Source organism: Desmodus rotundus, chromosome 12 (genome assembly GCF_022682495.2).
Source record: "Desmodus rotundus isolate HL8 chromosome 12, HLdesRot8A.1, whole genome shotgun sequence".
NCBI classification, from domain to species: Eukaryota; Metazoa; Chordata; class Mammalia; order Chiroptera; family Phyllostomidae; genus Desmodus; species Desmodus rotundus.
Genome location: NC_071398.1, coordinates 41,957,818 through 42,083,117, shown reverse-complemented (window position 1 = coordinate 42,083,117; position 125,300 = coordinate 41,957,818). Strand labels below are relative to the sequence as shown.

The following is a 125,300-nucleotide window of genomic DNA, read 5'->3' as shown; positions in this document are numbered from 1 at the left end:
AACAGTTTGCGAGTGGAAAACGGACAGAGAGACCTTCCCTGACGCGAAAGTGCCCAACTACTCTGAGCTCCTGGTCTTCACTTCCCGGAACCCCTGAGAAGGTCTCGGGCAAATGTCTTGCCATTCTAGCCTGTCGGATTTAGAAGAGTGTAGATTCTGTTCGTTGAGATGTTGAGTAGCACTTTGGACGGGTTCGAGGGACTAAGCAACACAAACCATGACCTTTCGCAGCGGCTTCCTGGCAAACCCAAAGAGCTTCACCTTATGAATAAGGGCAAAAGGGAACTGGACATTCTCTGGCAGGGACCGAAATTCAACGTCAAGTCGCCTCAATCCCTGAAATTGCATAAAGGTGAACGTGTTTTGTTAGAATATTACAGCCCTTGCATAAGCAAATGAAAAGCCTTTGTAGAGAAACGTACCATCATCCTACACCTCAAATTATTTCTGTAATTATAAAATTTGTGATATTAATATTTGACCAAGTGAACTTTAAGAGCAAAAGCTAGAACAAGCAGGGACAAGCAGGGCTCATCAAGGGAGCAAAGGCTCCCAGATAGTGATCCTGCCTGTTTGTTTCCATTTCTTACAGCATCACACACAATGCTCCCTAAGAAATAGCCTCTCCAGAAGTATCTGGTGAATGAATGAATAAAACCCATCTGCCTGACACTTGCAGGGTCATGGGTAATATCTGTCCATACTAAAGGATGTTGAACTTCGTTATAGTGTTTCTCACCCTTGAAAAGATAACCCAACCTTCTCCCCTGAATTACTGCAGGAAATCCAAACCAAACAGTACACCCCCAACACACACACACACACACGCACACACTGCCAGTAAACAAAAAGCCTCTTTCCACGACGGCATGGCACAGTCTTTGGCAAGAGCCTGTAAGGGGGTGAGTAGAGAGGCAGTGAGGGGCAGAGGGAGAGCCTGCCTGGGCTCTCAAGTCAAGTATTCATGGGTTCAGGTTCTCACTCTGCCAAGGATGGATGTGTGACCTTGCATGAGCTTCTTAACTCTCAGTCTCAGTTTCTTCATTTGTAAGGCAAGGTTATTATGACTAACTCCACACGTTGTTAGAAGGATTAGGGACAGTGTCAAGTATTGAGCACAGTGCTTTGCACGTGGGAGACATTGACAAATGGCAGCTATCATTTTTATAAGCAAACCATTAGTCTTTGCCTGAAGCAAAAGCTTACATGTAAAAAAAAATCAAACTCATAATTGGAACTGTAGATTTTAACTTATGTGTAGAGGAAAATGTTGGGCTTTAAATGCATAAATGTTAAATAGAAGGACTGTAGATTTTAACTTATGCGTAGAGGAAAATGTTGGGCTTTAAATGCATAAATATTAAATAGAAGGAAAGCTGAAAATTGATTCAGAAAATATTCATCTCAAGAAGTTACCAAATAAATGGCAAAGCCAAAGAGAGATGGAAGTTCATAGAACTCCATTTTCTGCACGCACATTTTACCTATTTACTCTTCCCATTGCTTTTGCCAATGACAGTGAAATGAACATCACACATGTCTGCTTGTAGACCTATGTGAGAATTTGGAATTCTCACATAGGGGGTGTGGTCTCTCTCACATCAACCTGCCGCCATCGGTGCACTCCCATGGAATGTGAGTAGTAAACAGCATGTTCACATCGGCTAGTCTAGCGGGTGGTATTTTTTTGGAATATCATGGACACTTAGGCAGCTCCCCAGTTTGGGACTCCTGTGCTACATATAGGCATGCAGATGTCATAAGGACCTGGCTCATGCAATTCTGAAGGCTAAGAAGTTCCATGATCTTTGTCTGCTCACTGAAGACCCAGAATAGCTGGTAGTTATTTAGACCAAGTCCCAAGGCCTGGGAACCAGGAGAGCCAATGGTTTAAAATCCAATCCGAGGGGCAGAGAAAATATGGTCCCCTTGAAGCAGGGAGACAGGAAATGAAAAGGGGCAAATTCTCCTGTCTCTTCAATGCCGTGTGCAGATGATGTTTTATTGAGTTGTACCCTTCAACCTTGTATGGTTTTGGAAACCAACGTCACCCTAATAAATTAAGTAAAAGGAATTCTTCTCCCTTTTTTTGTTCTACTCAAGTCCTCAACAGATTGGTTAATGCTCACCCACACTGGGTTGGGTAATCTACTGAGTCAGCTGAATCAAATGCTAGTCTCATTCAGAAACACTCTCACATACACACGCATGTGCAAACACACAAAAAATTTTGATTATGCTACGAAGGTGACCACCTATGGTCTCTCAAAGCCCATATTATGTATTTCTCCTGTCCTTACAGATTATCTGCCACAATTTTTTCACAATTTAAATGGCTTCAGATTCATATAGGAATATATCAAAATTCAAGTTCCTGTAGATGTACGCTTATTTCCATTTTAAATGGTTCAGTGACATCATCGATGTGGTGCTCATCTTGGCATTTTCGTCTTATAATCAGAACTTTCATTATGGGATTTCCAGATCTAAGAGATGTACACCCTATATTCTGATATATACTCCTTTCTCCAAACCATGTTTTACTGCTACCAATAGGGAAGGGCATGTCAGTCTTGTCTCAATATTTACCTTTGATAAAACTATCAAATTCCTACTAGATTTTTTGGTATTTGTATCATGGGTGTGGGGGGAGAATATGGCATAGACCCTACCTGAGAAGTTTTGATAAAAGAAATGCTACAGGAATTAGAAAATTAGAAATTAGTCATTGAAAGGCAAACATTTCAGTCGGGCTGGAAATGCACAGAATTAGAAATCCACAATAAATTCAAGGTTAAGAAAATTGACATTGGTGACACTTTCAAAGTGTTAAGGGTGAACCTGTCTTAACATTGATAGATATAAATCAGTGTTGTAACATGCTTTTTAACTTCTTGCAAAGTTAAAAAAAACCCCACTTTTTCAGGCTGTACTGTCAGAAAAACCACGAAGATAGTCCAATTACAATGTACATAATACTTCAAAAACAAGACAGGGCCCCAAATAATCACCCAACTTGAGAACACATGTTGTGGGGCCGAGGGAAGTCAGTTGCAATAGTGGAGTACCATATTAATATTGTGGATGTGAACACTGAGTGGTTTTCTGTATTTTGACAAATGTTCACTTCATTTTGTTTGGCAGGTCTGAATTTTATCTGGTAGGTCTCCTCCTCTAGACAAGATTTCCTATATTGTACATTTTCTGTTTTTGGTTTCACATAGAAGTACTGAGTACATGTACAAGAGTCAGTGAATGTTAAGGTTGTGCAGACTTGGCAGCAAAGTCCCTGCCCTCATGGAGCTTACATTCTAGTGGGCAGCAATTCCAGCATGCTCATCGCTGCACTTATGTTAAATGCCACACTGAACTCTTTTTCTTTCTGAGTACCATCTCCTATGTAACAGCTACTAAATGTCAAAGGTCTGAAAGAAGTGCTTACTGTACCACATACAAGGGTTTTCCGCTACATGGCCTGCTGAAAACTTATAGATGTGTTCACCTTTTGCTTACTAAAACAAATATTTTTTCTCCTATGAAACCTGAAGATAATAATTCAGATCACGTGCGAGTTTTTAAAAAGAGATCATTTTGTAGAATCTCTTTCCTCTGACAATTCACTGATGGTCTTACCACTCTCTCCATCTTTGTAAAATGCATCAGCAGCATGGACTCTGCAATGACTTACAAGATTTGATCTCCAACTGAAGCTTTTACCACATATCTCACACTTGTAAGGTTTCTCTCCAGTGTGAACTCGCCCGTGATACTGAAGTTGTGAGGAACGACTGAAGACTTTGCCACATGCATCACATTTGTATGGCTTCTCTCCAGTGTGGACACTCTGGTGAAGTTGAAGACTTGAAGCCTGACTGAAGTGCTTACCACACTCCCCACACTTGTACGGCTTCTCTCCTGTGTGGACCCTCTGATGCATGTCAAGATTCAAGCTCCACTTGAAGCCCTTCCCACACTCCTCACATTTGTATGGCTTCTCCCCAGTGTGCACTTTCTGATGGGCTTGAAGGTGTGAACTCCGACCAAAGCTCTTCCCACACTTGTCACATTTGAATGGCTTTTCTCCACTGTGGACTCTCTGATGGGTAAGAAGATGCGAGGCCTGACTGAAGACCTTCCCACACTCCTCGCAATTATATGGTTTCTCTCCTGTGTGGATTCTACAATGAATTTTAAGATCTGCTCTACGACTGAACCCCTTCCCACACTCTTCACATTTGTATGGTTTCTCCCCAGTGTGGATCAGCTGGTGAATCTGAAGTCGTGCGCTCTGATTGAAGCCCTGCCCGCACTCTTCACACGTGTACGGTTTCTGCACACAGTGGGCCTTCTGATGGATTTTAAGGTATGAACTTTGACGGAAGCCCTTCCCACATAGCTCACATTTATAGGGTTTTTCTCCTGTGTGAACCACCAGATGAACTTGATAATGGATTTTCATCCTGAAGCCCTTCCCACACTCCTCACATTTGTATGGTTTTGCTCCTGTGTGAACTCCATGATGTGCTTGAAAACTTGAACTGTAAATGAAGCCCTTCCCACACTCTTTACAAACATATGGTTTCTCTCCAGTGTGGATTCTCTGATGGGCCTGAAATTGTGAAGGCTGAATGAAGCACTTCCCACATTCTTCACATTTGTATGGTTTCTCTCCTGTGTGGACCCTCTGATGGATATGAAGATTTGAACTACAAGTGAAACATTTCCCACAGTCCTCGCATTTGTACGGTTTCTCTCCTGTGTGGACCATGCAGTGGCTATTAAGTGCTGATCTACGACGGAAGTTCTTCCCACATAGGTCACATTTGAATGGTTTCTCCCCAGTGTGGATTCTCTGGTGTTCCTGAAGGTGTGAAGCGTGAACGAAGGCCCTTCCACATTTGTCACAGTTATAAGGTTTCTCTCCTGAGTGTAATTTACAATGAACAGTGAGTGTTGCTCTACGACTGAAGCCTTTCCCACACTGCTCACATGTGAATGGTTTCTCTACAGTGTGGACTTTCTGATGAGCTTGCAGATGTGAACTCTGACTAAATTCCTTACCGCACTTATCACACTTATAGCGTTTCTCTCCCAAATGAACTCTCTGATGAATATGGAGTGCTGAGCTGTAACAGAAGCTTTTTCCACACTCACCACATGTATGAGACTTCTCTCCTGAGTGTATTTGGTGATGAAGATTAAAGTTGGAGACATCATTGAAATACGTTTTACATTCATTACACTGGCAAGGTTTCTGACCTGTGTGATTTATAGACAGTCCTGCCCCAACCTGGCTGGTTGGATCACCTTGTTTGGAGAACTGAGAACTTTTCATCATGGAGTCTTGATGCCTGGTTAAGTCACTGGCAATCTGTTGCCAGACATGCCAGCAGGAAAGCTCTTCATGTGGTTCTGCCTCTGGAACAGTCTCTATTTCACTTTGGATCTTTCCTCCTGTACAGACAGAGAATGCAGAGAAATGAACAACTGAAGGTTTTGTTCAGTATTTTCCCAGCTACACAATGAGGAGAGAATCTGAGATTTCAATGAATCCAGGGAATACTCAGTTTGTCTTTTCCACTGGGTATCATGTTCTCCGGTTTGTATGTCTACAGAAATCAAGAGGTGGACCAGTTGGCCCCTATCCACTAAGCATAATGAAACCCATTAGTACACATCAAGTCTCCTATGTGAGGTGCAAGGTAGATGTCAAAGGCTTAGTTTTAAAAGTTGACAGTAGGACTCAAACTGTTAACCTATGGCCTATTCTATTGAATATCAAGTTAGTGTAGAATCTTGGATAGTAAATTATGTAGTTAATAAGTTGTAGATAGAAAAGTTACATAGATAATAAAGCAGGAACTACTACAACTTTAATGAAAAGCAATAACAGTCAAACACTTCAGTTTTAGGTTCATGTAACATAATCTAATATCCAATAACTTGAAGTATTTATATTTACAAAGTATTCCTGGAAATTCTGTACAACACGTACATCTCATCTCTTTTTTTCATGTTGAAAGACATTAAATGAGTTGGCAACTCATAAACTCTTGACCATTTCCAATAACTTCAGTTTAGAAATGTGTTTTCTAAAAGATTTACCCTTATTGGTATCCCAAAGTTTCAATATTTATACAAAGTTATCTAAACATCTGGAGAATAGTTTTTCAATGAACTTTTCAATTAGTTTAAAAAGTACTTCTCTTGCCTGGACTGGTGAGGCTCAGTGGGTTGGGCCTCCCACAAACTGAAAGTTCACCAGTTCAGTTCCCAGGCAGGGCATATGCCTGGGTTGTGGGCCAGGCCCTCTGTTGGGGTCATGCAAGAGGAAACCAACAGATGTTTCTCTCACACATCGATGTTTCTCTCCCTCTCTTTCTCCCTCCCTTCCTCTCTAAAACTAAATAAAATCTTTTTAATAAAAAAATAAAAATAAAAAGTACTTCTCTTAAAAGTCAACAGTAAGCCCTGACTGGTGTGGCTCAGTGGGTTAGGTGTCATCCTGCAAACTGAAAACTTGCCAGTTTGATCCCCGGTCCCTGCACATGCCTCTGTTGCGGGCCAGGTCCCCAGTTGGGGGCATGCAGAAGACAACTGATGTTTCTCTTGCACATCGATGTTTCTCTCCCTCTCTTTCTCCCTTCCTTCCCTCTCTCTGACAATAAATAAAATCATTTTTAAAGAAAGTCAACAGGAAGAGAACAAAGAACACTATTACAAATGGACCAAAGACTTCAACAGACACTTCACCTAAGAAGACATACAGATGACAATTAAATATAAAAAACATGCTCCACATCTTATATCATCAGGGAAATGTAAATTCAAATAATGAGATACCACCAGCCACCTATTAGAATGGCCGAAATCGAGTATAGTGACCACACCAAGTGCTGACGAGGGTGTGAAGCAGCAGGCACTCTTATTTGTTGCTGACGGGAGTGCCAAATGGTACAGTCACTCTGGAAGACAGTTTGGTGGTTTCTTACAAAACTTTTAAACATACTTTTACCATACCATCCAGCATTGTACTCCTTGGTATTTAACAAAAGAAGGTGAAAACCTAAGTCCACACAAAAACTTGTACAGAGATGTTTATAGCAGCTTTGTTCAATAACGACAAAACTTGTAAGCAATCAAGATGTTCTTCAGCGGGTGAATAGATAAACTGTGGTGTATATATACACTATGGAGTATTATTCAGTGCTGAGAAGAAATACTCTACCAAACCATGAAGAGATATGGAGGGAAGGCAAAAGCATATTACTAAATAAGAGAAGCTAATGTGAGGATTACTTATTGTATGATTCCAACTATAAGACATTCTGGAAAAGACAAAACTATGGAGATAATAAAAATTTCAGTGGTTGACAGGGGTTACGGGGAGGCAGGAATGAACAGGTGGAGCACAGATTTTTAGGGCAGTGCAAATACCCTATGTGATACCATAATAGTGGATAGGTGTCATTATACATTTGTCCAAATCCATAAAATGTGTAACACCAAGATTGAGTCCTAATGTAAAATACAGACTCTGGGGGATAATGATGTGCCAATGTATTTAGATTCATCAATTGTATTTCGTGGGGGATGTTGATAATATGAGTCTGTGGGCGCCCTGGCTGGTGTAGCTCAGTGGACTGAGTGCTAGTCTGCGAACTGAAGGGTTGCTGGTTGGAATCCCAGTTAGGGCACAGGCCTGGGTAGCAGGCCAGGTCCCCAGTAAGGGGCACATGAGAGGCAACCACACATTAATGTTTCTCTCCCTTTCTCCTTCCCTTTCCCTCTCTTATTAATAAATAAATAAAACCTTAAAAAAAAGAGTCTATGTGTATGTGGGCAGGGGATATATAGGGAATCTTGTATTTTTCTCTCAGTTTGGCTGTGAACATAAAACTGTTCTAAAAAATAAAGGTTTTCTTTTTTAAAGTACTTCTGAAAATATTTTATAAAGGAGAAATTCACTCTCCTCCCTGTAGAAATAGCTAAGTAAGAGCATCCTGTTTTACCTTGGCCAGTGTGGCTCAGTTGGTTGTAGCATTGTCTCAAAAACCAAAAGGTCGCAGGTTCGATTCCCAGGTAGGGCACATCCAGGTTGTGGGTTCAATCCAGTACAGGTATGTGTGAGAGGAAACCAATCAATGTTTTCTCTCCCTCTCTCTCTCCTTCCCTTCCCCTCTCTCTAAGGTCGATGGGCATGTCCTCAGGTGAGGATAAAAATAAAAAAGCATCCTCACTATATAACTCTGTCTTGGGCCATTTTATTGGAAGCTTACTTCAATCTCGAGGTGACTGGGATGGTTATAATGATTTGCAGGTTTGCAGGTTTGGGAGTAAATATCTAATCACATACTGACTAAAACAGTGTAAAGCAGACAGTGAAACGTTAGCTCCTACTGGCAAGTTTCCTTCCTGAGGACAAAAGGGAAATAAAGTTGAACAGATAACATATGTTGTTTTAAAATCTGACAGTAATTCAGATCTCTGGAAAACAGAGTGGAAAATGGAAGGTAATCTTTTCAATGGAGATAGAACCTGGGAGAGGGAAAAGATGAGGTCACAGCGTAAACTCAGAAAGCCACCCATTGGACAAGTGTTGGTTCCAGCCAGGACCTCTTCCCAGGGAGACACATGGATGGCTCCTCGTGTCTTTTAGGTCTCTAGTCAATGTCGTCACAGGGCCCCGCATCACCCACACAGCCACTTCACCACCCAGTGTAAGATAATAAATCTTGTCCTCACTCAAGTCACCTCTGGCAACGTCCATGCTCTTTGTTGATGTCCTACACAGCACTTTTTACCATCAGACACCCAAAGTCAACTGTTGTTTAATGATGTCTTTCCCCTGCGACACAGCATCAAAGAGGGGTGGATTTACACTTCGCACACCGAACATCCACCTTCCTGCTGTCCAACCACCGCTCAGAAGCGTGCCCGGAACATGGTAAGCATGCAGCAAATGTACGCTGAATGAATAATGAGTCCCACCAAGAAAGTTTTACTTTTGGTCAAACCAAAAGACACAGGGTTATACATACCAAGCACAATGTTAAAGAGAAAATTAAAGGTGGCAAAATTCCTTGGAGCAAAAAGAAAGCAAGAGGGTCTGTCACTGGTTTCTTCTGAAGCTTTTGGACTATTTCTTTGAAAGCAGAGTTTGGAAAAACTTTGGCTGTAGATTTTTTTAGAAAGCCTATTACAGCAGTTTTTCAAATTGAAAACTCCATCCCTCTAGTGAGCTGTGAAATAAATTTAAAAGCTTGAGATGGGCATTCAGAGCAAAGAACCAGGACAGAAAGTGTCAGAGAATCATCACCAACAGGAGAGGGATTACCATATGAAAAGCCTATGAACGTTACACGTATGATTGTAAAACATGTGAAACATTGGTTTTCGTTATAATGAAAGATATGTCACTTATAATGGTTCATAGAAAAAAAAAAAAACCCTGAAAACTTTGGTTCTAGAAGTTACCAAGGCCTTAATTAAAGAAATTATTCAAGTGGAAAGATAAGCTCCAAGAGTGGAAGCTTGGAAAAATATTACGTGGTGAGTATGTACTTCTTGGTAAGTAACATAATTTATGGTTATATTTAACCAACTGACCCTTAAAAATAGTTGTGTGAGGGGGACAGGGAGGCTCTCTGAGGATGTGACAATTTTAAGCAGCAATTTTCCTGATTCTTTCCAGGTTACAATATTCACTAGTTGAACAACACCAAGTTTTTATAACAATTAAGGGAAAATTATATGGAATCTGTATTTTTTAAAACATTTGTTAAATAGCTACATTTGTAGAAGACAAAGGCACAACAGATTTTGGAACCGGATTTGTAGGCAACATTGAGGTGTGTTTCATGTCACTCTCATCTTCCATCTTCCCCCTCACCTTTGGAACCTGGAGCAGGGACACGGACGCGCACTTTGAGAGACGTGAATGGGCTGCAGATGGCAGATCTTCTGGGGAAATGCAGCTGGCAGCCCGGCTCCTGTCTGACAGTGCAGGAAACAGACTTTCTTCCTCGTGTGGGGCAGCTATCTGAGAATGAGCCTTCAGATTCCCCATTCCCAAACCATTCTTCCCAGAAATGAGTATACTCGCCTAAGGAAGGCTCCAGGAAAGCTACAGCGGAAGTGGGTCACTCAGTGTGGCCACAGCCACAACACTTACAAGTCTCCCTGGAATGTGAGGCAAGTGCACGCACACAAACACACGTCCAGGTCAGGGGCACTCAAGAGAGTAAATGAATATAAAGGGACCAGACAGGCATTCATTAAAGGACAACAAATGTTCTGACATACCTTCCATCTACGCTGGCTTGCACATCGTCTACAGCTGTCTCCTACAGTGACTATGGAGACACCGAGGTCCCCAACCCATGAACACATTGACTAAGTCAACAAACACTCACAGACACTTGTCACAAAGCAGACTCCCTGAGGCACTGAGGATGGAGCAATAAACAAAACAGATCAAAACTCCTCACTCAGGGGCACTGTGTGGAGGGAGAGGTAACATGCAGGTAAACAGAAACATATGAGCCCCAATAAAAGGCAGAACAAGGAGAGCAGAGAAAGGACGTATTTTACACAGGGTGGGCAGAGAAGGCCTTTCTCAGGAAATTAAAACTGAGCAGAGACCCGAATGAGGTAAGGAGGGCCCAGGGCGGATACAGGTGAGAGAGCATGCCGGCACAGAGAAGGCAAGCAGGGCCCTGAGGCAGAAGGACCTGTACTCGGCAGGATGAGTGTTCCCCAAAGCATTTGCATCCTAATTTTTGGAGCCTGGAGTATGTTAGGTTACATGGCAAAGGGTAATTAAGGCTGAAAATCAGCTGACCTTGAAATTGAAGACAGTCCTCTACTGTCTAGATGGGCACGACACAGTTCAAAGGGTCCTTCTAAGTGGAAGAGGGAAATGCGACTACAGTCTACATGCGACTACATTATCAAACAGGCAGAGAGGAGCACTGTTGCTTGCTGAGAAGATGGAGAAAGGGGAGCCACAGCTAAGAAAGGTGGGGGATCTGGAGAAGCCTGAAAGGCAAAGGCAGACTGTCCTCGAGAGACTCCATAAAGAAGTCTAACTGTGCTGACACCCGGATGTACACCCGGAAGAACCACGCCACACTTCTGGCCTACGGAGCTGTGAGATAATCGACATGTGCTGTTTTAGGCCACGCTGTCTGTGGGAATCTGTCAGCAACAGGCAATAGCGTCGCTGGCAGATCTGAGAATCAGCACAAAGGACGATATGGGTGGAAGAGACAGAGCACAAGGGCGAGGACGCAGAGCAGGCCACAGAGGGCTCCAGAAGCCACTTAGAGAGGTTTTAAGAAAAATGAGAAGCCAGAAAGGATGTCGAGTAAAGGAACGGCTATTTGGCTTTGTCTCCTACGGCTCAGAGACCATCGGAGGGAGGGTGGGAGCAGCGCAACCAGCACAAGGGTGGTTGAAATAATTCAAGAAAGAGGTGTGGCAGTTTGGGCCAGAGGAGAGCCAAAGGGGTGGAGAGGAAGTAAAACACACAGGAGAACATCTCTGAGGACTTCTGTCTGCTTGCTGCTTACCTGGTTTCCCTTGTCTTTGGGTTGCGGTCATCATCCAAAGCCTTTTTTCTTTTTCTAAGTGGACTATGTCATGTTTGAAGGGGTGACATCCTGGGAACATGACAAGGCACATATTTAAAATGAACACACTAGGGGTAACATTGACCAGATATTTAGATTTCTATTGCATACTGATCAATTAATCAAAATGACTAAAAACATGACCTATTTGAAGAAATACCAATATCTCAAGACCTAGAGAGATATGCATAAAATGTATTTACTACCAAACCTGATTTCTAACCAATGCCTATTTTCATTAAGCTCCTCCCAGTGGTTCTTACATCACTCATGTACTTAGCCAGTGTTTTTGCTGCAATGTATCCTGTTCTTCCTAACCGATTGCTATTTCTCCCTTATTTTACTGCATTAAAAAGTGCTGGTACAAAATTCAGGTCCATGAATGCAAATGACCATTTTAAGACCCACAAAGCCTGAACACCTGAGGATACAAGCCACTCCTGGGGGGTGACATTCAGTTAGAGAGGGCGCCTGTCCTCACCCACTGAGACCAGGTTCCGGAAGTTCTCCAGCATCACGTCTCGGTACAGCTTCCTCTGGATGGAGTCCAGCAGCCCCAGCTCCTCCTCCGTGAAGACCACAGCCACGTCCTTGAACGTCAATTCCTCCTACAACACCAAACACCGGAAACCTCAATCTTATAATCAATGGCCAATTGAAAAGGGACAGCACCGAGAAGGTAGGGCGCTTGAGCAGGAAATGCTTTCGGATTTTGAGCGACTTAAGTTGGTGTGTAGATCTCCCAGCCCCTCTGCTCTTCCAATGCCACACACTGACTCTCCTCAGCCTCAGCAGAGGTGCTGCAGTGACAACAGTCCATATTTTTGGCTTGTGCCCTCACTGACTCTACTTACAAATAACCTCCAAGAACCCTAAACATGCATACCAGGCTACATGTGATTTACTTTTCTTTCTTTTTTAAAAAAGATTTTATTTATTTACTTTTTTAGAGAGGGCAAGGGAGGGGGAAAGAGAGGGAGACAAACATCAATGTTGGGTGCCTCTCGAATGCCACCTGGGTTGGGGACTTGGTCCACAACCCAGGCATGTGCCCTGCCTGGGAATTGAACCAGCGACCATTTGGTTCACAGGCAGGCATTCAATTCACTGAGCCATACCAGCCAGGGCTACTGTTGGATGAATATTGCCAGTTGCCCCCAGAAGTATTTAGTAATTTAGTCCAAACACATTTGGTAGCACCTGCCTTCCTCCTCATTCACAAGTGAATCCTGGACGCTATCACTTTTCGTATGTGGCTGTCCCCTGAAACCTCAAGGAAGGCACACACTACATCTCTTGATTGCACCATTTGGTGTCATGATCTGAAGCCAACATGCCCCAGTGTACATCCCAACAGTCTGTCCTCCATAGGCTGTGTGACCTTGAACAAACTTGTCTATATGCCTGAGTTGCCTCTCTGTATAATGGTCCTTACCCATGACTGAGCTCTTTCAAACATTAAACAAGGGAATATCTACAGCATTTGGGACAGTGTGTGACACACTAAGTGCCTGATAAGCATTTGCTATCATTCTTATTTCTTCTCATCATTATCAAATGTATTTTATCTCATTTCATGGCTGCATATTATTCCAGGGAACTGAAGACCTACAATTACCTGTTCTAAATATTTAATTTTACATATTTTTCTCATTAAAACCTATCCTGCAAATCTACACTTTATGTAGATTTTACTTTCCTATTTAATTGCAAATGAAAATTAAAATATCAAAAATAAGCATGTTTAAAATTACAATTATATAATGACAGATTTTCCCCCCAATTTTTCCCCCTATTTCCTGAATCTTTCAAGAGAATACAACACCCTGATTCTCCATACAATGGCCAAGAGCAGGCTGTAAAATTTCCCTTGGCTTTGGTCATCTGATTTGGGAGAACAATTTGTTTTAGTATTTGCACTTACTCGATTATAAATGAATAACCTCACTAATCATCTCTGTTTCTCCTCTTGAACAGACCTATTCATGTCCTTTGCTCATATTCCATTGGATTTTTTTGTTAACCCTATGTATAAGATTCCTATTATGAAACAAACAAAAACCCCCAAAGAATCCTATTATGAATTTTGGCATTCATGTAGTAAATATTTTTTGGCATTTTTGGGATAAATATTTTTGCCCTAGGTTATTTTTTCTGGTAATTTCATTTTTCTATTATACCCTGTAGCAGGGGTGTCCAACCTATGGCCCGCAGGTGGCATGTGGCCCACGATGGCTGTGAATGAGGCCCAACACAGAATCGTGAATTTACTTAAAACCTTATTTTTTGCTCATCAGTTTTCGTTAGCGTTTGTGTACTTAATGTGTGGCCCAAGACAACTCTTCTTCTCCCAGTGCAGACCACAGATGCCATAAGGTTGAACACTACTGGAAGGTGTCTTTTACCACAGATGAATTTAGAGATTTAAAAAAAAAAATGATTTTCTTTATTTCTAGAGAGAGAAGAGAGGGATAGAAACATCAATGTATGGTTGCCTCTCATGAGCCCCAAACTGGGGACCTGGGCCGCAACCCAGGCATGTGCCCTAACTGGGAATGGAACCAGTGCAGGCAGGCCCTCAGTCCACTGAGCCACACCAGCCAGGGCTAGAGATTTTTATACAACTCTGCTAACTGCAGTCTTTGTGTGTTGGGAGTGCTGAGCATCTCTGTGGACCTGAGGAGGAACTACGACAGGAAGAGAAGAGACGCACCCCAAGAAAGGGTGAAGGGGTTGGGGAACAGCAGCGCCCCCTGTGGAAACTGTCACTCAGAAGGGCTATCCAGGGCACAGATCCTGAAAGGAACTCTTCCTGTCTTTCTTCTTGTCAATCTCTTTCCCTTGAATAGAATGCCTACCATTCCTGACCCTTGGTTTCCTGTGGGAATCTGAGCAGGTCGTTCATATTTCATGTGTTTAATTTGACGATGAGGCCCAAATACCCTCATTCAGCAGCTCTGAGGAGTGCATGCAGTCACAGAATGCCTGTTTACTGACAAATCTTCTAGTATCTCTGGACATTTTAAACTAAGGTTCAAACTAAGGTTACGTTAGTCAAACCAATTACTATACAAGAGAAAAAAATAACATCACTAATTAAAAAACACAGAAGGCCAGACTCAGGCAAGGGGAAGACGGACTCCAGCCCCGTTCTGTGTGAAGTGGCAGTGACCGTCTGTGGAGCCATGCTGATATTTGGATGTTCTACCTAGAAAACAGCCGCCTTGACACATACCAAATTTAACACAATAAAAAAAATTGTCAGATTGTTTCCAGAATTGATTTTGGAGGAAATGATTTTATGTAACACGGCTGTCACTGCAGTGTTGCTTAAATCAATTCCACACAGAGATGTGAAGTGAAGGACAGAAAATATACTCAATAATATTGTAACGACTCTGTATGGTGCCAGGTGGGTGCCGGGCTAAAAGAGGGGACCACTTCGTGAGTTAAATTATATGTCTGACCACTGTGCTGTACACCTGAAACTGACAGGATGTTGAAGGTCAACTGTGATTGAAAAATAAAAATAAATAAAAAAAAAAAACAGTAAAATTCCCAAACCATCTAAATGTCTACGAGTGGCAAGGAGTTAAAAATTGAAAGGTACATCAATTCAATGGAAATGTGATATAACCCTAAAAAATAAAAATTACATAACATCACAGGAGAAACGTTACAATTTAAAATTAGATATGTAGCCTGAATACAAATACAGCTATGGCTGAACATGAGAAAAAGAGTATTAGAAAATCAAAACAGCCCTGGCTGGTGTGGCTCAGTGGATTGAGCACCAGCCTGCAGACCAACAGGTTGCCAGTTCAATTCCTGGTCAGGTCACAGGCCTGCATTGCAGGCCAAGTCCCCAGTTGCGGGAATGCAAGAGGCAACCAATCCATGTTTCTCTATCACAGATGTTTCTCTCTTTCTCCCTCCTTTTCCCTCTCTATAAAAATAAATAAATAAAAAATTTTAAATATTAGAAAAGCCCTGGCTGGTGTGGCTCAGTGGATTGAGCGCCGGACTGCAAACCCAAAGGTCGCTGGTTCGGTTACCAGTCAGGGTACATGCCTGGTAGCCAGTCAATGTTTCTCTCCCTCTCTTTCTCCCTCCCTTCCCTTCTGTCTAAACATAAATAAATAAAGTCTAAAAAATGAATAAAATCTTTTTAAGAATTAAAAAAGAAGATAAAAACAGCAAATTTGTCAGCAGGGAAACAGTGAAGTGGGAGAATAGTTTATTTCTAGTAATTTTTCTGTTCTATAAAATAAATAATAATATAAAACAAAAACTAAAAACAAATGCAAAGTAAACTCAAAACCCTGGAGCCTACCAGGTCCTCAAATACCCATTGTTCAAGTATTGAGTTGTCCCAAGAAAAACATGTGACAATCTGGTAATGAGGTAGAACTTTATTTTATTTTATTATTTTTTAAGATTTTATTCATTTTCTCTTAGAGAGGAAGGGAGGGAGAAAGAGAGGAAGAGAAACATCAATGTGTGAGAGATACATCCATCAATTGCCTCTCACATACCACCCCAACTGGAGACCTGGCCTACAACCCAGGCATGTGCCCTGACTGGGAATTGAACCAGCAACCCCTTGGGTCAGGCCAGCACTCAATCCACTGAGCCACACCAGCCAGGGCTGAGGTAGAATTTTAAAAGTGAGCAAGGCAAGCCCTACTCACCTTGCACTTGGTCATTTTTCCTCCTAGTTCTGGGTTGCACAGAGTTCTGAGTGATACAGATCCCAGGAAGGCAGAAGTATGGTTGGCAGTGCCTGGCAGTGCCTGCAAAAGTAAAGGAACAGGCTGTAGGAGTGGCCTGGATGCTGCTCACCTACACAGCAATTATTGTGAATGAGCTTGTGAATGTTTATAGCAGCATTAATCATAGTAACCTACAACTGGGAAGAACCAAAATGTCGACCTACATGTGAATAAACAGACAAACTGTGGCACATCTGTACAATGGAATATTATTCCCCAATTAAAAGGAATAAAGTCGGAGAACCAAGATGGCGGTGTAGGTAGACACACTGTGCCTCCTCGCACAACCAGAACTGACAGAAAATTGAACGGCAAGGAAGTCCGACACAAAGTAGATAAAAAAGAAACACATCCAGACCGGTAGGAGGGGCAGAGACGGGCACCGGGGCGGAGAGGACTCGCGTGGCAGTGGCGGGACTGAGACTGGCGGAGTGTAGGACGAATGGGGTAGGCACTCTGACCACTAGCAGACCCTGCGGCCCCACATTCGCGCACAGATAAACCAGGATGAACAGCGGGGAGCAAAGTAGACCGTGTAACCCAGGGCTCCAGCACGGGGAAATAAAGCCTCAAACCTCTGATTGAAAACACCCGTGGGGGTTAGGGCAGCAGCAGGAGAGACTCAGCCTCACAGGAGAGGTCATTGGAGAGACCCACAGGGGCCTAGAGTGTGCACGAGCCCACCCACTCAGGAGCCAGCACCAGAGGGGCTCAATTTGATTGTGGGTAGTGGAGGGAGTGACTGAAAACTGGTGGAGAGTGGAGAGGGCGCCATTGCTCCCTCTCAGCCCCTCCCACACGTACAGCGTCACCGCCAATCGACCAGAGTTACCCCGCCCTGTGAATACCTAAGGCTCCGCCCCTTAAAGTAACAGACGCACCAAGACGCGGGTGGGGGGGTGGGGGGGGAGGCCCAAATGACAGAACACTTCAAAGCTCCAGAAAAAATACAACTAAGCGAGGTAGCCAACCTATCGGATGCACAGTTCAAAACACTGGTTATTAAGACGCTCACAGAATTGGTTGAATTTGTTTGAAAACTAGATGGAAAAATGAAGGCTATGCCAAGAGAAACAAAGGGAAATGTACAGGGAACCAATAGTGATGCGAAGGAAACTGGGACTCAAATCAACGGTGTGGCCCAGAAGGAAGAAAGAAACATCCAACCAGAAAAGAATGAAGAAACAAGAATTCGGAAAAATGAGGAGAGGCTTAGGAACCTCCAGGACATCTTGAAACGTTCCAACATCCGAATTATGGGGGTGCCAGAAGAAGAAGAGGAAGAACAAAAAATTGAAAACTTATTTGAACAAATAATGAAGGAGAACTTCCCCAGTCTGGCAAAGGAAATAGACTTCCAGGAAGTCCAGGAAGCTCAGAGAGTCCCAAAGAAGCTGGACCCAAGGAGGAACACATCAAGGCACATCATAATTACATTACTCAAGATTACACAGAAGGAGAGAATCTTAGAAGCAGCAAGAGAAAAGGAGACAGTTACCTACAACGGAGTTCCCATAAGACTGTCAGCTGATTTCTCCAAAGAGACCTTACAGGCAAGAAGGGGCTGGAAAGAAGTATTCAAAGTCATGAAAGGTAAGGCCTACATCCAAGATTGTTCTATCCAGCAAAGCTATCATTTAGAATGGAAGGGAAGATAAAGTGCTTCTCAGATAAGGTCCAGTTAAAGGAGTTCATCATCACCAAGCCCTTATTATATGAAATGTTAAAGGGAGTAACCTAAGAAAAAGAAGATAAAAAATACGAACAGTAAAAATGACAGCAAACTCACAGTTATTAACAACCACACCTAAAACCAAAACAAAAGAAAACTAAGCAAACAACTAGAACAGAAACAGAACCACAGAAATGGAGATCACATGGAGGGTTATCAACAGGGGAGTGGAAGGGGGAGAGGGGGGGGAAATGTACAGAGAATAAATAGCATAAATGATAGGTGGAAAATAGACAGGGGGAGGGTAAGAATAGTGTAGGAAATGTAGAAGCCAAAGAACTTATAAGTATGACCCATGGACATGAACTATAGAGGGGAATGTGGGAGGGAGGGAGTGGGCAGGATGGAGTTGAGGGAAGGGGGGGAAATGGGACAACTGTAATAGCATAATCAATAAATATATAAAAAAAGAATTAGGATTTGAATTAAACTTTTAAGCAAAGTGACTACAATCAGTTTTTGAAGAGGTGCAGGAAAATCATAGTGTTACATTCATTCTTACAAGTCAATCAGATTAAGTTTAAATAATTATAATTAATAAGGAGCAGATGTACAAATATTATTATCAATCATATTTGCCTCTTTCAACATTACAATAAAACTTTATGGTTAAATATTTATTGAAAAAAAAAGGAATAAAGTACTGGTTATGGTAGAACATGGGTAAACTTTGTAACAAAGGCCTGCATATTGCGTGATTCCTTTTTACACAATGTCCATAAGCAGATCTATGGAGATAGAAAGTAACGTGGTTGGCTAGGTGTTTGGGAAGAGAATGGGCACTAGTTAACTGAAACTGGGCAAGAGGAATCCAATTTAGGAAACAAAATCATGCCCCGCCCCACTCGGCAAAATCACATTTGTTAAAAATAAATGTTAATCTACATGTTATTTAAATGAGTAAAACTAATTTATGGATTCTGAGTTCATACTGATACAATATTTATATTTGAATGAATGAATGAATAAAGTGGGAGGGAAGGAGAAGCTTGTCTTTATGGTAGAATGCCCAATAATAAATGCACCTCCCCAGAAAAAAAGCTATATCAATTTCAAAAAATAAAACCCTGATAGACATCACCTCAGCTTAGTGAACAAAGCTGATTTCACCAAAAAGGGACACACTGACATCCTTCAGCTCCTATGGTGTTGTGATGGCAAGGACGCTTCACCATTCTGTGGGGTCCCTGACAGCAACGCAGGATCGGAACCTACCCGTGGAATGCATCAGATAAATGCCAGAGGACTGGCTCGTAAATAACTTGACTCTGTACTTGTACAAAGCATTAAGAACAAAACAAAGGCTGTGGAATGGTTCCACATTAAAAAAGAACATTAAGAGAAGTGTGATAAAAATTTTTGTAAAGTTCTTATAAACAAAGGTATAACTTAAGGCAAATGCATAAAAGTGGACTTTGAAGCTGGGGGGGAAGCTGACTACACTGCGAGTCTGCATTGCCTTTCCATGAGTCCTCCAGTGAAAATACTACATTATGAAGACTTTAAATGAAAAACAGAAGAAAATAAATACAGGACTGTAGGTTATATAACATTACGTTATCTAGTATGTTTTCTAGCCTTATCTAATAGGTAACACTATTAACCATTAGTAATAACTTATGAAATTATATGGAAGCTCATTAGTTTATTCTTTCTTGGCAGTGTTTGCAAATTTCTACAGTTAAAACAGATGAGGGGAAAAGCACTAAGAAAGGTATGATAATTTTCTTGTAAAATGTTTATAATATACAAATATACATACGAAAAAACAACTGAGCAAAAATGTATTAGACACTTAACACTTGCTATATTTACATCCTGGATGAATAGGTAGTTACAAAATTTTCTCTCATGTTTCTGTAACATGAAATACTCCATAATGAATACTCCATAATGATATGGTTCTGTAAGAATAGGAAGTATTTTTTGAAATAAGTGAAACAAAATAGTTGACAATGTTTTTTAAAATCACAGAAAAGCCCACGTCCATTAGCCTTGCTCTTACGGTTCCCCACAATCAAATCCTGATCCCAGCTAATTCCTATGGCTTAAGGAGAATATATCCCAGATTATGAACGCAAACTCTGGACATGGACTTCCTAAAATCCAACCCCAGCTGAGCCTCTTATTAGGTGTATGACTATGGGCAAAGATTTACACTCCCGGGGAATCAATCTCATAGAATAGGAAAAAAAGCAGTTTGTATTTATTTGTATAAAACCTTTATCATCAGTTAGCAGTTAAGGATTAATTATCATCAATACTCATGACACATCCTACACTTTCTCCGATATACGTGAATATCATTGTAAAAGGAAAATGCCAAGTCCCATTCACGTGGAGCTTTGCTGTCAGTTGCCAAGGCGTCACTCCCTCTACCCCCGTGCAGTCCTTTTGGAGAAGTCTGGAGGGGAAAGAACAATGCTATGAAACGCCAGGATCGTGCTGTCGTCCTCGAGCAAAGTTAAAGCTTCCCCTCCCTGCGTGCAATGAGAAAGCAACCCTGACCTCCACCACCCTGCCCCAAAAGGTCCGGGATTAACCAACCTCACTCTGGGATCGGAGAGAAGAGGCAGGGTCACTGCGGCTGGAGCTCTAACCCTAACCCGGGAATTTGACAGCTCCTTCGGAGATTAACACTAAGGAGAGATCACCATTTACCACGTGCCAAGAACAATTTTAAGACTCCAATTTCCAAAAACAATTCTATCGGAAAAGTCCTAATATCCCCATTTCAAAGAACAGCAACGGAAGCACAGGGAAATTAACTCTCCAACGCTAGGAGATAGAAGCGCACAAAGAAGGTTTAAGGAGGCGGAATGGGCGAGCTGAGAGCCCCTGAAAACTCTCAAACCAGGCGATAAACGACCCGAACCCGTCCCACTTGGGGATACCAGAAGCGCCCCAAACACATAAAAGCACTGCCGACCTCCCCTTCGTAATTGGCGTCCGCTGCGGAGGCTTTTCCCCCTAGGTCGCCCGCCTGGTCATTGCGAGTCCTGAGCATAGGGGCAGAAAGTTCGGACCCGCCAGCAGACACGGAACCGACGTACAACCTCACTCTTCGAGAACGGAAGTGCCTGCGAAATCACGAAGTTTCTGAACTACATTTCCCAGAATGCACCAGAACCGCCTTCTAGAGATGTGCGCGTGATTACACAAGATGTCTGGATTACACTTCCCTGAATTCCGAAGGAAAAAGTTTACGTGTAGGCTCACCCAGTAGGAGAGAGTATTGTGTCTACGGTCAGCTCTTTGACCACACTTCGCAATATGCAAGAGCGGAGATATACCCACAGTCCAAACTTCTGGGTAGTAACGGGAATTGCTTCACTGAGAATCACTGTTAACTTTCCCCAAATCCTCCAGCGAAAATATTACACAGACAGGACTTCCTGAAGTCGTAACGCGTCCAATGACGACAGGAGTATCTGAAAAGGGAACAAGAGGAGAAGATACAATCTTCGAGAAATTAACGGAGTTTGGTAGCGCAGCGGTCGGTTGAAGGGAGTGAGTCGCTGGGCGCAAGACCCAGCTGTGGACCCCTGAGAGGGCACGTGACCGAGCGACTCTGCCGGCATGGCAGCAATGAGCTAGGCAGTCCTGAACGGCACCGATGGCGAGGGCGAGCTGGGAGCAGAGAACTATCAGAGACGGTTGGGTTTACTATGCCAATCACACTGAGAAGACTCAATGGGAACATCTGAAAACTGAATAACGGAAACAAATAGGAGACTTGCCATATGGAATGGAACAAGAAACTAATGAGAATGGACAAGTGTATTTCGTCGACCATATAAATAAAAGAACTACCTATTTGTACCCAAGATTGGCATTTACTGTGGGCGATAATTCTACAATGCCAACCACTAGACATAGATGTGGTGGTGGTACTACAGCAATGGAAATACTCCAGGGCTAGGATTTCACGGGCAAAGTGGAAGATGATTACTACTGGAGATGATTCAGGAATAGGTTTTAAAAGCTCCAAGTCTTTTGCCCTTCATGGTGCTCTCCTGATCCTGGTCTGTAGGAATATGACAAGAGCCAATGAAGCCTTCAAGCAATGACCCTGGACCTCCTGTGCTCCATAGCGTGCAGCATTTTGCTCAAGAGTTCAAGGCCAAGAATGTGCCTCTGCATGTCCTCGTGTGTAACACAGCGGCTGTTGCTCTACCCTGGAGCCTCACAAAAGATGACCTGGAGACCACCTACCAGGTGAATCTCCTGGGGCACTTCTGCATTGTCCAGCTCCTTCAGGATGTCTCATGCTGCTCAGCCCCAGCCAGAGTCATGGTGGTCTCCTCAGAGTCCTGTAGTTTTACAAATATTTTTTTTTCCTCGGGAAAACTAGACTTCAGCCACCTCTCTCCATCTAAAAGTGACTGCTGGGCCATGCTGGCTTACAACCCGTGCAAACTCTACAATATTCTCTTCTCCAATGAACTCCGTCGCATCTCTCTGCATGGGGTCACATGGAAGGCAGTACATCCAGAATACATGATGTACTCCTCCCTGCATCACAACTGTTGGGTTGGACACACTGCTGGGCTGTTTATCTTGGTCAGGCCTTTCACCAAGTCCATGGAACAAGGAGCTACCAACACTGTCTACTGTGCTGCTGCTCCCGAACTCGAGGGTCTGGGAGGGATGTATTTCAACAACCGTTGCTGCTGCCTGCCCTCCCCAGAAGCTCAGAATGAAGAGACAGCTGGGGACCTGTGGGCACTCAGTGAGGGGCTGACCTAAGAAAGACTTGGCACCCAGTTCAGCTAAGAGGGAGCTCCAGTAAGGATTGGCACACACACCCAACCTATGTGTGCACATGTGCCACTGCCAATGCTGAACACCTTCCAGTTTATCACCCAGGGGCCTTCTGTGTCCTGCCAACACAGTTCCATCAGAGTAAATAAAAAGTCACAGCAGGTGGCAAAATGTTAAGTACCAGTGGGAACCAGGGGGATTCCAGGGACCAAGGGACAGTCTGTGGCTGGCTTAGGCTTGGATCCCGTTGCTTACCTGGTGGTGGCTTGTTTGAAAGTGAATGCTCAGTTGGTGTGTGGGTTCCTCCTCTCATTGTAGAAGCACAAGCAATTCTCTTTGATTCGAATAGTCTGGTGCCCCCCATCCCACCCAGCCACCACCATAGCCACAGCCCGCCATGGCCACACTGCAGCCAGGAGCTTTCTCCTGTTTAGGTAAGAAAAAACAGTGTTTATTCTTCATTGCTGCATCATCCAGGAGATAATCATTTCATGTCCACAGCAAATCTCACTGCGCTTGGTAACTACTGCAAAGAGAACTCCGAACCTTGTTCCAGCCAGCCAAGATGGAGGTGACACTGAGAAATGGGTGGGACAGAGCTAGTGGGTTACAAAAGTACTGGCCCCAATACTCCCTTGACAAACTGTATAAAAAATTCTTTGAAAAATTTTAAAATTGATTTTAGAGAGGGAGAGGGAGAGAAAAACATCAGTTTATTGTTCTACTTACTTATGCATTTATAGATTGACTCTTGTATGTCCCATGACCAGGGATTGAACCCCAAACCTTGGCATATTGGGACAATGCTCTAACCAACTGAGCTGTCAGGCCAGAGCTACACAAAACGTTCTTCAGAAATTATAACAAACAAATTTTGCAAAGCGTTCCTCCACTTCTGACAGGCAGAAAAAGAAGCATTGTGCCTATAAGAATTTACAGGGTAATTTGTGGGTGGGAAATTCCTTTTATTCTTTATGCACAGTTTCAAGAAGCAACCCAATCATGGAAGTTTACAGCTTCTCAGAGCTCCTGCTTTAGCATTCTACTTAAAATTCCTATTATTCCCTCACCCTATGCTTAATAAAAGAACATGCCTGAGTATTAAAAGAGAGATTAATGGAGACTGTCTAGAAGACACCAGATGATTGAAAGGGTAATGTTTAGTATAATGTGACAACATGAGGCTAAAACAATTTAAGGAATGAGCAAGGTAGAATGATTTGATGAAGAGCAACGAAGCTACCAGCACCTACTGTGCACCCTGCGGCACCACTAGTTTAGCAGGAAAGACAAAAACTTGAGAGGGCCAAAGCGGAAGCTTGTCCTCATGGAAAAGCGCTGCCCTCATTTCAACTTTTCATTTGTTGTAATCATCCCTATTTTGGAGGTAAAAAACATCAAATTTCAGAAAAGAAATTTGCCCACTACCTCAAACCAAGCATAACAGCTGAAGAGCTCAGCATTGGAGTCATTTGGTCTCAAAGCCTACGATTTAATGCCAGAGCACTGACGACAATGCTATATAGGCGAGAGAACATGTTCTAGCATTAAGAGTTTTTTAACTTTATATTTCTAGTTAAAAAATCTTTATGTTGGTTAGTACTTTTAAAACACGTTACTGGAAACTAATTAAAATTGCATAAAGGAAATTTTAAGGAAAGAGTGCACTTAGAATCCTTCTTTATTTTTTTTCTTCCCATAAACATACATATAACTATCAACAAAATGAAGTCTCATGTTCTGTATCCATTTTTTTAAGGTTTTATTTATTTTTACAGAGAGGGGAAGGGTAGGTGAGAGGAAGAGAAACAGCAATGTGTGGTTGCCCCTCACATGCCCCCTACTGGGGGCCTGGTCCGAAATCCAGGCATGTGCCCTGATTAGGAATCGAACTAGCAACCCTTTGGTTCACAAGCTGGCACTCAATCCACTGAGCCACACCAGCCAGGGATGCATTTTTCTAAACTCACTACAAGTTAGACAGTTTCTAGTATCCGTCGGTGAAAATCTGACTCCTTCCAAATGATTGCTGTATAACATTGCACTGAATGGACTGAGAACTAAAAACAAAACCACCCCTAATATCCGGAAGTTGGTGTGGTACAGCTAGGCCATGTTATCTTCCTTTAGGACATAAAGGAATCACAGAACACCATCTTCAAATGAGGTTTCTCTGCGACTATGGTAAAGTGAGGTAAAACAAGGCCTTTTTCGTAATTTTGTTTAGACACAGACAAAAAGAAGGTCACCATGCTACCCACACAATGCCAGACACCCTCCCCCCAACTTGGCTGAGTGACTATTTCCTTACCATTTAGAGCTTTATCCTTGCTCTAATTTGCCCTCTCAAAAGTTAAATTTATTGCAGTACTCAATATTAGAATTGCTCCCTTTTTCAGACACCATCCAATCTAGAGTGCTTCCTCAGGCCTTACCCCAAGCCAGAAAGCAAGGGTCCAATCACTGCGAAAAAGTTTACTTCCCCTTTCAGTACCCAGCCACATTGGCACATAGCCATATGCCCTTTGGGGGAGAAGATTAACAGTACATGTATTTGCAGTATGGCAGGTTCCACCCTCAAGAGGACCTTGTCTCCCTTTCACCCAAGGGATTCTGGGTTTGTAAACTGGCTACATTTTATAATTGATTTAGAGTCTGGGACTGTTTTTGGTGATTCAAATTAGACATTTGTCTTAGAACTTTGTCACCTACAAAGTAAAAAAAATGATTTAGTAGACTTGCCATCTATTTACTTAACGGGGATGCCAAGATCAACAGGAAAGGTGAAGAAGCCCATGCAGAATGACTTGAAGCTTTCAGGTTGAGCTGGAATTTGAGGCCATGAGCACATCTTTCTCATTCTCGCTTTCTCCTGCAGGTAGAAGCAACCAGCAAATCCCATATACTCCTTAGTTTGACCAGTATGTTCTAAAGTAGTATCTCATGGTCACCCAGTACCTTGCCTTCAGTGCTTACTTCACTAGGAGTAGCAAGTGTGGTACTTTGTGTATTTTTGTCACACCAATGACCACTAATGCTCTATTTTCCATGGGGAACAAAGTCATTAGTGCCTTTAAATATAATGACTAGAGAACCAATTCCAGAACACACATTCAGAATTCTTACCCGTAACATTCTGTTCCTCTAGAACCACTTCAGGTACAAAAATCTTTTTTGGTAAGGGTTCAAAGAAACGGAATCATCAGGAGAGAACATGAAATTTATTGCAGGAAACCGCCTCACAAGATTGTGGGGCTGCCTTGGCAAGTGAAAATCCCTAGGACAGGCCATTAGAAGGGCCCAAATGGAAACATGGAATGGTATTACCTCTCAGGGAAGTTTCAGTTCTGCTCTTAAGGACTTCCAACTGATCAAATCAGGCCAACTGAGATTATATATTACCTCTTTCTCAGCCAAAGGATTATGGACTTTAATCACCTCTACAAAACCTTCACAACACCTAGGTTTGCGTATAATCGAATACTGGGAACTGGAGACTAGGCAAGTTGCCACATTAAGTTGACTATCTCACTGATCTTCATCAGTTAGAAACTGGTTAAGGAAATACTGTGCAGGCATTAGACGTGGGGTTTTAGGTCAATTTATGGAATGACCTTCAACAACTGTTTCAATGAGTGAAACACTATAACTAGAAAATAGTATGAATCAGGTTCCTAGTTTGTAAAGTTCTATATTACTATTACTTATACGCATATACTGAAGCATGCTCACCAAAATAATAGCAAGAGTTCCTACTACTTTCCACACTCTCCTTTGGACTTTTCTGTATTGATGAGATTTATTTTCAATGAAAATAATTTTTAAACCCTCTCCAAGAATTAAATATTTGTATTGATGAGAATGTAACAAAATGTCATCTGTACATGAAGACAGATGTTTTGAGAATTACTTTAATGACAAAGAAACAGGATATATTAGACTCAAATCTTTAAATGAATATCCTATCAATATGGCTAGACTTTAATAACTTGGGAAGTCTCTCTACTTTTTCAGATAGCATGTTCTCTAACAACTCCCATTAAATGTAGCCATGTTCAAAGTTAAAGATAGGGAAATCCCCAGGTGCACCCCCCTCAAAATAAAAAAAAAGGAAATGAAGCCCAAGGTGGAAAGTGGGAACTTGAACTCAATGGTCCCCCAAAGGCTCAGGGAACTAGATAGAGCTAGGGATTAACTATCGAATGTGGTTGAGTCTAGCCCTCATGTGCTCTGGGAGACATGAACACACCAGCTAGTCCCAAGTGTTATCTTGTGATCACCTTGAGGAATCCTACCTAGTCTGTTCAGTTTTAGAATACAAGTACCTTTTGTGTAATCTGGTGAGGTTTGTTAGAAATAATTACCTTAGAGATAACTTACTCTGGTATTTAATGACAGTTAAAAATAAAAAAATAAAGACTACAAGCCCTAGATTTTGATATCACGTGTGTAGGATAGCTAGTAAAGCAGTCCCGACTGTGATCCTTAGAAAGTCCTGCTTGCAAGTTGGACTTTGGCCGGTGCCAGGAGACGTGGACTGAGTTCCCACCACTCCACAACTGGTGAGCTGTGCACTGCGCCTAAACTGTGCACTGCCCTTTATTCCCCACACCCACTTTCCTTACTGAAGTCTGGGATTTTGGGTACATGCTTACCAGATGGTGCTTACATGACCAGCCCCCAATAAGTACTGGTCTCCAATGAGGCCCTACTGTAGACGTTTCACACGTGGCCAAAATTCAATGCTGGAGGAACTGAGTCCCATGTAATACCATGGAGGACTCTTGGAAGCTTACACCTGATTTCCTCCAGACATCTTCCATGTGCCTTTTCTCTTTATTGATTTTGCTTCATATCCTTTCACACTAACATGGTCCTAAGTCCAACTACAAGGAGTCATGAGAGGAAACCAGAGAACATGAAGGTAACCGCAGGGACTCCCAAACCACTATGCAAATTGAGATAGCATGGATCTTAGTAAATACATAAAACTCTGTGAAGGTGTAGTCCAGAAAATTAATTACAAAAATGAATTTACCTCTATTAGATCAACTTTGCTAAGTAAAGCCTTTTAGCCTAATACACTTAAAATAACACGATGGTGTAAGAAGTAGGAAATGGCATGCAAAGCTGCTCTTTCTCCTTGGGGGCTCCACTATCATGCTGTTTCCTATCCATGCACACCTTTTCCTCCCAGAATCCTTTAACTGCCACAATATGTTTCCCACTTTATATCTATCTCCAGTATTTGCCCACTCCTTGGCTTACGCTTAAAGATGCATCACACTTATTAACTGCAAGGATAGTTGATCACGCTCATTAACTTATGTATATTCAAATAACCATAAAAATTATTGAGTACTGACTGAATTCTATTCCTTAATTTTGATCTTATGTCATATGATAATATACAATTATTAGGAATCCTTACCTATAAAGGATTCATATTAGTCACTTTTCAAATTCCATTGTACACAATTTACCAGTTTGTTCAAATCGATGCTCACTGAGAAGTTAAAGCACAAAATGAAATTATAAAATGGAAATACCACCAAATAATCTGACAGAGATCATTACTAAGAGCATCCCTTTCCACACACACACACACACAGATTTATGGATTTAATTTTACAAAGGCCACAGTCTGATTTCATAAAGCCCATATTATGTTCTCCTGTTATTACATGTCCTTGCCATCACTTTAATGCCCCATGTTATTATGAAAATATATAATTTAAATTCCTATTGATGAACACTTGTTATTTCTTTTCTAAAAATTGTATGGCATTATTGGTGTGGTGTCCACTTTTCTATAATCTTAAATTCTTATACTATGATTTCCAAATCAGAGAGTCACGCCTTAGACAATTTGTTATATCTCATTTTCGAAAGATGTGTTTTTACCAAAAAAGAAAAGCATGTAAATGTTATTCCTCCACCACTATTAAATAAATACATTTGAAATTACCAAGTCCCAGCAAGTTCTTCTGGTATCCACTTCATGGGAATAAGGGAAGAATATAGGAAGTTGAGAAACTAAATGTCCTTCAAATTTGCCAAAGCCTCTAGCAAAGAAGTTTGACAAAAGATATACTACAATTAAAAAGTAATCATATCAAAGCATGTATGGAAATACAGAAATTTAAAATTCAATCAATTCAAGATTAGGAAAACTTCTGTCACTAGTACTAAATCTGATGCTTTGAATGAGTTACTTTACACACTTGCCTTACCATGGCTGAAAAATTTCTATTGTGATGTGTGGTAGCCAGTTATTACAAAGTTAAAACTGTCTGCACTGTGAGAAAAATCAAAAGTGAGATACATGAATTTATACTATATATACCAATGGGACACCAGAAAGAAATCCAAATAAGAACACCCTCCCCCTCAAAAAATGAGAGAGAACCCAACCTCAGAACAGAGTCAGAGGGTAAGGGAGGAGCCAACTGCAAGGACATCACCAAAATAACGCAGTGGGATATAGTACCCAGTGTATTCCTGCATTTCAACTCATGTTTGTTTCTCTGATTTTTGCAGGTTTCCTCTTACAGGTAAGTTTTATATAATATATATTTTCTCCTTTTGACTTCACAAACATGTACTGAGTACATGTGCTAATCAATGTTAAGGTTGTGTAGGTTCTGCAGTAAACAAGCTCCCTGTCCTCATGCCCTTACTGCACCACCTGTGTGGTTTCAGAATCTCTGGAATGTTGACCTGTGGCTGAAACATTCACTTTAATTAAACAAATTATTTTTCTCCCTCTGAGAATGAAATTTATCATTAATATGGCTTCTGTAATGAATTTTAAAATATGAACTTGACCTGAAGTGCTTACCACATATCTCACACTTGTAAGGTTTCTCCCTTGTGTGAACTCTCTGGTGAGATTGTACATGTGCAAACTGACTGAAAAGCTTACCACACACATCACACTTATACGGTTTCTCTCCAGTATGGACTCTCTGATGAAGTTTAAGATGTGAGGCCCTACTTAAGTGCTTTCCACACACCCAACACATATACGGTTTCTCTCCTGTGTGGATGCTCTGGTGCACAACAAGATCCAAGCTTGTCTTGTAGCCTTTTCCGCATGTCTCACACTTGTACGGCTTTTCTCTGGTGTGGACCTTTTGATGAGCTTGCAGGTATGATTTACGACCAAATCTCTTCCCACACTCTTCACATTTGAATGGTTTTTCTCCACTGTGGACTCGCTGATGGGCTAAAAGATGGGAAGCCCACCTGTAACTCTTCCCACATTCCTTACAATCATAGGGTTTCTCTCCTGTGTGGATCCTCTGATGGTAATAAAGATCTGCCTTAGAATAGAAGCTCTTTCCACACTCCTCGCATTTGTATAGTTTCTGTCCCATGTGGATGCTCTTATGGATATGAAGATGTGAATTCCAACCGAAGCATTTCCCGCATTCCTCACATTTGTACGGTTTCTCTCCGGTGTGGACCACACAATGACTATTAAGTGCTGATCTACGACGGAAGTTCTTCCCACATATATCACATTTGAATGGTTTCTCTCCAGTGTGGACTCTCTGATGATTATGGAGATGGTGAGCATGAATGAAGGCCCTCCCACATTCCTCACACTTATAAGGTTTCTCTCCCGAGTGTAATTTGCAGTGGTCAATAAGTGTTGCTCTACGACTGAAGCCTTTCCCACACTGCTCACATTTGAATGGTTTCTCTATGGTGTGGACTTTCTGATGAGTTTGCAGACGTGAGCTATGACTGAATTCCTTACCACACTTACCACACTTGTAGCACTTCTCTCCCAAGTGAACTCTCTGATGAATATGGAGTGCCGAGTTATGAAAGAAGCTTTTTCCACACTCACCACATGTATGAGACTTTGCTCCTGACTGTCGACGAAGATTAAAGTTGGAGATATCACTGAAGAATATTTTGCACTCATTTTCCTGGTAGGTTTTCTGGCCTGTGTAAGTTATAGACAGTCCTGCCCCAAGGTGGCTGGTTGAATCAAGCTGTCTGGGGAACTGAGAACTCTTTATCATGCAGTCTTGCTTCCTGATTATGTCATTTGCAATTTTTTGCCAGATATACCAGCAGGAAAGCTCTTCATGTGGTTCTGCTTCTGGAACAGCCTCCATCTCGTATTGGATCTTGCCTCCTACAGGGAGAGAAAATGCAAAGATGTGTACAAGTAAAGACTCTGTTCAGGGTCTTCCAGACTGCACATGTAGGAGACAGTGTGAGACTTCAATAAATCCAGGGCGTATTCACTGTGTCCTTTGGGTATGAATCATGCTCTCTGGTTTACAAGCCTACAGAAACCAAGAGGTAGTCTAATAGGCTCTTATCCATTAAGCATCAATAAATCCAAGTTAGAACACACTAAGACTCCCATGTGAGGCGCAAGTTATTCTCTTCTGTTCTTTATTTCTTTTGTTGACATAAAGTACAAGTTAAAAATCAAAGACTTCATAACAAAGTATACTAATATGATACATGTTAATCCATTGATATTTCTACTGAATTTTATAGTCAGTGTAAACTCTTGGATAGTAAATTATGCAGCAAATAAATTACATATCCAATGGTGCTGGCCAGGTGGCTCAGTTGGTTGAAGTGCTGTCCCATATACCAAAAGGCTGTGGGTTTGATTCCCAGTTAGGGGACATATGGGAGGCAACCAATCAATGTTTTTCTCTCACATGAATGTTTCTCTTTCTCCCTTCCTCTCTCTCTAAAATCAATAAGTATATCCTTGGGTGAGGATTAAAAAATTATACACACACCCTGGCTGGTGTGGCCCAGTGGTTGAGTGCTGGCCTGAGAATCACAGTGTCACTGGTTCAGTTCCCAGTGAGGGCACATGCCTGGGCTGGAGGCCAGGTCCCCAGTAGGGGGCACACAAGAAGCAACCACAAAATGTTTCTCTCCCTCTCTTTCTCCCTTCCCTGCTCTAAAAAATAAATAAAATATCAATAAATAAAATAAAAATCAATACTTTGTATATTTGGATTTATGTCACATATCCTTATGTAGTAAAAAAATCGATCTTACCAAAAAAAGGATCTGGTCTTTGCCCTTGACACCTGAGAGATAAGCTCGAAGCATGTGAAATGTCATGCCTGAAGAGTGCCTGAGTCTTGGGTAACAATGGCTGGTCTAACAGTAAGATTTAGGAATGACGCTGACCATACCAGAAAGACCAAAATGTAACTGTGGACAGACTTTCAGTTACCCAGTGGTGTGAACCAGGAGACTGAAAATAACCACACAAACTATTCAATATACACTGGCCATGTGATGGAACTGCAATAATTACTCTGCACCCGGAGGCTCAAGTGGGCTTCCCTGACTGGCGATACCCTGTAATTTCACACCTTTATGTTGGAAAGTAACACAAAAACACAAAGAAACCTTGGCTCCATGCAGAGAGGACAATGGAAACTCTAAATCTGGCTCTTCTCTAGGCTCCCTGTCATGTGCTTTTCCTCGTACTTAGTTGTAAGGCATATCCTTCTGTGCAATGAGCCCTAACCACGAGTATAACAGCATTCAGTGAGTTCTATCAGGCCTTCTTGGAGATACATTCAATCTGAAGGTAGTTTTGGGAACCCCTCCAAACTTGCAGTTGTTGTGAAGTGCAGGCGTGTAAGCTGTCCCTCTAAACTTTGTAGTTGGCTAGATACATTACAATCTTATATATCAAAAACCTAGAGTTGTTTGTATTTATACATGCAAAGTGTTCCTGCAAATTCTACACAATATACGTAGTTCATCTTATTCTTCCGTGTTGATACATATAGTAACTTAGTTAAGATATCTGCTAAAGGAACTGCAGGTTTTACTAGGAAGCCAAATCTGTATCCTACAGGAATAGAAAAAAGGTGATGCTACAGATGAGAAAGTTAAAGGGTGAGAAGAACACACAAGGGCCATGTAATGGCTTCTTCTGAGGCTTCTGGACTGTTTCTTTCAAAACAGAATGTGGAAAAACTTTGAATGGAGAGAAATTGGGCTTCCACATCAGTTTTTCAGATTGAAAACTGTAGTCTTTTACTTAGCTGTAAAATAAATTTAAAATCATGCAAAAATCATTTGGAAAAAAAATCAGAACAGAAACTTATCAGAGAATCATCACCAGCGGAATGAAACCACTGCACGAATTGTCTACACACGTTTAGTATTTCCTTGGTTACACTGAAAGATGTATTTCTCAGAATGGCTTGCTGTATAAAAAGTTTGAAAACTTGGTTCAGGAACTTAGCAAATCCTTAATTAAACAAATTATTCAAGTGGAAAGAAGTTCCAAGAATGGAACCTCGGAAAAATACTACTAGGTGAGTGTGTACCTCTTAACAGGAACTACAGTTTAAGGTTCAATTTAATAAACTGTCACTTTAAAATAGTTCTGGGGGAGGACATAGAAGTCTTTCTGAGGATGTGATAATTTTGAGTGGGCAGTTTCTTGATACCTTTCAGGTTATATTGTTCACCAGTTGAAAATGAAACAGTATGTCTCTATAAAAAATGAAGGAAAATCATCGGAAGTCATTATTCCATAGATTTGTTTAAAAGCTATGTTTGTAGAGAATAAGCCGTGGAAATAAGGTGTGGAAATGATCAGGAATAGACAACATCCAGACATGTGACCACTGTGACTTTCATCCTCATGCTTCCCCTTCTAGCACAGGGAAGAGAAAACTGGTGACAGTGAAGTGGATGTCGACTTTGTAAGAAGCAAATGGCAGCAGATGGGCAAGTGATGCAGAGGAAACGCGGCCTGCAAGCTGATTACTGTCTCAGAGCTCAGGATATAGAGTTTTTTCCATTTGTGGGAAACTGTCTAGAAGAAGATACCAGAATCCTCATTAAGAAAGTATTATTCCCCAGAAATGAGCATGCCCCCTGTGGAAGGCTCCAGCAAAGCCACAGGGAAAGCACGACCCTCAGTGTGGTCACAGCCACAATGCTTAGAAGCTTCCCTAGGATATGGGTCAAGTGCACACACACGAACACACAATCACACTAAACTTAGGTAAGTAGAAACTGTATGGGCAGTCATTTGGAGACAAGCAATGTTCTCAGTATCTTTAATTTTCTCTGTTGTATTTTTCACTTATTAGCTGTCTCCATGAGACATAGAGTGACCTGGGGCAAAAAGAAAAGGAAACCTGAGGGCTTATGCAATAGTTTCTTATGTGGGTTCTGGACTGTCTGTTTAAAAACAGTGTGGGAAATCTTTGGGTGTAAATCAATTGGTCTTACATATCAGTTTTTCAAATTGGAAACCACAGGTCTTCATGAAGTGAGCAATGAAATAAACTTAAAAGCTTGTAATAAGCATTTAGGAAAACGAACAGAATAGGAACTATCAAAACGTTACCACCAGCCCTGGCTGGTATGGCTCAGTTCATTGGAGTGCCATCCCATAAACCCAAAGTTCGCAGGTTTGACTCCTGCTCAGTACATGCTTAAGGCTCTGGGTTCGGTCCCCTGTCAGAGCATGTATGAGAGGCAACCCATTGATGTTTCTTTCTCTCGCTCCTCACCCCCTAAAGTCAAAAAACATGTCCTTTGGTGAAGATATTTAAAAAAAAATCAATACCAGCAGGAAAGACAGTAAGGACAGTAAGGCCCACCTATCCAATAAGATAGGCCCACCTATCCACCTAATTCATTAAGTCAGTAAATATGTAGGTCACGCTGCCATTTCTCTTTTTAAAATCTTTGGCACCTATAGACAGCTTGATTTTAGCTTCAGTGAGATGTCATATTTCACACCTAAAGAACTAAAATATAATCAAATTTTGTTGTTAGCTCTGTTATGCTTATAGTAATTTGTTGTAGTAGCAATAGGCAATATACAGTGTCCTAGGCAGGTCTCAGGAATATCATGGAGGACAATGTGATTGGGACAAATGGAGCAAGAGGGAGGGGACAGCAGATGTATTCAGAGAGGGAATGGGGACACAGAGCAGGCCACAGGGGACTCCAGACTCCAAAAGCCACTTTAAGAGGCTCAAAAAAAAAAAAAAAAAAAAAAAAAAAGCCATAAAGATTTTGAACAGAAAAATGGCAATGTGACTTATATTTCCAAAGGATCACTTTGGCATTATGTGAAGAACACATCTAGGATGGCTACCAGCACCAAGGTGATGATAAGAATTGAGGAGACATCTGGGGATTCTGAACGAAGCAATGGAAATCAGCGTGGAGAGAGAGAAGTGCAACAGATGGGAGAGTTGCCTGCAGGACTCAGAGCTGTTTGGTTTGGTTTTTACCTGAATTCCATGTTCTCTGGGTTGTCATTGTTTTGTTTTGTTTTTTCCCAAAGATTTTATTTATTTACTTTTAGAGAGAGGGGAAGGGGGGGAGAAAGAGAAGGAGAGAAACAGCAATGTACGAAGGACACATGGATGGGCTGCCTCTCACGGGCCCTATACTGCGGACCTGGCCAGCAACTTAGGCACGTGCCCTGACCGGGAATCTAACCAGCAACCTTTTAGTTTGCAGGCCAGTGCTCAGTCCACTGAGCCACCCCAGCCAGGGCTGGGATGCCATCTTCATCATCCACAACTCTTCTCCCCTTACTAAGTGGACCACGTCTTGTTTGAATGGTTGATGCCCCATGAACATGCAAAGTCACATCCTTAAAACCAAAACATTCTAGGTAAACTCTCCTGGAAAATTAGGTCCCTACTGCATACGCTTCTAGTAATCAGAAGCAGAGTTTTTCAAACTTTTTTTTTTTTACAACCAATTTGAAGAAATGCTATTTGTCAAAAACCCATTCGCATATGAAGAAAGAGTTAGGAAGTTCCTCCTCCTCAAACTTTTTGGAAGAGTATTAGAAGGATCGAGGCTATCTAATTTATTTCCTTAAAAATTGAGGGTAGGACTCAATAGGTTTTATAACGCATGATAGGGTCAGGAACTGGTAAGGTAGAGTAGTATACTGTAAGGAACACTTACAATTCCTTAATGAAACACAAACTTGCCTATTAATAAAAACCAAAATAATTCCCTGTGTCCCCCACATACAGGGTGGGGAAAAAGTAGGTTTACAGCCGTGAGTACACAAAACACAGTTTATTCTTGTATTATTATTTATTATTATTGTATTATTTTCCATATAAACAACTGTAAACCTACTTTTGCCATACCCTGTATTAGAAAAGTCAGACCCCCCCAAATTCAGGGAATGATTTCAAAGGCCCCAAAGCCTTGAACACCCAAGGATACAAGCCACTCCTGGAAGCTGACATTCAGTTAGAGAGGGCGCCTGTCCTCACCCACTGAGATCAGGTTCCGGAAGTTCTCCAGCATCACATCTCGGTACAGCGTCCTCTGGGACGGGTCCAGCAGCTCCAGTTCCTCCACAGTGAAGATCACAGCCACGTCCTTGAATGTCACAGCCTCCTACAACACCAAACACAGGCAACCTCAATCTCGCAACCAACCTCCACTGCAGCAGGAACGGTGCCGAGCAGATGTTCTCTTCTTATCTGTCCTTTCAAACACAACGGGAATATTCCTTGACCCTTGCTTCATTTCCTGTGTGAACCTAAGCAGATTTCTCATATTTTGCCTATTTAAATGGAAGATGAAATCAAGAACCTCCTTATCTAGCAGCTCTAAGGAATAAATACAGAGACTGAACCAATTGCCTGGCCTATCCAGCAAGACTGGACTTTTTTTTTTTTTTATTTTGGAGAGAGGGGAAGGGAGGAAGAGAGGGAGAAAAATATTGACTGGTTGCCTTCTGCAAAGCGGCTGGACCTGGGATGGAGCACAGAGCCTACAACCCACACATGTGCCCTGACTAGGAATTGAACCAGTGACCTTTCGGTTTGTGGGAGCCACAATGGCCAGGGCTGAGACTGGATATATTTTTAAAAGACTTTATTTATTTATTTTTAGAGAGAGGGGAAGGGAGGGAGAGAAGAGAAACACTGATCAGTCGTCTCTCACACACGCCCAACTGGGGACCAAACCCACAACCAGGCAAGCGCCCTAAATGAACTGGCAACCTTTCGCTTGGTGGAACAATGACCAACCAACTGAGCCACACCGGTCAGGGCAAGACTGGACATTTTAAATGAAGGTTATACCTTACTTTATAACTGGAGGCAACCAAGAAGTCCTTCAGGTGGCTAACGGATAAAATGTGGTACATCCAGGCCACAGTATAATTTAGTACTAAAAGACATAAGCTATCACCTTGGCTGGTGTGGCTCAGTAGATTGAGCACCCGCCTGCAAACCAAAGCATTGACAGTTCAATTCCCAGTCAGGGCACATGCCTGGGTTGCAGGCCAGGTCCACAGTAGGGGGCGCACAAGAGGCATCCACACATTGATGTTTCTCTCCCTCTGTCCCTCCCTTCCCCTCTCTAAAAATAAATAAATAAAATCTTTAAAAAAGAAATGAGTTATCAAGCTACAAAAAGACATGGAGGTAACGTTAATGTATATTACGAAGTAAAAGAAGCCAGTCTGAAGGCTGCAAATGTATGACTCCACCTATATGACATTCCAGGAAACAGTAAAATTATGGAAACTGTAAAAAGATCAGTGTTGGCCAGGGCTTGTGGGAAAAGAAGAATAAAGAGGTGGAGCATAAGGGGATTTTTTGAACAGTGAACCTACATGTGTATAACAGTGTAATGGCAGGGACATGTCATTATAGATTTGGTTAAACCTGTAGAATGTACACAAAGAGTGAACCCTGATGTAAAGTATGGACTCTGGGTGACTGTGTCAATGCAGGTTCACCGACTCTTACAAAAGTACCAATCTGGTATGTGTCGGGGGTTGGGGGTTGGGTATGTGTTAAGAATGGGGGAGGCCCTGACTGGTGTGGCTCAGTAGGTTGAGCGTTGTCCCACAAAGCAGAAAGTTGCTGGTCCAAGTCCCAGTCAGGGCACATGCCTGCCTGCGGGTTTGGTCCCTGGATCTGGGTGTGTATGAGAGGCAACTTAATGGGTGTTTCTCTCTCATATCCATGTTTCTTTCCTTCTTTCTACCTCTTTTTCCCTCTCTCTAAAAATAAATCTTTTAAAAAATATTTTAAAAATAATGTGGGAGGCTGTGCACATGTGAGGGCGGGGGTATATGGGAAATCTATGTACCTTCTGTTGGATTTTACTTTGAATACAAAACTGCCCAAAATAAAGTCCGTTATTAAAACACACACACACACACACAAACATAAAGTTATACATTACTTCTGAAAAATAATTAATACATGAACGCATAAAAGTAGATCACTAAGTAGAAGACACTAAAAAAAGTTATCATTTTGACAGAAATGTTATAACATTAAATGAAAATCCACTATTTAATATGAGATGTAATCACAAATATTAATAAAGGTATGGATGATCATGAGGAAAAGACTATGGGAAAATAATAGTTAATGTGCCAGCGGTGATGTAATAAAGTTGTATAACTGGATATACAACTTTATTACATCTTTACAACTTTATAATTTACAACTTTATAATAAAGTTGCAAATGTACCTGGCTGGTGTGGCTCAGTAGACTGAGTGCCAGCCTGTGAACCAAAGGGTTGCCGGTTCAATTCCCAGTCAGGGCACATGCCTGGGTTGTGGGCCAGGTCCCCAGTAGGGGGCGCATGACAAGTAACCACACATTGATGTTTCTCTACTGCTTTTTATGCGGCCCTTCCCCCCTCTCTAAAAATAAATAAATAAAATCTTTAAAAAAAAGTGTTGGAGAACTGGTCGTTTCTATTAATTTGCCCATACTTATTTTTGAAATAAAATGAATAATGACAAAACAAACACTAAAAACAAGTACAACATAAACAGGTCTTTAAGTGCCTGGTGTTCTCCTTGAGTCATTTCAAGAAAAAAATACATGTGACCTTCTGAGTAGTGAGATAGAATTTTAACAGTAAGAAAGGTGAGTTGTATGTACCTTAAATGTGGTCATTTTTTTCTTATTACTTCTGCAAATGTACAGATTCCTGAGATATGGAGATTCCTGGTAGGCAGAACTGTGCCTGGTAGGGTCTGGAATGATAGAAAAAGAACATGAAAACATGATCAAGAATGTTGCTCACCTCCATGAATGCTTACTGTGAATTAGCCAAGCAGCCCCTTTCCTGAGGTGGCTGCTGCTGTACACAGCTTGATGAGATCACAGAAGGGCACACAAATCCTGCACAATACATAGCATCTCCAAAGTCTTGTGGCTCCCAAGGTACAAAAGTGGATTCAGATATGATACACATTGAATCATCTCTGGGACAATACGTGGATTCAAATCCTAGTTCAGCCTCTCACATACCTGGGTCATTTTGGGCAAATTAGTAATACTTCTTTTCCTCAACTGTGTCATCTGTACACCCGAGAGAACATTACTTCCAACTTAACTGAACTGTTCTGAGCTGGAGAGCACTTTGAGTATATGCAGGTTTTCTTATTTTTGTAGCTATAGTTTAAAAAAAAAAGGGACACTTTGTTGATGCGGACACCAGCCTGCAGTGTCCGCAGCATTGTGGCTGAGACGAGACAAATTCACATGGACTACCAAGTCCTGTAGAGGAAAAGGGATGGCAAGGCCACTCTCTCAAGGGGAGAGCGTCCCAAACCTTGCCTTGACAGGCTTTTATTGGTTTTCTGGGCACATTACATGGAGGCCCTTATTTACTATGCACAGGTTTGCTTTAGGTGGTTACCTTTTCCAGAAAACAAAGGAGAGGATGTTGCTAATTACATCAAAAAAGGAGGATATTTGCAAATGTAAAGGGAAAAGTGGCTGAACTGGTTACACTCATCCTTGGAAGGTTTAGCATAGATTTTAGGAAGTTACTTTAAAGATATGCAGTAAACACTTGCCGGCTCAATTCAGGGTGAGGGAGTTTTAGCAAAAAGCACGTCTCAAAGCTGCCTAGATACAATGCAGGCCTGATTCCCCACGGGAGAACCTGTCCATGGGTGTGGGTCCTGTGTGCCGGACCTCACTTTTCACTGGCCTTTCCAAGTGGGAGCTGGGCCCACACCATGCAGCACAGTCTCCTATACTTTGTATATGAAATTGGTCTTACAATGTGATCGTTACCAAAAGACGTTGTACGATACCCGGACTTCTGACACGATTGTTGGGTTGTATGAATGTCACTCATAACTTCTGAAATATCTGTTAACTCTGCTTCACTGTCTTCCCTAATAATGTGTTACCTAAGCAATAACTTTTAAATTTCCACAGGCAAATGTTTCTGGGAAAAAAAAAACATGGTTTCTAATGTCTAGAAACATTAGAAACACAAGATTCTGGAAAAGATTTTGGAAAACAGGTTTGGCAGTTTCTTAAAAAGTTAACCCAAAAGCTAGCGGTTAACCAAGCAATTCCACTACTAGGTATCTATCCAAGAGAAATGAAAACATATCTCCACACAAAAATTTACACATAACTGTTTATGAAACTTATTCATAAGAGTCCCAGACAGGAAACATCTAAAATGTCCACCTATGAGTGAATGGATAGGGAAAGTATGGTATGTCCACAATGAAATATTCATGGGCAAAAAGGAATGAAACTATGATATATATTACAACATGGATATTGAAATACTGTAAGTGAAAGAACCCAGTCACAAAAGACCACATATTATATGATCACATTTAAATAAAAGGTTCATAATACAGAGACAGGAAGTAAGCTAGTTGTTGTCTGGAATGTGAAGACAGGGATTACCTATAAATGGGATTAAGCGATTTTACTGTAGGAATGAAAATGTTTTAAAACTGAATTACGGTAATAGTTGCACCACTCCAAAATTATTATATGTAAAATATGTCAATTAAATTGTTTTCAAGAACCATTTGAAAAGCTGCCTCTCATTTAAGTTAACAAGCCTGGATTCTGAGTCCATAGGCATATAGAATTTATATTTGAATGAATAAACAAGTGGAAAAAACAAGGAAGCTCATCTTTACTAATACAAATGTGTCTCCATAGGAAAGTGCTTACAAAAATAAAACTACGAACTTCAATGGAGTAATGGGACAGACATCAAAGGGAACAAAGCCAACATCAACACTATAAAGTCAAAAAACTTCCTTTGGTTCCTGTTATCATGGCTAAAACCTATACCTCAGCAACTGTGGAATCTCTACCAATGATAAATCAAATTGTGAGATATATGAGGTAAACTTCAAATGATGTACTTTCTCCAAATTAACTTGTCTAACCCTTCAAAAACACCATGAAGAAAATGATGGAAGTTGAGAAATCATTCTGGATTGAAGGAAACAACAGAAACTAGACAGCAAAAAGCAATCTGTAATATTGGTCTTACTTGGGGGGGGGGGCGGACGGACAGTTTTAAGGATCTGAAATGAAAAACAGAACAAATTTAAATATGAACTGTGGATAACAGTATATTAATAATATAATTAATTTTCTGATTTTGATCATGATACTGTACTTATGGAAAAGAATGTCCTTGTTCGTAGAATATATACACAAATATTGAAGAGCAAAAAGGACCTATGCTACAGAACAATTCAAATTTTTTAGGGGAAGAAAAGAGAGGTATAAAAGTGTGAAAAAATGTGTGATAAAAGTGTGAAAAAATGGCAAGGGCAGATGCTGATAGCTGACAACAGCTAAAGCTTCATGTTTTCAACTTACAGATAATTTCTAGAATACCAACCGTTTTCAGGCTGTTAGTAACAATGGTACAAAAAGAAATGCAGTCCTTTTTGAGAATTAAAGGCTGGGGGAGAAAAGGAATCTCTGAAATACTAGATTATGTCAGTTACAAAACAAAATTCAAATAAGTAAATTCTAAAGACCTTACTGATTTTGTTCATCGATTCACAAATTGGGCAGCATCCAATCTAGCAAACAGAAAGAGCTCCCAGGAGCTGTGCAAAATGAAAGACTTTAAATATGCAGAATGGAGCAAGAGAGTTATATTAGAAAATAAAGCGGCTTGGTTATTGCAATGTCACATTCCTTTAGGGGATGGCATGGGTCCATCAGGCAGATGACCTAATTAGTGCCAAACGGGAGATTCTTGATCGACTAGTTTAAGATTCCACGTCTAGGAGAGCAGAAGCTATCATTAAGTCTCAGTTTGGTGTCACAGGACTTAGTGTTAAGTAACTCCATTTGGGGCCTTGTCTTGTTTTAACATCTCTGTCCCTGAGAAATCACAGTCATATTGTGCCTTCCCCACTTCCTCCTTCTTTTCAGCCACAATGGTTTGGAAATCCAGCTTCCTCGCCCAGATCAAAGAGAAGTGCCCGGGGCGCTGCAGCTGAAGCTCTAAACCCACAGAGCACTTCCCCAACTAAACAGTATTAATACCGAGAAGCCACCGCCTTAAGACGTTTCTTTATACCGTCTTGTTTAATTCTCAAACTACTGTACTAGCAAGGTAGTAACGTCATCCTTGTTTTACTCAAAAACATCGGAGACAGATATTTAGGTAATTCGTCCGATGTTTCGCAGGGGGAAACTGCAGACCGAACCGAAGCTGCGCGGCCTGAAGAGGCGGAAAGCATCGGAGATGCACGGCCCGTCCGTCCCCAAGGCAGAGAGGCTCTGTCGAGAGGAACGCCGGCCCCCCAAGCCCCGAAAGCACCACTTTCCGATACAACCTCTTGCTCATGAAACAAAGGCCGGGTGGTACCGGGACCCAGGGAAGTTCGGAAAGTTAGCCAACGGAACCGACTTACCACAGCGAGAGAACTGCACGAGGTAACCTGGACACCCGGAGCGAAAGTGCTGCGCCAGGGAATACAGTTCCCAGAATTCCCCTGCCCCAGCTGCCAACGCGGAAGTACCCGAGTCTCCAGGGCATCTGTGGACTACATTTCCCAGAGAGCCAATGGGAAACACCGTCTTCCTTCTCACCCTCAGGCGAAAGTTCTTAATACTCCTGGGAGATGCTCCACAATTTCCCACAAAACCCGTGGGAACAAGGTTGACACTGTCGACCTCAGGGCGGTAATACGGGTAACTACTCGGAGAGCTGGGGTTATCCTCCCCTGAATCGACGAGCGGAAAATTCTCCCATAGGCATTACCCCCTGAAGTCTAAATTGTCTTCAGTTATTGCAGTATTATTGGCAGATTGAACAATGAGTCACGAGATTAAAAATTAATCTCAACTGGGAAATGTTCAATTTAGGGGCATTGAAAGAAGGAGGTAACTTTTAGTATAATCTTTAAGATTTTATTTTTAACTTTAGATAGAGGGGAAGGGAAGGGCAGGAGAGAGGGAGAGAAATATCAATGTGTGGTTGCCTCTCCTGCGCCCTCTATTGGAGACCTGGCCCGCAACCCAGGCATGTGCCTCGACTGGAAATCTAACCCGTGACCCTTTGGTTCCCAGGCCAAGGCTCAATCCACTGAGCCACACCAGCCAGGGCAATTTTTAGTATAATCTTAACTATATGCGAATTAGAGCTGGGGAATTGAAGAATAGGCGAGGTAGAATGGTTTTGGAGAGGCAATGATGTACAAAGGTATTAATCTCTTCTCTTGCCATACTAGTACCAGTGGTTTGGTAGGATATAATACTACAATCAAGAATCATACGTAAAGTTACTAAACACTATTAGTCAAAATGAAAATTTAAATTAATATGAGATATTACTACATCCTCACAAGAAAAACTAAAAGACAAAAACTTAGTAAAGTTCCAACACTATCATACCACTCTTTGTATGGTAAATTGGGACAGCCAGTTTGGAACATTTTAGGCACCTACCAAAACTAAAGATATTCATATGCCATAACCTTTTGGTTCAACCCATACACACATATCTCAAATTACTCTAGCCCTACATTCAGCCATAGCCATTTTCCAGTATGCTCATACCAGCACTACGTTTAAGAGTCAAGCAGGGGCCTGCCCAACGATCATCTGTAATAGAATGGATTATTGGTAAATTTACATATTGTAAAAATATCCACCAATGGGAGTGAATAAAATTCATGTTTATAAATTCAAATTCACCTAAATTTGAATTTCATAAACATTTTGTTGAGGAAATAATGTTTGACTCAAGATAGCAAATATTGTATGATCTCATTGTGTAAAATACAAAAAAGCAGACTTGGCAAATCTATCATGTTACAAGATTCCTCTATTACAGAAATATTATTCCATGATACATAGGTTCCTCTGTTGGCAAACACACTCCCTTTCAAAATACACACCTCCAACAAAGCACAGGACATTTATCTGCAGCTCCAAATCCACTTTACAGCCTCTTTGTAATAAAAAGCCCACAACAGGTAAACTTAAGACTTGTCTAGCAATCAATGTTTCAGTATTTCACATTATTTCAAAATACCTATACATTCAATAACTTATCAGAATTTACTAATTTAGAAAGGAATAGCTGAAATAAATTGATTTGCTCATCTATAGCTAAGATTTTCCCCCTTTCTCCCTTTGATATTATTTCCCCAAAATTTATATTTTAAAAGGTGGCTAGACAAGAGTTCTTGAAGAAGACCATGTATTTGTATTTCAATAATGGAGGGAAAGAGCCTGGCCGGTGTGGCTCAGTGGATTGAGCGCAAGCCTGCAAACAAAGGGTCGCTGATTCGATTCCCAGTCAGGGCACATGCCTGGGTTGCAGGCCAGGTCCCCAGTAGGGGGCACATGAGGAGCAGCCACACATGGGTTTTTCTCCCTCTCTTTTTCCTTCCCTTCCCCTCTCTAGAAATGAATAAAGAAAATCTTTAAAAAATACATAGGGAAAGACAAGCAAGCTTCTGCTAGAAGGACTTTGGTTTCATAGAGCCAATTATCTATAACCTTTTAAGGATGAACAGAGGAGGTTTGGGATAGCTAAAAGGAGTTGGTGGGCCTTGATGTTCTGGATCCACTCCTCTGGTCCCATACAGACTTTATCAGTAAAACAAAGACAGCTATTTTTAATACCGTAACAGCTGGGTAGCCACTTAAATGTTTGTGAAGGACTGACAAGTCCATTTATCCACATTTGAAGTGTTTTTCCCTCTGGGTATGTTTTTCCAGTTTACCAATAGCATATAGTTTAGGGTCATCTCTGAGAGCCATACAGGCCTAAATGTATGGAACCTCTGTCCATTTCCCGTGGGAATAGGAAACAAGGTCCAGTTGCACTACAGCATTGAAATTAATGGTGTCATTGATGGCCAAACCTCACAATTACCCACTTTGTATTGGGACCAGACCATGTTACATAAGGAGAGTAGCCTCTTTCTTGAGGGACTCAGGGTCAAATTCCTTCCAATTGGAGAGTATGTACCCCAAAAGGAGACTCTTTAGGCACTGTGGACTGGTTCCCCACCTACAGAGAGACAGATATGTAGCAAGCTGAGAGTTAGAGGCCTCCCTGTCAGTCTCTGGGCTGATTTGGTCCATCCTGAGTAGAGAGGGTACCCTGTGAAGTTGCCCCTGAGGCTCTCACAGAAGTTGATAAAGAAGCAAACATTCAGGCAGGCTCAAGATTAGTTTCCTCTTGGGAGGTTCCTTTAAAATTATTACTTTCCCATTTGGTCAAGTATCTGGTTCATTTAGCTTTAAATACATTCTGCAAAAAGATAATTGGGCATCATTGGTTTTAAGAAAGTCTCACCCTACTAGGTAAATTAGGGCAGACTGGTGAAAATATGTTGCCCCATAACATTTCCTAGTTGGAAGAAAACAGTTTCTGATTTAAAAGTAGATGTTGGATAATTATCTCTATCACTTGTATAGACCTTACTCTGAGGGAGGGTGATGGTTGCCAGAGGTAAAGGGGGGTTAAGTGAGTAAGGTGAAGGGGTGAAGAAGTACAAATCGGCAGTCACAAAACTGTCGCATAGATGGCATATGAGAGGGTGAGATATTCAAATTCCTTGGTAAATGTAGCCGAATTTGCCTAAAAACTGCCGAGTTCGACCTCTATTTGGGAGAGGTCAGACATTGAAAAGGGAGCCTGGACCTGAATAGTGCTCTCCGATTCAGCAACCTCACGGAGAGGGAGCTGGGTCACAGGTTTAGGGGTTACTGAGGGGATGGCCAGGTCAGGACTGGCTGGAAGAAACCCATTCTGAAGGGGGAGCAGGGCCAGAGGTCAGAGGAGAAGTAGAGAGAAGAGATGGGGGGGATGTTAAAAAGTCAGGTGAAGGTGTTACAGGTGGGCACAGGTAACCAGGTTCTTAGTGATCAGGACAAAGAATCGAACCCAGCACACAGTTTCTAGCAGAGAACATGGGAGCAGGCCAACTCCAAGCAGGGATTGACCTCATGAGCTGGAGGGATTCTGTTCTTATAGGGCGGATCCTTCCTGGCTAGTTTTGGCGGGCTTTTGTTGTGCATGTACAATTAATTGTATTACTTTAAAGCTACTGTGCACGTGGTCTCCCATGATTTTCCTTGATTGGCCACCAGAGAAGGGATTGCACAATGTTACCGAATGTACCCCACTTCTCCTGGGGTCCCCCTGTACTAGGTTTTCCTTGCCCACCGCCAGGAAATTATAGCTTTCCATGTCAGAGACTGGTGAAAAGGAAAGGAACTATTTATTCAAAAGTTATACAGACTTGAGAGTAATGACTTAATGTCTTCATTAAAATCCCAAAGTCCCTTAAAAAACCCACAAGCACACACAGTCCTTCCTTCCCCCCTTTGCCTGGTCCGGGGTACCGTATCTCAGGAAAAGAAAAAGAGGTCCGTGGCTCAGATGGCCCCTGGTTCTTCCCAGTAATCCATGCTCAGCCGGTAGACCTCCCTTAGTTCCCAGCACCGTCAGCTGTGTCACTGGGATCTCCAGTTCTTAATCCAAAACCTCATGCCCACCAGCGAGAGTCCTTTCACCCCTTTCCATCCCACAGTATCTCTCCTGTATTCTTCCTAACTGCTAGGAGAGAGCTCTGCCTCGCTGCTATTTCTTGCTTTCCAGTTTCCTAAACTGCATGGCAAAAGGAGACCCAAAGCCACGTGGTTCTTGTCCTGGCTGCCACACCAGGGTTTAAATCCCAGTGCCAATCTTCCTCTGCAGCCCCATTTCCAACTCCTCCCACAATTGGCTACATTTGCTAGCATTCACATATTTTTCCCAGCTTTTCTGGGCTGCCATAGTAATTCCGGGCAGGCGTGGCCCTGTGGTGTGGAGCCAATCATCTCCAAGCTTTTACGCAGGCACTGTAGCCAGGGGGAGGTGCCTCCTGGCGACATCCTTGGTGGAAGTCACTCCCATCTCCCTGCCTCAAAGTGTGGCAGCTACTTAACATATCCATGAAACCAGTTAAAGGTTATAGATGTGTTAAATGACCACGGCTGAGGTTAACTGAAAAACTGTTGCTATGCAGAATGACTCTCAATGGCCCTGCTCCATGTGTCCCATCCCCCAGTTCAGACTTATGGGGGTTGAGGACATCCCATATTTTTAATATTTCCTGGACACCCTGAGTTCTGGACCACATTACAAATACTTCTTTGGGGATCCCCCGGCTGCATCCTCTTACAAAGGGGCAGAAAAGTGGTTTGAGTTTAAAATGCCACTTTTACCCTGGCTGGTGTGGCTCACTGGATTGAGTGCCAACCTGCAAACCAAACAGGTGCCAAAGGAATCTCCAAGCCCAGCCTCAGTAGCAGCGATCTCAGATTGCTTTATAGCTCAGGCAGGGTGGCCCTTGGCAAAACACAGGTGGGAACTAACCTGATCACCTGCATCACCAAGGAAATCCCATGAACAACTGCAAGTTGTGCACCCCATGGAAAACTACAGTCCACGTAGAATAGCTAAAATAATTTTGAAAAGGATTTAGTTGGCACACATACTCTTGTTTCAAGACTTAATGTATTAAGCTACATATACAAAATGCTAAGACATACAGACCAATGGAACCAGAGGCCAGAAAGACCCATAGAAGTAGGTCAATGAATTTTTTACAAAAGTGCAATGAACAGCAATTCAATGTCAAAAGGATACTTAATTGGATGTTCATATGCAAAAAAAAAAAGGACCTTGACCTCGCACTTTATAAAAATGAACTCATATGGATCATAGCCCTAAGTATAAAACCTGCAAACATAAAATTTTTAGCTCAAAAGGAGATAAACTTCTATGTTATTAACCAATGCCACCCCAAAGAATTTAATTTTTAAAAAAGGAAAAAATGTTGTGACCTTCGATTAGGAAGAGTTCTGATACGTGAAACCAAAAGTACAATCCATGGAAGATAAAAATTAAACTTTATCAAAAATATGTAAAAACTTCATCTGTGAAAAATAATTAATGGAATGAAAACACAGTTCACACACAGAGGGATAAAATATTTACAAAGACATAATTGACAAAGTACATGTATCCAGAACATATAAAGAATTCTAAAAAAGTCAAGAACAGGAGTTCACAAAAGAAAATCGGATATACGGATAGTAAACATTCATATATAGAGATGGGTATCATAGTAATTTGAAAAATCTAACTTAAAACCAAAATGATGTGCCACTATAATCCCATGAAATGCTAATAACAAAAGCAAAATTCTGATAGGCCAATGGTGGTGGGAAGGCAAAATCGTGATGCCCATTTTAGGAAAGCGTGTCAGCTTTTCATAAAGTTGAACATACTCATGATAGAACTCAGCAATCCCACTCTTGTGTTTACTAAGACAAATAAAACTTATGTTGACACACAAACTTGTATGTAAATATTTATATCTGCTTTTTTTTATCGTCACTAAAAACTGGAAACCCAAATATCCTTGAAGTCGTAAGTGGATAAGCAAAATATGGTACATCCATATAACAGAATGCCACTCAGCAATAAAAGGAATAATTAATGAAAACATACATCAAGACTGATGAAACACAGCTTTGTTAAGTGAAAGAAACCAGACTCAATGGTTAATAGAGTATGACTCCATTTATGTGACATTCTAAAAAAGGGCAACTATACAGAGAACAGGCCAGTGGTTGCTAAGGATGGTGGGGGTGCAATGGGAAGAGGAACTGACTACAAGAGTACAAAGGAATTTCTTGATCGTGGTGGTAATAATGACAATAAGCTTTTGCCAAAACATGAAATGATACATCACAGATTCTATTTTACTGAATGTTAGCTTGTAAGATTTTCATAGATGACTTTTATCTTACTGAGTACTTTCTACCATATTTTTGTCAAATGCTTTCTCTGAATCTACTGATGATCATATATTTGATCAAAAGAATCCAAAGTCTAGACACAAAAGGGCCCATAATGAACCCAAAAGAGTACATATTGAACTCATATGGAGCTCAAGGACAGACCTAACTAATCTATGAGATAGAAATCATACCACTTCTTGCCACTGAAGATCAGATTGACTGGAAATATGTACAAGGAAATATTCTGGTTTAACAGAAATATTGTATATATTGGTCTTGGTTACACAAGTGTACACCTTTGTCAAAAGTCATGAATCTGTAAACTTGAGATTTATGCATGTACCGCATGCAAATTATACTTCAATTGTTAGCAGACAAAAGTGCTGGTCACGATGGCCTGAATGGATTTCTGGACCCTCTAACTGCGCTGCAACCTTCGGTGTGATACACACCTTTCACAGGACCTGCAGGTTGGTAAACTGCACCCATGTGTCTTTAATTTAAATGTCCTACAAGCCTTGCGGAATTCTCTCCTAAGTACAATTTTATAGAAATATCTGGAGATGAACTGAATAAACATTTCAAATATGGCTGTCCTCTCTTTTACTCATTTAACGATTAACGAACACTTACAACGTGTTAGGCACTGAAAGAAAGGCCAAGTATATTTGGCAGTCAACAAAGTCACTACCCTTTCATACATTCTAGGGGAATAGATTTCTGATTTTCCCCTCTTAGTACTGTTGGTTAACTTTGAATCAGACTCATCCTTCCTAAGCCTCTCCTGTGTAATACCCACTAAACGCCAAGTTTCTGCATGAAGTTCTACCTCCACTCCCATGAGGCTTCTGTGCTGTGTGGTCACCCAACCACTGTGACATGCTGGGCTCTGGCTTAAACACTGACTCTGTCACAAAACAAATGTTTTGTCTTCTATATCAGGTCTGGAAATTGTACTATTTCAGCCCCATTTTGAGGTATTAAAACATGTAAGTTATCAAGCTTCTTTCCTGTATGAATTCTCTGATAAAGGAAAGTTCTTATCACCCTCATCATCAGCATGGACACGCTGATGAATTATAAGACTTGAGCTCCAACTGAAGCCCTTCCCACACTCCTCACATTTGTATGGTTTTTCTCCAGTGTGAACCCTCTGATGGGCTTGAAGGTATGAGCTCCAACTGAAGACCTTACCGCATTCCTCACACTTATATGGTTTCTCTCCCGTATGGACCCTCTGGTGTGCTCGAAGGTATGATCTCTGTCTGAAGCGCTTACCACACACATCACATCGGTATGGTTTCTCTCCAGTGTGGACTCCACGATGAGCCAGAAAATTTGAGGCCCGGCAGAAGCCCTTCCCACATTCCTCACATTGGTATGGTTTCTCTCCAGTGTGGCACCTCTGATGGGCCTGAAGCTGTGAACCCACACTAAAGCCCTTCCCACACTCTGCACATTGATATGGTTTCTCTCCCGTGTGGACTCTTTGATGCACCTGAAGACTTGAGAACTGACTGAAGGCCTTCCCACACTTCTCACATTTATAGGGTTTCTCTCCTGTGTGGATTCTACAATGAACATTCAGATCTGAACTGCGACTGAAGCCCTTCCCACAGGTACCACATTTGTATGGTTTTTCTCCAGTGTGGCCTCTTTGATGGGCCAGAAGATTTGAAGCCTGACTGAAGCCCTTCCCACACTCCTCACATTTATAGGGTTTCTCTCCTGTATGGACTCTAAAATGAATGTTAAAATCTGAGCTACGACTGAAACCTTTCCCACATGCATCACACTGATAGGGTTTCTCCCCAGTATGGCCCCTCTGATGGTCCAGAAGATTTGAGGCCCGACAGAAGCCCTTCCCACACTCCTCACACTTGTATGGCTTCTCTCCAGTGTGGCTTATCTGATGGGCTTGAAGGTGTGAACCCACACTGAAGCCTTTCCCACACTCCTCACATTTATAAGGTTTCTCTCCTGTGTGGATTCTACAATGAATGTTAAGGTGTGAGCTGTAAGTGAAGCCCTTGCCACATGCGTCGCATGTGTATGGTTTCTCGCCAGTGTGGATTCGCTGATGAGCCTGTAGTCGTGAACGCCAACTGAAGCCCTTCCCACACTCTTCACATCTGTAAGGTTTCTTTCCCATGTGAACTCGCCGATGGGCTTGAAGATAAGAGCTCTGATGGAAGCCCACCCCACACTCTTCACATTTATAGGGCTTTTCTAATGTGTGGGCTATCAGAGGAGTTTGACAATGTGAGTTTTTCCCGACATTTCTCCCATACTCCTCAAATCTGTGTGGCTTTTCTCCTGTAGGAACTCGGTGACGATGATGAAGACATAACTTCTGACTAAAACTCTTACATGACGCACCATACTTGTAGGATTTCTCTCTACTGTGGACTCTCTGATGGGCTTGAAGACTTGAAAACCGACGGAAGGCATGTTCACATTTTTCACATTTATAGGGCTTCTCTCCTGCACGGGCCATCTTACTCACTTGAAGACAAGAGTCCTCAATAAAACCTTTCCCACACTGCTCGCCTTTGTAGCGTCTTTCTCCAGTGTGCACTCTGTGGTGAACCTGAAGATGTGAATTCCGATTAGAGCCTTTACCAAATTCCTCATATTTATAGAGTGTATCAGCTTGTTGGTCCAACTGAGAGGCAGCTCCTTGAATATTTACTATAGAATCTTGATGTCTGGTTAGATCCTTGGTAACCTGTTGCCAGATTTGTGAGCAGAAAAACTCTTCATGTGGAAGGTACTTTAATCCAACTTCTTGAATAATCTCCATGTTATTTAGAGTCTTGTCTCCTAAAAGAATAAAGAGAATTTGGAGATGGGTAGGTAAATGCCTTGTTTGGAAATGTCAAGGTTATAACCATAGGCTTACACTCTAAGGCTTTATTGAACCAGAAGAAAGTTCCATTTTTATCATCATGCATCATATTCTCTGATTTGTATGACTCCAAAAACCAAGAGATGATCCACCAGGAGCCCATGCATGATGCATTAATGATACTGATTTAGAACAGTACTAAGCTTCGTAAGTGAGCTGCAAGTTAGAAATTTGGTGGCTGCAGAGCAAGAAAAATATTTTAGACAACTCAACCACCTCAGCAACCCACAACTGTGCATCCCCAGCAGCCAGGGCAGCAGGATTCTGAACAAGGCTCAACCAGTCAAGAAAACGCCTTATCTGCTCAGCATGCTGCTGTTAGTAATCTTGCTGCAGCAGGAAGTTTCATGCAGTCACAGGCAGCTGCAGCTGCGATTCCTGCAGCATTGAATGGCTACGGCGGCAGCAGCAGCACAAACAGCTCAGCCGTATCATCATCGGCACACAGGCAGCAGGTCGAAAAGTAAAATGAAGCGAGGCGTGCCAACCACACCAAAATTCTGAGTCTTGCATTATTTTGTTCTCTTTTTAAAAAACATAAAAGCATTGAGTCAAAAGGATTCTGAATTTCTACTTCATTTCTGTCGTTTGAAATGTGTCAGCATTTCACATTGCTAGATGTACAAACGTTATACAAAAGCAGAACCCTATGATTTTTAAACAAAAACAGGGAAATGCTGTAGCAATCCATTAGGGTTGGCTTGCTTATGTCACTGCTTTTTCAAAATGGGCTCCCTGTACATAGCACACATGGAAGAGGTCTCAGAAATACTAGAAACATCTTTGAGAAGAATGTAGTTTGAAATTTATTTGGTATAAAAGGTTTATACACAGTGTAGTAAATACAGGTTTTACAAATCTGTTTTGGATAAAAAGAAACAGAAACTACTTCCCAGAGAATCTTTACAAAAATGAAACTGCACCTTATTAAATGCCTTCTCTCTTCTGCCCACTGCATGCACATCTGACCAAAATGCCCAAAATGTCTAGTAAAACCCTCACAGACAGATTAAGAGGAGATGTCCCAGGTAATGTTTCTTTTTAATAAAGATTTTATTTATTTTTAGAGAGAGGGGAAGGGAGGGAGAAAGAGAGGGAGAGAAACATCAATGTGTGGTTGCCTCTCACGCACCCCCTTACTGGGGACCTGGATGGCAACCCAGGTATGTGCCCTGACTGGGAATTGAATTGGCGACCCTTTGGTTCCCAGGCTGGTGCTCAATCCACTGAGCTGTACCAGCCAGGGCTCCCCAGGCAATGCTGAAAACATTTGCTTTGAATTATTTTATTGGAAGTTTACTCCAATGTTGGGAGCCATAGAAGCAACAGGCTGGTTGGAAAGACATGTTTGGGAGAAAATACTTTATCTCTAATGTTCAGAGTGTAAGCAGGGAGTGCTCCTTCCCCTCTGCCAGAGAACTACCCTTCAGGAGGACACCTGGCGGGGTGGGAGGGCATAAAGGCTTACAGTAACAATACGCATTACTCCCAAACCTCAGAGCAATTAAAGTTCCTGTAACCTGAAGAGGGAACAGTGGTAAAAAATTAGAAGCTAATCTATTGTAAAATGTAATAAATGGGAAATAGAATTGATTCTCAAGTTCGACACTGAACAGAAGATTTCTGTTCTTCTTAGAACTCTGGTCTGCCAATTAGCCAGACAGCTTGCTACTTACTTCTTTTCAGGTTTCTCTTCAAATAACACCTTATCGGTGAGGCCTTTCACTACCCAAAAGCAAATAGCGATGCTTCCCTATCCACAATACACCCCTGGTTATCTCCACTCACCTTTCCCTTCTTTGTTTGTAAACAACACATTTTACCATCTGACATACTCCCTGTTTCCCCCCACTTGAATGCAACATCCATGGGGATGAGCATTTTACATTGTTCACGGTTTCTCACCACTCCCAGCACACGGCCTGACACAGTGTTCAATAAATACATGTTGAGCCCTGGCTGGTGTGGCTCAGTGGATTGAGCGCCGGCCTGTAAACCCAAAGCTCTGTGGCTCAATTCCCCGCCAGGGCACATGCCTGGGATGTGGGTCAGGTTGTGTGAGCGCCAACCAATCGATGTTGCTCTTGCACATTCCCTCTCTTTCTCCCTTCCTTCTCCTCTTTCTAAAAATAAAAAATAAATCTTTAAATAAATGAGCAAATAAATATTGAATGGGTATATAAATCCCAGTGAGTCTGAACTACAGTACAAATGTAAAAGAGCTTTTTCAAATAGTTACCATAATAGGACCGGGACTGAACTAAGTGGTTGTCGCTGATGATCACAAACTCATGGCAAGAATCACTTAGGAGGGAAAAGAAGTGTAAGGTATAAAAGTAGCCACAAGGCCCATGGACTGTTAGCTTCTGTAATTCTTTTGTACTTCCTTTCTGTATGTGTAAAATTTTTCCATTTTCAAATAGGAGTCCCTATTGAGGGCCCCAGGAATAATGTGTGTGAAAGGAGACTGTCAAATTGATGGATGTAATTCATTTTCCTATATGGACCACACCACTGTTTTTAAAGCTGAAGGCAGGATTTATTAAGTTTGAAATGAATTTATAGCTTTTTTCTTTTAAATCCTTACCCGAGGATATGTTTATTGATTTGAGAGAGAGAGAGGGAGAGAGAGAGGGAGAGAGGGAGGGAGACACATCGATGTGAGAGAAACATCGATCGGCTGCCTCCCACATGCGCCCAGCAACCCAGGTATGTGGCCTGACCAGGGATCAAATCCACAACCTTTCAGCCCCCAACCAACTAAGCCGCCCAGCCAGGGAGAATTTAGTAGCTTTTGACAAGTATTAACAACATTTTTTAAAAAATCAGAGGTGCTTTGTAAGCAGTAAAAGAATCTCTGTATACATAGGATATCAAGAACCTTCATTCTAAAAGGCAGTTCTTTACCAAGAAAGTATGATTCACTACTAAAGGCTACAGAAAATTCAGGGCGAAAATGATAATTAATTTGGTTAAAAGTGAAAAGCTAAGCTTTCATTAGGTGTGCTTTAATGGATATATATCTACATAGATCCAAAACCACCTAATAAATGTAGACACTCCTCAGGGGGATAAACTGTTCTGGATAATGCCTTCGTCTCACATTTTTTTTATTACTACTCTTTAAGGGTCTCAGAGACCAGTGGAAAAAGGTCCATGTAACCATCATTCATTCAACAAGCATTTATAACACACCTGCCTTCTTCCAAGTCTGTTCTATATACTAAGGATATAGCAATAAGAAAAACAGAATTTCTCTTCTATAATCTCCTGAGATTATAATGCAGTGAAATATAGTAAGATAAATAAAAATAAATGTTAATATGGTTAAGTGGTGATCAATGCTTAAGACACCAGCTAAGACAGGGTAAGGGAAGGGAGTGGAGGAAGAAAGTATTCTGAGCAGAGGGGTCACAGGAGGCCGTTCTTATGAGGTTGACATTTGAGAAAAGCCCTACATTAAGTAAGGGAGAGGCGGAGAGAATGACAAGGGGAAATAATGCTTCTGACGGAAAGAACAAGCACAGGGTTATGAGGCAGGAGCATGCTTGGCAGGGCGAAGAGGTAAAACTAGATGGAATATTCTACAGACTAATGAGGCACATTTATAGAGGGATGGGGGACAGGGCACAGCAGCCACAGAGAATGGGAAAAGCCACTTGAAATACTTGGATTTTACTCTGAATCAAATAGGAAGCTAGTAGAGGTTCTGAGCAGAGGACTGACGAGATCTGACAAACATTCGCAAGAATCACTTCGAGTGGAGGACTGATTGTAATGGAACAAGACAGAGAGTGGGAATGAGGCCAAGACGGCTGCAGTGGTCCACAGACTGGGCACTGCCTCAGACCAGCGTCCTGGCGGTGGAGGTGACGAGTGACTGAGACCAGCATCACAGCAGTGGAGGTGATAAGCAGGACAGACTGAGTCGCACGGCTCTCACCTGAGGAGCTTTGGCTCTGGGGTGCTGTCCTTACCACCCAAAGCTTTCCTTCTCTCTCTAACCGGGGGATTACATCTGCTGTGCAGGACGGATGCCCTGGGAAAAGGCAAGGACAAACGTTAAAAATTAATACATTAAAGGCCCAAATCACTAAAAAATGTGATTTCTCATTGCACCACCATCATAACATCAAAATGAGTATTTTCCAAACTGTTAATTATGACCCACCAGAGGAGATACATTTTATGCAAAATCCCCAGGATATGTAGATGTAAGCGTAAATTACAGTGGAAAATGTCTATTTGGTAATATACTAAAAAGTACTGAATTGCTTGCTCTCAATGGGTGAATCATATTGTACAGTAAGGTGTGTGTGTGTGTATATATTACATCTCAATAAAACTGTAAAAATGTTCTAAAATAATGTCTGCTTCCATCACAGCCTCTCCACCATTTCTCATACTGGTCCTGGCAACAGGCTGCAGGTCTGCCCATGCGCAGTTACTGCCGGGGCTCTTTCTCCCCTACTTTACTACATTAAAAAATGCTGGCGCGGTTTCCTAATGGGTGGCACGACCCACTCACTGGAGATGACCAGTTTGAAAAGGCCCAAAACATGTAACAGTCGTACTGCCAATGACAGTCCATTTACAAAACACACTTTAGCTGGGGGAGGAAGCCCAGAAAAATGCCATCGCTGTGGCATTTCTTGCTGCTTAGAAACCAGGAAACCAGTTGAAGAGCTCCAAAGTTCTGCACAGCCTAGGACACAAACACCGCAGGGGACTGAAGCTCAGTCTCAGGGCGCCTGTCCTCACCCACTGAGACCAGGTTCCGGAAGTTCTCCAGCATCACGTCTCGGTACAGCTTCCTCTGGGACGGGTCCAGCAGCCCCAGCTCCTCCTCCGTGAAGACCACAGCCACGTCCTCGAACGTCACCGCCTCCTACAACGCCAAACACAGGCAACCTCAATCTCGCAACCAGCCTCCGCTGGGAGAGGGCAGCGATGAGGAAAGTGAACACAATGTGTACGGAGTGGTTCCAGCTTCTAAGAGACCAGAGTCAATTTTCCCATTCCAGAGTTACACATTCCAAATAACACACCTTATGCTTTAGAGGTTTTTCTTTTCGTAAAAAATGCTGAAGAAAACAGGGATATTAGCTCCCTAATTATTTTGGGGGGATAAGTTTGAAGGAGTGAAATTACAATGTCAAAGAATATGCAACTTCAAAACGACGGCAGACGTTCTTTTCAACTTTCCCCTGTTTTATCCTGCTCTGAACAGAATATAAGCATTCCTGATGCTCCAAACCGTATACAACATTGGATACAACCAACGTTTTCAATCCTGGGTAAAAAACAACTTATTTTGGTTATTTGCACTTAATTGGTAATCAATAAGCTCATCATGTTTTCATATACTACTGGCCATCTTTACCTTTTCTTAAGTCCCTGTTCTTGCTCTTTGCTCATACTCCAATTGTTTTTTTCTTTTTCCCTTATGACTGTAAAATTTCTATTAGAGATTTTAAGTTTTGTTTCTTTAGCATACATATCATAAACATTTTCCCTCACATTTTGCTATTAGTCTTGTGTAGCTTTGCATACAGCATGAGTTTTCACCACTGACACAACTGACATTTGGGACCAGATAATTCTCCATCTCATCAATTCATCAATGAGGAGCCAGACCTCATCAGGCTGGCAGTCGCCCTGGGGTGTCCCCTGCATAGGGCCAGCATGGCTCTGCAGAAAACAGGACAGCAGAGCCTGAGCCAGTTTCTCAGAGACTTTAGCACCTGCAACCAGCTGCTGAGGCAGGGCTACAAGGAGGGCCTGGTGGAGGAGGCCATGGAGATGCTCCAGCTCTCTCAGAGCCAGGCAGGGCAGGTCCTGCACCTCTGGGAACCATTCAGCGATGTGGGCTTCCAGCAGGACTGGATCAAGGAGGTGCTGCTGGTCCACAGCAACTGCCGGGAGCAACCGCTGGAGGAGCTGCTGGCCAGTACGCAGTGCCACTGGGGCACTCTGCGCACCCCGTGCTAAACCTGGCAACCCATTCTAGCTGCAGACCATGTAAGAATAACAAAGTGATGCACACTTGTTGTAAAAATGCAAACAATGCCAAGGGTGGGAGCAAATACTATAGGGGAGGCAAAACTTTACCCATTTTAGGTTTTCCGCTGGACCAGTTAACAACAGCAAAACAGTTTATTAGTACATGCAGCACACATCGTGTGGGAGAAAACTCATGAAAAATAACTCAAAGGAGCAGTTTAGAACTCTGGCTTTTGTGGCATCAACAAAGAACAACTTTGTAGAGAAATAACAAGGCAAAGGAAATCAGTTTTAGGCTTCCAAAGATGGCAAACTGTTGGAAGGGAAATATACGGGAGGGAACTAATGGAGTAAGGATTGAGGAAAATGGTCATAATAGGAAAAGTGTGATTACAATGCTCATTAAAATGGTAAAAATTCTAAACTACCTAAATGTCCATGAATGGGAAAAACTTATGAGAGATACACACAGAGTACATCAGTTCAAGGGAATATATGTTGCCATTAAAAATGTAGGGTATAGCCCTGGCTGGTGTGGCTCAGTGGATTGAGTGCCAGCCTGTGAACCAAAGGGTCGCTGGTTGGATTCCCAGTCAGGGCACATGCCTGGGGTTGTGAGCCAGGTCCCCAGTAGGGGGCACATGAGAGGCAAATACACACTGATGTTTCTTTCCCTCTATTTCTCCTCCCTTCCCCTCTCTTTAAAAATAAACAAACAAAATCTTTTAAAAAGAGAGATAAAGAAAAATGTAGGGTATATAATATTAATTAGAAAAGGTATAATTTGAGAATGTAAGTGACAGAATAATTACAAATATAGAGTTAGCAATGCATGTGAGGAAAAGAACGTGGAAAAATGAAAACACATGTTTCATAAGGAAAACAGTAGTAAAGTAGATTTATTTTTCACTGCAACTGAGAGGGTCCCACATGTCTACTGTTCTCTTTAATCCTCCCCCAGAAAGAGAAACAGGATGTGTTTACTCACGGAGAAATGAGGCGACAATTTAAAACCTAGACAGGCACTCCCAACTCACCTGGAACTTGGTCATTTTGTCCTCCTTCTTTTGGGGATGGGCTGAGTCTTGGGAGGCACAAGGGGGAAGGAGAAAAAAAGCCATTAGATTCTGGCCAAGGGTGTCATGAACCCACATGGCCGCCTTACGTGAAAAAGCAGTGGTGCCCCTCCCCTGCGGGGAGTGGGGGGGCTTGATAAGCAGAGCGCGGACTGGGTTCCAGACCCCCCCCCAAATCCCCAGCCAAGAGCCCCTGTGCAGTGAGCAGCCCGACCTACTACACATGGTGGCCCTAATACAAGTTCACGGAGCTCTCTGGGTGCAGGATCTGAGCCTCGGGAGAGTGGAGATCGAGAGACAAGGGCCCACATGAAGAGAGCAATCCCTGGGGCCCAATGACACAGCTACTAATTAGCTGTGAAACCCCGGGCAGATTATTAGCAGCTTCATGCCTTGATTGTTTCATCTGTAAAATGGAGGGATTAAGAGCCCCTAGCTCATAGGACTGTTGGAAGAATAGAGTGAGTGGGCGGAAAGCTAAAAGAACACTTTCAGGTACCTCACTGGTAGCATCAGAAAAGCAAGTAATATTCACAAACATACAACCTGGCCTCATCAATGGTCCCTATCAGTGGAGCCTTCAGAGGCTGTTGCTCTGTCATATGAAAATGACCTTCAACCTCTGAAACATGTTATTCTCTCTGGTTTTTCATACTTAACTAGATGCCTTTGCAATAATACTTAAGATTACCTAGACAATTTTCCTGTATCAAACATACATCAGAAAACTTACCATTTTGACCACTTTAGTTGTATGTTCATTAGTGCATTCATATGGTACAACCATCACCACGACCCACCTGCGGAAAATTCTCACCATCCCGCACTGAACCTCTGTGCCCATCAAACAACAACTCTCCGCCCCGCTCCCCTCGGCCCCTGCTGAACTCTATCCTTTCTCTATGAATTTGACGAGGCGGGTGGCTGCTTTTAAAAAGCTATTAAGTCCTTGCCAAATTTACCTGAAAAGTAAGGCTTTAAAAAGACTATGGTGGAGCCCTGGCTGGTGTGGCTCAGTGGATTGAGCGCCGGCTTGTGAACCAAGGGGTTGCCGGTTTGATTCCCAGTCAGGGCACATATCTGGGCTTCGGGCCAGGTCCCCAGTAGGGGGCATGTGAGAGGCAACCACACATTGATGTTTCTTTCCCTCTCCCCCTCCCTTCTCCTCTAAAAAAATAGTAATAATTTAGAAAAAAGACTATCGTGGCGATGAAGAGAAATTAAAACCCTGTGACTCTGAGGGGTTTATTTAACCATAAGCTAGGCAATCAGTCAGTATGGCATTTAAATGAACAAGCTGCAGCGATCATAGTCATGATAAAAGTAAGTAACAAAAATGTCAATGTTTAACATGAAATAAGCACTAAGGACATGTTAGGGACCTTGTAAAGCTCCTGGCATTGTTTCATTAAGGTACCTCCCACGTACCTGGGAAGAAGCTACTGTTGTGCCGGTTGTGTGACTCTGGTCCAATCGCCTACACCTCTGGGCCTATCCTCAGCTGTAATAAGGGGACAAAACCAGAATGTCGGCCCCAGGATTACTGTGGGGAATAAATGAGCTAATTCGTGCGATGCCACTGGCACAGCACCTGGCATTTTGGGACGTTCTCAATCAATGAGGATGACTGTTGTTCCCACTTCACAGATGGGGAAGCTGAGGCTTGGTGAGGTCCAGAGGCAGGGGTGGAACCCGGTTGCAGCTCTCACAGCGGGGCCAGCACTCTGGATCTTGTCTCTCTGTTGCTCCTAAAGACAAATACAAGCAGATGGGAGTTGAAGGGATCACCGGAAAAGAAAAGAGGGCTTGAGAGCTAGGGATGAAGGAGAGACAGGGAGAGGACTTGAAGCCGAAGAAGCTGCCTGAGGGAGAAGCAGCTCCGCACAGCAGTTGTGAAGCCTGTAGGCTCTGCAACGAGACCACGGGTCTCTGAATGCTGGCGTCTCCAACTTGCTAGTCCTTTGTGCTTCAATGTCTGATCTGTATGTTGGGGATAATGACAATAATCACCACCACGTCATAAAACTGAATGGGGAGGTCAGTCAGTCCAGGTGACTACACACAAAACGTTTGGAACAGTGTCCGGCAGCTTAAACATTCACGAGCCGTCAAACATATGGCTGCTTTACGTAGTCAAGGCACCGCTTCCTCCGGGAGGCTGTGGCTACACACAGTTTGATGAGCAGAGCAGAGCGCGGGCTGGAGTCTGGATACCCGCACCCCTTTCTCCCAGAGCACCCCCGCCCCCACAATGAGGGCCCCGCCTGACCACACGCGGTGGCTCTAACCCAAGTTCTCCTTGTAGCTCTCAGCGTAAAAATCTGATTGGGTGGGGAGGGGGAAAGGGTGGGAATTGAGAGTAAGATGCCCAGGTTAAGAGATTATCATTAGTTAACCGCTGTTTAATTATTTATTAGTTAATTATGATTAGTTATCTGACTTCAGATAGAAGAACCCTAGTATGGAAAAGGGCAATGTCAAACTTTCCAGTCTTGGAAGAAATACCCTCGGAATTTGTGTAACTCACTTTGTTCTGGCTCTATATTTGCCCAGTGACTTCCGCTCAGTAAGAGCAATTTGCAGGGAGATCTTTCCATCACCTCTGGGGGAAAGGGAACAATTAGTAAATCAACCGTGTCCCTTGTGATTGCTTCCTCAGTGTTAAGCCCCCAGCACCTAAAACAGTGCCCGTAACACAGTAGTCGCTTGGCAGCGTCCTGAGGAACGAGCCTGCTGACAGGGGAGCACGTGGGGAGCCGAGACGAACTGACCTAAGGTCTCTGAGTTCTAAAATCTGAGTCTGATCCCAGCTGGGAGGACTTGGAGAGCAGGGGTTTTATCTAAGTTTTTCCTCTGGGTCTTTCACCACATTTGCTGTCCTTGGGCAAGATCAAGATCATCTTTAGAAGGAAAAGAGCCTCTGGATTTTTAAAAACACCATTTTAAAAATATTCCTACATGGAATCCTGTTGCAAAATCCACAGAATGGGTCCATCGAAACATCGAGAGCAACCATTTCATTGCCTGCATAATTAGCACGGGACGGGCTAACTTACTTTTCTTTTTGTCCTCATCTGAGGACTTCTTTCTTTCCCCCTGCTCCTAGCGAGAAAGGGAGAGACGGGAACATCGATACACACCCAGACCAGGGATCAACACCTGCGTCGGGTGTTTGGGGATCGCATGAATCCAGACTGGGGGTCACAGGCGCCCGAGCCCAGACTGGGAATCGCACCTGCAATCTTTTGGTTATGGGACGAAGTTAAAACCAACTGAGCAACACTGACTCGGGCCAGGCTAACGTTAATTCTTCATTAAGTAAGTTTATCAATTCGTTGAACACGTATGGAAATCTTATTAAACGAGACACAATTACCCAGTCTCCTACTTATACTGCACATGCCAAGTAGCAGAGGAGTGACCAGCATCCTCTGGAAGCACAAGGTCCAGGCCTTGAGGCCCGCACTCGAGTGGAGCGGGTTCTATATAGAGGCAGCTTGATCTGCACCCAGGAGGATGGCCGAGTTCTATTAGCCGAAGAGAAGCAGAATTACTGAAAACTGCGAGAGAACCAATGTTGCAACATAAGTGAGGCCAAAGAGGCAGAAAGGGACGGCAGGGAGGCAGGATTCAAACCACGATGATATGGAAGTCCAGTTGTACCCACAGGGCAGCGGGAAAGCAGCAGAGGGCTTGAGGAGGGGAGAGTAAGATTACTTTCGTGTTGGAAACAGATTCCTCCCCCAGCAGACAGGAGATCTGAGGAGGAAGAGGCTGGGGCCAGGGGGACTGTCAGCAGAGAGCCAGCCGCGACAAGAATCACTCGCGTGCGCGAGTCGGCAGCTCGTGTGCGAGTCGGCAGCTCGTGTGCCAAAACCCAAAACAATACAGAGAAGATTAGCACGGCCCCTGTGCAGGAGTGGACACACAGTCCATGAAGCGTCCGTATTTGTGACCACCGCCAGTTTTAGGAACACAGGCTCAAAGAAAGATCGGCTCAAGACGGAAAGGATGGGAACAGCACACCGCAAGGCTGTTACTGAATAGAGAAACCATCTTTGGATGGAGATCGCACCTCTGTTAAACAGAATACAGTGTTTCTTTTGGAGCGAAGTAATAGTTTTCAGGTGTTTTTTTTCTAATTACCTAAAAGCACGTACGAAAGGCTGATGTCTGTTACAGAGCAAAGGGTTAGTAGTGTATGGTTTGTTTTTCAATGTTTTTCTTTTTATCAGTTATTTTGCACTTAAAGAGAAGATGGTTAATGTTTGAAATAATATCTGAAAATTAAAAATTAAATTGAACTAAAAGAATCACTTCCTTCTAAATTCAAAACAGGCAGAGACGCTGAGCTCATGGCGTTGATATTACAACAGGGAACAGGGATGGCGACAAGCCAATGACACAGTGGGAGGCGCTGTGAGGAACTGGAAGGCAGGGCAAGAGGCATAAGGAGAGGCTGTCACAGACGGTTTTTGTCATGAAGGCCGCTCTTCTGTCTTGGCAGAGACCGGAATCAAGGAAGAAGAAGCCATCCTTGTATCTGATATTGCAGGCGGTGTGATTTAGCCAGAGGGAAACAGAAAGTATTTTTTGTAAAAAACGAAAAGTCTGTTTTTTCTACCAATCCTTCTCAAACTGTAATGGTCTGTGGATCTACTGGAGACCCTGTGAAGATACAGCTGCTTGTCCTGGCTGGTGTGGCTCAGTGGATTGGGTGCCGGCCTGTGAAACAAAGGGTGGCTGGTTCGATTCCCAGTCAGGGTACATGCCTGGGTTTCAGGCCAGGTCCCCAGTAGGGGGCGCGTGAGAGGCAACCACACATTGATGTTTCTCTCCCCTTTCTTTCTCCTTCCCTTCCCCTTTCTCTAAAAAATAAAAATTAAAAATTAAAAAGATATAGCTGCCTACGCCTTACCCCCCAAAATTCTAAATCAGAAGACCAAGGATGGGGACTCGGAATCTCCCTTTGTGTCCCAGGTGATGTTGATGCTGTTGGTGTCTGATCACACCTGGGTAAAATCATCCAAAAACAGCCCTCTAGGTTCAGCCGGACTTTGGGCTTTTCACCTCCAACTTTTCTACTAACCCCGGCAGACTGCCCTATTGCCCAAGGGGAAAAAAATTAAAGGGTGAACACAAATTACGAGCTCCTCTTTCTCTCTGATGCTAATAAAAAGAATTAGAATCAAGGTTTGTTAGGATCAGAGGGGGTACCCAAACCAACTCTAACCACCTAATTTTACCCACAAGGAAACCTGGGCCAGTCACAAAATACTCCCAATAATAATTACAGTAACTGACACGCACAGCAGCTAACCTGCTACTTACCAAGGCACCAATAACATGAATGCCTGTCACTGTGTTATTTGATCTTCATAACGATTCTAAAGATTGAGACAATGATTATCCTCCTTCCTAAACAGGGTGACTAGGAGGTGATCAGAACAGCATCAAAATCACCCAAAAAGCTAACGGAGCTCCACACACTGAAACGGTGAAAGGCCTGAGTCTGTCCAGTTTTCACCCCGAGTCCCCAGGAGATTCTGATATGACCAAAGTTTGAGATCCACGCACTGCCCTGTCGTGTCTCTCCAGGAGTTATGTGAACCGCCCAAGGATGCCCAGGACGCCAGGGGCAGGGCTGGGCCTGGCACTCAGGGCTCCTGATTACCCACTTCTCTCCATTGTAAGATGCCCTTGGAGGCGTAAGAGGCAAGAGTGATTTGTAAATGCCCCTGGAGGCAAATCCTCAGAGTGAAAAGGGAGGCTTCCATTTCTGCCATCCCAATAGAAACATAACACAAGCTTCCTGTGTCATTTACATGTTTCTAGTAGACACATTGACTGGGGTGGTGAACACACAATAAAATATACAGATGATGGATTATAGAAGTGTACACCTGAAACCTATATAATTTATTCACCAATGTCACCCCAATAAATTCATTAAAAATGTAAGAAGTCAGCTTAATTTTACTGATAAATTTTATCTAACCCAATATATCTAAAATATTACCACTTCAACTTAAAATCAATATAAAAATTATTGAGATAGTTTACATTCTTTTTTCATGCTAAGACTTTGAAATCCATTGTGTGTCTTAATGAACACTGACCACATTTCAAGTGCTCCAAAGTCCCACGTGGCTAACGGTTACAATATTACATAGTGCAGACTTAGGCCTTTTTAAAGCAGCAGGGACCATATAAACACCTCGCAGGGATTCTCTAAGTTCATAAGACAGCAAATTAGTTTTAGGTTTGAACAACGGTTATCACAGAAATTATTCATCTTTGCTCAACTGTATGACGGAATTGAAGTACCAAAGCAGAACACCGGGGAGAAAAGAATGCCTTCAAATATTTTTTTGTCCTTTCGCTAATTTGCTACGTTTTTCATATTGTACACTCATCTATAATAGAAAAAGGAAATCTCATCTGTAACACAGAGAGGACTTACTATGTGCCAGGCATATTTCAAGCATTTTACATATCATATCATCTCTCTCTCTCTTTTTTTACTATCATCTCTTTTTTTTTGATTTATTCATTTTTAGAGAGAGGGGAAGGGAAGGAGAAAGAGAGGGAGAGAAGTATCAATCTGTTGCCTTTTGCACACTCCCCACTGGGGACCTGGCCCACAACCCAGGCATGTGCCCTGACTGGGAATTGAACTGGAGACCCTTTGGTTCGCATCCCGCACTCAATCCACTGTGCCACACGCATCGGGACTCATTTCTCTTTTAACCTTCACAAAAACTTCAGGATGTAGGTATTGCTATTACTCCTACTTGACAGGTAAGACGATGGAGGCACAGAGAAGTTCAGTAACCTGCCCAGTGTTGTCCGGGCACAGAGCACTAGAGCTAGCTGCTGACCTTTGCTCCTGGCTCTGCGCCTTGCTGACTATGACTCCAGGTCAGTTATTCAATTGTCCCCGCCTGTTTCTTCATTTTAAAATGAGACCCATACTAGCACTGTTATAAAAAAAAAAAAAAAAAGAGCCCTAGCTGGTGTGGCTCAGTGGATTGAGTACCGGTCTGCGAACCAAAAGGTTACTGGTTCGATTCCTGGTCGGGGCACATGCCTGGGTTGCGGGCCAACTGATGTGTCTCTCACGCATCAATGTCTCTCTCTCTTTCTCCCTCCTATCCCCTCTGTCTATACATAAATAAATATAATCTTAAAAAAAAAAGAGTTAGTACAGAAGAGCGTTGGAAATTCTCTGAGTCATAAGAGGGGCCCAACATACGTGAACCATTCTCGCCACCCCCATTCTGGTCCCAATGCAATAAACACAAAATCGAACATGAACATGACGTGTCTCTAAGGAGATTTGTTTTAGATCGTGACAATATTGTGCATAAGTGTGCACCAACTTTTAAATACTCAGAAAGTCGGTAGATTCTACAACCCACCAAAAGTAAAATAAAAGACAAGGAACGTGGATATCGATTACCTCTCTTTTCTATTCTCTAATCCCAGGCTGTAGCACCGTTTTGGACAGCTACGTGAATCACACTTACTCACTCGGTAACTAACTCCTCTCTGCCGCCCTCACGCTGGGTACTCTGACAAGAATATGACAAGGTCCATGAAATAGGTCCCTGCAGCCTAACAGGAGAGAGAGAAGAAACTGAGCATTAATATGCAAGAATAACTTCTAAGTGGTAAGAATAACTTCTGAGAACAAAACAAAACAAAAAAATCATCATCTTCCTTCCCTGAGTCTTTCTAACTTTCTCATACAAGTAACATTGCTAAGAGCAGAAACTTTAAAATTGCAGTTAACATCCGTCACGGGTTGCGTGCCCCCAAAACTCGTCTGTTGAAGCCCTAACCCACAGTGCTTCAGAATGTGATTGTAGGTGGAGGTAGGGCATTTAAAGAGGTGATTAAGTTAAAAGGAGAACATTAGGGTGGGACCTAATCCAATCTGACTGATGTCCTTATACAAGGAGATTGGGATGCACAGAGGGACAGGAGGAGCACGCAAGCCACAGAGGAACGACCATGTGAGAGCATAGTAAGAAGCGGCCATGTGCAGGCCAAGGAGAGAGGCCTCAGAAGAAACTAAACCTGCTGATGTCTATATTTTGGACTTTCAGCTCCAAAACTGTGAGAAAATGAATTTCTGCTGCGTAAGCCACCCAGTCTGTGGTATTTCCTTACAGCAGCTCTAGCAAACTAATACTACCTCTCCTCCCTTGTTCATTGTATATAAAGAATTTATGGTAATTTTCAAGTCCTACTGACTTTGACATTTCCTTGAAAATACTAGAGAGGAAGAAATGTGTATATGGGAAGAAGAAAAAGCAGTAAGATTAGCAAGGATTGAAGCAGGGTGACTGCTATGTAGAAGTTCATTATACTCTACTTGCAGTGTGTTTGGAAATTTCCATAGTAAAAAGTTAAGAGGGTAACTATAAATAGTGTGGTAACGATGTCATTATATATATAAATACACATTTTTAAAGTGCTAAACAGACATATATTTTAAAAGTTAGTAATTGTCTATATTCTAGTATTTGGGTAATTATTTTTAAAAGATTTTACTTATTTTAATAAAGATTTATTTATTTAAAAAGATTTTAGAGAGAGGGGAAGGGAGGGAGAAAGAGGGGAAGAAAAACATCATTGTGTGGTTGCCTCTCGAGCATCGGAACCTGGACCACAACTCAGGGATGTGCCCCGACTGGGAATCAAACCAGTGACCTTTTGGTTCGAAGCTGGTGCTCAATCCACTGAGCCACACCAGCCAGGGTATACTATGGGTAATTCTTAATGTTTTTCTTTATTTCTGTATTATCTTAATTCATTACAATGAGTGTGCACTTTTACCATAATCAGAATATGGACTACAAATATTATCACAAATCAAATTAAGTGCTTTTGAAAGTTTATATGTAAGTCCAAACTCTCGTAGCCTACTTTCAAAATCCTCTACAGCAAAATTCCCACCTACCTCCACAATTTGATCCCAAATGACTCCTTTACGGCCAGTTTCCTATGGTTGAACATTTCTGTAGATTGTTTTTCTATTTTGTTTCCTAATTCCAATTTTGGGATTTGAAACTGTGGGACCAAGGATATTCAAAGATACACAGAACACAAGCCCCAGATGCAAATGCCACTGTTCTAACCGGCAGTGTGATGGGCAAGTCACTGCTCAATCGCTCTCTCTCTCGCTCGCTCTCTCTCTCTCTCTCTCTCGCTCTCTCTCTCCATTTCCAGGTCTGCAAAGTAGAGGTCATAACGATATTCGCTTCACAGGGCCTTGTGAAGGTTAAATATGTTAATTTTTATAAAGCCCTCAGAATGATACTGTGCACTCAAAGTTTAATTGTTATGCCCAGCACTCATGCGCTGTGTATGTTCTACATATTGTCACAATTATTTAACAACGAACGAACACCTTTGTAACAGAAACATTTGCTAATGAATAAAATACCTTCTACTACTTGGAATAGACAAGGAAGAGAAATGCTAATTCCTGCCGCAGTGGGACTGCTGCCGGGGACTCCGGGCTCACGCCCCTCCTTTCTACAGCCCTCTTTCAGAACTCCGGGCTGGGCAAGGAAAGGAGGCGGCATACACTACGATCCTGTCTCATCCTGGAAACACCAGGGGATATCTGTGACTCACTCTTTCTTTAAAACAGGTCATAAGTAGCTCGGGCATAGCCTGCTTCTCTGCGGGGATCAGAAAGAGCCAGTGGAACTTCGAGGAACTTCCAGAGAAAGGGATACTTTTCTGATTACAATACTAATGTTAACAGCTCACACCTTGCCAGATGCCTGAACTGTCAAAACATTTCGCTTGTACTATACCACTGATTCGCAAAACAAATACAAACTTTGTACCATCATCCTCTTTTACAGAAAAGGAAACTGAAGCATAGAGAGATTAAAGTTCTCATCCAGTGTTATATGGCTAGATAGAGACAGAGTGTGGAAGGGGTGGGGGAAGGCAGGTTAGCAGCGGACAGCCGGGGAGACCCTCAAACCCTGGGTGACTCCGGTCGGCCCCTAACCGGTTACTCAAGAAACACCCCAAACGCAGGGGCTCGGGCCAGGAGAAGGCAAGCGCCCGCCCCGCCCCGCCCGGCCCCCCAAACCCGCTCTCTGCCTCGGACCGCGGCTTTTCTTCCAGAACCGGGGGCCGGCCCGGCTGATCCCACGACAAGATCAGAAAACTTGAAAGAGGCTGCGGGATCCCGGGGCTCACTCACCTCCCGGCGAGACTCGAAGGCCGCGAGCTTAACCTCCTGCAGCGGAAGTTATCTTCTACTTTGCGAAGCTCACGGACTACATTTCCCGGCATCCCAGAGGGTAACAAGATTAGGAGCCCTGCCCCGCCCCCCCCACCTCCCGGGGCGATAGTGCCGGCTCCAAAACCCACGGCGTGAATCAATTTTCTCAGAGTCCAGGAAAAGAGCAGGATTCGTATCCTCAGCCCCTGGTAGCCTCCATACAGGCATAACACCCGACAATAAGCATTTATTTCCCCGTGGGAGCAAGTAACACCTCTGCGCTTTCCGGGGCCGCAGTGCTCCGATCCCGGTGAGCGACTGGACTACACATCCCAGAATCCTCTGTGGGGCCGAGCTTCCCACCAGCCGGAACTTTCCGTTTGAATTAGCAGGTGGAATGCAAATGAACTAGCGGGTCTTTCTAGAACTCGGGTAGCGCTTTCTTTTTCTCATTGTTCCCTTTAACAAGTGACAGAAGTTGGAAGTATGGAAAATAAGTGAAAAATAATTATAAAGGAATGCCATGTGTGAGCTTAAAATAGAGATAATAAAAGGCCGAGCTACACTGAACAAGGCTTTTTTTTTTTTTTTTTTAACACATCAAACAGGATGTGAACAGAAGCAGCAAATTTCTTCGTTTTTCGTTCGCTTTAGTTTTCTTGCATTGGCAGGAAGTGGGAGAAAACATAGTCTACCAAGGGTCCATCCTATAGAATATCTTGAATAAAATTCCGCTTTGAGTTCAAATTAAGGAATCACATCACGTAATTCTTGCACTTTTTATTGAAATATAGTTGGCATATAACATGCAATGTATACAACGCGCTGATTCAATACACTTACATATTACAATATGACAATCCACTTAGCAATAGCTAAACCTTCTATCACTTCACCTAATGTTAATTTCACTTCTTTTATTTTGTGGTGGGAACAATAAAGATCTAGTCTCTTAGCAATTCTGAACTTTATAATACTGTATTGTTGCCTATCACCAGTATGTTGTAGATTAGCTCTCCAGGACTTATTTATCTCCTTTTTCCAAAGTTTCACCCTTAAAATATCCCCAATACCCTATACCCCATCCTCTGGTGACTATCATTCTACTCTCTGTTTTCACAAATTCACTTTATTTATTTATGTATATCGTTTAATTATATTTTATAGATTATGCTATTACAGTTGTCCTTATTTTTCCCTTTTTGCCCCCTTCCACCCAGCACACCACTCCCTCAGGAAATCCCTGCACCATTGTTCATGTCCATGGGTCATGTGTGTAAGTTCTTTGGCTACTCCATCTCCTATACTGTGCTTTATTTACCCATGTCTATTCTTTAACTACTCTTAGCTCTTCTCAATCCCCTCACCTATTCATCCATTCTCCCACAGCCCCTCCCCACCCGGCAACCAGCAAAATGCTCTCTACATCCATGATTCTGTCTCTATTCTTCTTGTTTGCTGAGTTGGTTTTTTAGATTCAATTACTGATAGATATGTATTTTTTGCCATTTTATTATTCATAGTTTTGATCTCCTTTTTCATAAATAAGTCCCTTTAACATTTCATACAATAATGGTTTAGTGATGATGAACTCCTTTAGTTTTTTCTTGTCTGGGAAGCACTTTATCTGCCCTTTGATGCTAAATAACATATTTGTTGGGTAAAGCAATCTTGGCTGTAGATCCCTGATTTTCATCACTTTGAGTACTTGCCAGTCCCCTCCAGCCTGCAAAGTTTCCTTTGAGAAATCAACTGATAGTCTTATGGGAACTCCCCTGTAGGAAACTAACTTCTTGTTCCTTTCTGCTTTTAAGATTCTCTCTTTATCTTTAATCTTTGGCATTTTAATTATGATGTGTCTTGGAGTGGGCTCTTTGCATCCATCTTGTTTTGGACTCTCTGTGCTTCCTGGACTTGCATGTCTATTTCCTTCACAAAATTATGGAAATTTTCTTTCATTATTTTTTCAAATAGATTCCCAATTTCTCGCTCTTTCTCTTGTTCTTCTTCCCCCCTCTATGATGTGAATGTTGGAAAGCTTGAAGTTGTCCCACAAGCTGCTTACTCACTCTAGCCTCATTTTTTTTGGATTCTTTTTTCTTCTTGTTGCTCTGACTGGTTGTTTTTTGCTTTCTTATGTTCCAAATCATTGATTTGGTTCTCAGCTTAATCCACTCTACTATTGTTACCCTGTAAATTGGTCTTTATTTCAATTAGCATATCCTTCATTTCTGACTGGATCTTTTTTATGCTGTTGAGGTCCTCACTAAGTTCCTTGGGCATCCTTATAACCAGTGTTTTGAGCTCTGCATCTGATAGATAATGCTTATCTCCATTTTGTTTAGTTCTTTTTCTGGAGTTTTGATCTGTTCTTTCACTTGGGCAATGTTTCTAGAGGATTTAGGAAATTGTGGAGCATGAGCCAAGACCAGCCATTCATATGGAAAAGCCACTTGGGTGGGCCTGCAAATTGGGTGGGGCAGAGTCTATGAGGATCTCCAGGGCGAGGCGAACAGCGTTAGCCAGATAGATGGAGTCTCAGATTTGTCACCAGACTGCCAGCTCTGTGGCTCTGTGGAAGGCGGTTCAGAAAAGGGACATGGCCTCTATATGACTTTCTGTCTGGAAGAAGGCTGTCCTGCAGCTCTTGCCTTGATGCCAGACACTTCAGTTTCTCCCTGTATTCCACTGATGCCTTTCAACATGGTACCCTGGTGCTGGAGCTCAGAGGAGTGAGTCTGAGTAAGTCCACTTGTGGGTTCTTTAAGAGGAGCTGCTTGGGACTCCATGAGTTTCTTCCACTGACTCAGTCTCCACTGGTTTTTGCAGCCAGAAGTTGGGGGCTTATCTTTGTGGAACTGGAACCCTGGGCTGGGGTCCTGGTGTGGTGCTCGGACTCCTCACTCGTAAGATATCCCTCTTGAATTTTTATCCATCACACATGGATGTGGAACCAGCCCTTTCCTACCAGTCTAGATGGATGTGGTCTCTTTCATTCCGTAGTTGTCAGACTTCCATTCAACTCAATTTCTGCTGGTTCTGAGTGATGGTTGTTTTATATTTTAGTTGTAATTTTGATGTGGTTGTGCGAGGAGGTGAGCCGTGTTTACCTATGCTGCCATCTTCACTAGAAGTCTGTTTTCGAGACATATGAAAAGATGCTCAGCATCACTAGCCATCAGAGAGATGCAAATTAAAACCACAATGAGGCACCATCTCACACCAGTCAGAGTGGCCAGCATAAACAAATCCACAAACAAATGTTGGAGAGGATTCGGAGAAAAGGGAACCCTAGTGCACTGTTGGTGGGAATGCAGACTGGTGAGGCCACTGTGGAAAACAGTATGGAATTTCCTCAGAAAACTAAAAATGGAACTGCCCTTTGACCCAGCAATTCCGCTGCTGGGATTATACCCTAAGAACCCTGAAACACCAATCCAAAAGAGCCTGTGCACCCCAATGTTCATAGCAGCACAATTTACAATAGCAAAGTACTGGAAGCAACCTAAGTGCCCATCAGCAAACGAGTGGATCCAAAAACTATGGTATATTTACACAATGGAATTCTACGCAGCAGAGAGAAAGAAGGAGCTTATACCCTTTGCAACAGCATGGATGAAACTGGAGAGCATTATGCTAAGTGATATAAGCCAGGCGGTGAGGGACAAATACCATATGATCTCACCTTTAACTGGAACATAATCAACAAAAGAAAAAAGCAAACAAAATACCACCAGAGACATTGAGGGGGGGGAACTGTCTAGCAGTGGCCAGGGGGGAGTGGGGTGGGGACAGTGGGAAGAGGGGATTGCAGGAACTATTATAAAGGACACATGGACAAAATCGGGGGGGATGGTGGGGGTGGGGGAGGGAGGTGGGTTCAGCCGGGGTGGGGGGAGGGAAGGGGAGAAAAGGCATACAACTGTAATTAAATAACAATAAAAAATAAATTTAAAAAAAAGAAGTCTGTTTTCATTTTGTTTATTTTAACTTTTTCTGTATAGTTAATTTTTATAGTACTTTTCCATTACCATTTATCCCCCCATACCCTCTTCCACCTCCACCCACCCTGCAGTCACCACCTTGTTTGTTGTCCATGTCCATGATTTCTTTTTCTTTTTTGCTAGATTTCTGCACTTCTGCGAAACCCACCCCCAGAGCTGTCAGCCTGCTCTCTGTCTATAAGTCTGTATTTTGCTTGTTAGTTCAGTTTGTTTATCAGATTCCACATATGAGTAAAATTACATGGTACTTGTCATTCTTTGACTGGCTTATTTCACGTAGCATAATGTTCTTCAGATCCACCCATTCTGTCTTGTTTTCTTGATGACAACCATTCTAACATGTGTGAGGTGATATCTTACTGTGGTGTTGATTTTCTTTTCCCCAATGATTAGTGATATTGACCACCTTTTCATGTACCTGTGGGTAACTTGGATGTCTTCTTTGAAAACATGCTTACTTTGTTCCTCTGTTCATTTTTTGAATCAGATTGGTTTTATGTTATTGAGTTGTACGAGTTTTCATATTTTTTGGATATTAACCCCTCATGTGATATGTATTTTGAAAATATTTTCTCCTAGTCTATAGTTTTCAACTTTTCATATATATTTTATATATGGCTTTTTGTTTTGTTTTGTTTTTTTGGCTGTGAAGTTTTTTGGTTTGACATACTTGTTGATTTTTTATTTTGTTGCTTGTGGTTTTGGTGTCCTGTCCAAAAAAAATCATTGCCTCATCCAATTTCAAGAAGTCTGTTCCCTATGTTTTCTTCTAGGAGTTTTGTAGTATCAGGACTTATATTTAAGTTCTTAATCCATTTCAAGTTAATTTTTGTCAATGGTGTAGATGGAACTCCAACTTCATTTTTCTGCATGTGGTTACTATATTTCACCATGTATAATGTGCACCCATGTTTTAGTGCTAATTGCCATGTATGATGTACATCTTTATTTTTCCCTAAAAAATTTGGGCAAAAAAGTGTGCATTATACAAATGGTGTTGGGAAAACTGGATATGCGGGTATCCAGTTTTCCCAACACCATTTGTTGAAGAGACTATCCTTTCCCTACTCAGTGTTCCTGACTCCCTTGTCAACCATTAGTTAATGGTATATTCAGGGGTTTCTTGTTTGGTTCTTGTTTCTGTTCCATTCATCTATGTGTCTAATTTTATGTCAGAACCATACCACTTTAACATAGCTTTGTGGTATAGTCTGAAGGTGGAAAGTGTGACTTCTCTAGCTTTGTTCTTCTTTCTCCTCATTGCTTTGGATATTAGAAGTCTTTTATGATTTCATTCACATTTTTAGGATTTTTTCTAGTGCCATTGGAATTTTAATAGGTAAAATCTATAGATGGCTTTGGGTAGTAGACATATTTTAACAATGTTAATTTTTCTGATCCAGGTACATGAGATGTATTTCCATTTATTTGTGTATTCTTCAGTTCCTTTTAGCAAACTCTGACAGGTTTCAGTATACATGTATTTCACCTCCCTGTTTAAATTTATTGCTAAGTGTTTAATTTTCTTTGGTGCTATTGTTAATGGGATTTTTTCTTTATTTCATCTTTAGATATTTTGTTCTTAGTGCATAGAAATACAACTGATTTCTGTATGGTTATTTTGTATTGTGTCATTTTACTGAATTTGTTAATTAGTTCCAGCTTTTTTAGGTGGAGTTTTTAGGATTTTCTATATGTAAGATCATATCTTTATTTTTTTTAGATTTTAATTATTTATTTTTGGAGAGAGAGGAAGGGAAGGAGAAAGAGGGGGAGAGAAACATCAATGGGTGGTTGCCTCTCACATGCCCCCTGCTGCAACCCAGGCATGTGCCCTGACTGGGAATCAAACCTCAACTCTTTGGTTCACAGACCCACATATCTTTAAATAAAGATAATTTTACTTCTTACTCCATTATTTGGATGTCCTTTTTCTTTATATTGCCTGATTGCTGTGCTAGAACTTCCACTACTATGTTAAGTAGGATTGGTGAGAGCACCCTTGTTTTGTCCTGATCTTAGAGGAAAAGCTTCCAACCCTTCACCATTGAGTATAATGTTAACAGTGGGTTTGATGTGTATTGCCTCTTATTATGTTGAGGTGTGTTACATCCACACCTGGTTTGTTGAGAGTTTTAGTCATGAAAGGATATTGTATTTTTTCGAGTGCTTTTTGATCATTTATGGAGGCGATCACATGATTTACATTCATTATATTAATCTTGTGTTATCACGTTTATTGATTTGTGAATGTAGAACCATTCTTGCATCCCAGGGATGAATACTACTTGGTTATGGTGTATGATCCTTTGAATGTGCTATTGAATTCAGTTTGCCGATATTTTGTTGAGAATTTTCACATATACGTGCATCAGGGATATTGGTCTGTTTTGGTTTTTTTTTTCTTGTAATGGTCTTATCTGATTTTGGTATCAGGATAATATTGGCCTCATAAAATGAGTTTGGGAGTCATCCTTCCTCTTCAATATTTGGAAGAGTTGAGAACTGTTAGTATCAATTCTTCTTTAAATATCTGTCAGAATTTACTAGTGAAACCATCTGGTCCTGAGCTTTTCTGAGTTGGGAGGGCTTTTTTTTTTTTTACTAATTAAACCTCTTTACTGCTTATTGGTTTGTTCAGATTTTCTCTTTCTTCCTGCTTCAGTTTTGGTAGATTGTATGTTTCTAGGAATTTATCCTTTTCTTCTAGGTTATTCAATCTGTTAGCATATAATTGTTCATGATGGTCCCTTATGACCCTATGCATTTCTGTAATGTCAGTTGCAAAGTCTCCTATTTCATTTCTGATTATATTTGAGTCCTTTCTTTTTTTCTTAGTCTAGATAAAACTTTGTTAAGTTTGTTTATGTTTTCAAGAAAACACTTTAGTTTCATCGAACTTTTCTCTTTTTTTTTTGGTCTTTAATTTATCTCTGCCTTGATCTTTGTTTTTTTCCTTCCTTTTGCTAACTTTGGACTTTGTACTTCCCTTTCTAGTTCCTTCCAGTGTGAAGTTAGGTTATTTGAGGTCTTTTATTTTCTTATGCTAGGCATTTGTTGCTATTAACTTCCCTCTTAGAACTGCTTTTGCTGCATCCCGGAGGTTTCGGTATGTTGTTTCCATTTCAATTTTTTCAAAAATTTTTTTGGTTTTTCTTTTTGAAATATTGGTTGCTCAAATGTTGTTTCATTTCCATATATTTTTAGATTGTCCAGCTTTCCTCCTGTTATCGACTTACAGTTTCACACCATTATAGTAAAAAGAGATACTTGATATGATTTCACTCTTCTTAAATTTGCAGACTCGTTTTGTGGTCTATCATAAGATCTATCTTTAAGCCAAAGAGGGTAGGGAGGTCGAGGGTGGGATGGGGGGCATGGTGGGGAGAAAATGGAGACAACTGTACTTGAACAATGAAAAAATTATATATATATAAAAGATCTATCTTTAAGAATGTTCTGGGTGCTCTTGAGAAGAATGTTTATTCTGCTATCGTTGGATGAAATTTTCTATGTCTGTTAGATACATTTGATTTAAGTATGCAAGTTCAACATTTTCTTGTAGGTTTTGTCTGGATAATCTATCCATTCTTGAAAGTGGGGTTTTGAAGTCTCCTATTCTTATTGTATTGTCATCTATTTCTTCCCTCAGGTGTATTGGTTTTTCCTCAATACATTTAGGTGTCTCTGATGTGGGATGCATATACAGGATCCAGCACATATAATACCCCCTTTTATTACAAAATCATAAGCATGTAATTCTGTAATATAATAATATCACACTCAAGTATGCCATATGACATTTTAGGTAAAACGTTCAAATAAAAACTATAAGTTATTACACCATATTATTACCCTATGTACCACACTCAAGCAGGCCTTACTTCTGCTGGGCCCTGTATATTTATGATTGGTATATCATCTTGATGAATTCCCTTTTTTCATTATATAATGACCTCCTTTGTCTGTTGTTACCATTTTCACTTAAAGTCTATTTTATCTGATATAAATATAGCTACACCTGCACTTGCATGCAATTTTTTCCCATCCTCTCACTTTGATCATTTTTCTTTTTCTTTTATGAGGAAGGGAGAGAGAGAGAGAGAGAGAGAGAAAGAGAGAGAGAGAGAGAGAGAAACATCGATTGGTTGCCTCCCATAGGTGCCATCACCAGGCATCGAACCTGCAACCTATGTATGGACCCTGACCAGGAATCAAACCCATAATCTTTTGGTGTACAGGACAGTGATCCAACCAATTGAGCCACACTGGCCAGGCCTGTCACTTTCATCTTATGTGTGTCTTTAAAGTTGAAGGGAGTCCCTTCTAGGCAGTATACTGTTTGGCCCATTTTAAAAATCCATCCATCTTGTCTATGCCTTCTGATTGGAGAATTCAGTCCATTTGCATTTACAGTAATTATTGATAGGTAAGAACTTACTAATGCCATCTCATTAATTTTCCTGGCTATTTTGTCCTTTAGCCTTTATACTGTAGTTAAGTGGTTGAAACAGTATCATACTATTCTATTAGAGCATTCTGAATTTGACATTTACCTTTGCCAGTGTGTTGTATATTTCCATGTTACTAATTAGCACCATTTCATTTCAGCTTGAAGAACTCCTTTCAGCATTTTGCAAGACAGGTCTAGTGGTGATGAATTCAATCCTCAGGAAGCTTTCGGTGGGAGGGGCTGGGAAAATCTATTTCTCCTTCATTTTTGAAAGATAACATTACCAGATAGAGTATTTTTGGTTGGCAATTTTTTTCTTTCTGTTAATCGCACAAACAGAGTGCATCTCTATGACATCATATTAAGGCTGTTCAATCAATATGGCTTACTACTGTGGATGCTGCCCTTTATCATAGAGTCCTGATCATGCTCCATTCCAGATATACCACATTCATCTTACAATGGGGTGTCACAGCTTAGTGGGTCTGTGAGAATCCAGGTCTATATGGACAGTTATAGCCACATGGTCATTTGATGTCCCATGCTCAGGTGCCCCATCTCTAGCAGATCCCACAGGCAAACCAGCAAGTATATATTAAAAGGTATATGATTCTCTGCTGTAGGTGGCCTTTCTCTGCAGCCCTAGGGTCCCATGAGGATTCTCCTAATGGTGTTTTCTGTAAACTCCACCTGGCTTCTTTTCCCACCACCACTAGGTCTTGCTTGCACTACATCCTAAAACTGCTGCAGACGACTCTCCCGTTGGGCCCCACTCGCATCTGGCACCCACTTCTACCCATCTCATATAAGTGCTGGAGCAGTGTTCCTAGGTGTGGAACATGGAGCTTTCAGAACACAAAGTCTGAAAGGCACTGACTTGGCTTTCTGCCTCAAGGTGAGTTACAACACGTAATACTTTGTCTTTTATTTCATATGGGATGTAATAGTATACCCCTTATCACTGGATCACTAAATATTTTACTAATGTAGCAGACCGCTGAGTCACTCCCATTCAGAGCATACAGGTCCTACCCAGGCCTCCAAATTGCCAAGCACTTCTTGTTTCTCTGTTCTAATTAGCATGACGTTATCAACTTTGTGGATTACTGTGATACTTCTCAGGATATCAAGAGTTTGTATCTATTTAGGCTCTATTATGACAAAGGGCAGGAGAACTGACCTAGCCCTGTAGCAAAACTGTAAATGTATACAGTTGTTCACTCCACATAAATGTGAACTATATGATCTTTTCTTTCCAGATACTAAAGTACACTTTCTTCAAATCAATGGAAGTTTTCCATGTATAAGAACATCTTAATCAGCATTAGAAAGATACCTCGATTTGTTAGATTTCTATGTTAATTACATTTAAGACTGGTATAATAGTTTTATATCTACACACAATTATTTATATTCTTAAGATTTGTTCCCCACAACTATTATACTTTAGGGTAGAAATTTAGATGCCATCTTAAAAAATATGAGATGGTAAATAGTTTTTATCAAACTTTTTGAAATAAAAATAAAAATGTTTTGAAAATGAAAGAAAGGAAGGCAGGCAGAAAGAAAGAACAAAAGAGGGAGGGAGGGGGGAAAGGAAGGAAGGAAGGGGGGGAGAGAGGAAGGGAGGAAGGAAGGGAGGGAGGAAGGAAGGGAGGGAGGAAGGAAGGGAGGGAGGGAGGGAGGGGGGAGGGAGGGAGGGAGGGAGGGAGGGAGGGAGGGAGGGAGGGAGAAGGAAAGAAAGGCGGCTGCATTTGTGACATCTTGTTTGGTGTAGGCTACTATTCTCTAAACAGAGATACAATGGTGAACAGAGCTCCTGTTTTTTCGAAGACCTTTAAGAATGATAGTAACTTCTGTCATTACCACTGGGAAATTATACTGTTTTTAATTTATTGAATACCATATTTTCTGGGGTAGGGAGAAGATTCAGAGGTTTCTACTTGGCTTTCCCCACTATGTGTGCCAAATACTTAATGTTGTGTTCATGATGTTGTCCAAGGAATTTATTTTTATTTCCAATTTGGGACCATAAAAATGATGACCAAGTGGGTTTGTGGATCCAGTAAATCCAGTGTAAGCCAGACTATGGGAAAGACTCCATCTATTACCTGGCTTCAATCATTAATTTCAGTTATTCATATGCTATAATCACACTGTTATTATTACTTTGAACACATACATTAGATCAACAATAAGAAAAATAAAATATTTTATCTTCATTTATTCCTTCTCTAGTGATCTTTTATTCCTATAGATCTGGGTTTCTGACCTTGATCATTTTATTTCTCCATGAAGAACTTCTTTTAACATTTCTTGCAAGGCAGGTTTACTGGCAACAAATTCCTTCCATTTTTGCTTTTTGAGAAAGTCTATTTCTTCTTCACTTTTGAGGGAAGAATTTCACTGGGTATAGGATTCTATGTTGGTGGGTTTTCTTTCAACACTTTAAATATTTCACTCCATTTTATTCTTGGTTGCATGTTTTCTGAAGTCTGATTTAATTTTCACTCTTAGGTCTCTATAGGTTAGTTGCCGAAACCCAAATTCTGGCTTCTTTCCAAGATTTTCTCTTGGTCTTTGGTTTTCTGAAGTTTTAAGATGATATGCCTTGGCGTAGTTTTTGGTGTTTACCCAAACCTTTCTTGACTGTGGTTTGGTGTCTCTTGTTAATTGTCAAAAATTCTCAACCATTATTAATTCAATATTTTTTCCTGATCCTTTCTCTCGTTCTTCTTCTCCCTGTATTCCCATTATACCTATGTTACACCTTCTACATTTATCCCTAAGCTTTAAAATATTCTGTTCCATTTTTAAAAATCCTCATCCGAGGACATCATATTTTTTTTATTGCTTTGAAAGAGAGAGGAGGGCAAAGAGGGACAGCTAGAAACATCCAGGCGAGAGAGAAGCATTGATTGACTGTGTCCATATGTGCCTGGACTGGGGATTGTACATGCCCAGAACAGGGATCAAACCCAAAACCTAGGTATGTGCCTTGACCAGGAATCAAAACTGCAACCTTTTGGTTCTGGGATGATTCTCCAAACCATGGAGCCACACTGGCCAGGGTCGTTTTTCTTTTCTTTTTTCCATTTATTTTCTTTGTGTTCAGTTTAGAAGGTTATTATTGACTTATCTTCAAGTCCATTGATTCTTTCCTTGGCCATATCCAGTCTACTGGTGATTCCATTGAAAGCATTCTTCATTTCTGTCCTAGTAGGGGTTTTGGGGTTTTTTTTTTGGGGGGGGGGTGCTTAATAATGCTTTATTTCCAAAACACAGGTATTTATTTGAACTGAAGGAAGATGATGATGCATGTAAAAAAGCCCAGCAGACAGGAGCATTTTACCTCTTTCATAACCTGGCTCCTTTGCTTCAGAAATCAGAACATCAATACCTGCTGCCCCAGTATAGCCTAGTAGGTAAGCCCAAAGTAGAGTAGACCACTCTGTGGCCGCGAAGCAGAACTCAGTCCATATTGAATCCCTGAGAAGGATCCTCCAGCTTTAAAGGACAGGTGTTTTCAAACTGCTTCTGTCAGTTAATTACTTAGTGTATAAACCGGTGTTGCCCAGTCCAGTGGTATTTGGGGATGGTATGAACCACTCCTACCTTAAACCGGGGGTCGGCGAAACTGCTGTCCAAATTGGAACCTGCCACGTTTTTAAAAAACAATTTTATTGGAAGACAGTCACCCTCATTCATTTCCGGATTGTCTGTGGCTGCTTCTGAACTATAATGACAGAGCAGAGTAGTTGTGACAAAGCTCAAGAGCCTAAAAGATTTGGCCACCCCCTGCCTTAGATGTGATTTCCAGCCTCCAGGGACTAGAACACTGTTACACCGGCCAGAATTTGCATCTTGACTTCTTTTCTCCTGGAAGGGTCAAAATTAAAAGTGAATTAAAACTAATTTGTTTCTAGAACTCTTTTGGGGTTTGAAACTGGAGATGTCTAAGTTGCTGGGATTTGGTTTTCAAGATACTTTTAGTTTTATATGATGTTGCTATACACTGACTAAATTCGAAATACATTACCTCCTAATTTCTTTCACGGGCAGATGTGGGAGTATCTGGACAGGGAGCTTCTAGCACTACAGAATATGAGGATGTCATCAGAAGGCACTAAACATTTAGAGATTTAGCAACGTTTTGTTGTACTATGGACAAATAAATAGGAATCTTTCATGCCCAGGAGGACAGGTTTTCTCCCAAGGCAGCACTTGTCTCCCACAGACTGGGATCTCAGATGCACGTTCTACTCTGGCCCACAGAAGAGGCATAATCTGGAGACTACATTATACAGTTAATTTGGTCTCTACCCTTTTCTTTTTTTTAAAAATTTTTTGAGAGCCTTATTTTATTTTATTTTTTAAATATATTTATTGATTATGCTATTACAGTTGTCCCATTTCCCCGTCCCTCACTCCACTCCATCCTACCCACCCCCTCCCTCTCACATTCCCCCCTGTAGTTCATGTCCATGGGTCATACTCATAAGTTCTTTGGCTTCTACATTTCCTACACTATTCTTACCCTCCCCCTGTCTATTTTCCACCTATCATTTATGCTACTTATTCTCTGTACCTTTCCCCCCCTCTCTCCCCCTCCCACTCCCCTGTTGAAAACCCTCCATGTGATCTCCATTTCTGTGGTTCCATTCCTGTTCTAGTTGTTTGCTTAGTTTGCTTTTGTTTTTGTTTTAGGTGTGGTTGTTAATAACTGTGAATTTGCTGTCATTCTTACTGTTCATATTTTTTATCTTCTTTTTCTTAGATAAGTCCCTTTAACATTTCATATAATAAGGGCTTGGTGATGATGAACTCCTTTAACTGGACCTTATCTGAGAAGCACTTTATCTTCCCTTCCATTCTAAATGATAGCTTTGCTGGATAGAGCAATCTTGGATGTAGGTCCTTGCCTTTCATGACTTGGAATACTTCTTGCCAGCCCCTTCTTGCCTGTAAGGTCTCTTTGGAGAAATCAGCTGACAGTCTTATGGGAACTCCTTTGTAGGTAACTGTCTCCTTTTCTCTTGCTGCTTCTAAGATTCTCTCCTTCTGTGTAATCTTGGGTAATGTAATTATGATGTGCCTTGGTGTGTTCCTCCTTGGGTCCAGCTTCTCTGGGACTCTCTGAGCTTCCTGGACTTCCTGGAAGTCTATTTCCTTTGCCAGATTAGGGAAGTTCTCCTTCATTATTTGTTCAAGTAAGTTTTCAATTTTTTGTTCTTCCTCTTCTCCTTCTGGCACCCCTATAATTCGGATGTTGGAATGTTTCAAGATGTCCTGGAGGTTCCTAAGCCTCTCCTCATTTTTCCGAATTCTTGTTTCTTCATTCTTTTCTGGCTGGATGTTTCTTTCTTCCTTATGATCCACACCGTTGATTTGAGTCCAGTTTCCTTCACATCACTATTGGTTCCCTGTACATTTTCCTTTGTCTCTGTTAGCATAGCCTTCATTTTTTCATCTAGTTTTCGACCAAATTCAACCACTTCTGTGAGCTTCTTGATTACCAGTGTTTTGAACTTTGCATCTGATAGGTTGGCTATCTGTTCGCTGCTTAGTTGAATTATTTCTGGAGCTTTGAAGTGTTCTGTCATTTGGGCCTTTTTTTTTTTTTTTTTTTGTCTTGGTGCTTTTGTTGCTTAAAGGGGCAGAGCTTTAGGTGTTCCCCGGGGCGGGGTAACGCTGGTGGCTGCACTCTGACAGCTGTATGTCGGGGAGGGGCCGAGAGGGAGTAATGGCGCTCGCTCCACTGCTGGATTGCAATCACTCCCTCTGCAACCCACAATCAAATTGGGCCCCTCTGGTGCTGGTTCCTGAGTGGGTGGGCTTGTGCATGCCCCAGGCCCCCATGGGTCTGTCCAACGACCTCTCCTGTGAGGCTGGGTGTTTCTCCTGCTGCCGCCCCAACCCCCACGGGTGTTTTCCCTCAGAGGCTTGAGGCTTTATTTTGTCGCGCTGGAGCCCTGGGTTACACGTCTGCTTTGCTCCCCACCGTTCGTCCCAGTTTATCTATGTGCGAATGTGGGGCCACGGGGTGCTACTCGCCGCTCTGCCCGTTCTCTGCCACTCTGAGTCCAGCCCTCTCGGTTTATCTGTGCGCGAATGTGGGTCCGCAGGGTCTGCTAGTGGTCAGACTGCCTACCCTGTTTGTCCCACACTCCGCCAGTCTCAGTCCCGCCACGGCAACTCGAGTCCTCTCCGCCCCGGCTGCCCGTCTCCGCCCCTCCTACCAGTCTGGATGAATTGTTTATTTTTTATCTCCTTGGTGTCGGACTTCCTTGCCATTTGATTTTCTGTCAGTTCTGGTTGTGCGAGGAGGCGCAGTGTGTCTACCTATGCCGCCATCTTGGTTCTCACCTAGTAGTTTTGATTTCTGGCATCTCTGGGTTTTCTTTTTCTCTCTAAATGTTGATAAAGCATGTAACATAAAATGTACTATTTAACCATTTTTAAATGTACAGTTCAGTGGTAAAGTACACTCACAGTGTTGCAGAACCACCACCACCATTCATCTCCAGAACTCTTTTCACCTTGCAAAACTGAAACTGTACCCCTCAAATAGTTACTTCCCATTCCTCATCCCCTAGCCCTTAGCAACCACCATTCTACTTTCTGTCTCTATGAATCTGACTCCTCTAAGAACCTCTGTAAGTGGAATCATACAGTATTTATCTTATTGCGACTGGATTTCATTTAGCATAATGTCCTCTGGGTTCATCCATGTTGTAGCATGTGTCGGAACTCCCTTCCCTTGTAAAGCTGAATAATGGTTCTTTGTATAAGGGAGAAAGCAAATATGGCCAAAGGTAACAATTATTGATTCTAGATAGACAGTATATTGTATTATTCTTTAAACTTGTCTGAATGCCTGAAAATTGTTGTGAAATTTTGGGGGAAAAATTCCAAATGGACATTTTTTCTTTGTAATTTCTAATTTTCATTGAAATGTAAACAAAGAATTTTAATTATTCTCTACCTGTCTGTTGGAATTCATTACAGGCAAATTGCTTCACACCTCTCCCTGGTTCGTCAGGCATATTCCCAAATGTTAACACTTGCTAAATTCATGTTTATTTTCACCCCTAATTTCTTATGCAGCTTAAGGAATAAATTCTGAATAAAAATACTCTTAGATTATTATACTCTTAGGTTTTTAAATTTTATCCAGAATGAACTATCTGAAGTTCAAATTAATAAATGTTTATGAAAAGCTTTACTAAATTCATTATATACCAATAAGCATTCATCTCCTAAGAATTCACTAGTAGTTAATACTAATGATGAGGATAATAAGAACAGTTAATATGTATTGAGCATAAGCTACATTCCAGAAGCTCTGACCTGATGCATACTAAACCCATCCTTTCTCTACAAAACACTATTAAATAGTTACCATTACCAGCATTTTAAAGATGGTGCCTGGAAAGGACAAACATTTTGCCCAATATCCCACAGGTGGTGAGGTGGAATGGTGACAAATCAGTATGGGTTATGCCATGGATAAGGAGCTTCCTACCTTTGTTACATTAACAGGGTTATTCTTTAGGATGAATTTACTGAAGTTTAACAAAAATGGAATAGTGTTGGAAGGTTTCCATATATTTACTAAATAAACATACTTGATACAAATTCTCTATAGTTTTATTGGCATAAAGAAGTTGTGATTCCCACATTAGTCAAATCTTCCTATACTATGAATCCTCTGCTCTTCTAATCAGAGAGGTGACAAATGAGGGATTTCTTGTTCTGAATAAATCACACAACTTGTGTCACATTTTTTAAAGTGTGGATGTTCTCAATTATTTCTGGGTGAGGGCAAACTTTTGTTTTTAATTTCCAATTATTCATGGACTAATTGATACTTCTGTAAAATGCAATGATGTTATGGCAACATCAAATTGCTATAAAATTTTCCAAACATTTACTATCATTTTCTGCATTTATCTCATGATGGATGGGTAACAATTTTGTGGACTGGCACTAATCTCTCAACAATAGTTGGAGTAGAGCTTGTCTAAAAGTGTTCCTACATTTTTATCCAAAGAGTTTCCTCACTTGGATGAATTCTCTGAGGTACCCTAAGATGTTTGCCACATCTATAACACTTCCCACACTCCTTATATTCATAGGATTTCACAGCAGTGTAAATTCTCTGATGTGCAGAGCAAGAACTGAATTAAATTTAGGTTCTTTCCACATTCTTTAAAGTGTTCCTAATGAGTATAATTCTCCAATGCTTCTCAAGCATTGCTTCCTTCCACTTAAATGGTTTCAAATCAATATAAACTGATGTTCCATAAGGTCATGTAGAAATCTAAAGGCCTTTTCTTATTTCTTATATTCAAACTATTTCTCACTCAGTATAAATTTCCTGATATCATGCAAATTGTCCATACACAGGTAAGGCTTTTGCACATTCCCTAAATTCATAAGTTTTCTCATGGGTAAGATTTCCCCACTTGTTAAATTGTCCAAACACAAAACAATGTTTTCACATCTCTTCAATCATAAAGTTTCACCAGTATCAATCGTTTCATTTGAGTAAGCTGTCTGTATAAAGGAATCCCCATTCTTTATATTTGTATGGTTGGTTTATCATTACTATGAGTTCTGTCATGTTCAACAAGGCTTGAGCCATGAGTAAGTCTTCCCAAATTCCTTACATTGATGAGGTTCCTCACCAGTATGAAATCTCTGATGAACACTAAGTCGACAGCCACTATCAAAGGCTTTCCCACAACATTTACATTCATAGGAATTCTCACAAGTATGGGCTCTCTCATGTTTAACAAGGCTTGAACTCCAACTGAAGGTCTTCCCACATTCCTTGCATTTAAAAGGTTTCTCACCACTATGAATTTTCTGATGTTGAGTAAGGTGATAACCACGACTAAAGGCCTTTCCACATTCTTTACATTCATAGGGTTTCTCACCAGTATGAATTCTCTCGTGTTGGACAAGACTTGAGCCACAATTAAAGGCCTTCCCACATTCCTTACATTCATAGGGTTTCTCTCCAGTATGAAATATTTGATGTCGAGTAAGTTGATACCCACTACCAAAGGCCTTTCCACATTCTTTACATTCATAGGATTTCTCACCAGTATGGACTCTCTCATGTTTAACAAGGCTTGAACCCCAACTGAAGGCTTTCCCACATTCCTTGCATTCAAAAGGTTTCTCACCACTGTGAATTTTCTGATGTTGAGTAAGATGATAGCCACGACTAAAAGCTTTTCCACATTCTTTACACTGATAGGGTTTCTCACCAGTATGAATTCGTTCATGTTGAACAAGACTTGAACCACAATTAAAGGTCTTCCCACATTCCTTACATTCATAGGGTTTCTTGCCTGTATGAAATATGTGATGTCGAGTAAGTTGATAACCCCAACAAAAAGCCTTTCCACAAACTTTACATTCATAAGGTTTCTTACCAGTATGGATTTTCTGATGCTGAGTAAGTTGATAGCCACGACTGAATGCCTTCCCGCATTCTTTACATTTATAAGGTTTCTCACCGGAATGAATTACCTCATGTTTAGCAAGGCTTGAGCCCCAGAAAAAGGCTTTCCCACATTCCTTACATTCATAAGATTTCACACCAATATGAATTTTCTGGTGTTGAGTAAGGTGATAGCCACGACTGAATGCCTTCCCACATTCTTTACATTCATAGGGTTTCTCACCAGTATGGATTCTCTCATGTTTAACAAGACTTGATCCCCAACTAAAGGTCTTCCCACATTCCTTACATTTGTAGGGTTTCTCACCAGTATGAAATCTCTGGTGCACAGTGAGTTGATAGGCACTAAAAAAATCTTTCCCACATTCTTTACATTCAAAGTGTTTTTCAGCTGTATGCATTCTCTTATGTTGAACAAGTTTTGAACCATGACTACAAGTCTTCCCACATTCCTTACAAACATAGGATTTCTCTGGATTATGAATTCTTTGATATGCAATAAGAGATTTACTTTTTTTGTAAGTGGAAATTTTTTCATAGCTGATTATTATTTGACTGAAGTATTTCTCTTGATGTTCCTGTAGGCCCTCAAATTTGCTTTTGTACTTCCAATTATTTTTGAAAATGGATGCCACAACATCAAGGGTTTTACTTTTTTCCTTGATTTCCCATTCAGAAAAATTTATTTCAGAAATGTCCTTTCCTGAAAAGGTATTTTTGGTCTCATGTGTTGACTCCAAATCTGAAAGAAAACAAGAAAACCACACATTTTATTGCCCCTATCAGAGAACTGCCTTCTATAGTAAAAATAAAGGATGAATTGAAAATAATGCCCATAAGTGAATTGGATTAGTAGACCTACTGAACTCCTAAGCATCAAGTCTCTCCTTGTCAAACTCAGCTTTGATTTTTCAGCTCTTACAATCTTTTTTTTTTTTTAAGATTTTGTTTGTTTATTTTTACAGAGAGAGGAAGGGAAGGAGAAAGAGGGGGAGAGAAACATCAATGGGTGGTTGCCTCTTGCATGTCCCATGCTGGGGACCTGGCCTGCAACACAGGCATGTGCCCTGACGGGGAATCGAACCTACGACCCTTTGGTTCGCAGTCCAGCACTCAATCCACTGAGCCACACCAGCCAAGGCTCAGCTCTTATAATCTTAACATTCTGATTTGACAGTTTGGAGGAAGATTTGACAAGCACAATTTTAACAAGTCCCTCATCTTCCTGTGTAGATGGTGTAGATGGTTCTTCCCTTAAGTCAAAATGTGCGCTTATATCAATCAAGTCCTTCTGTGCTCAGTGTGGTTCCAGCTTTTAATGACTGTGTAGGCTGGCATGATGAATTGGAATCCAGAAAATCTCCACATGCAAAAACAACTTCATTAAACTACACAATTCTCCCTCAGAAATTTTTCTGAGTAGTTGGTCTTGGGCTAGAAAGCAGACAAAATCTTGCAGTTTGAGCAGTTATTAAGTTCCAAGGCTCTGCTGGAGTTCAAACAAGAAGTGAAACAAAACTAACTAAAGCTGTACCACAACCACCCAGCTCCTATCATGATACACTCAAACAGGTTAGCCCCTCAGGGGCCACGTGGGAAGTTTAAAGCAAAGGAAGATTTTTTCAATCAACTTCAAAGGAAGAAATGAACTGAAACTAATGAAAGTTATGACCCAGTCCCAGCTCAACTGCATGCGTGGAGCACAGCTTTGTAGAACTTACCGTCAACAGATAGTTCAATAAGTTTGCATTGATATATAAGGGCTTGCATTGTAATTACTTGGTACTTTAATGGTTTCTGTGAGGCTTAGCAGTGTTTAAAATCATTAAATGTTAACATATTTTATAAAAAGTAATTATATTTTCCAAAATAAAAAAAATTAATGAAGTATTGTTTTAATCTTTTGTATCTCTCTTTAATATCTGGTTTAATGGAAGACAATTGGATTCTCATATCTGCTTCTGCATTCGATCTGTGGCAATGCTATTTCGGTTGAAGTATATGAAGAAATTCCAACCTCTCACAGAAATGAAATTGTAAAATGGAAGAATATTTTATGAGCCTGTTCAGATAATTGTGGATGTTTTTCTTTGAAACTACAGGAAAACTTGAGAAGTGGTAGTTTCTTAAAGGTTAACTGCAATGTAGAATATGCAACTATACCCATGAACTTTTCATATTGTTACATTAAAATCCATGACACTTTGAATAATCTTTTATTCATGCAGAATTTTGCAACATCACGCATTGTCATTTGAAAAATAGTTCACTGAGTTGCGCAGATCTTTCAGGTGGTGGCGTATTTCATTATATAATAACCAAAACAATCACATGTTAATATTACCACCTAACTCTCTATATGTTTTGAGAAGGTATAAAGCTCAAAATAGTGGATATAAGTTTCATACCATTCTAATTTTTATTTGATAGTTTGCTTGACAAGAACAAATAGTTGTTCTTGAAATGACAAACTGACTTGCAAGAAAATGTTTTCCAACTACCTAAGTCTGGATAACCATAGTGAGTCTGTTAGTCATTCTTTCAAGAAAAAAAAAAAATGGTGCTCCATAAATAAGCAGTTAGTTTAACTCACAATTCAAACAACTTCCCAAGTGGTTTTCCTCAATGTAACCATCACACTTTAGTATACAGCAGAAGAACTTAATAAATATTTCTTATTTTATCACACAAAATATTTTCTTAATGCACACCCAAGGGTCAAGATTGAATAAAATAAAACCCAGAGCAGGGCAGTGAAGGTCAACCTGTGTGAGGAGGGTTTCAATATAAAAAGGGTTGTCCTGTGCAGAAAGTCAGAATACAAGCAGGATAAGGACAACTCTCTGTGTTTGACCTGGCATAGGCTGTCATGGCCCAGGTGGGATGAGAAGGGCAATCACATGGTTAAGGTGGAGCTGGTAATGGAAGGCTGGTTACACACAGAGAGTTTGATCAAATAAGTAAATATATTAAGGATAATGGAAGTCTGTTTTTTCTGCCAGAGAAGACAGTTAGATATTCAGAAAGTGAATAAGTTGAAATGAAACCTGTAATATTGAATTGGAATTGTAGATATCCATGTGAACTCAAGGTTTTCAATACATAGAAGGAAATGTGTGTGCATGTAGTATATAAGTATATTCTCTAGTTCTGTCCACTGAGAGGGCCTGGGAGCAGCCATCCCTCTGCAGCAATGAGCAAATCTAGTACCCAGATTTTGGCTTCTAAATACCATTCTCAACTAAAAGGAACCAGAGTACCTTAAAGAAATTAAGGCTGGAATAGGGAAAAAGCAAGATGAGACAGGAATGTGTTGTTGTATCAGAAAATAAGGAACTGCTTAGAGTGATGGAGACATGGGAAAGGACAGAGGAGCCATCAAGACAGGGTTCCCAACAGTCAAATGTGGGACAAGCTCAAATATTTTGAACTTCAAAATGAATAATGAGAAGAACAGATTTCAGTTCACTGACTAGAAATCCAATATACAAATAAACTGAAAGCTGGACGAAGAATGCAATATTTAATAGTCTCAAAGTTCCTTCTCACAAAATACTCATTAAAGGAAAAAAGGTTAACTTTACAGGGAGGAAGCCGGCAGACACAACCTTAATCAATTGCTCACAGGAAGCATCAGCAGTAATGACAAATCATTCGCCATACCTGACAGAACACAGAAACAAAGCATCAATTCTGTGATACTTCTGCCAAATATGCATAATATAAACCTAATCACGAGGAAAAAGCAGACAAACCCACACTGAAGAACACTGTACAAAACAACCAACTTGTAATCCTCAATAGCAGCAAGGAACTCAAGTCATGGAAAGACACAGAAACTGTTTTTGAGTGAAAGAGACTAAACAACCCAAATTCCCGAAACAACCATAAAACGGTGTACGATCTGACCCATGCCTGTCTGCTGACCCATGCCTAATGTCTCAGTGCATCCTCCTTTGCTAACTGCTCTGGCCTTACAGGTCCTCCAGTAAAGTTCCTTTCCGACCACGGGGCCTTGCATTTGCTGTTGACTATGACTGATATATTCCTCTCCTAGATGGTCATATAATTTGATCCCAGGCGTCACGTGTCTATCCAAGAAACCTTTTCCTGACTACCTTATCTGAATTAGCCCATCATTTTCTATTCTCTTACACCACTTACTCTTCCTGAACAACATGTTCAATGGCAAGATTTTATTTACTTACTTACTTATTTATTTAATACTTCTCCCTGATGACATAAACTGCATGAGGGTGGGCAAGTTATCAATCTTGTTCATGATGGTATAATGACTGGCTGGGAGTAGGCACTCAAAATATTTGCAGAATTTATGAATGAATGCAGATTTTTACTTATACACAGGGAGAAATGCCAAAGAGCTGGAAAGCAGATCTATAAGCAAAATGGCTACACTGGAAACAAAAAAAGAACACCTGCCTCACTGAACTGTGAGGGGACTGTGGGAAGGAAAACAAGGAGGGTGGGAAATGAGATAAAGAAGAAGTTGCTTTCCCAAACTAGGATCTCAGTTTCCTCCCAGGTGTTGGGCCTTCACTCTATGGGCCTTGCTCCTTTGTAGGGACCTTTCCAAACATCATTCCAGATGTTGCTCCTTCTCCTTTTCTGTGCCCTGTGGGATTGCTCCCTGCAATGTTGGTTGTCTCCCGCCTTTGCTTTCCTGGGTTTCAACTTCTTGGCCCTCCCTTCACAACCACCCAGGGCTCTCTTCCTTGCTCCAGTAATGTCGTCCCATCTGACCACTCTAAGCTAAAATATTTGGTTAATTGTCAATGAAGTAAAGGTAAAATAATATTGGTATAGACTTCATAGAAGAGGATGACGGGAATAAAGACCATGACATCACACACAATCTTGTCTGAAACTCATAACATCACAGATGATCTTTGAGGTTCATTCAGGCTCCATTTTTTTAGAGCAAAATAGAACACAAGCTCTGGAGCCAGACTTCCTATGTTCAATCCGTGCCATTGCTTCCCATCAGCTGTGTGACCTTGGGAAGTCACTTAAACTATATGTGCCTCAGCTAAAAACGGAACCTACCTCATGAGAATGTTGCAAAAGTTGAATAAGTTAATCTACGTGTTCTACTTAGAACAAAGCCTGGCTTATAGTAAGTACAGTGTTAACTATTAATATTGTTACCATTGTTATTTTGCTAAGAGGAAAATGATGTTTCATGAGACATTTCTAGGAGTTAGCTCAGACTTTAACTTTCAACTCCAAATTTGCTGTAAGTAAAGGAATGCATTTGCTTCGTATGAAATGAATTCTATTCATTCAATCCACCACTATCTAGAAAGTCAGAGTATATCAGAACCCCGTTCCTAGCTATACTCCCGGCACGTGGGCTGGAAAAGAACAAAGATCAGGGCTTCTTTAGTGTGCAAAAAGATCACCTGGGGATCTCGCATAAGAGCAGATTCTGTCCTGCAGATCTGGGGTAGGAACTGACAAGCCGCATTTCTGACAAGCCCCGGAAGCAGCTGTATTATTGTGTAATGCTTAACAATAAAAACGTTTAAACCCCATATAAACCAAATCATGGCTTCCCATCACTGAGAAAGCAAGCTACATTCTCCTCCAAAACCAACAAAACGGGCTATCATCTGGACCCTGCCTGTCTTCCTCACTAATTCTTGATACGCTCTCCTTACGACTTCGCTCAGGGCTTCTTATGGTTCCTCAAACAAAAGAAACGCACTTTGAGTAGCAAGGACACAGATCATTTGTGGAAATGTTGATGTTAAACATAGTACGAAACCTGGTTTCTCTCACAATGGTTATGAAGTAAATGCCCCATAATAGGAATCCAGCTCATTGGTCATTAAAAAGAGGGGCCGTTCACTGCAGGAAGGGCCAGAAGAAGGTGTGAAGCTCCTAGAGGGATGGGAATGAAACCATTTCCAACCCAACAAATAACAAAACATTCCTTTGAGAACAGGGAGAAGAACTTCACCTTGTTTCTTCAAAGGTAGCCCTGCAACTCCCAGGGAAGAAAGCTGATGTTGCAGAGAGGAGATTCTAAATGATTTCAGGCACATGACCTTACCCAGTGAGACCAAGTTGCTGTAGTTCTCCAACATCACATCCACGTACAAGTCCCTCTGAGCGGGGTCCAGGCACTCCCACTCCTCCTGAGAGAAGTCGATGGCCACATCCCTGAATGTCACCAACCCCTAAAACCAAAAATCCACACATGACTCATGAAATTAAAGAAGTTTAAAAATTTAAGAAAATATGTCCAAGAGGAAAACAGGCTGTGAAGGAGAAACTGCAAGAGGAGGGAAATGTAACGATCAAGTGGACTGGAAGCCTGTGATACATTTGGGTTGGAAAAAGTAAGGAAATCAGTATGACTAAAGCAGAGTGTGAACATGTTCCAGAAGAATCCTGTTATAGCAGGAAAAAACTTCCTGGATACTGTGAGGTAACTCAGTTCTCCAGACCTGTCTGATAATATATAAAGTAATCCAGTTTCTCTTCTATTAAAGAATAATAATGGAGGGGAGAAAGGGAGGGTTGCGGGTGTATTTTCATACACACACCCTGCTATGTGCCTGACTCCACAATTCTTTATAAATGTAAACTATTATAACATTTTTCCCTTTAAAGAATATGGAGAAAACATGAAAATTTTTTTCCAAATACACTATAATATCTCTATTTCCGAAAAATGATTTCCATTAAGGATTATCATTAAATATTAAGTAAATCATTCTATTAGATTATATTGTAAGAATTTCTTATGAAGATGAATACATAAAATGTTTTATTAGCTACAGTTCAGTTCATCATTTGTATATATGAGATTAATAACTCTATTATATTTATAGACTTAGGTTGAACAAAACTTCTAAAGATCTTCTTCTGGAAGAAGATGATTCTGGAACTCTACTATCATAGAGTGCATAGGAACCTGGAGCGTGTTCTTGTTACCATCAAACACCCATCACTGAACACCTTCCTCAGTCCCTAGTTGGAGGATACTGATGTAGGACATTGTACCTAACAGATGTCACCCGAGACCTGCACGTCCTGACACTGGTGTTCACCAACGAGGGGACCCCTGGAAAGATCCACCGACTTCCCCTCTAATCCCAAAAGCCTTGCAAAGCATGTGATCGCATATAAACTTAGGCTGAAACCAAGAAATCCCAAATTCCATCGGAACCTCCTGGAAAATTCAGATCTGTGGAGAAGTTCCAAGCTTTACTGTGTGGCCCAGTGAGACCCTCATCACTAGCTCTTCACACCACAGACGTGACAAGGGAATGACAGATTATGATAAAGAGATGGTGCAGCCCTGGTGGCACAATGATGGAGGTGATAACAAAGGGTACTACCGGGACAGCCTGCCACGGATATGCCACAGCGAAACACCAAAGCTCTTCCAGAGAACGCACAACTGAACCTGCCTGCAAGGGGAACATCCAGCTGTTTAAGGGAACAATGTACTAACTGGCTTCTTTCCCAGCTCCTGCCAATCAGCATCTTAGCCTGAAAAGCGGAAACTGTTTTTAAAATGTCTGCTGCCTTTCGTTCTCTCCTCTTTCCTCCTTCTCTTTCACAGATCCTGCTGGTGCTTTAATAGATAAAGTCAATCTATTGGTTTTCTGTGTACAGAAGTAGAAGTGTCCTAATTGTTCACTATATTTGAGTTATTCTGTGACAGAAGTTCAAGTACTTCCCACAAAAGACTCCATTCCTTTATGTTCTTGACAGATGGCTGAGCATTCAGGAGACGTGGAATAATGTGTTCAGGGAATATGATGAAACCAACTGAAAACAGCACATAGGGAGAAGGGCGCTTGGGTGTTCGGTACCATCCTTCCCTGGAATAGGAGGAACTGAGAAGCAGGTCCAGAGTCGGGGTTCTGTTAGGTAGAGAGCTTTAGGGTAACTAAGGAAAAGATTCGCATGAACTAAAAAATCACTGTATTTCAAGGAGAGAGAAATTACCAACTTACATCAGTCATGGTCCCATGATTGCAAGGATTACTTAGTGTTCCATAGGGTTCCTTTATTGGCAAAGCACAGAGTCCAGAAAAGCCAGAGCTGGGGAAGGGAAAAAGAAGCTTTAGATCAGGTGTGCTTAACTGATCCCATCCTGACTCAAGCTAATTACACCCCATACACCATTCATGGAATCTAAACTGTCACCTAAAAGCCCCAGGTCCTTCAGCAGGAAGGCTTCTTGCAGTGCCTGATTCTGGGGATGCTGGTATGAGCCTGAGACTGGACGACTCGGTCTTCCCCAGATCAGATCCTCCTCCCTCCATTCCCACCTGTCAGGACTGAGAATGGGCCATGTGGCCCAAGACCAGAACATCCTCCCTGAGTTCAAGACTGAAGAGAATGGGTCAAGACATAGAGCACACAGGATATACAAACAACTGCTCGGGGAATTGCCCGTGCCCCCAAATCTCACTTAATGCATTCAGAACATCCATGCGATGGGACACGATGAAACTGCGCTATGCTAAGTTAGGAAAATAATCAAAATATACTGTCGACAGAAAAAACAGGTTCCATGATGTAAATATATGACTACATTAAAAATACATATGTAGCCCTGGCTGGTGTAGCTCACTGGATTGAGCGCGGGCCTGCGAACCAAAGGGTTGCCAGTTCGATTCCCAGTCTAGGGCACATGCCTGGGTTGCGGGCCAGGTTCCCTGTAGGGGGCGCGCTAGAGGCAACCGCACATTGATGTTTCTCTCCCTCTCTTTCTCCCTCCCTTCCTCTCTCTCTAAAAATAAATAAATAAAATCTTTTAAAAATGTATGTATGTATCAATATAGAAAGACTGATAATCAGACATCAATAGATTTTAAAATGTTTGGGAGGTTATACAGCAATACATAATAATGTATTGTGATCACATTTTTTTGTTTTGGTATCCTGCGTAATTGTAACAATGGCCATGCATTATAACTCTATGATTTCTACGTCTGTCCTACTTAGGAAAAATGGGTGAAATTTCCAAAATCTCATGGGTATACTGTGTGGTTTTGATCCTGCTTCTTTTCGTGTCTTCTGACAGATGGATTTATTTTGTATCTGAAATTTGTCTTTTTAGACCCTCCAGGTAACTACTGAGTCACCAGATCCTACTAGGCTCACTTTGCGACTAACATCAGTAGGATAAAAAACTATAAGGTATAAAACTCGCAGGATAAATTCTATTTGCTTCTAAGAAGTCAGTCATGACCTAACACTATTGCCTACAATTACCTTCCTATGAGTTCCTACGATAGTTCACCTGAATTGCCTATTGGCTTTTGCTGCTGCCTGCCCTACACTTATTCCTATACATGTTTCATCTTTCTTACCTTAAAGGTAACAACCATTTTTTAGTGATGCATATCCTCCCAAGTACTACTATCTCAGGGTCTTATATTTGGGACAAATTTTTACTTAAAAACACACTTATAGAAATGTATCCTTAAATAGCTATGGAAATGTATAAGACATATACAAGAACATTCAACCAAAAATCATTTACAGTAAACAAGAGTTAGAAACTATGTAATACTGGACAAAAGGTTTAATAAATTCTGGCCCACTCTACCGTCATTAGTTATGATGGTACTGGACCACATCAATTGACAGAGAAAGACATGCGTAATCAATTTCTTAGTGGGGCAGGCAGGTTTTTTAAAAGATACATAATGTGGGAAGTGTATACAAAAGTAAAATAAAGGATCTGGTAGCACACTTGAGCTTGATAGTTACCAATTTCTCAACATCTCTGTTGAGAAATCAAATAAAACAGGGGTAAAAACAGTGTTTACCACAGATGGTAGCATTCATGATGAAGTAAGAAAGACCACATACAATGGCGTACAATTATTGCTTGATAGAAGTTTTAGCCACTAGTGAAAATGAAGATTACTGTCCCTAATTGCATTGTAATAAAGAAAATCAGTGCCACTCTTTCCACTTTCTCATGACAAAATCTGTGCTTCTCTGGCCTGCGTTCTTACAAAGCTAAGAATTCATGGCCCAGCCCTGAGCCCACCATTCTTCCTAAATAATAAGAGGAGCAAAACTGATTCTTAAAAAGGTTAAGAGAAAATATTCCCTCCTTCCAGAAGCTGCAGATGAAGGGACAAAATTAGGCACCCTGAAGCTGGCTCAGAAAATATACCCAATTAGGTGTCAAGCTGAGAACATTAACCAGAGGCTGAAACTTGTTCTTCTGTGCAAAGTGGTGGCTTATTTGAATATTTAAAATGATAACCTTCTTATTCTACCTTTTGGTATTAATAGCTGTTCTTGGAAATATTATTTATAAAATAGATTTTTGTAAGATAGCTGTACATTAGAGACTATTGCCATTCTCCATGGAAGGAACCTTTAAAATAATCTAATTCTGAATGTCTGTCTTTATTGCGCTAGTATTTATTTATTTATTTATTTATTGTATTTTTTCCATTACTTGGTAATCAATTTTTAAATGGCATTTGTATATTCCTAAAAGTTGTAAATACTTGAAAATTTTCAAATAAGAAAGGAATCACTGGCACTTCCCTCTTCTTTCTACATACTCAAGACTAAAATAAAACCTGTGTCTGGGTTGGATTTCATTTTCAAACTAAAAGCTAGAGTCTTCAACTCAATTATATCACCAATTACTGTGATTTCACTCTGCAGAAACAAAACCAGACACGTAGGCTTATGGAGAAAAAAACTGAGTAAAAACACACCAGAATAATAAGAATGATTAAGAGGATATAATTTTTACTTCATATGTTTTGTGGATTAATGAATTTTTTTGCAACAAACCTATATTAATTCCATAATCAAAACTATACAGGTATTTCCAAATGTAAAATACTGAGTGATAGGGAAAGGACATATTGTAGTCATTAAGAAAACTAAACAGCCCTGGCTGGTGTGGCTCAGTGGGTTGAACAATGGCTTGCAACCTGAAAGGTCACTGGTTCGATTCCCAGTCAGGGTATATGCCTGGGTTGTAGTCTGGTCCCCGGTTGGGGGTGTGCAAGAGGCAACCGATAGATGCTTCTCTCACACATCAATATTTCTCTCCCCTTTATTTCTCCCTCCCTGCCCTTCTCTCTAAAAATAAAATCTTTAAAAAAGAAAAAAAAACTAAACAAACAGGCCTACCACTGATGGGCCTGAAACAAATCACACCTACCGGTTCCTGAATATCCTGTGGCTACAGCTCATCTCTACAATTAGACACCTTCACTGTCAAGATTCCCCTGTAAATGAACATGAATTATCTAAGTTACCTTTCATATCTGAGGAAGGAAATACATAAACAGAAACACAACAAAAGCATATATATTGGGACAGAGCAGATGCTGGACAAGTGTGGCTACACCTTTCTACCTCTTCATTCCCTCCCGCTCTTCCTCTCTCTCCGATCAATAACCATCCTCAGGGGAGGAGTTTTTAAAAATCATCACTGTGGAGAGGGTAAAAAATAGTCTATACACCATACTCCCTAAATACTAATCTCCCCACGTAATCACAGTCTAAACCAAAACTCTAACAGTAATCTCCAGGAGGTGTACTCCTGTACCATCAGAACACTTAGGGAGGATGCACTGAAAGACTTGAACAATGGCCATATGAACAGATGGCTATTAACTGAAGGACCATAGGGCCCACTGGGAAGAGGGATGCATCAGCATGATGGGGTCACTCACCAGAAGGAAGAACCCATGACAGATACTACTTGTCAAGATATTTCAGGCCAAGGAAAGCAAACATTTTCATGATCTAAAAGCAAAAGTAATTGTATGAGCCCTGACTGGTGTGGCTCAATAGGTTGGGCATTGCCCCATGGACCACAAAGGTCACTGGTTCAATTCCTGGTCAGGGCACATGTTTGGGTTGCTGGACGGGTCCCCAGTTGGAGGCCTGCGAGGGGCAACCAATCAATGTTTCTCTCCATTTCTTTCTCCCTCCCTTCCCTTCTCTCTAAAAATAAATAAAAAATCTTTAAAAAACACTCTGGCTAGTGTGGCTCAGTGGACTGAGTGGCCTGCAAGCCAAGGGATTGCTGATTGGATTACCAGTCCCGGCACATTCCTGGGTTGCAGGCCAGGTCCCCAGTAGGGGGCGCATGAGAGACAACCACACATTGATGTTTTCTCTCTCCCTTAACCTCTCTAAAAGTAAATAAATAAAATCTTAAAAAATAAAAAAAATTAAAAAGTGATTATATGAGTATAAAAGAAACACAAACTCACCTGAACTTCTATTTCTAAATAGGCAACTATTCTTTCCTCCTCCTCTGGGTCCTTCTTAGGAATCTAACAGCAGTGGGCGGAAAGAGGAATCAGAGACACCCGCATTTCCTGGAGCAGAGAGATTTAACTGAAAATTAAAAACAGAGCAAACACCCTCTCCAGCCAGATCTGCCTTCATCCACACATAACCAAATCGAATTCAAAGGGAGGCTGGAATCTGTCTCTAAGTCGACACCAAATCTTGGGGATTGAAGTCTGGTTGAAGTGGCTCTGAAACATGTCGCTGGCCCCCAAGGGGCGGGGAGGGGTGCCCCTTCTAGGACCCTGTGGGACCTCCGCCTCATGTCTTCCCAAGCGCCCGTCACGAGGACACTTCCAGATGCAAAATTCTCATCCCAAGACTGGACCTTCATGCTTGAAACGTTCAGTCTAGGACTAAGTATAGGACTTTTCGTCGCGTCATTTAACTTTGGCGGGTCACTTAACTTTGGCAGGTCCTAAGGGAGTCTAGAAAGAACTTACAGCCCACAGCTAAATCGAACCACACCTACCAATAAAGGCTACGCACCCCATCACCCCGTCACTGAGACGCACCCTGGCCCTGTCTCGCCACCTGTCACGCACCATCCTTCTGAGGCTTGAGGCTCTGGACACATACGCCTAGGGCGCGACCAGGGCCTCCTCACGTCAAGCACCTCCTGGCGCCAACCAACCGTCACTGCGGGTTGCAATCCCTCTTCAGTAAAGTCTGCTGAGCCCTCGCATCCTCACCCGGCCTGATTACTTCCCGGGGCGCGACCAACTCACCGCGCGGAGTCCAAGAACTTGGGGACACCGGAAAGGGACCCAGTGACCCAGAGGCTTATGGGAAACGAGAGCTACAAAATCCTCAGAGGCTGTGAGCCCAGCTGTTCCAAAAGCTCTCCACAGGCAAACGCCCCCCTCCCCGAAAAGACCTGTGCCCCGAGGCTTCTGGGAAATGTGGTCCACAGCAGTCAAATCCCCGGAAACTGGGACCTTCAAAATGCTCCGGGGCTGCAACTTGGCCAAGCCTGTCAAAGGCGCTTTTCCTAAGCCCACCCGCAGATCTAGGCTCTGCTGTAGGGAGCAGTCAGGGGTGGGCGAGCCTGGAGACCCAAGTGTCTTTGGTGTAGCTGAGGGCGAATTAGAAATTTCTCAGCGAAGGCTGAGGAACGCATTCTGGAGTCCAAAGCAGGCAAAAATGGGAATGGAGGATAGCCAGGAACTTAGGCCTCAGTGAGCAGGGCATCCCAGGTAAAGTCTGTGGGAATGACCCTGAGCAGGCCACGAGATTACCTGGGTATGAGAGACTGGAGCAGGGTCTGGAAGTTGAATGGATGGGTTGTCTCACTCTAGTCCAGGGCTGTCAAACTCATTTTCACCGGGGGCCACATCAGCCTCGTGGTTGCCTTCAAAGGGCCGAATGTAATTTTAGGACTGTATAAACGTAACTACTCCTTAACAGTTAAGCAAGAGCTTGGCGCTGCTGCTGGGCAGAAACAAGGTGGAGGACCGGATTTGGCCGGCAGGCCTTGTGTTTGCCATCTGTACTCTAGGTGAATTTGTAGATCCACTTCTTTGGGACCCTGTGTGGAGTTGTTTATACTTGTGGGATAGTTTTTGCCATTGTGAATTGTTGTTTCCTTAGGTGTAAGGCAATTTTTGTTAAAGATTAGGTGGGGATTTGTGCGAAGGTCCCTGTAGAACTGAGAGATGTGAGGAGGTCTGTCACATTGTGTATTTCTATCACTATGGGTAACTAGAGATGATTTAATATTTGTGAGGTTTTTTTGATAGGCATTTCTTTTGTGTGCACACCATGGCGATGACGAAAGTGTGTTACTGTCCAGCTGGGACTGAAAAACACTACAGTGTTCTCTAGTTCGGTGTTAGTTTGATTATCTGACTACCAGCCACCATATGTGCCTAGGAAATTGTGACTGTGTTGTGATAATACGCAGCAATAATCCACAGTTCCTTTCCTATAAAATAGTGTTATTATGTCTTCTTGGAGCATCAAATTTAAGATGCAGAAAAAGATTTGCAACTTACCTGCCAAAAGATGTAGATATTTTGTTTTATGGGAAAGAATGCAAACCAGCATAACTTTTAAAAAGTAAAAGAAATCAAAGTAACATCTAGCCTGAGGTAAGCTTCCACTCTTTTGTGATGTTTAGGTAACTTGTGCAGATAACCTGGAATGACCTGGATTCAAGAAATAACGTCCCACTTGTAGAGGTAGGTAGATTAGAGCAGAGCCCGGAATTAGGAAATCAGATGTCCTAGACTATAGGTCAGGCAAGGCAAGGAACCTGTTTGAGATTACATAATTAGTCCATTAGAAAATTACTTGTCTTCTTTCCAAAAGTGATCATTGCATTTCTTATATTTTAGATATACAAAACCAGGCAGAACCTGATTTGTCTGTTGCAATTGGTAATTTTAAAACTAAAATCGGTAGTTTCTTTGAACCAACATTTTTTTCCTATATGAAATGGTAGATAAAAATAAAGAACAGTTCATGGATACAGTATTAGGGAAGAAGATAAATTTTCTTTTTCCATTATAATTTCAGAAGAAAGTCCTAAATGTTTGTGGGGGGAAAATTGGATTCTTTTCTGACCTTTTGTTTGTTTCTCCTCCAAAAGTCTATCTGCTTCACTCCAACTGACTTCATCACAACTAAAATTCATTAAAACACTCCGTCGTCAAAATCAATGGCATTGCTGTCACTAATGTTGCAGTAACAAATATATCTGCTCTCCAGTCAAGATGGCAGCATAAGTAAATATGGTCACTTCCTTGAACAACCACATAAAAATTACAATGGAAATATACAAAAACCATCACTCCGAACCATCAGAAATCAAGTTGAATGGAAGTCTAACAATTACAGAATGAAAGAAGTCACATCCATCCACACTGGTAGGAGGGGTAGAGATGTGGAACAGGCTGGTCCCAAATCCACGTGTGGTGGGTAAAAATTCAGGAGGAACATCTTGGGAGCAAGGAGTCCCAGGCCCACACCAGGCCACCCAGCCCAGTGTTCCAGTTCCAGGAAGATAAGTCCCCATAACTTCTGGCTGCAAATACCAGCAGGGGTTGAGTTGATGGGAGAAAGTCTTGGAGTCCCAAGCAGCTCCTCTTAAAGTATCCACACATGGACTTACTAAGACTTACTCCCTCTGAGCTCCAGCACTGGAGTAGCAGCTTGAAAGTCACCGGTTGCATACAGGAACTGAACAATCCAGCATCAAGGCAGCAGCTGGGTGGCAACTTTCTCCCAGACGGAAAGACAAGAAGAGGCCATTATCTCTTTTCTTAACTTTCCCCCAGAGCCACAAAGCTGGCTAGCAGGCAGGTGTCATATCTGAGACTCCATCAACCTGCCTAACACTATTTGCCCCACCCTGGACATCCCCTGAGACTCTGCCCCACCCAATTTATAGGCCTATCCAACCTGTTAACAGAGACTTTTTCATATGAATGATTGGTCCTGGCTCATGCTACACAACTTCCTAAATCCTCTCAAACAAGGAACAGCTAGCCTCAGTGAACCCCAAGTCCCCATACGTCTTGCTAAGTGGCCCCAGGCCTGGCACTAATAGCAGCAGGCCTACATTCACAACTTGGCTTCCCCTGGGAATCTGCAAGCCCAGAACAAGTAGCAGCCATCTCAGATTGCGCTGTGGCCTGGGCAGGGTGGCCCTGGGAAAAACACAGGTTGGAGCTGACCTTGGCCTGCACCACTTGGGAAACTCCAGAGCCTGCGCACCGGGTGTACAGCTACAGACCATGTTGGATCACCAGCATCCTGCCCCTGCACAGCTGATCTTCCATGGAGGGTGGAGGTTGGTCATCAGTGGTCACAGCTGGTCCTTGCAGCTGATGGCCTAGTTAAATCCTTCCTATCGACCTGCCAAGAGCAATCCAGGCTCAACTACAAAAGGAGAGTGTACTCAGCCCCCATAAAGGGTGCACCTTGAGCACCTAGCATTACCTAGCAATGTCTGAGGGACAGCTACTACATTAGGCCACACTACCAGAATGGGGAGTCATAGCAGCTGTAACTGATACACATAAACAAACAGGGAGGCTGCCAAAATGAGGAGACAAAGAAACATGGCCCAATGAAAGAACAGACCAAAACTCCAGAAAAAGAACTAAACGAAATGAACATAAGCAATCTATCAGATGCAGAGTTCAAAACACCAGTTATAAAGATGCTCAAAGAATTTATGAGGACCTTAACAGCATAAAAAAGATCCAGTCAGAAAGGAAGGATACACTAATTGAAATAAAGAACAATTTATAGGGAATCAACAGTAGAGTGGATGAAGCTGAGAATCAAATCAATGATCTGGAACATCAGAAAGCGCAAAAAAAAATTTATAAATAAATAAATAAATAAACCCCAAACAATCAAAACAATAAGAAGAGAAGAGAATCCAAAAAAATGGGGACAGTGTAAGCAGCTTCTGGAATGACTTCAAGCATTCTATCACATAATAGGGATGCCAGAAGAAGAAAAAGAGTAAGGAATTGGGAATCTACTTGAAAAAATAGTGAAAGAACACTTAACTCATTTGGTGAAGGAAACAGTCGTGCAAGTCCAGGAAGCACAGAGAGTCCCAAACAAGATGGATGCAAAGAGCCCACTCCAAAACACATAGTAATTAAAATGCCAAAGGTTGAAGATAAAGAGAGACTCTTAAAAGCAACAAGAAACAAGAAATTAGTTCCCTATAAGGGAGTTCCCATAAGACTATCAGTTGATTTCTCAAAAGAAACTTTGCAGGCTAGAAGGGGCTGGCAAGAAATATTTAAAGTCATGAAAAGCAGGGACCTACAGCCAAGATTGCTCTACCTGGCAAAGGTGTCATTTAGAATCTAATAGCAGATAAAAAGCTTCCCAGATAAGAAAAAACTAAAAAAGTTCATCATCACTAAACCATTATTATATGAAATGTTAAAGGGACTTATTTAAGAAAAAGAAGACCCAAACTATGAACAATCAAATGGCAATAAATACATATCTATCAACAACTGAATCTAAAAAACAAACTAAGCAAACAAGAACAGAGACAGAATCATAGGTATGAGGAGTTTTTGATGGTTGCCAGATGGGAGGGAGTGCACGAATGGGTGAAGAGGTGAGGGGATTAAGAAGTGCAAATAGGTAGCTACAGAATAGCCATGGGGATGTAAAGTACAGTATAGGAAAGGAGTAGTCAAGGAACTTATACGCAGGACCCATGGACATGAACAATGGTGTAGCAATGTCTGAGGGAGGGGGGGCAAAGGGGAAAAATTGGGACAACTGTAATAGCACAATCAATAAAATATAGCCCTGGCTGGTGTGGCTCAGTGGATTGAGCACTGGCCTGTGAACCAAAGGGCACATGCCTGTGTTGTGGGCCAGGTCCCCAGTAGGGGGTGCGTGAGAGGCAACCACACATTGATGTTTCTGTCCCTTTCTCTCTCCCTCCCTTTCCTTCTGTCTAAAAATAAAGTAAATAAAATCTTTAAAAATAAAATAAAATATAATCAAAATTTAAAAACAGCAAATCTGGAAATGAAACATACCCATCAAAGGTAGAATGGATAATTAGTGTCAAATACCTGTATGGTGGAATAGCACACAGCAGTGAAAATTACTGAATCTAACAAATATGATGAGCAAAGAGTCATAGAAATATACATATTTCTATATAGTATGATTCTATTCATAAAATTTTAAAGAGGCAAAATAAATTATATTTTGTGTGTTAAGTGGTACATAATGAAAAACAAGGATATGGTAAATAAAACTCAGAAATGTGGTAACTTCCTAAGGAGGAAGGATGGAGAGATAAGTTTGCAAAAGAATTCAAAGTTAACCCATGTATTCCATTTCTTAAACTGGATTGTATTTACACAATTGTATGCTTTTAAAATATATTCATCATTAGTTATAAATATTTGTGATGAAATTTAAAATTTTAAAATAGGAATTGAAGGCAACTGTATGCATTTGTAACTATATTTATGATTGTGTGAACACGGGGGGAAATGTGGAGTGTGTACACCAGATTTTTTAAAAGATTTTGTTTACTTATTTTTAGACAGAGGAGAAGGGAGGGAGAAAGAGAGGGAGAGAAACATCAGTGTCTGGTTGCCTCTCGCATGCTCTCTACTGGGAATCTGGCCTGCAATCCAGACATGTGCCCTGACTGGGAATTGAACCAGTGACCCTTTGATTTGCAGGTCGGCACTCAATCCACTGAGCTACACCAGCCAGGGCTGTATACCAGATTTTTAACATTGTTCTACACAAGGGAAGTGTTGGAGCTTGTGAAGGTATGTACATAGGAGAAACTGATACCTATATTTGTTTAGGATGGATTTCTGGGCATTAACTTTTGTTTCTGTACTTGGCTGTGCTTTTATTTCTTTGTGTGTATAAATAATGACTTTGTGTTGAGATCCACACATCTGAAAAAACAACCACTTCTTCCAGTCTTTAAGAGTGGCTTTGTTTAGGAGGAAAACCTGAGCAATAAGCCTGGGTAGATATTCTGGTGACCTCTGAAACCTTTCTGGGCAGGAGGTGGGATGGGACTTCTTTGGGCCTGTGTGTGCAATTGCTCAGTTACAGGCTTCTTGCCAGTCTCTTTTACAGGAGCTCATAATCTCTTGCTTGTTCTGGTGTCTGGTTCCACAGCAGCAAGCTGCCCCACTCTCCCTTGTTCTCAGCAATGACCATGCATCCAAAGTATGCTGTTCCCTGTTAATGTGCTGAATCAGGCAAGACAGACACCAGTCCCTCTGGTACCCTTCTGAAAAGCCAGAATGCTAGACCCATGCTCCAGTCTTCTCCCTCCCAAGGTGGAAGCAAGGTGGAAGTCTCAGGTTGTGCTCCTTCTCCTGACTTAACTGAACTGTACTGGCTGCGGCAAGTTGCCCCTGACTTTCTCCGCAGCCTCCGGGTATTCAAATTATGTTGGCTCCCTCAGTGCTCCAGATGAAGCTAGACAGAAACCGGTCCCTCGGGCAGTCCTCCGAAAGGCCAGAATTTTGGATGCATGCTCCACGTTACTCCTTCCCCTCAAGGGAGAACTTCCGAGCCAGGGTGGGCTCTCCTGGCACTGAGCTGGGCTGGCATGGGTAAAGTAGAATTGCTCTTCTTACCCATTTCAATGCAGCTATTCTCAGCTTTGTGCTTGCAACTTTTTAACTGGATTCTGGAACTCTCATAGAGGTATTTTGGTCCAAATATTGTTACATCTACATCTGTGGAAGAAGCAGGTCTGGGACTTCCTATTCTGTCAATTTAATAACGTCGCTCTGAGCCTGCTTGAATTTTTAATAAGCTCCCATTTATAAGGTCATGGTAAAAGCAATAAATGTTTTTTCATTTAGGAAAATAATCATTATAGATAAAGTAAACTCATTATACCTCTGATATTTTTGTTTTCCTAGGGAAAAAGATCGCCAAATAAAAACAACTAGAATTATTAAGAAATCAGTGGCCACCAAATATTAAATAACAAAAATGAAAGTTTCTAAAACCAGCAGCAAACCACTAGGGAAAAAAGCTATTTTGTTGCATCACAGTTACAACATGTAATACTTAAAGAAAAACTTAATAAGAAACAAATATTGTAGAAATTCTATTAAAAGCGGGAAAAGTTACCCTGAAACTATGTACAAACACTTACATTTGGTACCATCCAATTCTTTCCAAAACTACATGAGCAGTTCCAGTCCAAAACAATACTCCAAAGTGTATTTTTCCCATATATTTGATAAAGTTATATTTCAAATGGAAGAAAAACCATAACAATTTTAAAGACTGTAGGATAGGAGGGGAATTTGTTTATGGGCTTTAAATATATATTTTGTTATGGAAAACTATAATGAATCCTCATGTACCTACCAGCAGCATCAACAGTTAACAATTTATAAGCAATTTGGTTTTATTCCTACCGCCCCCCACTTCTCCCAATCCCTTATTGTTCTGAAGCAAATCCAACATATTTCATTCATAAGTACCTTAATATCTCTTAAAGTTAAAGGTTCACATGTGTAATTAAGAGCAAATCCTTAACATCAAATATTCAGTCCTTCCCTTCTTCCGTCCTCAGTCCAAAATCCATCAGATGGAACTGGTTGGGAAGGGCTGTGGCCGACGACCCGGCCCAGCATGGCAGTGCCCAAACAGGGTCATGACAGCTTCTGAGCAGGGGCAGGAGGAAAGGCAGCCCGGGTCGGTGAGTGAGTGGAGGAAACAGGTGCTGCTACAGGATGCAGCAGTGGCATGGGCCGAAAGATCAGTTACTTAGAGGAGAACTTAACAAATAAGTAAACATGTTGAAAAGAGTGGCAGCCAGGTTTCTCACTGAAAGAGAAAGAAGTTGCAAATATAAAAGAAAATAAAACTAGAATAAACCCTATAATGTATTGGAATTAGAGGTTGGGGCATGAACTCAGATTTCAGTATATAAATATATGCATATAAATATGTGCGTGCATGTGAATATGCATATATTTCTTACCTCTTGAACTAGTGATACCCTCTCTTACCCATACTAATGGGCAAAACTAGCCCCAGGACTTAGTTTCCCAATAGCAATCTCTGCTTATAAAGAAACGGTTGTTTCTGGGACGGAACCATGGAAAGCGCTAGATGAGCCTGGAACATCTTGTGCCAGTAAACAAGGAGGTGCTTGAGTATCGGGGCCATTCCAAGAGAAGCCAGCTTGAAGGGGCTCTCACTGACCACATCTGGAGCCATTTGTAGTAATGACAGTAATGGATTCTAGTACATGGAATAAAATAAGAATTCATGACCCTGTGTTCATATAAACAAATAAATGGCAACACTTTTCTCTGCAGCAGAATTCCTAACTAACAAAAGTAGAAAGAATGAGGAACTTCAAAACATCATGATTTGGCAATTACTGTGGTAATAAATATTTCAGGCAAGAATCGTCAACAGATACCAAAACAGTGGGTGCAGGTTTAACGAGGAGTAGGATATTTACAGTCTCAAATTCTCTCCCCGCGAAATACTTACAAATTACAAAAGAAGAGCAAAGTGGAGACACCTGGTAAGACCACCTTATTCAAGTGATGCAAGTGAATATCACATTGGGCAAATTGAAAATTGTATACTATCTAGTAGGATGCAAGGAGAAAAACGGAGCATCCTGCCACAACATAAAATTCATAACATGAACAAAATCATAAGAAACATCAGGCAAACTCAAACTGAAGGGCGTTCTACAAAATAATCATGTATCAGCCTTCAAAAACGAACGTCGAAGAAAGGCTGATTCTTCTGGGTTGAAGATGAGGAGACACGGAAGCCGAAAGCAGTGCTTGCTCTGGACAGGATCTGTCTGCTATAAAAACGCGGGAACAGTTGTGAAACTCAAACGAGGTCTGTGCATTCGATGGTAGTAATGAATCGACGTTTATTTTCTGATTGTTACACTACGAGGGTACAAGAAAATGTTCTTGCTGATAGGAAATACTAACTTATTTGGGAGCGATGGGACATTATGTTGATGACTTACTCTAAAATGGTTCAGGAAAACGGTTTTTGTGCTATTCTCGCAACATTTCTGTAAATATAGAATTATTTTAAAATACAAATTACAATTAAATTCAGTGAGCTTTGAGATTTCTGGTATCTCATAAGAGTCATTATTTTACAGCTTATTCAAATCAAATTAAAATGAGGTCTACACATTGTAATTGGTAAATTTGACACCTAAATTAATTTCAATCTACAGGTTCGCCCTCCATCTCTTTATTTCCAAACAACTATTTGATGAAGAAATTACATTGTTTTCCTAGTAGAATTTCACATACTCCGGATTTTGCTGATAATATCCCCTGACGTCATTTAGTATACCTCATATCTCCTGTAGACTGGTAGTTGAGTGTGGAGACCCTGTCTAGACTGAGGTTCAATATTTTTGGCGAGGCCACTTTCTGGAGACCACTTCCCATGTTATTCCACCAGGAGACACACAAAGACTGATGATCTCTCCTTTTGTGAGATTCCTGGTTGTTGTTGATCAATTCCCGCACTACATTGATTCCTTAGGAGTTGAAAAATGATATTAAATTTCCCTCATTTCTCCCACATTTACTAGTTATAACTTTTCCATAAAAAGAAACATTCTCTCAAGTATTTGGTGAGCCAGTGGTATCGTTTATACAGGAAAGGCAGAACAAATTCTTGATTCTTTCATTTTACTTGGCAATTTTCAACCTAGTGAGTTGCTTTATTAGCATCCTTTCATGCCACTGAATTGGGGTTCTTTAGTATCATACTTGGGGATTTCATTGATATGTTTTAATTTATTGCAGTTATTATCATTATCGGTACTCAAATTTCCCCACCTTTACAGTGAGTTCTCTTTAAGGTGATTCTTGAGTTTTGTTTTGTTATGGTCAAAGCAGCGCTTTATATACCCCCTTTACTATCTGGTTTTGCAAGATATCCCAGGATTATTTTATAAATCTCTTGTCACAGATTTGGATTCAGACATTTCTTTAAAGTTTCTTTTAGTGAAAAGTATTACTTAAAGCTCTGAGTGTAGGGGTACTGATTGCTATTGGGTTGGTGTTTTCAGTGAACAACTAGGGTTAAAAATAAATAAATATTTATTTACTTTTAGAGGAAGGGGAAGGGATGGAGAAAGAGAGGGAGAGAAATATTGGTGTGTGAGACAAACATTTATCGGTTGCCCTGACCCACTGAACTGGTGACATTTTGGTTTGTGGGATGACACCCAACCCACTTAGCTACACCCAGAAAAAGTCTGGGCTTTTTCCAGTTTCTTAAGATGGAAGGTTAGTTTATTGATTCAAGCTCTTTCTTTTTTTTTTTTTTAATGTAGGCATTTACAGCTACAAATTTCTCCCATCCCATAAGTTTTGGTATGCAGTGTTTTGATTTTCATTTATCTTAAAGTATTTTCTAATTTCCCTTGTAATTTTTTTGTTCCATTGGTTATTTCAGAGTGTGTTTAATATACCCGTGTTTGTGAGGTTTCCCACATTTCCTCTGTTATTTATTTCTAATTTCCTCCCATTGTAATCGAAGAACATTGAATGACTTCAATCCTTTATTTTTTTAAATATTTTATTTATTTATTTTTAGAGACAGGGGTAGGGAGGGAGAAAGAGAGGGAGAGAAACGTCAATGCGTGGTTGCCTCTTGAGGGCCCCCCACTGTGGACCTGGCCTGCAACCCAGGCATGTGCCCTGACTTGCAACCCCTTTGGTTTGAAGGCTGGTGCTCAATCCACTGACCCACACCAGCCAGGGGTGATTTCAATCCTTTAAAGTTTATTGAAACTCATTTTATTGCCTAACATACAGTGTATTCTTGAGAATTTTCCATGTGGAGTTTTTAAAAAGTGCTAACATTTCCAACAAATGCCCCTAGGGAAAAAGCTGTTTTACACTGGATAAGCTCCGAGTCAGGTCAAATAAATACAGCCTCTGGGAGTGGGGTCTTCCAGTGAAGTGCCAGTTAAGTCCAATGATAACAGTTCTCTCAGAATGGGATTTTAAAGAGCTTGAACCCCACTATGTTCCCTCCATTGGCTGCCAGACTACTGGTTTTACCGTGAGATTGGAGGCTGCTGGTTTCAAGGCTTCTGTGGAGTGTGGGAGGGAGAGGATCAGGATAGGGAAAGGTCAGATGCCACAAACCTCACTCTTCTTGCCAAGATTTTGTGCTTTCTTGAATAAACACTCTCCAGATTGCTGAAAGCCTTTGATTTCTATCGTTCTGCAAAACACTGATTCTGTCCATCTTTACCTGTGGGTGTTTGGAGATCCTTCATCCACATTTTCATTGATGCCCCCCTAAATGCATCTTCAAAGTTCAATGCCTGCTAGTCATTAGCTGATCCATGTTAAAGAATGAGTCCTTAAAATACTAATTCAGGTCATGTGTGGTAGAGCAGAGGTCATTCCATTAGGATTATTGTATAGGCTGTGCCATTTCCTTAGGGTAATTCCAAGTGTCAACAGAAGTAAACCCTTTTTTCTTGGGTTGTGCAGTTTTTGCAGGACAGGAAAACTCATTTGTTACATTGGAAGGCAATATTCAAAGAGAAAATAACACATGCATTTAGAAAGGTAAGTTAAATAACAAGACTGAAATCTCACATTGAAAAATAACCAGGATAAGTTTCAGATGAGTCTACAGTGAGACCCACGGTTGTCGAACATTGAGTGCTTAAATTTGTTGAATGAATGAGCGTAGTTTGTAAATGGGCTATTTGAAGATGTTCATTTTACCTCCACCGACAAAGTAAGTTCTGAAGAGTTGAATATCACAGGCAATGAGCACAAAGGGGCTGAAAGCTGGGAAACAAGCTGCCAGGAAGACATTGATGTTCCACAGTGGCAGGCTCGAGTTGACACAGCAAGTGAGGTAAACGGATAAGCCAGAGGAGAGAGAATAAAAGGAAACAAATGAGCTCACCAGAAGCAGGACAGTGTGAATGGCAGTGGTCTCCAAGGAGGCTCTGGGAGAGAGGCTGATGTGGTGAATATATTGGACTCTCTGCTATGTCTTTGCAGGAAGATCACTGTGGAACCACTGGCCCAAACCATGAGTCCCAAAAACAGAGTAGCCATGAAGGAAAACAGGAATGCATGGAGTGACATCATAAATGAATCTATTTCTTTTCCAGAACACAGTCCAAAATCCATTTTTGAAATGTTTGTGGTATGTCCTGAGTGAGTGATTTTCACTGGCACAGCAGAATGGATTAGGAGGTGAAGAATCCAACAGAGGGAACAGCAGGGTGGAACAAATTTAGGAGCTTTGCGTCTGAGTTCTGCCCACCCGGCGTTACCAAGGCTGAGCATGGTAGCCTGGAAGCCACTCAAGAAGCAGGTGGAGCAGAGAGAAACCCCCCAGGCCACTCTGTGAGTGTAAAAGCTAGCTTTACACTCAACTTCTCCCGGGAAATATTTGAAACCAAAAGCATCCAGTGTCTGAGGGATTCCCCTAGAGAAAAGGACCAGGGAGTTCGCTAAGGCCAACTGGGTGAGTATTAGATCTACAGGTCGCTGAGTATGTTTAGTGAATGAAGTCAATGTGTAAAAACAAAGGAGCGAGACATTTCCCAGGAGCCCAATTCCAGTCTGGAAGAGGAGGAGAGTCCCCATTCCCAATTCACTAGAAGCCATAATGTCAATACCCAGAAGCTGTTTATTTTATTCAAAGCCAGACGATCTAGAGAGAAAGAGAGTATGTGCATTAGTTTACTTATGTGGCAAATGTTATATTAACAAATCTCAAAAAAAAAAATCTCACCTTTTTTATATCTGCAAAATTCGACTTCCTATTACTTTACTGGATATATAAATATTGATTCAAACTACTCTGAAGGAGTAAACCAGTTCTCTTCCAAGTTGCTTATGCTTTACTAGCATTTTATTTAGGGTGTGTGGATGCAAACCGATGTATAACATCTTTCAAATCATAGGCTCCGCAACAGTAGAAAATGGCAGTTTATGCCTCAGTATTTCTCTTCTTTTTCCCAGTCTGTAGTTTAAACTTTTTTTAGATTATATGCCCCCTTTTAAACAATCTGGAGATTTTGCTTCTCTTTAAAAATCAGAAAGTTCTATGGTCCTGGCCAGGGTGCCTCTATGATGAATGGTTGAGGGAACTAGGTAATAGCAACTCTGTTGACTACACAGGCAACCTCTAAGTCATCGTGGCCTCCATAAAAGTAGGTTGACCTGGGTACATTAACGGCTTACTCCTGTAAGATTTTGAATTGACAAACACCTTTTTAGACATAAAAAGCTTTAGGAAATAGAAGGAGACTAAATGGAGTTTAACAGATATTTATCTGAAAAATGTTGCTGAGTTTACAAAAATAAATAGAATACAGAGAATTTGAATAGCATTATCAGCCTGCCTAATTGAATAGATTTGAGGACATAATTTTAAACTCTGACAAAAACATTTTAATGTTAACTGATGCATTTTGCTCAATTTTACATTAGAGAATAGAAGATAGATTTGAAGATAAAACTAAATAGAAATAAAAGTAACTATACTTGATAAAAATATAGCAGATATATAAAACAGACTAATATTTGCAATTGTGGTCAATATAAAAAGGGAACAATGAACAACTTGATAATGGTAAAAGAAGATTCCTAGACATATAAATGGGCTTTAAACATCAAAGGATTTTATGTGCATGTTTGTTGATAGGGCAGAAGAGGATAATTTTGCGGAGAGAGCTCTGATATTCTGCATTCCCTGCTCCCTGTGTTTTATTTAGAGGATACTCACTGGCCCAGCATCCAAAGCACTAGATCCCCCCATCCCAGGTGACGTGGCAGTGGGGGTGGTTACCCAGGAAATTAAAACCCTTGCTGAGATGAGAAAATGATGAAAAGAGATGTAGGATTACCAACTCCCCTGAGACGCTCACTCCCCTTTTTTTTCCCACCAAATGCCAGGATGATAGATTCTAGAAGAAATCTCCCCACCAAGTTCTGCTTCTTTAGCATTTGGCAGGGTCAGCGGTGGGGGGTTAGATTTGACAACTTGGGGGGTTAGGAAGACAACTTGTTTAGTCTTCCAAACACAGGAGCGTGGTATATATTTTTACTAATCTAGGCCTTTGATTTAGAAGGCTTTTTTGGTGACATACAATATAAATTTCAGGTGTACAACATAGTGATTAGACAGCTATATACCTTATGAAGTGATTACCTGGTAAGTCTAGTACCCATCTGACACCATACATCGTTATTACAACATTATTTTCTTTTTTATTTGTCAGTTACAGGTGATATTCAATATAATTTTATATTAGTTTCAGGTGTACACCATAGTGGTTAGACAATTGTATAACTTACAAAGTGGTCCCCCCCCAATAAGTGCAGCACCCACCTGGCACCATTTATAGTTATTACAGTATCACTGACTACACTCCAATGCTATACTGTACATCCCCCTAACTGCTCTTATAACTGGCCCTTTGAATGTCTTAATTTTGTTCTTTGGTATATGAAGTGGCGTCCCTGGCCACAGGAGTTTGCTAGAGGAGAGGCAGCGAGCAGCGTGCTCTGCAGGGCTGTGGAACCTGGGGCTTTGCCCCTCTGTCTAGCTCTCCCCTCTTCTCTCCTTACACTCAGCAAGGGGACAGAGGAGAGCCTTGTGACTTTTTCACAAGAGAGATTGCCAGTCGGGGGTGGGAAATAGATGTCCACAGACTAAGAGAGTTAAGGGAGGGACTGAAACTTCTCTGATAATAGAATTTTGCATTCTTTTTTTAAAAATCACATTCATGTTTTACATGTTCTAAAGCCAAAATTGCCAAGGATGGGAAGAGATAAAAAACTAAAATGGAACTAAATGAACACATCGGTGTAGTTCAATGGCTACCGCAGACACGATGAAGAAAGAAAACAAATTGTGAACACGGTGTTTGAATATATACCCCAGCTCGGGTAGCTGCACGCTAACTGCAGTCAGATACGGAACTCTTCCACGTAGGTTTGTTTTCCGGGGTCACATGGGTGAAGCAGTTCTGGAACTACTTTACCTGTCTTACTGCACTGAACAAATGAACCAACGTGTGAATGCCGGGAGCCAGTGTGCTCACTGAACAAGAAGAGACAGAAGTACCGAAGGGCAAAACTATAACCTGTGCTGTCTGATGAGAGCCCCCTTTCACTCTAAATGGTCCTGGCTTGGAAAATTACTGTTTATGCTAAAGATAAACTCTGGGAGTCAGGGTCTGGGGAAGGCGTCACCAACTTGTCATCTGTGTCAAATATATAAAAGGGAGGAAAGCACTGATCTAAGTAGAGTACTTTGTATGTTTTAACTTATTAATGTCTCTTTAAAATTAAGATGTTATGCCCTGGCTGGTGTGGCTCAGTGGATAGAGTGCTGGCCTGCGAACCAGAGGGCTGCCAGTTCAATTCCCAGTCAGGGCACATGCCTGGATTACAGACCGGGTCCCCGGTGAGGGGTGGGGGGTACAGGACAGGCAACCACACATGGATGTTGCTCTCTCTCTCTTTCTCCCTCCCTTCCCCTCTCTCTAAAAGTAAATAAATAAAAAATCTTTACAAAATGTTTAAGGCAATTCAAATCCAAATGCCCTTATTTAAAAAATTAAGATGTTATTATCACCCATTTTCAGATGATAAAAATTTTCATAAATCACTTAACACACCACAGTAATGAAGGAGCCTTGAATCCGGGTATGGTGTCCCAAATCATTTATTCCCAACTCCTACATGACACCTAAGCACAAAGTCTTCTCAGAAATGAGGAATTAAACAGCATCTCTTCTACAAGTTTTCACCCCAGAATCTCAGAAGTCGGTACACACCTTACCTTTCTTTGTGGTAGTATACGGGATGCTCCCTTTGTCATTCCGAGGAATGAGCTGAGGTATTTGAAGGAAGAGGGGATCACAGATTAGCAACATTACCTTAAAAACCCATTTTAGGGGGTACACTTTGTAATGTATGTGATTAACTACTATGCTATATACCTGAAACTAATACAAAATAATACTGAATGTAAGTGGTAATTGAAAAAACAATTAATTCCATTTTAACTGCAGTTATTATTTAAAAAGGAAGAAGGAAGGGAGGGAAGGGGAAGAGAGAGGAGGGAGAGAGAGGAGGAAGAAGGCAGGCCTGCTGTCATTCTCAATCTGCTGTCATTCTCAATCTGCTGTCCTTCTCAGTCTGCTGTCATTCTCTATCTGCTGTCATTCTCTATCTGCTGTCCTTCTCAATCTGCTGTCATTCTCAATCTGCTGTCCTTCTCAATCTGCTGTCATTCTCAATCTGCTGTCCTTCTCAATCTGCTGTCATTCTCAACCTGCTGTCCTTCTCAATCTGCTGTCCTTCTCAGTCTGCTGTCCTTCTCAGTCTGCTGTCCTTCTCAATCTGCTGTCATTCTCAACCTGCTGTCATTCTCAGTCTGCTGTCCTTCTCAGTCTGCTGTCATTCTCTATCTGCTGTCATTCTCTATCTGCTGTCCTTCTCAATCTGCTGTCATTCTCAATCTGCTGTCATTCTCAATGGGGGTCGCATTAGCTGAGTTCCCAAGAGGTTAGGGAAAATGGCACAATGAGAAGGCCTCTAATTCCTGTTTCCAGCCCCAAGCACGTGGCGCTGAAGGGACCTCGCATTCCATCTCAGAGATGTCTTTGATGATGTGAATATCAGGTCCTAGCTGCTCAGAGGTGGGGTCTTAGGCCTTTTCCACTGAGCTTCAAATCCAGGGTGAAATGGGACTATCAGTGTTTTAGAGCCTGAGATGGAGAAGCTGACAAAGTGCTTTATTTTGGGAGAAGTGTCAGGAGGGAGGAGGGAGGGAAGCAGGTAGGGCAGGGGAGAGAAGCTAAGCAAGGATGTTGTCTTGCCGTGATCCCAGTGGGCAGGGAGGGGCAGGGAGAGGCAGGTGCACACACCACGGCACAGGGTTAGTCCCTCACTGAGACAACAGGCTGGCTTACAGACACCGTTTCAGGCAGGCACTAGCCTCTGGCCACTCAAGTAACCTTGTAGGTAGGTTGCTCTTCACCAAAGAGCAGATCTCCTGGGGGTTGCAGGTGTGAGGCTTTCGCAGCCAGCACTAACAGCAGCTGGGGAATGCACGCACCAGCCAGGCTCAGGGGGTTTACCCACTTCAATCTGCCCTCCTGGAGAGCAGAGGCAGGGACACCAAAGCAGGCACTGTGACAAGCCCCAGCATCCTACATGTCATGGTGAATTAGCATACTCATAAGTCATTAGAAACAAGCACAGTGTGGAGAGAGAAAACCAGGCACGAGATCACAAGAACTAAAGTGTGGAGTCAGAACGTAGTCGTACAGATATTTTGGAGCCAGATTTCCTTTATCAAAAAAGTGCACAAAAATAAGAGCAAGAAAAGAGAAATGAGTCAGTCATTAAAGGGGAAACAACAGGAAGTCAGATATTCAGGCAGAAAAGGAAGTCCCAAAATAAGAAAGGTTATTAACTCAGTTTTTCCTTTCTTTAAAAATTGGGCTTCGGCCAGGTGGGGAGAAAGCAAGGTGGCAATCTTCACGTGGTTCCTGCAAGTACCAACGACTAATGCTAAAATAACCCTACATTCGGTGGCTCTTTGCCGGGCCCCGCCCCGGCATGGCGTGTCTGCTCACTGGCGTGTTTCCTCTCGATCACCAAGGGCAGGGTGGATCAGACCTGGGCACTTGAGAGGGAACCTTCCAGAATTAGAGCCCCAAACTAAGGATTTCCTGTCTTAATACCATGGCCCATTTTATGACTCAGGCTCAGCTCTCGTGACAAGGTCAGTGGGTGGCTTTATATCCACTATTGGTCCTGGGAAATAAATGAAGGAATATGTCTCTTCTTAAGAGACTCAGAGTCAACAATCTCATCTCTTTCCTGTGGTGTAAGAAGAACCTGAGGAAAAGAAGGTTATGCCTTTTCCTCACATTGGCCAAAGGGATAGGTTTTTACAAATGCTTTTTCCAAACCAAACTTGACCACAGTGAAAACAAGAAAAAATGAACCCACGTTTTCTATGTCCATGCTCAAAGCCAGGCAGGCATGTACCAGTATATGATTTAATTTATTCCTTATAACATTCCTGCAGTAGAGGTGCCGTGGCTTCCAATTTTAAAGAAAAGATTTAAAAGGTCAGAAAGGAAAGGAATAGAATTCTGGCAGGCCTCATAGAGAGAAATGATGAACGGGAGGTCTCAAGAAGCCAAGAACAAAAAGGAAAGGAAGGGAAAGAGGTTAGCTAAATACACAAAAACCCTGAGGGTCGGATTTCTCTATAAACGTCAGATTTAATACAGCACACCACCACTTCCCCAAGTAAGAAAGCACATCAGGATTTCAGGATAAAGCTCCAACACCAAAAACCACTTTTTCTGACACTTTCTAAGAGGAGGAAAAGAAAGACACACTCATCAAGCAGAACTCCTACCTGGATGGTGAGCCTGTCACTGCCGAGGTTCATGCCTGCAGGTATGAGAAAGCCCCATCCATTCCCAAGGTACAGATTAGGGACACCGTGCTCCCATTTATCACCACTGCAGCCATTATAATGTCACCAGTAGCAATGACAGTGTCTGCAGGGGGAACTGAGAATATCCCTGAGCAACTGTTGGCCCAGGTTAAAAATAATAATAATTAATAATACTGATAACATGAGCAATTACTAGTCCTTGATGAGAAAAACACAGAGAGACCAACATCCTTTGTAGAGAAACTCCTCTGTGACGTGACAGGTCTCAGGAGTGGAGCAGAGGGGACTCTCACGGCTCGTGGGCAGAACGTGTGCAAGTCCAGCATCACCGACTAACTCCCACGTGCCTGTGCTGACATTTCCACCTGCCACCTTCTCTTCTTCTGACTCCGCCATCTCCGCACCTCACCCCTGTGATTGCACCAGTCCAAACTCACTGCTGGACAAGCTGAGGCAAACTTGACTTTTCTCTTTGTCTCACGGGAGAAAGTGATTGCTTTTTAAAAGTCCAGCTCTTTAGGTAAATGCCTGATGCCTTCGTGACACACTGAACTTTGACCCCTGGGTTTCACCATCTGCTGGGCCCTGGTCTCTGCAGTGAGTGCAGAGCAGGAGTCGGCACACCGTCCCTGAAAGGGCCAGATGATAAGTTTTTCAGACAGGGTCTCCGTTGGCAACTGCTCAACTCTGCTGTTGCAGTGGGCCACCAGCCCCAGACAATACATTCCCGTGTCGCTGTATTCCAATAAAATTTGAATCTTATCACTTTCTACTGTTTGTCTTTCTTTTGTCAACCACTTAAACATGTAAATACCATTCTTACTTTTAGCTCATTGGCCTTATAAAACACCCGGTGGACCAGATTCAGCCTGTAAGCCATAATTTTCCGACCCATGCTATCAATGAACAATCAAAGAGTCAAAATTCTTGCTCTAATTAACATCTCATTTGACCAGTGGACACAGACATAGAATAACTGGTATATAAAAAACATGAAAGTACACATTGTGATGAGTGACAAGAAGAAAAAGAAGGGAGGTTTGGGGGAAGCAGTGATGGACGATCATGATTAAAATATGGATCTAAGGCCCTGGCTGGTGTGGCTCAGTGGATTGAGTGCCAGCCTGCAAACCAAAGGGTCACCAGTTCTATTCCTAGTTAGGGCACATGCCTGGGTTGTGGGCAAGGTCCCCAGTTGGGGGCCCACGAGAGGCAACCACACATTGATGTTGCTTGTCCTCTCTTTCTCCCTCCCTTGCCCTCTCTCTAAACATAAATAAATAAAATCTTTTAAAAATAAAATAAAATATAGATCTAAGAGAAATTAATCATTAAGCTACAGTTTGAAAGATTGAAAATGAATCCTTAGGGAAAGACAGGGAAAAGGGAATTGCCGGCATTGCAAAGTCCCCAAGAAGGGAAGGAGACTTGGAGACTTGGAGAGAAGCTGAAAGAGGGTGAAAGGTTTAGGAGCGTCCCTGCCGGGTGTTCACTTCATCTGCATGACATGAAAACTTGGTTCTGATTTCAATGTCATCCGCCCGGATCTCCTCCCCTAGGAGTTTTCTTGGACAGTTGCAGTGGCTGGCATAATCGCTGAGCCCCTGCAAGTCTGTGATTGCCTTTTTTTTCTTCACATGTAAAGAATATTTTGCCCAGTGTGGCAGTCACTAGAGGTGGCTTGCCCAGCAGCCATCCCCTTCTGTGGTGACAGAAGGGCCGTTTTGATGCAGCAGCCCAGGCAGAACGGGGGTGAATCATGACTGGTCTCAAAAAATTAGATGAGGGCTTCCCATGTGCCGGATCCATTGACACGTGATTCCTATGAATTATTTAACTCAAACAAAAATATCCCACCCTGCATGTGGTAATATTATTCTCCAGGATTATACCAATGAGAATAGATGAAGCATAAACAAATTTTTAAAACTTGCTCATGGTCTCCCAGCTTTTAAAACAGGAAGACCAGGATCTGACCTGAGATGGTTGTGTTTCAATGTCTTGGGACTTGATCACTATTCTATTAAAAAATCTGGATAGTAGAATCTATTATTCTATTTAATGATGAGGAAACTAAGTTGAAAGATGATTATATGCTAAAATTAGCCACACTTTAGTTTTAGATACAACTTTTTAAAAAGATTTTATTTATTTATTTATTTATTTGAGGGAGGGGAAGGGAAGGAGAAAGAGAGGAAGAGAAATATCAATGTGTGGTTGCTTCTTGTGCGCCCCCTATTGGGGACCTGGTCCACAAGCCAGGCATGTGGCCTGAGTAGGAATTGAACCCACGACCCTTTGGCTCACAGCCCACTCTCAATCCACTGAGCTACACCAGCCAGGGCATAGATATAACTTTAAAATATTGAAAATTTTAATGTTTATCCCTGTGTATATTTTTTCCAAAGTTACGGCATACTCTCTTATAGCCAGTATTTTTTAGTTTTTAATATCTTATGCATATCCTTCCATATCAGGCAGGGTAATTCTACATTATCATTTTAATGACTCCTGGTTATTTTATGGATTATCAAATTTAATAGATTTAATATACTTGTATATTTTTGTTTTATCTTTAGGTTATTCTCAATTTTCATGAATGTAAATATTCCTGTAAAGAATATTTTATGCACTTTCTATTCTGTTTCAATAATTTTCATAAAATATATTTCTAGAAGTGGATTACTGGATAAGAGAGATGCTTATATTAATTTATACAAAGTCACTCTCAGAGAGGTTGTAAATGAATCATCTCCCACCAGAATTGATTTTGAATATTGCCTTTAAATCTACAATATGGGATATTATTCTTTTATATCTTTCCCAAACAATAGACAAATGACATTTTACTTCCATAATATTACCATGTCTTTTATTTTTCATAAGCTTGGGCATATTTTCAAATATTTATTAGTCATTTTCAATTTTTCCTTCAAGTTTCTATTCATATCCTTAGCCCATTTCTATACATTGTTATATTCATCTATACATTGATTTGTTTTAAATTAAATCCATTAATTATGATTCTTCTGTTTGAAATAATTTCCCTAGTTTATTTGCTCTTTAAACTTGGAGATAGGGAAGTACACTGAAACATACGTTACACTTTCTGTGATTTCATCTGTTAACTATTTACTTCATGATTTGTGCCTTAGGTGTCTTGATAAGATAATAATAATAAAATCATTATAATAATAAAATCATAAATAAAGATAATAAAATCAATCTGTATTTTGATAAGAACTCTGCTGGCCTATTATAAAGTTATAAATATTGTGAACTCTGTTTTCACGTGTGAGAGATGGGTGTTACTTTTCCGGAAGGTTAACTAGTTAACACACTTGATTTTTTAATATAACAACCTTATTGAGGTATAATTTGCAGATCGTGCAATCTGCCCATTAAAGCGTACAGTTCAGTGGTGTTTAGAATACTCACAGAGCTGTGCAGTCATCACCACAACCAACTTGGGAGCAGTTTGCTCACCTCAGAAAGAAACCCTGGGCCCATGAGTAGTCACTCCCCATTCCCCAGCACTCTCACACCTACTTCCAGTCCTAGGCTAATTCATTTTCATCTCTATAGATTTACCTCCTCTGGACATGTTCATACAAGTCAGGTCATACAATGTGTAGCTTTCCATGACTGGCTTCCTCTACTTAGAGTGATATTTTCAAGTTTCATTCTTATTACAGCATGTGTCAGTATTTCATTCATTTTTATTGCCAAATAATATTCCACTGCACAGACATACCATATTTTAATCCATTCACCAGTTGATGAGCACTTTGGTTTTCCACTTTATGGCTTTTATGGGTAATACTATGAAATTTGTGTATGGGTTTTTATGTGGCCGTGTGTTTTCATTCCTCTTGGGGACATATGCAGGAGTGGGGTTGCTGGGGTATATGGTAAATAAGTCTTTTGAGGAACTGCCAAACTGCTTTCCACAGCAACTGCAACATTGCACATTTCTACAAGCCATATGTGAGGGTTCCAGTTTCTCCACATTCTCACAAAGTTATTATCTTTTTGATTATAGCTATGCTAGGGGATGTGAAGTGGTATCTCACCAAGCAGAAGTAGCCATACCAACAAAGGCATCCCTCTGCACCAATCATCCTAACAACTGCCAGATGGGTGACAGAAGCCATCCATGATCATCCAACCCCAGCCAGGCTGGCCCAGGCCAGAAGAAACATCAGCCAGTTAACAAAATCATGGGAAGTCATGAAGAGTTGTTGTTTTAAGCCACTAAGATTTGGGATAGTTTGCTATACTTCAAAAAAATTTTTTTAAAGATTTTATTTATTTATTTTTAGAGAGAGGGTGAGGGAGGGAGAAAGAGAGGGAGAGAAACATCAGTGTATGGTTGCCTCTAGTGGGCCCTCTACTGGGAACCTGGCTCACAACCCAGGCACGTGCCCTGACTGGGAATTGATTTGCATGCCCGTGATCAATGCACTGAGCTACACCAGCCAGGGCTACACCTCAAAATTTTAACTGGTACAATCTCTCAGGTGTGTTATTGTCCACATATTCTCTCTGTGTCCTGGCATGTTCTACCCATGAAAAAGAGTGAGGAAGCTTGAGACCCTTGCACATTGGGCAGAAGTCTGGACTGGGATCTTCCTGTTTCAGGAGGGGCGGATTGACTGGTGGTCCCTGGAGCTGCTGTACCCATTCACCACTCCTCACACAGCAGTTCCTCTAGGGCTGAGGACTTCCACCTGCTTCTAAAGCTGGGAGCAGATAGGTGAGTCCAGGAGCTATCTCTGGATAAATCATTCCGCAAGATAATTTTGTCAAAATAATGGATTTGGTCTACCATATATTTTTTTAATGGTAATTGAGAGTATAATTTCTCCAGTCTTTTAGTTCTTTATTTCTAAATTTAGGTTTCATCTTCCTTTCCTCTGAGATTGATCTAAATGTTCAACATTAAGGAATTAGTTGGTACAACTTTAACATCCAAACATGATGTGTTGCTTAGATAAAGTATTCCAGCACAGATGTTTGAATGGTAGGAGACAGTCTGTGCCATGTGCATCAAATATTAGCTGGGAAGCTCTGTGGCACAGTGTTGACAATGTTGGAATAATTGTGGAATAATGGGTATTTTTCCTGTTATTTTACTTGCTTTATATTCTTATTTTATCTACTAGACATGCATTGCTTTTGTAACTATAAAATAAAAAGAAATACATTTTACAAAAATACTTACGTTGCGATTTTACATTGATCCAACCAATCTCATGTTTTCCGATGTCACAATTCCTCATTTTCTTGACTTTTTAGTCTCTCAAATACATAATTCCTTTTTCTAATGCTTTTCAGTGAGGAGACAAAATAGTACAGAGCGAAGCCTTTTAAGTTAGGGTGGTTGAGTGTGTCAAGAAAGAGTAAGTGGCTGAAAGAGTAGAAAGCAGCAGAAATTTTTCAAAAAGTATTGATTAAGATTATTGAGTTAATTTTTATAGTTTTTAAACATTCAAACAACAGAAAGTATACAAATAAGAAATGAGTCTTCATAGATACAGAAAACAGACAGACAGCTGTCAGAGGGGAGGCTACCTGGGGGACTGAGTGAAATAGGTGAAAGCATTAAGAAAAAAAAATCTCACCGGCACAGACAACAGCATGGTGATTACCACAGGGAAAGTGGGTGGAGGCAGGTAGAAGAGGGTAAATGGGATAAATGGTGATAGAAGGAGACTAGACTCTGGATGGTGAACACACAATACAGTATACAAATGATGTATTATAGAATTGCACACTTGAACCTATTTAATTTTATTAACCAATGTCACCACAATAAATTCAATTAAAAATACAAAAAACAGGATAAATAAATGAGTTTTTTCCTACTCGGTCTTTCTCTACAGAAGTAACCAAAGTTAACATTTTTAGGTACAGCGTTTCTTGAACTTAATTTGTTCTGGAAAACTGTTTGAGAAGTGGTTTGTTAGAAAACCAAATCTCCTTTGACACCTGAGAGATGTGTGACTAATCTTACAGGTATCAGCATGAAAGGGATGTCGGGTAGAGAATCAAGACCTGAAGTTTTATTAGACAACTAAGACATTTTTTCTGTGAATAACTCGGTCAAGAACCGTATTGTTCAGGAACCAAGATGTCTGAGAACCAAGGTTTGTCTGTATTCTTCCAGATTTTTCTGTACAGTGAATATGTAGGTATAGACCATTTATTTTATACATAAATACTCTTCTGCTCTTTACCCTTTTCACTTGAACACAATATCTCTATTTCTTTTCTGTCGGTCGTAGAGATTTAACTCATTCTTTTTAAGGTTGAATATTATTATCTAACCCAGTGCTACCAATACAACTTTCCGTGGTGCTTGTAATGTTTTATATCTGTGTTGGTCAAAACAGGAACCACCAGTCAGTCGTGCTGGCTAGTGAGCACTGAGATGAGACTAGTGAGACTAAGGAATGTTTTAAAAATTAAATTTTATTCAATGTTAATAACTTTATATTTAAATAGCCACCAATAGCCACCATATTGGTCAGCATAGACTAACAATTCCATTAAAATGAATATTGAGGTTGATTTCAATTTTTCAGTATGAGAAACATAGCTTTGGTTAGCATTACTGTATCCACAACTCTTTCTTTCAAGCCAATACTTTTGTAGGCTAGATTCTTTTTTTAAAGGTTGTTTTTGTTTTGTTTTTTAAAGGATTTTATTTATTTTTAGAGAGAGGGGAGAGGAAGGAGAAACAGAGGAAGAGAAACATCAGTGTGTGGTTGCCTCTCATGTGCCCCCTACTGGGGACCTGCCCTG

The 125,300-nt window shown here is 41.4% G+C and overlaps 2 protein-coding genes and 1 pseudogene across 2 annotated transcripts; 1 reads left to right on the top strand and 2 right to left on the bottom strand.

The window, feature by feature from the left end:
• Window positions 1-2,268: 2,268 nt before the first annotated feature.
• LOC112312954 (zinc finger protein 234) lies at window positions 2,269-42,665 on the bottom strand. The gene is given in 9 exon segments (XM_053915395.2): window positions 2,269-5,454; window positions 11,574-11,663; window positions 12,115-12,241; window positions 16,325-16,359; window positions 16,362-16,536; window positions 29,648-31,053; window positions 36,188-36,314; window positions 38,836-38,930; window positions 42,609-42,665. Coding segments are annotated over 8 exon segments (3,843 nt in total). The 5' UTR covers window positions 38,851-38,930; window positions 42,609-42,665; the 3' UTR covers window positions 2,269-3,586.
• LOC112312862 (WW domain-containing oxidoreductase pseudogene) lies at window positions 21,378-24,575 on the top strand (annotated as a pseudogene).
• A 5,429-nt stretch (window positions 42,666-48,094) lies between the features above and the next one.
• On the bottom strand, window positions 48,095-100,361 carry LOC123480636 (zinc finger protein 45). Its single transcript, XM_071220081.1, is given in 13 exon segments — window positions 48,095-51,831; window positions 55,860-55,955; window positions 56,678-56,804; window positions 58,957-59,003; window positions 60,424-60,472; window positions 86,308-86,350; window positions 86,352-87,924; window positions 93,256-93,382; window positions 95,174-95,261; window positions 98,371-98,437; window positions 98,888-98,960; window positions 99,434-99,541; window positions 100,241-100,361. Coding segments are annotated over 10 exon segments (4,008 nt in total). The 5' UTR covers window positions 98,403-98,437; window positions 98,888-98,960; window positions 99,434-99,541; window positions 100,241-100,361; the 3' UTR covers window positions 48,095-50,005.
• Window positions 100,362-125,300: the final 24,939 nt, after the last annotated feature.